This window comes from Myotis daubentonii, chromosome 16 (assembly GCF_963259705.1).
Source record: "Myotis daubentonii chromosome 16, mMyoDau2.1, whole genome shotgun sequence".
Lineage (NCBI taxonomy): Eukaryota > Metazoa > Chordata > Mammalia > Chiroptera > Vespertilionidae > Myotis > Myotis daubentonii.
Genome location: NC_081855.1, coordinates 17,804,826 through 17,942,492, shown reverse-complemented (window position 1 = coordinate 17,942,492; position 137,667 = coordinate 17,804,826). Strand labels below are relative to the sequence as shown.

At 47.8% G+C, this 137,667-nt stretch overlaps 9 protein-coding genes and 1 long non-coding RNA gene across 22 annotated transcripts in view; 7 read left to right on the top strand and 3 right to left on the bottom strand.

The window, feature by feature from the left end:
* The first annotated feature begins 18,591 nt into the window (after window positions 1–18,591).
* Window positions 18,592–32,939, top strand: LOC132218133 (polyunsaturated fatty acid lipoxygenase ALOX12-like). 2 transcript variants are annotated; one of them, XM_059668909.1, is made up of 14 exons: window positions 18,592–18,801; window positions 19,338–19,539; window positions 22,455–22,536; window positions 22,640–22,762; window positions 22,856–22,959; window positions 23,216–23,376; window positions 23,913–24,056; window positions 24,694–24,903; window positions 27,612–27,698; window positions 27,931–28,100; window positions 29,000–29,121; window positions 31,985–32,085; window positions 32,214–32,384; window positions 32,512–32,939. In XM_059668909.1, exons 1-14 carry the CDS (start codon window positions 18,667–18,669, stop codon window positions 32,689–32,691), a joined length of 1,992 nt encoding a protein of 663 aa, XP_059524892.1. In that variant the 5' UTR covers window positions 18,592–18,666; the 3' UTR covers window positions 32,692–32,939. The 2 variants fall into 2 exon arrangements, with proteins under 2 accessions (XP_059524892.1, XP_059524893.1); XM_059668910.1 differs by having other exon boundaries at window positions 27,612–27,706; window positions 27,939–28,100.
* Window positions 32,940–34,082: 1,143 nt separating this feature from the next.
* On the bottom strand, window positions 34,083–59,039 carry LOC132218121 (general transcription factor II-I repeat domain-containing protein 2B-like). Of its 3 annotated transcripts, none has more exons than XM_059668889.1 (7): window positions 58,728–59,039; window positions 55,813–55,892; window positions 55,046–55,095; window positions 54,627–54,725; window positions 54,470–54,537; window positions 54,156–54,237; window positions 34,083–34,165 (listed from the first exon to the last, which is right to left on the bottom strand). In XM_059668889.1, the coding sequence occupies exons 4-7, from the start codon at window positions 54,711–54,713 to the stop codon at window positions 34,112–34,114; spliced, it is 291 nt and encodes a 96-aa protein (XP_059524872.1). In that variant the 5' UTR covers window positions 54,714–54,725; window positions 55,046–55,095; window positions 55,813–55,892; window positions 58,728–59,039; the 3' UTR covers window positions 34,083–34,111. The 3 variants fall into 3 exon arrangements, with proteins under 3 accessions (XP_059524872.1, XP_059524870.1, XP_059524871.1); XM_059668887.1 differs by lacking the exon at window positions 34,083–34,165 and adding an exon at window positions 51,839–53,748 and having other exon boundaries at window positions 58,728–59,034; XM_059668888.1 differs by lacking the exon at window positions 34,083–34,165 and adding an exon at window positions 51,839–52,982 and having other exon boundaries at window positions 58,728–59,034.
* A 17,824-nt stretch (window positions 59,040–76,863) lies between these two features.
* ALOX12 (arachidonate 12-lipoxygenase, 12S type) lies at window positions 76,864–89,120 on the top strand. Of its 3 annotated transcripts, none has more exons than XM_059668890.1 (14): window positions 76,865–77,070; window positions 77,594–77,795; window positions 79,162–79,243; window positions 79,334–79,456; window positions 79,573–79,676; window positions 80,022–80,182; window positions 81,286–81,429; window positions 82,250–82,459; window positions 85,096–85,182; window positions 85,380–85,549; window positions 86,024–86,145; window positions 87,913–88,013; window positions 88,122–88,292; window positions 88,654–89,120. In XM_059668890.1, the coding sequence occupies exons 1-14, from the start codon at window positions 76,936–76,938 to the stop codon at window positions 88,831–88,833; spliced, it is 1,992 nt and encodes a 663-aa protein (XP_059524873.1). In that variant the 5' UTR covers window positions 76,865–76,935; the 3' UTR covers window positions 88,834–89,120. The 3 variants fall into 3 exon arrangements, with proteins under 3 accessions (XP_059524876.1, XP_059524873.1, XP_059524875.1); XM_059668892.1 differs by lacking the exon at window positions 76,865–77,070 and adding an exon at window positions 77,360–77,434; XM_059668893.1 differs by lacking the exon at window positions 79,334–79,456 and having other exon boundaries at window positions 76,864–77,070.
* Window positions 89,121–90,952: 1,832 nt separating this feature from the next.
* On the top strand, window positions 90,953–92,615 carry RNASEK (ribonuclease K). Its single transcript, XM_059668907.1, has 3 exons — window positions 90,953–91,163; window positions 91,810–91,886; window positions 92,295–92,615. The coding sequence occupies exons 1-3, from the start codon at window positions 91,086–91,088 to the stop codon at window positions 92,434–92,436; spliced, it is 297 nt and encodes a 98-aa protein (XP_059524890.1). The 5' UTR covers window positions 90,953–91,085; the 3' UTR covers window positions 92,437–92,615.
* Window positions 92,616–92,824: 209 nt separating this feature from the next.
* C16H17orf49 (chromosome 16 C17orf49 homolog) lies at window positions 92,825–95,497 on the top strand. 4 transcript variants are annotated; one of them, XM_059668902.1, is made up of 6 exons: window positions 92,825–92,958; window positions 93,157–93,251; window positions 93,759–93,860; window positions 94,516–94,706; window positions 94,887–94,991; window positions 95,237–95,497. In XM_059668902.1, exons 1-6 carry the CDS (start codon window positions 92,938–92,940, stop codon window positions 95,239–95,241), a joined length of 519 nt encoding a protein of 172 aa, XP_059524885.1. In that variant the 5' UTR covers window positions 92,825–92,937; the 3' UTR covers window positions 95,242–95,497. The 4 variants fall into 4 exon arrangements, with proteins under 4 accessions (XP_059524885.1, XP_059524884.1, XP_059524886.1 ...); XM_059668901.1 differs by having other exon boundaries at window positions 95,233–95,497; XM_059668903.1 differs by lacking the exon at window positions 93,759–93,860 and having other exon boundaries at window positions 95,233–95,497.
* LOC132218134 (uncharacterized) lies at window positions 93,803–97,606 on the bottom strand. The gene is made up of 2 exons (XR_009449082.1): window positions 97,341–97,606; window positions 93,803–94,006 (listed from the first exon to the last, which is right to left on the bottom strand). It is a non-coding gene; the product is annotated as an uncharacterized LOC132218134 (long non-coding RNA).
* A 3,276-nt stretch (window positions 97,607–100,882) lies between these two features.
* Window positions 100,883–107,127, top strand: BCL6B (BCL6B transcription repressor). 2 transcript variants are annotated; one of them, XM_059668865.1, is made up of 9 exons: window positions 100,883–101,349; window positions 101,862–102,051; window positions 102,274–102,495; window positions 102,606–102,956; window positions 103,253–103,371; window positions 103,970–104,134; window positions 104,228–104,358; window positions 104,480–104,617; window positions 105,081–107,127. In XM_059668865.1, the coding sequence occupies exons 2-9, from the start codon at window positions 101,873–101,875 to the stop codon at window positions 105,195–105,197; spliced, it is 1,422 nt and encodes a 473-aa protein (XP_059524848.1). In that variant the 5' UTR covers window positions 100,883–101,349; window positions 101,862–101,872; the 3' UTR covers window positions 105,198–107,127. The 2 variants fall into 2 exon arrangements, with proteins under 2 accessions (XP_059524848.1, XP_059524849.1); XM_059668866.1 differs by lacking the exon at window positions 100,883–101,349 and adding an exon at window positions 101,613–101,768.
* A 2,077-nt stretch (window positions 107,128–109,204) lies between these two features.
* SLC16A13 (solute carrier family 16 member 13) lies at window positions 109,205–113,520 on the top strand. Of its 3 annotated transcripts, none has more exons than XM_059668867.1 (4): window positions 109,205–109,709; window positions 109,855–109,998; window positions 111,039–111,776; window positions 112,435–113,520. In XM_059668867.1, the coding sequence occupies exons 1-4, from the start codon at window positions 109,511–109,513 to the stop codon at window positions 112,725–112,727; spliced, it is 1,374 nt and encodes a 457-aa protein (XP_059524850.1). In that variant the 5' UTR covers window positions 109,205–109,510; the 3' UTR covers window positions 112,728–113,520. The 3 variants fall into 3 exon arrangements, with proteins under 3 accessions (XP_059524850.1, XP_059524852.1, XP_059524851.1); XM_059668869.1 differs by lacking the exon at window positions 112,435–113,520 and adding an exon at window positions 112,011–112,428; XM_059668868.1 differs by lacking the exon at window positions 109,855–109,998.
* A 102-nt stretch (window positions 113,521–113,622) lies between these two features.
* On the bottom strand, window positions 113,623–116,115 carry SLC16A11 (solute carrier family 16 member 11). Its single transcript, XM_059668872.1, has 5 exons — window positions 115,966–116,115; window positions 115,479–115,698; window positions 115,070–115,213; window positions 113,990–114,757; window positions 113,623–113,902 (listed from the first exon to the last, which is right to left on the bottom strand). Exons 2-5 carry the CDS (start codon window positions 115,690–115,692, stop codon window positions 113,673–113,675), a joined length of 1,356 nt encoding a protein of 451 aa, XP_059524855.1. The 5' UTR covers window positions 115,693–115,698; window positions 115,966–116,115; the 3' UTR covers window positions 113,623–113,672.
* Window positions 116,116–132,739: 16,624 nt separating this feature from the next.
* The window catches only part of LOC132218113 (C-type lectin domain family 10 member A-like), a 7,531-nt gene continuing 2,603 nt past the window's right edge, over window positions 132,740–137,667 (top strand). Inside the window, exons 1-8 of one of the 2 annotated variants that reach the window (XM_059668870.1) lie at window positions 132,740–132,992; window positions 133,732–133,826; window positions 134,420–134,536; window positions 134,843–134,938; window positions 135,029–135,100; window positions 135,202–135,273; window positions 135,379–135,465; window positions 135,553–135,704. In XM_059668870.1, the coding sequence (XP_059524853.1) occupies window positions 132,754–132,992; window positions 133,732–133,826; window positions 134,420–134,536; window positions 134,843–134,938; window positions 135,029–135,100; window positions 135,202–135,273; window positions 135,379–135,465; window positions 135,553–135,704 (930 nt within the window). In that variant the 5' untranslated portion in view covers window positions 132,740–132,753. The remainder of the gene's footprint in view (window positions 132,993–133,731; window positions 133,827–134,419; window positions 134,537–134,842; window positions 134,939–135,028; window positions 135,101–135,201; window positions 135,274–135,378; window positions 135,466–135,552; window positions 135,705–137,667) is intronic. The other variant, XM_059668871.1, reaches the window with a different exon arrangement.

Here is a 137,667-nt window from a genome sequence, read left to right as displayed (position 1 = left end):
ACAAACAATCCCATTTACCATTGCAACAAAAAATAAATTAAGATACTTAGGAATAAACTTAACCAAGGAGGTAAAAGGCATGTACTTGGAAATCTACAGGGCATTGAAAAAAGAGATAGAGGAAGATATAAACAAATGGAAGAATATACCATGTTCATGGATTGATAGAATTAACATCATTAAAATGTCCCAAAACAATACTACCCAAAACAATTTATAGATTCAATGAAATCTCTATTAAAATACCAACAACGCCTCTGGGAGAACCAAGATGGCGGCATAGGCTAACGCCGGAGTTTGCTGCCTTGAACAACTACTTCAAAAGTGAAACTAAAACACGGAAAGGACATCACCCAGAACCACAGGAACGCTGGCTGAGTGGAAGTCCTACAACTAGGAGGAAAGAGAAACGCATACAGATACTCAGAGGAGGCGCAGTGCTGAAGTCAAATTCTGAGGTGCGGAGTGCGCCGAGCGGGCTAGCGGCGGAGGGCGAGGTTGGCGTTTTCAATCAGGAGGGTGTCGCAGACTCTGAGCTCCAGATCCGGGCGAGTCTTTAGGGACCCAGACTCAAACGGGAGAAGCAGGACTGTCTGGCTTCAGTCAGAGCGAGTGCAGCTTTCTCTCCAAGGTGTGCAGCGGGTGCTGGGACTCAGAGAGGCAGAGCCCCTGAGGACAGGACTGAGAGCCGCCATAACTGCTCTCTCCAGCCCACCCTGTTGATCCTGTGCGACCCGCCCTGCCCAAGCCCTGCACAGAGGCATTTGCCGGATAGCCTCAGGCAAAGGCTAGATTAGCACCTCCCTAGAGGACAGAAGTTCTCTCTCTGCAGACACAGCTGATTCTCATAGCCACTTGGCCTGGAGGTCAAACCCTCCCTGGTTTTTTGCTTCAACAATCAAGGCTTAACTACAAGACTGCGCACAAAGACCACTAGGGGGTGCACCAAGAAAGCATAGCAAAATGCGGAGACAAAGAAACAGGACAAAATTGTCAATGGAAGATATAGAGTTCAGAACCACACTTTTAAGGTCTCTCAAGAACTGTTTAGAAGCCGCCGATAAACTTAATGAGATCTACAACAAAACTAATGAGACCCTCAATGTTATGTTGGGGAACCAACTAGAAATTAAGCATACACGGACTGAAACAACGAATATTATACAGACTCCCGACAGCAGACCAGAGGAGCGCAAGAATCAAGTCAATGATTTGAAATGCGAGGAAGCAAAAAACACCCAACCGGAGGGGCGGAATGAAAAAAGAATCCAAAAATGCGAGGATAGTGTAAGGAGCCTCTGGGACAGCTTCAAGCGTACCAACAACAGAATTATAGGGGTGCCAGAAGATGAGAGAGAGCAAGATATTGAAAACCTATTTGAAGAAATAATGACATAAAACTTCCCCCACCTGGTGAAAGAAATGGACTTACAGGTCCAAGAAGCGCGGAGAACCCCAAACAAAAGGAATCCAAAGAGGACCACACCAAGACACATCATCATTAAAATGCCAAGAGCAAAAGATAAAGAGAGAATCTTAAAAACAGCAAGAGAAAGAAACTCAGTTACCTACAAGGGAATACCCATACGACTGTCAGCTGATTTCTCAACAGAAACTTTGCAGGCCAGAAGGGAGTGGCAAGAAATATTCAAAGTGATGAATACCAAGAAATCTACAACCAAGATTACTTTATCCAGCAAAGCTATCATTCAGAATTGAAGGTCAGATAAAGAGCTTCACAGATAAGGAAAAGCTAAAGGAGTTCATCACCACCAAAGCAGTATTCTATGAAATGCTGAAAGGTATCCTTTAAGAAGAGGAAGAAGAAGAAGAAGGTAAAGATACAAATTATGAACAACAAATACACATCTATCAAAAGGTGAATCTAAAAATCAAGTGAATAAATAATCTGATGAACAGAATGAACTGGTGTTATAATAAAATCAGGGACATAGAAAGGGAATAGACTGACTATTCTTGGGGGGAAAAGGGGTATGGGAGATGCGGGAAGAGACTGGACAAAAATCGTGCACCTATGGATGAGGACAGTGGGTGGGGAGTGAGGGCGGAGGGTGGGGCGGGAACTGGGAGGAGGGGAGTTATGGGGGGAAAAAAAAGAGGAACAAATGTAATAATCTGAACAATAAAGATTTAATTAAAAAAAAAATACCAACAACATATTTCACAGATCTAGAACAAATACTCCAAAAATATATATGGAACCAAAAAAAAAAAAAAAGACCCAAATAGCAGTAGCAATCTTGAGAAAGAAGAACAAAGTTGGAGGAATCATAATCCTGGATATTAAGTTATACTACAAAGCTACTGTAATCAAAACAGCCTGGTAATGGCACAAGAACAGGCATATAGATCAATGAAACAGAACAGACTCCAGAAATTGACCCAACCCATTATGCTCAATAAATATATGACAAAGGAAGCAAGAGCATACAATGGAGTCAAGACAATCTCTTCAATAAATGGTGTTGGCAACAAAATGAAACTAGACCAACTTACACCATATACAAGAATAAACTCAAAACGGATAAAAGACTTAAATGTAAGTCATGAAACCATAAAAATCCTAGAAGAAACCACAGGCAGAAAAATCTCAGAAATCTCTTGTGGCAATATGTTTGCAGATACATATCCTAAGGCAAGGAAAACTAAGGAGAACATAAACAAATGGACCACATCAACATAAAAAGCTTCTGCATAGCAAAAGAACCCCAAATAGCCCAACTATAATATAAAAAACAAATTGGAGGCCCCACATTTTGTAATTACAAAAAATACTACAAAATTACAGTAGTCTAAATAGTGTGGTACTGAAATATAAACAGACATATAGCCCAATGGAGCACAATACCTTGCTCAGGAAGAAAATTTTATATATACAGATAGTCAAACAATTTTCAACAAGGACATCAAGACCATTCAATTGGGAAAGGGAGGTCTTTACTTTTCTTTTTTTCAAATTTATTGTGAAAAGTCATTTTTATTATTAGATGTGGGAACACTGACATATATTTGATATAATGTGGGGGAAGATATGACAGGTTTTTTTATTAAATCTTTATTGTTCAGATTATTACATTTGTTCCTCTTTTTTCCCCCCATAACTTCCCTCCACCCAGTTCCCACCCCACCCTCCTTCCTCACTTTCCATTCACTGTCCTTATCCATAGGTGCACGATTTTTGTCCAGTCTCTTCCCGCATCCCCCTCACCCCTCTCCCCCCAAGAATAGCCAGTCCATTCCCTTTCTATGCTCCTGATTCTATTATATTCACCAGTTCATTCTGTTCATCAGATTATTCACTTGATTTTCAGATTCACTTGTTGCTAGATGTGTATTTGTTGTTCATAATTTGTATCTTTACCTTTTTCTTCTTCTTCCTCTTCTTAAAGGATACCTTTTAGCATTTCATAGAATACTGCTTTGGTGGTGATGAACTCCCTTAGCTTTTTCTTATCTGTGAAGCTCTTTATCTGACCTTCAATTCTGAATGATAGCTTTGCTGGATAAAGTAGTCTTGGTTGTAAGTTCTTGGCATTCATCACTTTGAATATTTCTTGCCACTCCCTTCTGGCCTGCAAAGTTTCTGTTGAGAAATCAGCTGACAGTCATATGGGTACTCCCTTGTAGGTAGCTGACTGTCTTTCTCTTGCTGCTTTTAAGATTCTCTCTTTGTCTTTTGCCCTTGGCATTTTAATTATGATGTGTCTTGGTGGGGTCCTCTTTGGATTCCTTTTGTTTGGGGTTCTCTGCGCTTCCTGGACTTGTAAGTCTATTTCTTTCACCAGGTAGGGGAAGTTTTCTGTCATTAATTCTTCAAATATGTTTTCAATATCTTGCTCTCTCTCTTCTTCTGGCACCCCTATAATTCGGATGTTGGTATGCTTGAAGCTGTCCCAGAGGCTCCTTACACTATCTTCGTATTTTTGGATTCTTTTTTCATTTTGCTTTTCCGGTTGGGTGTTTTTTGCTTCTTCATATTTCAAATCTTTGACTTGATTCTTGTGCTCCTCTGGTCTGCTGTTGGGAGTCTGTATAATACTCTTTATTTCAGTCCGTGTATGCTTAATTTCTAGTTGGTCCTTTATCACAACATCGAGGGTCTCATTAGATTTCTTGTAGATCTCATTAAGTTTATTGGCAGTTTCTAGAAAATTCTTGAAAAACTTTAAAAGTGTGGTTTTGAACTCTATATCCAGTAGTTTGCTTTCCTCCATTTCTGTCACTTGTGTCCTTTTTCTTTGTCTCCGCATTTTTTATGCTTCCCTGTGTTGATGAAGTGGTTTTCTGTGCTGAGTGTCCTCTAGGGCCCAGTGGTTCAGCCTCCCCAATTACCTGAGGTGGACACTCTTGGTGCACCCCCTTGTGGTCTTTGTGAACAGTTTTGTTGTAGTTAAGCCTTGATTGTTGTAGTTATCACTGGGAGGAATTGACCACCAGGCCAATTGGCTATGAGAATCAGCTGTGTCTGCAGTGGGAGAACTTCTGTGCTGGAGACACCCCTCTGGGGCAAGACTTGCTTCAATGGGGCTTTGGTGCTCACTGAGTCTGCCCCCTGAGTGTGTCCTTTAAGGTTCCACAGAGCTGCAAATTGGATGGTCCCACTCTGATCTCTGGGTTTCCTGGCTCCTGGATCTCTAGGGAGGTGCTAATCTAGCCTCTGCCTGAGGCTATCCAGCAAAAGCCTCCCTGCAGGGCTTGGGCGAGGTGGGTCCCATGGGATCAACAGGGTGGGGCTAGCAGTTATGGCTGCTCTCAGTCTTGCCCTCAGAGGCTCTGCTTCTCAGTGTCCCGGTATTCGCTGCAAGCCCCTCGGAGAGAAAGCTGCCCTAGGGTTCCAACCGATGCCAGACAGTCCCGCTTCTCCCGTATGAGTCTGGGTCCCTAGAGACTCACCCAGAACTGGTGCTCAGAGCCTGAGACTCCCTCCTGATTGAAAACGACAACCACGCCCTCAGCCACCAGCCTGCTCTGCATGCACCTCTGCACCTTAGTATTTTACTTCCACACCACACCTCCTCTGAGTCTCAGTAAGCTTTTCTCTTTCCTTCTAGTTGTGGAATTTCCACTCAGCCAGCCTTCCTGTGGTTCTGGATGATATCTGTTCCGTCTTTTAGTTGTATTTTTGAAGTGGTTGTGCGAGGCAGCAAACTCCGGTGTTTACCTATGCCGCCATCTTGGTTTTCCGACAGTTTTTAAAGGCTCTGAATGTTCTTTAAATTTTTCTCCAAAGAACTAAAAATATTGTCAGAAACTTCAAAATATTTTTCTGGAAACACCAAATATTTTTCAATTCTCCAACCTTCACATTTCTTAACACATAAAGTTTTTAACATTAATGTGAAATTTGTTTTCTATTTTGTTATAAGCTCACTGCCGCTTGCCTCAGCTGGCCACCCCCTTCCCACCACTGCTGCTCATAGCTCTTGCCTGCAAGTAGTTTGCTGCCCCCGGGAGGTCTTTTCAACAAATGGTGCTATCTAGGAAAACTGATACCCACATGTAAAGGAATGAAGTTGGACCCTCACCAGACACCATATACAAAATTGACTCAAAATGAATCAATGCCAAAATGTAAGAGGTAAAACTATAAAACACTTAGGGGAAAACTTTATGTCATTGGTTTGCAATTATTTCTTGGATACGATACCAAATGTATAGGTAACAAATTTTTTTAAAAACATCAATTTGACTACATAATTTTGACTACATCAAAATTTAAAACTTGTGTACATCAAGTACTAGCAAGTCACTAGCAAGAGAGTTAAGAGGCAATCCATAGAATGGAAGAAAATGTGTACCTGTCATATATCTAATAAGGTGTTAAATGTCAAATTAATAAAGTACTCTTATCATTAGGAAAATAAAAATGAAAACCACAATGAGATGTCATCTCACACCCATTAGGATGGCTACTATCAATAAAACAGAAAATAACAAGTGCTGACAAGGATGTGGAGAAATTAAAATCCCTGTGCACTGCTGCTGGGAACATAAAATGGTGCAGCCACTGTGGAAAACAGTGTGGTGGATCCTCAAAAAAATTTAAAAATCAATTACCATATGATCCAGTAATCCTGCTTCTGATATGTAAGCAAAAGAATTGAAAGCAGAAATGTAAATAGCTTTTGTACACTTATAATCACAGCAGCATTATTTACAATAGCCAAAAGGTGAAAGCAATCCAGTGTCCATCAGTAGTAGCTGAATGGATAAACAAAATGTGACATATACATAGGACAGAATATTATTCAGCCTTAAAAAGGAAGCAAATTCAGACACATGGTATAATATAGCTTAACCTTGAGGACATTTGGCTCAATATAATCAACCAGTTACAGGACAGATACTGCATGTTTCCATTAATATAAGGTACCTAGTGTTGCCAAATTTATTGAGATAGAAAGTATAATAGTGGTTGCTGGGGTCGGGTGGGAGGAGGAAATAGAGATATTTTGTTTAATGGGTACCGAGTTACAGTTATGGAAGATGAAAAAATTCTTGAGAAGTATAGGTCCACTAATGTCAATATACTTAATGCCACTAAACTGTAAAAGAAGGAGAGAAACCAAGATGGCGGCATAGGTTAACGCCGGAGATTGCTGCCTCGAACAACCAATTCAAGGGTACACCTAAAAGACGGAACAGACATCATCCAGAACCACAGGAAGGCTGGCTGAGTGGAAATTCTACAACTAGGAGGAAAGAGAATATCATACCCAGACTCAGAGGAGGCGCAGTGCTGAAGTGAAATACTCAGGTGCGGAGTGCATGCGGAGCGGGCTGGCGGCAGAGGGCGAGGTTGTTGTTTTCAACTGGGAAGGAGTTTCAGACTCTGAGCTCCAGATCCGGGCGAGTCTCTAGGGACCCAGACTCAAACGGGAGAAACGGGACTGTCTGGCTTCGGTCGGAACTCGAAGGCAGCTTTCTCTCCGAGGTTTGCAGCGGTTGCTGGGACTCTGTGAGGCAGAGCCCTTAGGGATGGAACTGAGAGCAGCCATAACTGCTCGCTCCACCCGCCCTGTTTGATCCCCTGCAACCTACCCTGCCCAAGCCCTACACAGAGCCATTTGCCAGATAGCCTCAGGCAAAGGCTAGATTAGCACCTCCCCAGAGGACAGAAGTTTTCCCACTGCAGACACAGCTGACTCTCACAGCCAGTTGGCCTGGAGGTCAAATCCCCCTAGTATTAACTACAACAAACAAGGCTTAACTACAACAAGACTGCGCACAAAGACCACTAGGGGGTGCACCAAGAAAGCATAAAAAAATGCGGAGACAAAGAAACAGGACAAAATTGTCAATGGAAGATATAAAATTCAGAATCACACTTTTAAGGTCTCTCAAGAACTGTCTAGAAGCTGCCAATAAACTTAATGAGATCTACAAGAAATCTAATGAGACCCTCGATGTTATGATAAAGAACCAACTAGAAATTAAGCATACACTGACTGAAATAAAGAATACTATACAGACTCCCAACAGCAGACCAGAGGAGCGCAAGAATCAAGTCAAAGATTTGAAATGCGAAGAAGCTAAAAACACCCAACTGGAAAAGCAAAATGAAAAAAGAATCCGAAAATACGAAGACAGTGTAAGGAGCCTCTGGCACAGCTTCAAGCATACCAACATCCGAATTATAGGGGTGCCAGAAGATGAGAGAGAGCAAGATATTGAAAATCTATTTGAAGAAATAATGACAGAAAACTTCCCCCACCTGGTGAAAGAAACAGACTTACAGGTCCAGGAAGCGCAGAGAACCCCAAACAAAAGGAATCCAAAAAGGACCACACCAAGACACATAATTAAAATGCCAAGAGCAAAAGACAAAGAGAAAATCCTAAAAGCAGCAAGAGAAAGAAACTCAGTTACCTACAAGGGAATACCCATACGACTGTCAGCTGATTTCTCAACAGAAACTATGCAGGCCAGAAGGGAATGGCAAGAAATATTCAAAGTGATGAATACCAAGAACCTACAACCAAGATTACTTTATCCAGCAAAGCTATCATTCAGAACTGAAGGTCAGATAAAGAGCTTCACAGATAAGGAAAAGCTAAAGGAGTTCATCACCACCAAACCAGTATTATATGAAATGCTGAAAGGTATCCTTTAAGAAGAGGAAGAAGAAGAGAAAGGTAAAGATACAAATTATGAACAACAAACATGCATCTATCAACAAGTGAATCTAAGAATCAAGTGAACAAATAATCTGGTGATCATAATAGAATCAGGGACATAGAAAGGGAATGGACTGACTATTCTTGGCAGGAAAGGGGTGTGGGAGATGCGGGCAGAGACTGGACAAAAATCGTGCACCTATGGATGAGGACAGTGGGTGGGGAATGAGGGTGGAGAGTGGGGCGGGAACTGGGAGGAGGGGAGTTATGGGGGGGAAAAAGAGGAACAAATGTAATAATCTGAACAATAAAGATTTAATTTAAAAAAAATAAAAACAACAACGTGTTAAATAAAAGCGGTGGTGTTTCCAGCAAAAAAATTAAAAAAATAAACTGTAAAAGAAAAAAATTGTTAAAATGGTAAGTTTTATGTTATGTTTATTTTACCACAAAAGAAAAAGCAAAACTTTCAGTACTTTATAAAACAAAAATTATAGTCAAATAATAACTTAGACTAATGAACAAGAATTCAACATAAATGAAGAAGTGGTAAAAAAGATCAATAAAAAAAGAAAACAGAACAGAGAACCAAGGTGGCAGCATAGGTTAACGCCGGAGTTTGCTGCTTTGAACAACTACTTCAAAAGTGAAACTAAAACATGGAAGGGACATCACCCAGAACCACAGGAACGCTGGCTGAGTGGAAGTCCTACAACTAGGAGGAAAGAGAAACGCATACGGACACTCAGAGGAGGCGCAGTGCTGAAGTCAAATTCTGAGGTGCGGAGTGCGCGGAGCGGGCTGGCGGCGGAGGGCGCGGTTGGCGTTTTCAATCGGGAGGGAGTCGCAGACTCTGAGCTCCAGATCCGGGCGAGTCTTTAGGGACCCAGACTCAAACAGGAGAAGCGGGACTGTCTGGCTTCAGTCAGAGCGAGTGCAGCTTTCTCTCCCAGCTTTGCAGCGGGTGCTGGGACTCAGAGAGGCAGAGCCCCTGGGGACAGGACTGAGAGCCGCCATAACTGCTCTCTCCGGCCCACCCTGTTGATCCTGTGCGACCCGCCCCGCCCAAGCCCTGCACAGAGCCATTTGCCGGATAGCCTCAGGCAAAGGCTAGATTAGCACCTCCCTAGAGGACAGAAGTTCTCTCACTGCTGACACAGCTGATTCTCATAGCCACTTGGCCTGGAGGTCAAACCCTCCCTGGAATTAGCTACAACAATCAAGATTTATCTATAAGACTGCGAACAAAGACCACTAGGGGGTGCACCAAGGAAGCATAACAAAATGCGGAGACAAAGAAACAGGACAAAATTGTCAATGGAAGAAATAGAGTTCAGAACCACACTTTTAAGGTCTCTCAAGAACTGTTTAGAAGCTGCCGATAAACTTAATGAGAATTACACGAAAACTAATAAGACCCTCGATCTTATATTGGGGAACCAACTAGAAATTAAGCACACACGGACTGAAATAACGAATATTATACAGACGCCCAACAGCAGACCAGAGGCGCGCAAGAATCAAGTCAATGATTTGAAATGCGAGGAAGCAAAAAACATCCAACCGGAAAAGCAAAATGAAAAAAGAATCCAAAAATGCGAGGATAGTGTAAGGAGCCTCTGGGACAGCTTCAAGCGTACCAACATCAGAATTATAGGGGTGCCAGAAGATGAGAGAGAGCAAGATATTGAAAACCTATTTGAAGAAATAATGACAGAAAACTTCCCCAACCTGGTGAAAGAAATGGACTTACAGGTCCAAGAAGCGCGGAGAACCCCAAACAAAAGGAATCCAAAGAGGACCACACCAAGACACATCATCATTAAAATGCCAAGAGCAAAAGATAAAGAGAGACTCTTAAAAACAGCAAGAGAAAGAAACTCAGTTACCTACAAGGGAATACCCATACGACTGTCAGCTGATTTCTCAACAGAAACTTTGCAGGCCAGAAGGGAGTGGCAAGAAATATTCAAAGTGATGAATACCAAGAAATCTACAACCAAGATTACTTTATCCAGCAAAGCTATCATTCAGAATTGAAGGTCAGATAAAGAGCTTCACAGATAAGGAAAAACTAAAGGAGTTCATCACCACCAAACCAGTATTATATGAAATGCTGAAAGGTATCCTTTAAGAAGAGGAAGAGGAAGAAAAAGGTAAAGATACAAATTATGAACAACAAATATGCATCTATCAACAAGTGAATCTAAGAATCAAGTGAATAAATAATCTGATGAACAGAATGAACTGTTGATTATAATAGAATCAGGGACATAGAAAGGGAATGGACTGACTATTCTTGAGGGGGAAAGGGGTGTGGGAGATGTGGGAAGAGACTGGACAAAAATCGTGCACCTATGGATGAGGACAGTGGGTGGGGAGTGAGGGCGGAGGGTGGGGCGGGAACTGGGAGGAGGGGAGTTATGGGGGGGAAAAAAAAGGAACAAATGTAATCTGAACAATAAAGATTTAATTTAAAAAAAAAAGAATAAAAACAATAATATCTCAAAAAAATAAATAAATAAAAAATAAAACAGAAAAAGTATATATTTAATAACTCAGAAATAAAATGCTGTGTGTATGATTTGGCATAATTTTTTTTTTCGTTTGGTGTAATTATAATGAATCGGTATCACAGTGACTCCTATGTACAACACTCAGACTTTAGAATTGTGTATCAGGTTCATATTTGCCAATTTTAAAAGATCATATCATATTTTGGTGTTTATTTTAAAAACATGTAACAGGGTAAAAGCCTAGACCCTGTGAAGTACATCAGCACCAGAGCAATTTATTTCATGATTGTAGGTTGGGTGGTACAGGGATATATATTGTATATTCTCAGATTACTCTGCTAGGATTGGTTAGTCAAGGACGGGAAATAAAACAGCCCAGGATTTGGCAAAGCTGAAGGAGATGTGGTTTGTGGACATGCACTTCCTCTGCTCCCTGAACCCCAGGGCCTCCACATGAAACAGAAGAATGGCCAGAGGTCAATGAACTATAACAGAACCTCTGCCAACAATGCAGCTAAAAGACAAAATGTAAAACCATCACAGGCTTTGACAACCGTGATCACTAAGAAAAACAACCTTGGGATTTAAGAATCAATAGGCCATAAAGAAGCTTTAGGGGAAGGTTCAGTAGAAAACTAAGGCCAGAAGCCAACACCCATAGGCTCAATTAGAGAATAGGTGGTCATGATATGAATCAACGAGTGTTCCTGACTCTTTCTGGGATCATCCATCAGCATTTCAGGTGACTTTGGACATCTCTTCATCTCTTTGAACCTGAATGTCTTTATATATAAGAAGTGGTACAGCAAGAAACCATCAACAAAATGTAAAGGGAGCCCACTGTATGTGTAAACATATCCACCAACGATATATATGATGAGTTAATTTCCAAAATATATAAAGCACTTATACAATTCAACATTAATCCAATGTATAAACAAATAAATAAATATTAAAAAACAAAAATGGGCAAAGGACTTGAATAGATACTTTTCCAAAGAGGATATACAGATGGCCAATAGACCTGATAAAATGCCTAACATCACTAATCATCAGAGAGATCCATATTAAAATCCACAACGAGAAATCATCTCACACCTGCCAGAATGGCTACCATCAATAAATACATTTTAAAAAGCAATCCTGGAGAAGATGTGGAGAAAAGGGAACCCCAGTACATTGCTGGTGAGAATGCAGACTGGTGCAGCCATTGGAGAAAACAGTAGGAGTTTCCTCAAAAAATGAAAAATAGAACTGCCTTTTGACCCAGTGATTCCACTTTTGGGAATATATCTGAAGAATATCAAAACACCAATCAGAAAGAATATATGTACCCCTGTGTCCATAGCAGCATTGTTTACAAAAGCCAAGATCTGCAAATAGTGTAAGTGCCCATTAGTAGTTGAGTGGATAAAAAAGCTGTGGTACATTTATATAATGGAAATACTATGAGGCTGTAAAAAGAAAGGAACTCTTTTGCAACAGCATGTATGGATCTGGAGAGAATTATACTAAAAAAAATAATCCAGTCAGAGAAAGACAAATACCATGTGATCTCACTTACATGTAGAATCTAATGAACAAAATAAACCAATGAACAAAACACAACCAGAGACATTTATACATGGCACAGACTGACAGATGTCAGAGGCAAGGTGGTGGGGCAGACAGGATGAAAGAAGGTGAAGAGAATAGCCAAAGTACACATATGCATGGCCCATGGGCACAGACAACAATGTGGTGAGGGCCAGAGGGAGGGGAGGGCAGGGTCCAGGTGGAAAGTAGCACATGGGGAGATGGAATGGGGAACATCTGTAATAATGTCAACAATAAAAATAAAACATAATTTTGAAAAAGTGGTACAACAATAGCTAGCTCACTGACTTTTTGCAAGGATTACGTGAAAGGCATTTTATATTTTTGTTCCACCAGAAAACTGAACATAGCCACTTTTTCTCTGAGAGTGTTGGTGGCACTTAAATCAAACAATTGGGAGAATCAATATCTACTTCTTTCTACTTACAACTACTGGGAAAGAGGTGATGGCAAAGAATTGACCCTATTAATGGTCTTCCAAACTCTCTGCCTTTACTTTATGCTGCTCAAACAATAAATGGTCAAATTATTTGAATTCTTCTATAAAATAAAATGGGAGAATGTTTGCTTTGCAACGATAATTAAAATAGAAATGGGGGGAGAAACCAAGATGGTGGCCTAGGTAAACACCTGAAACTGCTGCCTTGCACAACCACTTCAAAAATACAACTAAAAGACAAAACAGACATCATCCAGAACCACAGGAAGGCTGGCTGAGTGGAAATTCTACAACTAGAAGGAAAGAGAAAAACACACTGAGACTCAGAGGAGGTGTGGAAGGAAAGTGTGGAGGTACGGAGGCTCGAGCGCGCGCTGAAAGGGGCTGGCAACGGAGGAAACCAGTGTTTTTTGCAATCGGGAGGGAGGCACAAGCTCCCGATGGCCCTGACTCCAGTTCCAGGTGAGTCTCTGGGGACCCAGACTCATACGGGGAGAAACTGCACTGTCTGGCAGCGGGCAGAACTCGAGGGTGGCTTTCTCTCAGAGGTGCTTGCAGCGAATACCAGGACACTGAGACCTGGGAACTCTTAGGGCAGGACTAAGGATCAGCCATAGCTGTTTGCTCCGCCCTGTTGATTCCCTGAGACCCTGCCCCACCCAAGCTGCGTGCAGAGGCTTTTGCATATGAAAGGCCTAGCCCTTTGAGATCTAAAATTACCTAACAAACTGCAGCAGGGTCAGAAAGACCCAGAATATCCAAAAGAAGGCCTAAGGCCCCACAGCAGCTTGCATTGCTTCACAGCTGGGCCTCATCTGGGCACCTCCAAAACCCAAACAAGAAAGAGGAGCCTGCAGATCTTTCCATAGCTCCTGCTGGGTAGCCTCAGGCAGAGGCTAAATCAGCACCTCCTTAGAGATCCAAGAGCCTGTGGACCCAGTGGTCAGATCGGGACTATCCAGATTACAACTCCTCAGATCCATAAGGTACACACTCAGGGGGCAGACTCAGTGAGCACCAAAGCCCCACTCAAGCAAGTCTTGCCCCAGAAGGGTGTCTTCAGCACAGAAGTTTTCCCGCTGTAGACACAGTTGATTCTCACAGACAATTGGCCTGGAGGTCAATTCCTCCCAGTGATACCTACAACAATCAAGGCTTGACTACAACAAGACTGTGCACACAGCCCACAAAGGGATGCACCAAGAGTGTCCACCCCAGGTAATTAGGAAGGCTGAGCCAGTGGGCCCTATAGGACACCTAGCACAGAAAGCCACTCTATCAACACAGGGAAGCATAAAAAATACGGAGACAAAGAAACAGGTCACAAATGACAGAAATGGAGGAAAGCAAATGACTGGATATAGAGTTCAAAACCACGGTTATAAGGTTTTTCAAGAATTTTCTAGAAACCGCCAATAAACTTAATGAGACCCTCAAGGATATGAAAAAGGACCAACTTGAAATTAAGCATACACTGACTGAAATAAAGAATACTATACAGAGATCCAACAGCAACCTAGAGGATTGCAAAAATCAAGTCAAAGATTTGAAATACGAAGAAGCAAAAAACACCCAACTGGAAAAGCAAAATGAAAAAAGAATCCAAAAATATGAAGATAGTGTAAGGAGCCTCTGGGACAGCTTCAAGCGTACCAACATCCAAATTATGGGGGTGCCAGAAGAAGAGAGAGAGCAAGATATTGAAAACTTCTTTGAAGAAATAATGACAGAAAACTTCCCCCACCTGGTGAAAGAAATAGACTTACAAGTCCAGGAAGCGCAGAGAACCCAAAACAAAAGGAATCCAAAGAGGACCACACCAAGACACATCATAATTAAAATGCCAAGAGCAAAAGACAAAGAGAGAATCTTAAAAGCAGCAAGAGAAAGAAAGGCAGTTACCTACAAGGGAGTACCCATATGACTGTCAGCTGATTTCTCAACAGAAACTATGCAGGCCAGAAGGGTGTGGCAAGAAATATTCAAAGTGATGAATACCAAGATCCTACAACCAAGATTACTTTATCCAGCAAAGCTATAATTTAGAATTGAAGGTCAGATAAAGAGCTTCACTGATAAGAAAAAGCTAAAGGAGTTCATCACCACCAAACCAGTATTCAATGAAATGCTGAAAGGTATTCTTTAAGAAGAGGAAGAAGAAAAAGGTAAAGATAAAAATTATGAACAACAAATACATATCTATCAACAAGTGAATAAAAAATCTAATGAACAGAATGAACTGGTGAATATAACAGAATCAGGGGCATAGAAAGGGAGTAGACTGACAATTCTCGGGGGGATAGGGGTGTGGGGGTGTGGGAAGAGACTGGACAAAAATCATGCACCTATGGATGAGGACAGTGGGGGGGGGGGGTAAGGAGAGAGGGTGGGGTGGGAACTGGGTGGAACTGAGCTATGGGGGGAAAAAAGACGAACAACTGTAATAATCTAAACAATAAAGATTTTTTTAAAAAAAAGAAAAAAGAAAAAAAATAGAAATGGGGGAAAGGGAAGCATTGTGCGAGTGACTGGAAATAAAGAAAGAGGAGACGCCGAAACCGGTTTGGCTCAGTGGATAGAGCGTCGGCCTGCGGACTGAAAGGTCCCATGAGCAATGACGTCATGTTCCTGTAGACAGAGAATGAGCATGACCTGCTCACCACAAGAGTGGTGAGTCCCCAACTCGGCGGTCCTCTCCTATAATGCAGCCCTGTGTGTGCTGTCACTCACCTAGGTCCTCCTGCATCATATTCATGGGACTTGGTTGGGCATGAGGAACTGACGTGAATGTGAACTGTGGCTATCGCTTTTGTTCCATGTAATAATGCCCCCTTTTTCACTAAACTAGAAGTTTTGTGTCTTCTGCCATCATCCTTCAAACAGCAAATCTAACTAGATTTTAAGTTGGATAAAAACACAGACCCTTCACTGTTCTTGAAAATTACACCCATCCTATTGGCAAAAACTCAAAAGTGATAACTTTCTCTGCTGGTGGAGATGCAGAGAAAAGGGCCCTCTGGTACCATGCTACAGCTTTTTGGGGAAACCAAGGTGACAATAATATACATTGGTATATACCAGTGGTCGGCAAACCACGGATCATGAGCCACATGCGGCTCTTTGGCCCCTTGAGTGTGGCTCTTACACAAAATACCACCTGCGGGCATGTACATACAGTGCGATTGAAACTGTGGACCATGCACAGAAGTTGGTTTTTGGCCTGGGAGAGTCTATTTTGAAGAAGTGGCGTTAGTTGCCGAAACTGGTTTGGCTCAGTGGATAGAGCGTCGGCCTGCAGACTGAAAGGTCCCAGGTTCGATTCCGGTCAAGGGCATGTACCTGGGTTGCGGGCACATCCCCAGTAGATGTGCAGGAGGCAGCTGATCGATGTTTCTCTCTCATCGATGTTTCTAACTCTCTATCTCTCTCTCTTCCTCTCTGTAAAAAAATCAATAAAATATATTTTAAAAAAAAGAAGTGGCGTTAGAAGAAGTGGGGGATGTTGGTTGGTTATGCGACAGGAGATGCTGCGCAGGCGGGCCAGGGGATATGCAGCACGGGGGAGGCGCGCACAATTCATGGATTCATGCACGAGTTGAGTGAGCCAGTCAGTCAGCAGTCTCATTGTGCAGTGGTTAGTGCTAGTCGCGTCCGCAAATCGTGCGTGGGTGACAAAAGTACCTACTCAAAGCATAAAGTTACCTGTATTTTTCCAATGAGCTGCAAATCCTACAGGTATTTTTGTCATCAATTTAAGAATTTTAATTCTTTTGTGTTGGTGGCTTTATTATTATAAAATGAAACATTTTTTAGGTGCCCTGTTTGAGATGGCTACAAAGAAGAAGCAAAGAAAAACAGAAGACGAAAACCATGAATTCAAAGTTGAATTTAAAGTTGAATGTACCTACCTATACAGTTTAAAATAGTTGGCTCTCAAAAGAAATTTCAATCGTTGTACTGCTGATATTTGGCTCTGTTGACTAATGAGTTTGCCGACCACTGGTATATACTTATTGGCAAACTCATTGAATTGTAGACTTCAAATACGTACAGATTTTACATGTCAAGAGTACTTCAAAGGTGGTTTTCTCACCCTGGCTGGTGTAGTTCAGTTGATTACGGTCCCATGTACTGAAAGTTCGCTGGTTCGATTCCCAATCAGGGCACATAGCCAGGTTGCAAGTTCGATCCCCGGTCATGGTGCATATGGGAGGTAGTAGAACAATGTTTCTCTCTCTTTTCTAAAAAAAAACAATAAAGACCTATTTTTTAAGAGGTTAGCTTTCAAAAAAACAAAACATCTCATATAAAAAATATACATTTTAGTCTGAAATCTCATTTATGTGAATCTATACTATAAATATATGGGTATACAAATGAAGGTATTCATTAAAACACTCATCATAGTTAATACTGAATGCCCATCAAGGCAGTAATCCTTTAAGCTAGCAAAGAGAACAGTTAAATCTCCATCTATTGATCTGGAGATATTCTCATGTATTTTTTTTTTTTTTTGAGAGAGAGAGAGAGAGAGGAAGGGGGGGGAGAGAGAGAGAGAGACAGGAAGTGGGGAGGAGAGAGAGAGAGAGAGAGACATCAATCGGTTACCTTCTGTACACACCTCAACCAGGGATCAAACTTGTAACCTGGGTATGTGCCCTGACTGGGAATCAAACCCAAAACCTTTCCATGTACTGGACGATTCTCCAACCAACTGAGCCACACTAGCCAGGTCAATGTATTGTTAACTGTGGAAAATAAAATGTGGAGTGTGACCTCATTTTTGTGGAAGAAATGACCCAAACTATGTGAAGCAATCATATCAACAGAAAGGAGTGGGCAAGCAGAAACAGTAGACACTGACATTGGTTATCTGTCTTGGAATGGGGATGTGGATAGAAAACGAAAGCGAGAAGAGGGATACATTGCCTACTCTAGGTGCATGGACACCAAAAGTCTAATTACAGAAAATACTCTAACTTATCCCTGATTTCTGGAGTGTCCCTCAAGAAGTTCCTTCAGCCCGGCCGGTGTGGCTCAGCGGTTGAGCATGGGCCTGTGAACCAGGAGGTCACCTTTCAATTCCCATCAGGGCACATGACTGGGTTACAGGCTCAATTCCCAGTAGGGGCTGTACAGGAGACAGCTGATGGATGATTCTCTCTCATCATTGATGATCCTATCTCTTCCTCTCTCTAAAATAAATTTTAAAAAAACCATATTTAGCCATAGCCAGTTTGGTTCAGTGGATAGAGCATCAGCCCTCCGACTGAACGGTCCGGTTTCAATTCCCGTCAAGGGCACGTCCCTCGGTTGCAGGCTCCATGCAGGCCCCAGTTGGGGGACCAGTGGGAGGCAACCAACCCATGTGCTTCGCTCACATAGATGTTTCTCTCTGTGTGTCTCCCCCTCCCTTCTTCTCTCCCTAAAAATCAATGGAAAAATATCCTCAGGTGAGGATTAATAAAAATAAGTAAATAAATAAATAAATAATAAAAACATATTTTTAAAATATTTTTTAAAAGAAGCAGCAGGGCCTTCTATGGCCCCCAATGACAATCCCAGGGCTCCTTTAGCAAGTAGGTGAAGAGAAAGTGGGTGCAATCGCCCAAGGACATCAGGCACTGCCAGCAAGAAAAGGATTGGAACCCAGGCACCTTCAGAAAACACTATTCAATAGTAAAACTGCCGCCGAGTGTACATAGGGGAGAATGCACCCAGACTCAGCCGCTCATCTTCCTCCAAGCCCACTTCTTAGCACTTTGCTGAGAGGTGCAGCCGCCTTACCCCCACCCTCTGGGCTAATCCCAGGTTCTGGCTTGTCTGGGGTGGGGCCCAATCCTGGAGTGGGCTGGCACACGCAGTGCTGCTTTATTAAGCCCCGGACTTGTCCTGAGGCAGCAGGACCAAGCCTGGCCGCGGAAGCTTTGGTACCAGTAACAGAACCTCTGCCACCCAGGCGAGCCCACCTGCTGCCATGGGCCGCTACCGCATCCACGTGGCCACCGGGGCCTGGCTCTTCTCCGGGTCTTTCAACCGCGTGCAGCTGGGGCTGGTCGGGGAGCGCGGGGAGGCGGAGCTGGAGCTGCCGCTGCGGCCAGCGCGGGGCCAGGTGGGCGGGGGAAGCGGGACTCGGACCTCAACTGGGTTGGGCTCCGGGCGGGAGGGTGGGACCTGAGGAGCTGAGAGCCAGTGACAGCACAACCGCGCCAGCTGGGACTTCCAATGAGAAGGGACGCCTGCATCAGAGCGGGTGAAAAATCCAGAGTCAGGGCCGGCGCTGAGCTGCCTCCCCCAGTGGTCCGCGCAGCCGCCACTACTTCCCAGTTTACCGGAGGCCAGTGTCTCGGTGGGGTCAGTGGTCAAAGAGAAGGTCCCAGGAGGGCGCGAAGGCTGCGAGAGCTCAGTTAATGGACAGGTGTAGGTGATGATGCTCAGTCCTCAATTCAAAACACTCAGGGCCTCGTCCCGCGTGCCAGGTCTTCCTGGTGAGATGGGCGTCTGAGACCCACCGCGCGGGTGTTGGGAGGAGGCAATGCTGTCCCTGGAGGCCTTGTCACCGGACTCCGCAGAGGACCCCGCACCCTCAGTTAAACGTCCTCTCCCGGGTCCCCGCTCCTAAAGTCTCACCGGGTTCTGTCCCCACAGGTGGAGGAGTTCGAACAGGACGTCCCCCAGGACTTGGGGCCACTGCAGTTCGTGAAGTTGCGCAAACACCACTCCCTGGTGGACGACGCCTGGTTCTGCGACCGCATCACCGTGCGGGGCCCAGGAGCCTTAGAGGAGGCCGCCTTCCCCTGCTACCGCTGGGTGCAGGGCCAGGGCGTGCTGACCCTGCCCGAGGGCACAGGTGAGGGGACGCCTGGGGGAAGTGGGTGCAGGGCTTAGGGAGTAGTGGGGAGGGGGGACATAGGGAATATCACTGAGGAAGGTCCTGCGGGTTTAAAAAGCGCATGCTCAGCAGGTTAAAGGTGGACAAGACAAGGGGAATGTTATACAGAGAATGAAAGAGCTGGAATTGGGACTGGACAAGGAAATAATGGATGTGTAGATCCCACCTCCCCAACAAGGTGAGCACAGGGAATGGGAGGTGCAGCCATGCTGGAAACATCAGAGACAAAGTAAAGGGGAAAGGAGATCTCCGTGTGACTGGGGACATGGTAGGGCAGGGACAGGTAAGGCTAGCACATGTGACCCCTGAGAGGAGGCATGTAAGAGAAGCAACAAATAATATGACATGAAGAGCGGGTTTGGGGTGAAAATATGAACAACAACTCTGAGGGCAGGGAGCACACTGACAGGGTGAGGATGAATGAGGACAGCAAAGAGAGAATCTGTTACCTGAGGAAATAAGAACAAGAGACAATTGAGGGAAATGACAGGTAAGAATGGACACCTGAACTAAAATGTCTTTGAGGCACAAGTAAGTATAAGTACCGATGACCGATGACGGAAGGTTTAAGCCAGGTTACCAACTATGAACTATGTGAAGTTGAGGATAGGTGAGATGAAGCCAGGTAAATGTAGCAACATGGATTCATTACTTGGTTTGGCGCACATAGAATACCTTATCCCAGGGGAACAGGTGACAGTGGAAGGAGGTTGAGGTCAGAGGATGTAAGTGTACCTCACTTGAAATATGTCATTTTGGAGAACAGCTTAAGGTGTGGACAGGGAAGGACCAGGACAGGGGAAATTAACAAAGAAATATGGGATCATGTAGGATAGGTGTGGACAGTGTGGACATTTCAGCTGATTAAGAATGAAGTTTATAGCTACTGTAATGAAGAACAGTGATAGAAAATTTTGAGTTAAGGGTTACAATAAGGCATCAAAAAATTGGATTTTCCTTTCAGGATAAACATGAGATTGGAGATTGGTGAAATCAAGAAAACAGAGAGGGTAAAGATGAATGACTAGGGAATTAAGCAGGGAGAGAGAGCCAGAGAAAAAGGCAGAGTATGATGCCATACGGTTAAGAAACAGGAGATTATGATCCCACTTCTAGGAATATATCCTAAGAAGTCCTTAACACCAATCATAAAGAATATATGCACTCCTACGTTCATTGCAGCATTATTTACAACTAGAGGCCTGGTACACGAAATTCATGCATGGGGCAGGGGGAAGGTGGGTGTCCCTCAGCCCAACCTGTACCCTCTCCAATCTGGGACCCCTCAAGGGATGTCCGACTGCCTGTTTAAACGGGCATCCCTCTCACAATCCAGGACTGCTGGCTCCCAACCACTTGCCTGCCTGCCTGCCTGATTGCCCCTAATCACTTCCACCTGCCAGCCGGATCACCCCCTAACCCAGCCGTGGGCAAACTATGACCCGCGGGCCGGATCCGGCCCGTTTGAAATGAATAAAACTAAAAAAAAAAAAGACCGTACCCTTTTATGTAATGATGTTTACTTTGAATTTATATTAGTTCACACAAACACTCCATCCCTGCTTTTGTTCCGGCCCTCCGGTCCAGTTTAAGAACCCATTGTGACCCTCGAGTCAAAAAGTTTGCCCACCCCTGCCCTAACCACTCCCCTGCCAGCCTGATTGATGCCTGACTACTCCCCTGCAGGTCTGATTGCCCCTAACTGCTCTCCCCTGCTGGCCTGGTCGCCCCTAACTGCCCTCCCCTGCCAGCCTGGTCGCCCCCAAGTGCCCTCTGCTACAGGCCTGGTTGCCCCCAACTGCCCTCTGCTACAGGCCTGGTCGCCCACAACTGCCCTCCCATGCTGGCCTGGTCACCCCTAACTTCCCTCCCTAACCAGCCTGGTTGGCCCTAACTGCCCTCCCCTGACGGCTCGATTGCCCCTAACTGTTCTTCCCTGCAGACCTGGTTGCCCCAACTGCCCTCCCCTGCAGGCCTGGTCCCCCCCAACTGCCCTTCCCTGCAGGCCTGGTTCTCCCCAACTGCCCTCCCCTGCAGGCCTGATTGCCCCTAACTGCCCTCCCTTTCTGGCCTGGTCCCTCCCAACTTCCCTTCCCTGCTGGCCTGGTCACCCCTAACTGCTCTCCCCTGCAGGCCTGGTCCCCCCCAACTGCCCTCCCCTGCAGGCCTGGTAGCCCCCAACTGCCCTCCCCTGCTGGCCATCTTGTGGCAGCCATCTTTGACCACATGGGGGTGGCTATCTTGTGTGTTGGAGTGATGGTCAATTTGCATATTACCTCTTTATTAGATAGGATGCCTAAGATCTGGAAAAAGCTCAAATGCCCATCATTAGATGACTGGATAAAAAAATCTGTGGTATATTTACACAATGGAATAATGTGCAACTGTAAACAAGAAGGCTTTCTTACCCTTTGCAACAGCATGGATAGACCTGCTGTTGCAAAGGCTAATAATGGGAGAATATTATGCTGCGTAAAATAAGCCAATCAGAGAAAGACAAATATCACATGATCTCACTTATAAGTAGAATCTAATGAACACAATAAACTGATGAACAAAAAAGATCCAGAGGCATGGAGGCATGGAACAGAGTGACATACTCAGAGGTGGGGGTGGAGGTTGAGATAGGAAGAGCTTAACCAAAGAACTTATATATACATACATGCATAACCAATGGATACAGCCAATAGTGTGGTGAAGACCTCAAGTGGGGCAGGGGCTGGAAGGAGTAGAGAAAGGAGGTAATAATTGAAAGACATCTATAATACTGTAAACAATTTAAAAATAAAAAGAAACAGGATAATGGACGAAGCCAAGGCATAGCATGAGATTGCAAAAAGCATTTGAGGAGAATTGCTGTGATGTCTCCCCAGCCCGCCTGGCAGGAAACAATACCTTGGATGTGTTCCAGAAGCATCGAGAACAGGAACTGGAGGAAAGACAGCAAATCTACTGGTGATCACCCTATTAGAAGCCTCCCAACTATACCCCCATTCCCTGACAACTTCCTCCTTCAATGACTTCTACCCCCTCCATTAACCTTTGTCCCATATCCTAGCTGGGCCACCTGGAAGGAAGGGTTACCCAAGACAATTGCTGCAGGCAGTATAGATGATCTGCCTCCAAATATGAGATTCCATGAGCAGAAGAGGCTTCACTATGCATGGACAGTGATTGCAGGGTGAGGAAATGGTCAGAGTGGAGTGGGGCTGGTGGATCCAGGAGCATGTAGGATTTGGTAAATTGGTGGTTTCATCTTTGATATCTGCTCTAGGCTTATGGAGATGGTCCTCAAATATGTTTACACCCTCCTAAGCCCCTGGAAACGCCTGGAAGATTTTGATCAGATCTTCTGGGGACAAAAGGCTGCTCTGGCTGGTCAGTTGTTTTCCCAGGTCCCCATAACCCCTTAATGACCCTATTAATGAGGTATGTGTCACATTGCATAGTCTCCGGAACTTCCTGCCAAAAAAGGAATTTGAGGGCTGGGGATCTCACAAAGGCCTCATGAATGAAAATATATGGGCTGGGTATGGAGGAGTCATGTGACTTAATCCCTGTAGTAGAGTCTGAAGGAGAGGAACATCAGGTTGTGGTGAATATCCTCCTCCTAACCTCCACTCTGACCCCACAGAGAAGGTTCACCGGCGCTGGCAGGATGATGAGCTTTTTGGCTACCAGTTCCTCAATGGCACCAACCCCATGCTGTTGAGACACTCCACCTCTCTGCCCTCCAGGCTAGTGCTGCCCTCGGGGATGGAGGAGCTTCAGGCCCAATTGGAGAAAGAACTCCAGGTACTCCCCCAGCCCTTGATTGTCTCCTTGTCTATGAGAGGAGTAGAGGTGGTGAAGGGGAGGGACCAAAGTTGAGTCTGGAAAGGGAGGCTGTGGTAACCCACTGTCCGTGGGTGTAGAGTCCTCTGCTGGAAAAAATTAGAGCTGATGATGTAGGGAAAAGCATCGAAGCTGGATTCTGCCAATAAAGCTCACCATTAGGAGATGGTGGGGAAAGGAGCTTGGGCAGCCTGACAAGGGGAGAGCCTGGCATACCTGTGCTACAGAATCAACTGGCATACTTAGTCCTAAAAATACCTCTGACACAGACAAGCTGCACGTCTCTAGGGAAGACTCCTTTCATGGGGTCTTAGTCCTCCCTGTAAAATAAGAGAACTTGAACTTGATGTTCTGGTGCTTCAGCCACTGGGACTCAGGTACTGACATGGGCTAATGGCAAGAAAAGAGAGTGACTGTCTTTACATTCTTCCCCTTTGCCTTGGCCATGGGGAAGAATGCTTTCAACTCTGACCATGGGTACATTACACTTTCCTTAGAAAGGTTCCCTGTTTGAGGCTGACTTCATCCTACTGGATGGAATTCCAGCCAATGTGATCCAAGGAGAGCAGCAGTACCTGGCTGCCCCCCTTGTCATGCTGAAGATGGAACCCAGTGGGAAGCTGCTACCCATGGTCATCCAGGTGAGGTGTTCTGAGAAACCTCCTCCCAACACTGCTCTGTGTTCATCCCCAACCTCTGCCAAAGGACACAGACAGCTGGCTCTGGTCACCCACCCCTGCCTCATTCAGTGACACCTGTCCTTGTATCCAATATCTCCTTTCTACCTGACAGCCTACTCACTACTCACCTGGAATTGCCTTTCTGAGAGTCATAATGCTGTTAGCTCTCACCATAAGGTTACTTAATCTCTTTTTGACCTATGTTTCTGTGGAATATTCCTTCTTTCTTAGACGTATTTTCTCCCTTGGTTTTCATGTGTTTTCACTCTTACTGTTCTCATCAGTCAGTTCAAAAGAACTGTCATTTATCTCACATGTCCAGCTTTTCCTTCCTATTCTACCATCCTAACTCACACCCTCATCAAGTTTCTCTCAGTCATACTGGACACCTCTTTCCAATTCCTCCTGCTTTGAACCTGACCATCATGGCACTGACACGTCCCCACAGCACTTAAGAGGGTGAGTGGACGGGCCTTCATTCCTCCTACTATATTATAATCCCTGGGAGACAATCATCTTAGTCACCAGTGTTTCCCCCAGAATAATAAGCATAGTTTCTAACAGGATGAAGCCAGTGAATGCTTAACTCCTGTTTCAGATCCAGCCTCCCAGCCTCAGCTGCCCCACCCCACCACTGTTCCTGCCCTCAGATCCTCCACTTGCCTGGCTCCTGGCTAAGTCCTGGGTCCGAAGCTCAGATTTCCATGTTCATGAGCTCCAGTATCACCTGCTGCACACTCATCTGCTGGCTGAGGTTATTGCTGTGGCCTCCATGAGGTGCCTCCCAGGACTGCACCCTGTCTTCAAGGTACATACTCCACCTTCCATGTCCCATCTCCCTCACATTTTAGAGAAAGGAAACAACACAACAATTCTCTAGGAATTAAAAAGCATAAGCCACCTGTTTGGAATGAAGTTAACAAAGCTTATTCTAATTGAATGAGTGCCCATGTTATTCTAATTTAAAACTATTTGTAATTTGTAAATTGACAAGAGGAAATTATTGTGTCAGGACCCTTGTGGCTTTATTTCTAAAGTTTTAATTATTTTGAGATAATCACAGATTCTTATACAGTTTGAAGAAATAATACAGAGAGATGCCATCTATTTTATTAAGTCAAGTTACTTAGCAAATATTCAGCACTGATTGTAAGGCACCTGGTGTTCTCCAGCAGAGCCTGCTGTAGAGCAGGAATATAATTTCATAAACAAAAGTATTGCTCTGCTTTTCAAAGAGCGAGCATTTAACTGGCAAGACAAATGGTACACATGAAAAATAACCAAGCAGCTGGGGAGAGGTCAATGTGGGGGAGGGGAGAGGAGACTTATGTAATACTTTAAACAATAAAGTATTTAAATTTAAAAAGGAATCATAATAACCAGAGAACAAAATCTGGATATAAAGTTGAAATCAAGACAGAGAACAATAAACACTATATTTTTTATGGAGAATGTTCCACCATAGCTTAGGATTCATTAAGTAAAAGGTCAAAGAAATAAAAGAGCTGCCTAAGAGGTATTTAACCTGCCCAGTGAAAGGCACATGACATGGTAGTTAGATCAATGGAAAGGAAAATGCAAAGACTTTGTGATGAGAGGAAATAGTAGTTGCACCATGCCTGGGTGAAGATTGGAGAGAAAGCTTAGAGGACTGAGCTACTGCAACAACATGGAGCCCACCCATTCGATACAGTTATACTGATCCAGAAATATTCTAATTTTGTACAGTAGTGAGCCTAGAATCTATTGCTAACCAGAAGGCAACAAAAATAGCCTTTGCTAGCCTAAAAAACATTTTTGAAATCGTGATGACACTAGCAGCAGGAGCAAAAATGGTACAAGCTTATGAACCAGAACAATTGTCAGAAAAAATACATTCAGCAGAAGCCCATTTTGAAGTCAAAGTTGATGTGTTCAGTTGTAGGTACATAGAGTTTGAAGTGGTAGCAAGATATGTGAGTGCATGCTGGGTAGAATGTCTGAATGGTGTTTCTTCCAGGAGTCCCAACCTTCATCTCCAAACCTGTCCATTGGTAGCAGTGACCCCTTTGGGTCCTGGGGTGGCATAGACAAAATAGACTTAACAGAATTCCGTGATGTTGGAGTTAATTGACTTTACGATGCTTTTGCACCACCATTTTCTGTATATCTCAGTGATTGAACCAACTTCTACATTTCAAAATCCCACTCCATAGCCCCCTCTACACCTGTCTCTCCTCACCATAACATCTTCATCCCACAGCAAACAACCGTGTTGTTATCAGGCCACCCAGAGGGCTAGGCCTGCCCCTCTCATAAAGGTTACCTGTGCAGGCTCTGCATTCAGAAGGCTGGTGTTTGGATCCTGAATCCTGGACTCAGTTCCTACCAGATGTGCGCTCAGGGTCCTCATCTCTCAATGGGGATCAAAAAGCTCCATGATAATAGGAGCTTTATCATGGAGTTGATTAACAGCGTTACATAAACTAAATGCGACAACAAATAGTAGTTCTTGCTATTATGATTAGTTCTTTGTCTTCTGGTTGCTTCCCTCCTCATGTAGACTTTGGGTTTCCTATGACGCTCAGCATCTTTAATGGTCTTTCTGGGGTTTCAGACCAATGTGAGTTGCTTTGTTATGTTGGTACCAATTATTTCAGTTGGGCCTTTCCCTCTCTGCAGTACCACCAACTCACATAAATACCAATATTGCACGAATCCCCCATCTCAGGATGAAGACAAAATTGTTTAAAACAAAAGGAAATGCACATGAGGATCACATGGCTTTTTGAAGGGCAAAGGGAAAGCAGGAGAGAGCGGCCCTAACTAACAGTGCCTAATTGGAGGTGGGAGGAGATTTGACAATAGCCCCTCTGCTGTTAAAGAGGGTAGATCAATAAGGTTCCTTTCATTCTGACTGAAAATACCCTACCCACCCCAATCCCTGATATTTTAAAAATGCAAGAGTAAAATAACTAAAGGTTGGAGGAGCAGCTTTGAAAATTAGTAGGAAGGCAAGTTTAAACTGTAAGGATGTGTATGCTAGAAAAATTATTTTAAAAAATCAAAAGTTAAAGGACTGATTCTCAAAGGACACCTATACTCAAGGTGGGAATAATAATAATGATAACATCTGCCATTCAAGAACATCTGTGTGTTAGACAATGTACTGAACATTCTCATATGTCATACACATAAGCATCACCACAGCACCTGTGATGAGACCCAATTGTCATCGCCTGTAAAGAGATAAAGAGATGGACACTTAGAGAGTGTATTATCTTGGCCAAGTACCAAAGTAAGTGGTGACGTGTAGATTAAAATCCCGGTCAGTCAGACTCCAAAGCTCAACTCACAGAGCAATGGGAGAACATGAGACTAAGAGATCAGAGAGGCAGGAGACTATCCAGCAAAGGCACCAGCAGGTAGGAAAGCATCAAGAGGGAGAGAAAGCCACCATGCCGAGTGCCACTCACTAATAAAGAAGGATCCAAGCATGTTGTACATAAACCACCCCCTCCAACCTTCTCCATCCAGCTCCTGATCCCACACACCCGCTACACCATGGACATCAACACGAGGGCACGGAACCAACTCATCTCAGACGGAGGTTTATTTGATAAGGTAAGGAGGTGGATTGTGGGACCACCTACTCACCCAAGTCTGCATGAACTCCTATCACTTTCAACATTCCAGGCCCCCCTGTGTGAATGTCCTGACCCTTAAACCCAGGAGCCTTGTCCCTTTATACCAATGTCATTGAATCTGAAAAGGCCACATCTGACCACGTTATATACTATGCCATGTCCTCCAGCTCTGTTTGTCCCCTCAAGTCCTCTCATTTCTATTGACACAGGGATGGAGCACAGGTGGAGGCGGCCATGTGCAGGTGATGCGTCGGGCCATGACTCAGCTGACCTACCGCTCCCTCTGTCCTCCTGATGATCTGGCTGACCGGGGCCTGCTGGGAATCCCAAGTGCTCTCTATGCCCATGATGCTTTACGGCTCTGGGAGATCATTGCTCGGTGGGTGAGAGTGGGAGAAATAAAAGGTATTGGGAACAGTTAGAATGGGGCTTTATCCTGAGGTCAACATGAGGCCAAAGGAATATGAAATAAGAAAGTCCAGACAGGAGAGGCAAAGGACTCAATCGAGAATAGATGAGGAACAGAGAGTAGGATCTGAGGATGGGAAGGCTGAAATAGTGTAAATAAGCAGAGTTGTGTGGGCGAGTGAAACTAAGGGATCTGGTGGGATCAGGGATTTTGTTATGAAGAGTGACTATGCTATTTTTAATATATTTATTTATATTGATTTCAGAGAGGGAGAGGGAGAAAGATATAGAATCATCAATGATGAGAGAGAATCATTGATTGGTTGCCTCCTGCTAGCCCCTCCTGGGGATCTAGCCAGCAACCCAGGCACATGCCCCAACTGGGAATTGAACTGTGACCTCTTGGTTCATAGGTCCACACTCAACCACTGAGGCACTTTTGCCAGGCAGAATTCTTAAAACTAACGTCCCACATTTCCTTTCTAAACTAGTGTGTAGAAAGAGCTCCAGATGTCCCAAAAGGAAAGTCTTATCAGATCTATCCCCAGATACAATGAGAATCAGCTGGATAAAGACCACAGAAAAGGAGTAGCAGCCAGAGACTAGGCAGGGGTGGGCAAACTTTTTGACTCGAGGGCCACAATGGGTTCTTAAACTGGACCGGAGGGCCAGAACAAAAACAGGGATGGAGTGTTTGTGTGAACTAATATAAATTCAAAGTAAACATCATTACATAAAAGGGTACAGTCTTTTTTTTTTTTTAGTTTTATTCATTTCAAACGGGCCGGATCCGGCCCGCGGGCCGTAGTTTGCCCACGGCTGGGCTAGAGCCTTCTACTCTCAAGGAGCTCAGCTCCCCTGTCTGGGCAGGTACGTGGAGGGGATTGTTCACCCCTTCTACCACGGGGATGACATCGTGAGAGGGGACCCTGAGCTGCAGGCCTGGTGTCGGGAGATCACTGAGGTGGGGCTGTGCCAGGCCCAGGACCGAGGTAAGATCCCTCCCTAGAGAAGGGACCTCCTTAGACCCTCTGACCGGAGGCCCTTTTCAGCCTTGCCCTTCTGGGAACATGACCCCAACCCCTCATCAGCCTCTGTCCCTCCACACATGGAGCATCTTATTCCCATTCCCACTTCCTAAGTCTCAGGACAATTCTAGAAACCCAAGGATTGTCCTCCTCCTGGACTAATAAGGCCAGAACCATAGTCAGTAAGGGATCTGCCCAGGCCCTGCCAGGCTCTCTTCTAATTGTTGTCTGTTTTCTTTATTTAGGATAGAAATTGGAGCCCAGGAAAGCCCACCCTAGGTTTCCCTCCCTTTTCCTCCTTCTTGCTACTGTTCATTACTCACACAGGATCCAGACCCCCTACATGCCTGCCAAGTGCAGGGCCATTTCTAGATGTAGTCTCAGTACTGTATACATTAGACTTAAACCCAAACTCAGTGTCATGATCCTTGGGACTGAAGTTTCTTAGGAAAAAGTATTCTCCTCACCGGTGCACTAACCACCTGTAGGTCCCCTCCCCCCATTTTATATCCATAATGAAGAAATACCCTTTCTTGAGCTCTTCCTAGACGCATATTCCTCTCTCTAGTACACGTAGGCCAGAAGGGACTGTTTTGAATCATCTTTTAGCTCCTTCCCCCTTCAGTCTTCACACCAATATCTTGAATCCCTTCCACTCCCTCCGTGCAATAACTGTAGCCAACAGCTAAGAGCTATTACCTATAACCAGGCCCTGGGGATGCACACATCATAAACCACACAACTACCAGGGAGCGGAGTCCTACCTCAACGTATCTGGGGCTGTACCTTCCCCATTCGTCCAGGAACACCTCCAAAGCCCTTCGTGACCAAAATCTCTGTAGTCTGTCTCAGTTCTGTTCATCGGGCTCCACCTGATCCAAAACACCCTTCTCATTCTCTCTTTCGTGCTTCTCCCCATGAAATATCCACATCAGAGCACTTGTAATACTTATTTGAATATGAGCTTTAACATCTTGCACCCACATTGTATCTCCGGCAACTTCATGGTTCTTTTTGTACCATCATTCTCTCATCACCCTCATTAAAGGCAGTGTGTTAAGATTTTCTCTTCCCAGACCTATGCTTGAGAGAACAATTTAATCTCATGACTTTCAATATCCTTGCACTGAAATGAATGTATTTCTTGTCCCAAATGAAATAATGAATGTGACAAAGTTGAAACATGTGTAAATCAATATAAAATTATTGTGATCCTATGCCCCACTCCAAAAAATTACCTCCCCAATCTGGTCAGCAAGTGTAATATGTGAGCAGGTCCTTAAACACCCTGAGCAGCATCTCAACTGTAAATTGAGTGGAATTGGACAGTGGATTTGATGGAGTTCCAGCTCCAACATGAGTCTATGACTTCTCTTTTTTTCTGCATTATAGCCCAGATACCTGAAACTACTTTCCAGAAATAGGAGAGCAACCTCAGTATTCTTAACCACTTTGGGAGATGTTGGAAAGTTTATGAAAATAAAATAAACCTAGAGAAAAGTTAATGTTATAAATCATAGGCCTACAACTTGAACTTTTAGTAAGGTGACATACCTGTATAATTAGCACAAAGTACAAAAAACATTACTTGCTCCCCCGAAAGTCTCTTGTATGCTCTTCCAGTCCTTTCCCATCCAAAGGTAACCACTTCATACTGCACAGGTTAGTTTTACCTGTTTGAACTTTACACAAAAACATGCACTCACTAATATCTCCAGATTGTTTGAAATTTACCCATGCTGCGATGAAATTTAGCATGTAGTTCATTGTTCTCATTGTATATTATTCTATTTTGTGAATATGACGGGCTTTATTTTTTCCTTTCTCCCATTGATGAGCATTTGGGTTGTTTCCATTTTGAGATGATTAATGTCATTGCTGCTGTGAACAATGTTGTGTGTACAATTCTGTTGGGTGTGTATCTAGAAGTGAAATTGATGATCATAGGATATGTGTATGTTCAGTTTTAGTGGTTTCTGACAGTTTTCCAAAGTGCTTGTATACATTTACTCGCCCTCCACAGAGTATGAGATATAGTCAGTATCTTCTCAAATGTTTGAAAAATACTTTGGTCACATTGTGAATATGTTGTATTTTCACATTATGAGTTTAAGTTGTATTCTCCCTTTGACTGGTAGAACCGAGGAACTTGTCCTGGGCTTAGTAGCCACAGGGATATCCTCCTTTGTGTAGAACCTGTTATTCTTTTTGCCATTTTATTTTGGGTTGTCTACCTCTCTCCTGTTACTTTTAACCACTTTTCGAACACTGGATATTAAACCAACCAGCCTCTCAGCCCTGCCCACTCTCCACCTTGTAAACATACCTACAATGCACTGAGGGGGTTTATATGGACCACCTCCATGGACTATCTCTTTGTAAGGTAACTATTATCTTTATTTTCATTAAAAAAAAAAAAAAAAAAGTAGCAGCTCAGAGAAGCTAAGAAGTCAGTCCAAGGTAATGCAGTTAGTGGGCAGCAAAGCAAGGACTGGTCTCTTGACTAAATTATTAACGACACCTCTTTACATCTCATATCTCCTTTTCCTGCCTTACTTATATACTTGTCACTATCTAACAAACTGTGTGTAATTTTACTTAGTTATTCTGTTTATTATCATTCTTCACTACTACAGTCTGATTTGTCCACCAACATATTCCCAGTGCCTGTATAGTGTCTGGTACATAGTAGTTCATGACTTTTTTGAATAAATGAAAAAGTGAATGAACACTCACTAATTCTAATATATGGACATGCCAAGATATCAGCATTTACTTCCTTGTCTCCTTTGGAACTGCACTTTCTAAGCTTTGGTCTTTTCTCTAGGTTTCCCTGTCTCCTTCCAGTCTCGGGCTCAGCTCTGTCATTTCCTTACCATGTGCATCTTCACATGCTCTGCCCAGCATGCAGCAGTCAACAACGGCCAGGTCTGGACAGCTGAAAGCCTGGGTCTCTGAGAGAAAGCTTCTGGGCTAGGGGACACTTCAGGGAGAGAGCTGGGATCTAGGGTCCTGAATCAGAGTTTCTGAGTGACTCCAGATTCTTCCTCTTCCAGTTCGACTGGTTTGCCTGGGTCCCTAATGCCCCAGGCTCAATGCGGATGCCCCCTCCCACCACCAAGGAAGATGTCACAATGGACACAGTGATGGGCTCACTGCCTAATGTCTGGCAGACCAGTCTTCAAATGTTTGCCACGTCGCTCATTAGCCGGCCCCCGCCAGACATGGTGAGAGGGGACCTCTGGAGCTCTGAGGGGACTGATGGCTGACAAGGAGACATTAGGGTGAGGGACTGGAGTTTGGGTCTCTGTTTCTTAGGAGTAGAAGATGATTGATCCTTTCTTTCTGCTCCAGGTACCACTGGGGCATCACCAAGAAGAGTATTTCTCAGGTCCTGAGCCCAAGGCTGTTTTAAGGCAGTTTCAGGCTGATCTGGACAACCTGGAAAAGGAAATCGTGGCCCGGAATGAGCAGCTAGACCTTCCCTATGAATACCTGAAGCCCAGCCTCATAGAGAGCAGTGTTGCTATCTGAACCCAAACTGTTCACCCTCCAAATACTTGAGGCCACCACCATGCTTAAAATTTCCCCCACTCTTTTCATGGGTCTGAGTTGCTATGTTTCTGTTTTCTCCTGTTGGGTTCCCTACCTAAATATCTCACCTGCATGAAGCATTGTCCTTCCTTCCAGTTCCCTAATAGAATGATCTTTAACTTGAAACCAACCTTAGAGAAATCAACTATCTACTCATGTAATGTTTTCTTTCCTCTGGAAATTTTGCCTTCTCCATTTGTCAATAAATCATTATATAATGACATTATATTATCATTGATATAAGTGATTTAAAGATGTTTTTAATGGTGTACATGATTTTTAATGCAGTGGGAGATAGAAGTTAATTCCATTCCTTTTTTTCTGATCTGAATAATCAGTTATCACAGCACGGTTCATTGAAAAGCCCATCCTCTCTAAAAATCTATAATGCTGACATAAAATTGCCATCTATGAATGAATTAGTTCTTAGCTGTCCAGTATTAGTTCTTAGCTGTCCTTCCTCCATGAGGGCTTCTCCACCTCCCCGTTCCTGAGGGGTGATTGGGGCAGCAGCTGCCACTTGCACCTGCGGCTGGCGCTGGCCCCAATCGCTCTGCGCCATCAGGGGGTATAAGTGGGGCCAGCACTGTCAGTGCGTGGGAGCGGTGGCGATGGGAGTGGGGCAGCCGGGACATGGGACCGGGGGTTGCAGTGGGTGGGGGTGCGGAGGAGGGGCCAAGACCCGCTGCTGTGCCTACCACAACCTTGTGGCCCACAGTTCCTTTCAAGGTGCACGAATTCATGCATGGGGCCCCTAGTCTATAATAATAAAAGCATAATATGCTAATTAGACCAGACAGCTGAACGACCTTCTGGAAATCCTTCTGGAAGACCTTTGGGACAAAGCTGCAGTGGCGTGAGCTGAGGCAGAGGTGGTTAGGGGCAACCAGGCAGGCAGGCAGAGTGGTTGGGGCAATCAGGAAGGCAGGCAAGCAGTTAGGGGCCATCAGGCATGACCTCTGGGTCCCACGGCATGCCCCAAACTCTGACAGGAGGGAGATTTTCATATACATTTTCTTTCATCTCTGACACTTCTATTATAGAGAAAGGGAAAATAGCAACATTAAACTATTTCCCCTAATTAATTCCCTTTTAATGTGCATGAATTTCGTGCACTGGGCCACTAGTTTGAGAATAAGTAGATAATTACCACAAAAAAGAAATAGTAGTTGGTAGAAATTGATGAAGAGATCAGAACTGGTTATGTTTAAGAAGGAGAGGAAATGACCTACAAGTGTCAGTGAGGAACAAGAACATTTGTCTTAGTCCATTTGGGTTACTAGAACAAAATATCACAGACTGTATGGCTTATAAACCACCAAATTTATTTCTCACAGTTCTGGAGGCTGGAAGTCCAAGATCAGGATGCTGGCATAGTCAGGTCAGGGCAATCTTCCAGGTTGCAGACTTGTATCTTCACATGGCAAAGGGACAGGGAACCTCTCTAAGGCCTTTTATAAAGGCACTAATCCCTCATGAACTAAGCATCTCCCAAAGGCCCCAGCTCCTAATTCCATCACATTGGACATTAGGATTTCAATATATGAATTGAGAGGGTAAAGGTGGACATTAACATTTAGCCTATAGCAACATTTAACCTGCCAGGGGATACAACGTTAAAATTTCAATACTGCAGAAAAAGAATTAATGGAATCATGAAAATGGACAGACAGAAATTCTTGGAGATTAGAGTCCAGAAAACTGGACTTCTTGTAATAAGTGATATAAACAGGGAATACACAGTGTGAAAAATATTAGTCTCAATGATCCAAAGGCAGATAAGGAGGATGAAGTTTTGAGGATGTGGAGAAGAAAGATGAAGTCTCATTTCTGGGGCTCTCACTTGAAGCCTGCTGACCCAGGCAAAGGGACAGTCTTACTCCAGAGCCTTGTACTTCCTAAAATCAACTGCTGCCCAAAGAACCTGGACAGAAGGGCAAACTTACTCTAAGCTCTTTGGAGCCATGGAGGCTTGCAGACAGGCAATATCAAGCACTCTGCTGTAATGATTTATTGCCTTAATCAGAAAATAATAATAATAATAAAATTCTATAACTAGATGATAAAAGTTCATTTGTTGAAGTTATGCATTCATCCCATATAAAGCATCTAAGTGAAACAGAAATACAAGAAAACTTTCTTCATATTACAAAATATACAAGAAATGAACTGAAAACGTTATATTAAACAAAATCATTTCATCTAAAATCAGGACCAGGACAGAGATCACCATCACCTCTATTATTCCACATTCTTTGTGAGAGTCCAGTTAATACAATAAGGAAGGAAAAGAAGTGCAGTTGACCCAAGAAAAACAAGGGGGTAGGGACACCAACCCCCACCACCATTGAAAATCTGCATATAACGTTTGACTTCCCAAAAAGTTAACTACCAATAGCCTATTGTTGACCAGAAGTCTTACTAATAACATAAACAGTCAATTAACAAATATTTTGTATGTTGTATTATATACTGTATTGCTACAATAAAGTAATAAGAAATGTTAAGAAAATTATAATGAAGAGAAAATACATTCACAGCACTGCATGTATTTATATTTTTAAAATTCACATTTACGTGAACTCCCTGCAGTCTGTATGTGACTTTCTATCTGAAGTGAGTCTCCTTTGGGCAAAATATATATATATCTTGTTTTCTTATTCATCCACCTTATATTTTTTTAATTTAATTCATTTATATTTACAGTGATTATTGGTAGGTATATAGTTATTGCTACTTTATTATTCATATTTTTTATTTTTTTATTCTTCTTAAAGAAGCCCCTTTAGCCCTAACCAGTTTGGCTCAGTGGATAGAGCATTGGCCTGTGGACTCAAGGGTCCCAGGTTCGGTTCTGGACCTTGGTTGCAGGCACATCCCCCATAGGGGGTGTGCAGGAGGCAGCTGATTGATGTTTCTCTCTCATCGATGTTTCTAACTTTCTATCCTTCTTCCTTACTCTCTGTAAAAAATCAATAAAATATATTTTTTTTAAAAAAAGAAGCCCCTTTAATTCTTGATAGCCTTGGTGGGTAGAGTAATCTTGGTTGTAGAGCCACCTATTAGGATCTACAAAGTGATCTGCAGATGGCTGCCACTTGTGCTGGGCTTGGAGGTACCCATGAGAGACACTGCAAACGGAGTTCGACTGCCACCAGTGCCAAGCCTGGGGCCACTTAGCCAGAAGAATGGGAACACAAAGTCCAGATGCTGCTTCTTTGGGGTTTGTGAACCTCTGAGGGATTTTAGCAAAGTCCACAGCATGAACCAAAACAGGCCATTTGTATGGAAAAGCCACTAGAAACAGCTTCAGTGTGTTTGAACGTTGGGTGGGGTGGCATCTCAGGGAATCACCAGGGCAGGTGGAACTGAGAATGCCAGGTTATGGAGACTCAGATATGGTGCCCTCCTGCTGGCTCTGTGGGGGAAGGGCTCAGAAAAGGAACCATGGCTCTGCCAGCACTTCTGTCTGGGAGAAAGCTGCCCCTCCAACACTTGCCCTGATGCCAGACAATCTGGTTCATCCCCGTATACGCCTGGCACCTTTCAAGCTGCTGCCCCTGTGCTGGAGCTCAGAGTGAGTCCAAGGAAGTCCACGTGTAGGCCTTTAACAGGAGTGCCTGGGACTCAAGCAGCCCTCTGTCTCACTCAGCCACCCGCTCCAATGGTTTTTACAGCCAGAAGCTATGAGGACTTCTCTTCCGCTCACTGGAACCCGGGCTTGGGAGCCTCATGTGGGGCTGGGACCCCTTGCTCCTCGGGAACACGTGGCTGGGACATCCTCTCAATCTTTAACTACCACACATGGTTTTGAGACCAGTGGGTTCTTCCTTTCTGTCCCTCCTACCAGTCTCCATATGGCTTCTTCTGTGTGTCTCTAGTTATAGGACTGCTGTTCGGCTAGACTTGAGGCTGTTCTGAATGATGGTTGTTCTATAGTTTGGTTGTAATTTTCATGCATAATTTTACTGCATTTATCTACCCCACCATCTTGACTGGAAATCCAGCTATTCCACCAATAAATGTGTATCCAAAGAAAACCAAAACACTATGGACAAGATATGGAAGCACCCTACATGTCCATCAATGGACAAATTGACAAAGAGAAGGCGGTACATATATACAATAGAATGTTACTCAGCTATAAAAAAAAGAAAAGAAAAAGAAATGTTGCCATCTGTCACAGTATAGATGGACCTGGAAGGTATTATGGAATACTATGCACCTGTAAAAAAAAAAAAAAAAAAAAGAAAAAGGATCTCTTACCATTTGGGACAGCATGGATAGGCCTGGAAAATATTATACTAAGTGAAATAAGCCAAACTGAGAAAGAAAAATATCACATGATCTCACTTATTTGTGGAATCTAATGAACAAAATAAATTGACAAACAAAATAAGGCCCAAAGCATGGAGACAAGGAAAGACTGACATACCTGGATATGGGGTTGGGAAGACAAGAAGAGATAAAACAAAGAACTTTTATACTTATATGCATAGCCCATGGACATGGGCAACAGGGTAGTGAAGATCTGGGAGGGTGGGTAGGGGCATAGAGAAGGGGAGAAAATGGGGAGTGGGAGATATCTGCAATACTATCAACAATAAAAATATATTAAATAAATAAAACAGAAAGAAGCTCATAGATACAGAGGACATTTTGATGGTTGCCAGATGGGAGGAGGTTGGGACGATGCATGATAATGGGGAAAGGATTAAGATGTGCAAACTGCCAGTTATAAAAACAGTCACAGGGATGTAAGGTACAGTTTGGCTAATATAGTCAATAATATGGGTGATAACTATATATGGTGTCAGATGGGTACTAGGCTTAGCAGGGTGATTACCCTATAAGTTATATTAATATCTGATCAATATGTTGCACATTTGAAACTGATATATTACATGTCAACTGTAATTGAAAAATTATTTTTAAAAAGGACTGAATTCATTTAAAAAGTGGATGAATTTCCTTCTTCCCTGAAATCAATTTTTTAAAGTGTTATTGAGCACCTCTTACACTGCAGGTACTGAGGTAATCAGTGATATAAACAGAGATTTTGCCCTTAAGGTGTTTCTAGTCTAGGTTGGAGACAAATATGTAAAAAATAAATGCACTGGTATGTTACTATAAAGAAAGAATTCTGTACAAGGCGTTGTGGCGCCAAAGCAAGGAGGGGTGGGTTTACCTTGGGGAAACAGAAAAGGCTTCTCAGTAACTTGCAGTAACTTGAACTGAGTCTTGAAATTTGAGTAGGCAAAGGGAGTAGAGGAGGATTGGGAGAGGGGAGGCATCCTGGGCAAATAGGCAGCAAGAGTTTCAGAGAGCTGGTAAATTTTAAGGAAATTCATGAGGCTGGGACCAGGAAGAGGTAAGTGATGTGGTGGGAAAGAAACAGGAGGCCCATGAGGAGACATGTGGGGTGCGCTGGGGAGAGATTACAAGGGCCTGCAACAAGGCAGTGTCAGCAGGAATGGAGTTGGAGGAGAATAAAATAGGTGCTAAGGAAGTGGAAGACTCCATTTTCAACTCGTGCTGATAGAAGAATGTGAGAGAGGGCAGAAGAGAGAGAGGGGGAGAAAGCTTGATCCAGTGTGATGCCCTGGTTCCTGGCTCAGGCAAGCAGCCATAGGATGGTGTCATTTACTGAGAGGTGGGACTCATAAGGAGTGGAAAGACTGGGGAATAGGATAAACCTGCTCTTTGACAAACCAAGTTTGGGGTGCCTCTTGGAGTTATTACAGAGGGTAGTTTATGGCCCAGTTAATGGTCCACTGCTTTGTATATGTGAAAACATTAATGTCTGAGAAAGATCAAAGGCCTGTCTGACTTGTTCACATTTGCATCCCAGTGGCGGGTACACAGTGGACCTTTAATTAATATTTGCTGAGTGACTGACTGAATGCATGAATGAATGTGTTTGATAGTGGGAAGGCAGCAATGAGTATCTTCTGAATCCATCCCCTGGGAGCTTGCTGTCTGTCTGAGGAGACAAATGCATAGACAAGCAGTGTCAAACCGCATATGAAATGTTTGAATCGAGGTTGCTGGGCAGTGAGGACTGGGAAGGGAGGGAGCAACTTAATCTTTGTGCTGGGTTTTAAAGAACATATACAAGCTTTCTAGGCAGAGAAGAGGAAAAGACATTCCAGGAAAAAGGAATAGACCATCTAAAGGCTTAGAGGGGTGAAAGTGTATGGCATGGTCGTCCAGCTAAGGTTTAGTGCAGCTGTGTGTGTCCAAATGGCAATCATTATGCCTTTTGTCCCCTTATATGGAAATCTGCCCCATCCACAGCCCTTGCTGAGGGGAAGCTCTGAGTATACTTGCTTTACACAAAATGAAAGTGCTACTCAGCCACAGGTGGCCACTTGCCCAAGGATTTGGGATTATATTCTGGGTCTTTTGAATATAGTGGTATGAGACTCAATTTTGTTAGAGAATGCTGATGTTTTTGTTTTATCAGGCTGTTGGGCTGGTTGGATTTAGGTAGCAAATTCCTACCCGTCTTCTGTGGCAATAGTTTTAATGCCAGTTTTGTTTTTCAGACTTTTGTAATGCTATTTGCATCTGTCCCATGTGTGTGCCACCCAATGGCAAGTCTGGAACCTGGGTGATGGCTTATGTCAATTCCATTTTCAAAGTTGTTGGTAGTCTGTTTGTGATAAGATCTTTACATGTGCAATTCAGGAGTGAGCTAGAGAGAAGAGAGAGAGAGAGAGAGAGAGAGAGAGAGAGAGAGAGAGAGAGAGAGAGAGAGAGAGAGAGAGGGAGATATCAATTGGTTGCTTCCTGTATACACCCCAACCAGGGATCAAACTTGTAACCTGGGTATGTGCCCTAACCCAGAACCTTTCCATGTACTGGATGATTCTCCAACCAACTGAGCCACACCAGCCAGGACCATGTATTGTTAACTGTAAAAAATAAAATGTGGAGTGTGACCTCATTTTTGTGGAAGAAATGACCCAAACTATGTGAAGCAATCTCATTAACAGAAAGGAGTGGGCAAGCAGAAACAGTAGACATTGACATTGGTTGTCTGTCTTGGAATGGGGATGTGGATAGAAAACGAAAGCGAGAAGAGGGATACATTGCCTACTCTAGGTGCATGGACACCAAAAGTCTAATTACAGAAAATACTCTAACTTATCCCTGATTTCTGGAGTGTCCCTCAAGAAGTTCCTTCAGCCCGGCCAGTGTGGCTCAGCGGTTGAGCATGGACCTGTGAACCAGGAGGTCACCTTTCAATTCCCATGAGGGCATATGCCCGAGCTGCAGGCTCAATCCACAGTAGGGAGCATGCAGGAGACAGCTGATGGATGATTCTCTCTCATTGATGTTTCTCTCTCTCTCTCTCTCTCTCTCTCCCCTCCCTCCCTCCCTCCCTCCCTCTCTCAGAAATCAGATAGGCATCAGAGACCCACGGCACAGGTGTTGGGGGAGGAGGCTATGCTGTCTCTGGAGGCCTCATTACCGGCTCCACAAAGGACCCCAAACCCTCAGTTAAACGTCCTCTCCCGGGTCCCCGCTACTAAGTCTCACCGGGTTCTGTCCCCACAGGTGGAGGAGTTTGAACACGACGTTCCCGAGGACTTGGGGCCACTGCAATTCGTGAAGTTGCACAAACACCACTCCCTGGTGGACAACGCCTGGTTCTGCGACCGCATCACCGTGCGGGGTCCAGGAGCCTTAGAGGAGGCCGCCTTCCCCTGCTACCGCTGGGTGCAGGGCCAGGGCGAGCTGACCCTGCCCGAGGGCACCGGTGAGGGGCCGCCTCAGGGGAGTGGGTGGGGGACCCAGGGATTACTGGAGGTTGGGGAGGCAGAGGATAGCACTGAGGAAGAACCTAGTGGTTGAAAAGGTACATGCTCAGCAGGTTAAAGGTGGACAAGACAGGAAAGTTATACATAGAATTAAAAGTGCTAGAAGTGGGGCTGGACAGAGAAGTGAGTGATGTGTACATCCCACCTCCCAAAAAGGTAAGCAGAGGGAATGGAAGGTGCAGACACACTGGGAAACAGAAGAGCCCAAGTAAAGGGGAAAGGAGATCTCCATGTGACTGGGAACCAGTTAGGGCAGGGACAGGAAAGGCTAGCACATGTGACCCCTGAGAGGAGGCAGGGAAAGGAAGCAATAAGTGATATGATGTGAAGAATCAGTTTGGCTGTGAAAACATGGAAGACAACTGTGAGGCCAGGGAGCACACTGCCTGGGGGGGGTGGGTGTGGGGGGCGGAGGTGGGGGCAGGGGGAGGGGGAAGATGAATGAGGACAGCAAACAGAATCTGTTACCTGAGGAAATAATTACAAGAGACAATTGAGAGAAATGACAGGTAAGAATGGATGCCTGAACTAAATGTCTTTGAGGCACAAATAAGTATAAGTACCGATGAGGGCAGGGTTAAGCCAGGTTACCAACTATAAACTATGTTGGTTTGGATTGGTGAGATGAAGCCAGGTAAATGTAGCAACATGGATTCATTACTTGGTTTGGCGCACATAGAATACCTTATCCCAGGGGAACAGGTGACAGTGGAAGGAGGCTGAGGTCAGAGGATGTAAGTGTACCTCACTTGAAATATGTCATTTTGGAGAACAGCTTATGGTGTAGATAGGGAAGGACCAGGACAGGGGAAAATAACAAAGGAATATAAGATCATATAGAACAGACGGTGTGGACATTTCAGCTGATTAAGAATGAAATTTATAGTTACTGTAATGAAGAACAGTGATAGGAAATTTTGAGTTAAGAGTTACAATAAGGAGAGAACCAAGATGGCGGCATAGGTTAACGCTGGAGTTTGCTGCTTTGAACAACTACTTCAAAAGTGAAACTAAAACACGGAACGGACATCACCCAGAACCACAGGAACGCTGGCTGAGTGGAAGTCCTACAACTAGGAGGAAAGAGAAACGCATACCGACACTCAGAGGAGGCGCAGTGCTGAAGTCAAATTCTGAGGTGCGGAGTGCGCGGAGCGGGCTGGCGGCGGAGGGCGCGGTTGTTGTTTTCAATCGGGAGGGAGTCGCAGACTCTGAGCTCCAGATACAGGCGAGTCTTTAGGGACCCAGGCTCAAACGGGAGAAGCGGACTGTCTGGCTTCGGTCAGAGCGAGTGCAGCTTTCTCCCCGAGCCTTCCAGCGGGTGCTGGGACTCAGAGAGGCAGAGCCCCTGGGGACAGGACTGAGAGCCGCCATAACTGCTCTCTCCGGCCCACCCTGTTGATCCTGTGCGACCCGCCCCGCCCAAGCCCTGCACAGAGGCATTTGCCGGATAGCCTCAGGCAAAGGCTAGATTAGCACCTCCCTAGAGGACAGAAGTTCTCTCACTGCTGACACAGCTGATTCTCATAGCCACTTGGCCTGGAGGTCAAACCCTCCCTGGAATTAGCTACAACAATCAAGATTTATCTATAAGACTGCGAACAAAGACCACTAGGGGGTGCACCAAAGAAACATAACAAAATGCGGAGACAAAGAAACAGGACAAAATTGTCAATGGAAGAAATAGAGTTCAGAACCACACTTTTAAGGTCTCTCAAGAACTGTTTAGAAGCTGCCGATAGACTTAATGAGATCTACACGAAAACTAATAAGACCCTCGATCTTATATTGGGGAACCAACTAGAAATTAAGCACACACGGTCTGAAATAACAAATATTAAACAGACGCCCGACAGCAGACCAGAGGAGCGCAAGAATCAAGTCAATGATTTGAATTGCGAGGAAGCAAAAAACATCCAACGGGAAAAGCAAAATGAAAAAAGAATCCAAAAATGCGAGGATAGTGTAAGGAGCCTCTGGGACAGCTTCAAGCGTACCAACATCAGAATTATAGGGGTGCCAGAAGATGAGAGAGAGCAAGATATTGAAAACCTATTTGAAGAAATAATGACAGAAAACTTCCCCCACCTGGTGAAAGAAATGGACTTACAGGTCCAAGAAGCGCGGAGAACCCCAAACAAAAGGAATCCAAAGAGGACCACACCAAGACACATCATAATTAAAATGCCAAGAGCAAAAGATAAAGAGAGAATCTTAAAAACAGCAAGAGAAAGTAACTCAGTTACCTACAAGGGAATACCCATACGACTGTCAGCTGATTTCTCAACAGAAACTTTGCAGGCCAGAAGGGAGTGGCAAGAAATATTCAAAGTGATGAATACCAAGAACCTACAACCTACATTACTTTATCCAGCAAAGCTATCATTCAGAATTGAAGGTCAGATAAAGAGCTTCACAGATAAGGAAAAGCTAAAGGAGTTCATCACCACCAAACCAGGATTATATGAAATGCTGAAAGGTATCCTTTAAGAAGAGGAAGAGGAAGAAAAAGGTAAAGATACAAATTATGAACAACAAATATGCATCTATCAACAAGTGAATCTAAGAATCAAGTGAATAAATAATCTGATGAACAGAATGAACTGTTGATTATAATAGAATCAGGGACATAGAAAGGGAATGGACTGACTATTCTTGGGGGGGAAAGGGGTGTGGGAGATGTGGGAAGAGACTGGACAAAAATCGTGCACCTATGGATGAGGACAGTGGGTGGGGAGTGAGGGCGGAGGGTGGGGCGGGAACTGGGAGGAGGGGAGTTATGGGGGGGAAAAAAAAGGAACAAATGTAATAATCTGAACAATAAAGATTTAATTAAAAAAAAAAAAGAAAAAAAAAAAAAGAGTTACAATGAGGTGTCAAAAAGTCGGATTTTCCTCTCAGTACAAATATGAGATTGGAGATTGGTGAAATTAAGAAGACGGAGTGGATGAAAATAAATGACTGGGGAATTAAGCAGGAGAAACAGAGACCAAGAATAGATAAAAGAGTACGATGCCATACAGTTAAGAAACAGGAGATTGGGATCCCACTTCTAGGAATATATCCTAAGAAGTCCTTAACACCAATCAGAAAGAATATATGCACCCCTACGTTCATTGCAGCATTATTTACAATGCCTAAGATCTGGAAATAGCTCAAGTGCCCATCATTAGATGAGTGGATAAAAAAGCTGTGGTACAGTTACACAATGGAATAGTGTGCAGCTGTAAACAAGAAGGCTTTCTTACCCTTTGCAACAGCATGGATAGACCTGCTGTTGCAAAAGGTAATAATGGGAGAGTATTATGCTGAGTGAAATAAGCCAGTCAGAGAAAGACAAGTATCCCATCGTCTCACTTATAAGTAGAATCCAATGAACACAATAAACTGATGAACAAAAAAGGTCCAGAGGCATGGAGGCATGGAACAGAGTGACATACTCAGAGGTGAGGGGTGAGATGGGAAGAGCTTAAGCAAAGAATTTATGTACATTCATGCATAACCAATGGATATAGCCAATAGTGTGGTGAAGGCCTTATGTGGGGCAGGGGCTGGGAGGAGGACAAAAAGGAGGGAATAATTAGAGAACATCTATAATACTGTCAACAATCCTATATAATTAAAGGGTAATATGCAAATCAACCAAATGGCAGAACAACCAGTCACTCTAACAAGCACTGGTCAAGCAGGCAGGCAGGCAGGCAGGTGAGCAGTTAGGGGCAATCAGGCAGGCAGAGCGGTTAGGGTGATCAGGCAGGCAGGCAGAGCGGTTAGGGGCAATCAGGCAGGCAGAGCGGTTAGGGTGATCAGGCAGGCAGGCAGGCAGGCAGGCAGAGCGGTTAGGGACAATCAGGCAGGCAGGCAAGCAGTTAGGGGCAATCAGGCAGGCAGGCAGGCAAGCATTTAGGGGCGATCAGTCAGGCAGGCAGAATGTTTAGGCACCAGTGGTTAGGAGCCAGTGATCCCAGATTGCAAAAGGGATGTCTGACTGCCAGTTTAGGCCCTAAACCGGCAGTCGGACATCCCCCAAGGGCTCCCGGATTGCGAGAGTATGCAGGCTGGGCTGAGGGAACCCCTCCCCTCCCTGTGCACAAATTTTGTCCACCAGGCCTCTAGTCCTATATAATAAAAGGCTAATATGCAAATCGATCGAATGGCAAAACGACCAATCACTATGATGCGCACTGACCACCAGGGGGCAGATGCTCAATGCAGGAGCTGCCCCCTGGTGGTCAGTGTGCTCCCAAACGGGGAGTGCCACTCAGCCAGAAGCCCTGAGCTAGGCTGAACCTCTCCTGCCTCTGCAGCAGTGCTAAGGATATCCAACCAATGGCTTCCAGACTGCAAGAGTGTGCAGGCCGGGCTGAGGGAACCCCCTGAGTGCACAAATTTCCTGCACCAGGCCTCTAGTTTAAAAATAAAAAGAAACAGGATATTGGACAAAGCCAGGGCATAGCATGAGATTGCAGAAAGCATTGGAGAGAATTGCTTTAATGTCTCTGCAGCCCGCTTGGCAGGAAACAATACCTTGGATGTGTTCCAGAAGCATCAAGAAAAGGAACTGGAGGAAAGACAGCAAATCTACTGGTGACTATCCTATTAGAAGCCTCCCAGTTGTACCCCCTTCCCTGACAACTTTCTCCATCAATGACTTCTACCCCCTCCATTAACCTTTTTCCTCATCTTCTAGCTGGGCCACCTGGGTTACCCAAGACAATTGCTGCAGGCAGTATAGATGGTCTACCTCCAAATATGAGATTCCATGAGCAGAAGAGGCTTCACTATGGATGGACAGTGATTGCAGGGTGAGGAAATGGTCAGAGGGGAGTGGGGCTGGTGGATCCAGGAGCATGTAGGATTTGGTAAATTGGTGGTTTCATCTTTGATATCTGCTCTAGGCTTATGGAGATGGTCCTCAAATATATTTACACCCTCCCAAGCCCCTGGAAACACCTGGAAGATTTTGATCAGATCTTCTGGGGACAAAAGACTGCCCTGGCTGGTTAGTTGTTTGCCCAGGTCCCAATAACACCTTGATGACCCTACTAATGAGGTATGTGTCACACTGCATAGTCTCCAAAACTTCTTGCCAAAATAGAATTTAAGAAACAACAAGAAAACCCACTGCATGGGAGAACATATTTGCCAACATTATCAGCGATAAGGGTTTAATCTCTAACATTTACCGAGTACTCATACAACTTAACAAAAGAAAGATAAACAACCCAATCAAAAAATGGACAACAGACATAGATACTTTTCGAAAGAGAACATAAGGAAGGCCAAGAGACATATAAAAACATGCTCAATGTCATTAATCATCTGAGAGATGCAAATCAAAACGACAATGAGGTACCATCTCACACCTGTCAGAATGGCTATCATCAACAAATCAACAAATGACAAGGAACAAAGACCACTAGGGGGTGCACCAAGGAAGCATAACAAAATGCGGAGACAAAGAAACAGGACAAAATTGTCAATGGAAGAAATAGAGTTCAGAACCACACTTTTAAGGTCTCTCAAGAACTGTTTAGAAGCTGCCGATAAACTTAATGAGATCTACACGAAAACTAATAAGACCCTCGATCTTATATTGGGGAACCAACTAGAAATTAAGCACACACAGACTGAAATAACGAATATTATACAGACGCCCGACAGCAGACCAGAGGAGCGCAAGAATCAAGTCAATGATTTGAAATGCGAGGAAGCAAAAAACATCCAACGGGAAAAGCAAAATGAAAAAAGAATCCAAAAATGCGAGGATAGTGTAAGGAGCCTCTGGGACAGCTTCAAGCGTACCAACATCAGAATTATAGGGGTGCCAGAAGATGAGAGAGACCAAGATATTGAAAACCTATTTGAAGAAATAATGACAGAAAACTTCCCCCACCTGGTGAAAGAAATGGACTTACAGGTCCAAGAAGCGCGGAGAACCCCAAACAAAAGGAATCCAAAGAGGACCACACCAAGACACATCATAATTAAAATGCCAAGAGCAAAAGATAAAGAGAGAATCTTAAAAACAGCAAGAGAAAGAAACTCAGTTACCTACAAGGGAATACCCATACGACTGTCAGCTGATTTCTCAACAGAAACTTTGCAGGCCAGAAGGGAGTGGCAAGAAATATTCAAAGTGATGAATAGCAAGAACCTACAACCAAGATTACTTTATCCAGCAAAGCTATCATTCAGAATTGAAGGCCAGATAAAGAGCTTCACAGATAAGGAAAAGCTAAAGGAGTTCATCACCACCAAACCAGGATTATATGAAATGCTGAAAGGTATCCTTTAAGAAGAGGAAGAGGAAGAAAAAGGTAAAGATACAAATTATGAACAACAAATATGCATCTATCAACAAGTGAATCTAAGAATCAAGTGAATAAATAATCTGATGAACAGAATGAACTGTTGATTATAATAGAATCAGGGACATAGAAAGGGAATGGACTGACTATTCTTGGGGGGGAAAGGGGTGTGGGAGATGTGGGAAGAGACTGGACAAAAATCGTGCACCTATGGATGAGGACAGTGGGTGGGGAGTGAGGGCGGAGGGTGGGGCGGGAACTGGGAGGAGGGGAGTTATGGGGGGGAAAAAAAAGGAACAAATGTAATAATCTGAACAATAAAGATTTAATTTAAAAAAAAAACAAAAAAAAACCACAAATGACAAGTGCTAGCAAGGATGCGGAGAAAAAGGAACCCTCGTGCACTGCTGGTGGGAATGCAGACTGGTGCAGCCACTATGGAGAACAGTATGGAGTTTCCTCAAAAAACTGAAAATGGAACTCCCATTTGACCCTGTGATCCCACTCCTAGGAATATATCCCAAGAAACCAGAAACACCAATCAGAAAGGATATATGCACCCCTATGTTCATAGCAGCACAATTCACCATAGCTAAGATCTGGAAACAGCCTAAGTGCCCATCAGTAGATGAATGGATTAGAAAACTGTGGTACATCTACACGATGGAATACTATGCTGCTCTAAAAAGGAAGGAACTCTTACCATTTGCAACGGCATGGATGGAACTGGAAAGCATTATGCTAAGTGAAATAAGCCAGTCAATGAAGGAAAAATACGACATGATCTCACTCATTCATGGATAATAGAGACCATTATAAACTTTTGAACAATAATAGATACAGAGGCAGAGCTGCCTCAAACAGATTGTCAAACTGCAGCGGGAAGGCTGGGGAGGGTTGGGGGGCAGGAGGTAGGGGGGTAAGAGATCAACTAAAGGACTTGTATGCATGCATATAAGCATAACCAATGGACATAAGACACTGGGGGATAGGGGAGGCTAGGGGACTGTCTAGGGCGGGGGGGGGGGGGGGTAAAATGGACACATATGTAATACCCTTTGTAATACTTTAAGCAATAAATTTAAAAAAAAACAAAAAACTAAAAATGGAACTCCCATTTGACCCAGTGATCCCACTTCTAGGAATATATCCCAAGAAACTAGAAACACCAATCAGAAAGGATATATGCACCCCTATGTTCATAGCAGCAAAATTTACCATAGCTAACACAAGTGCCCATCAGCAAATGAGTGGATTAAAAAACTGTGGTATATCTACACAATGGAATATTATGCTGCAGGGAAAAAGATGGAATTCTTACCATTTGCAACAGCATGATGGAACTGGAGAGCATTATGCTAAGTGAAATAAGCCAGTCAGAGAAAGATAAATATCACATGATGTCACTCATTTGTGGAATATAATGAATATCATAAACAGATGAGCAAAAATAGATCCAGAGATAGAGAAGCATCGATCAGACCATCAAACTTCAAAGGGAAGGTAGGGGAGGGCGGGGGTAAGGGGGAGGGATCAACCAAAGGACTTGTATGCATGCATATAAGCCTAACCAATGGACACAGACACCAGGGGGGTGAGGGCATGAGTGGGGGGGGGGGGTGGTAACAACAGGGGGGATAAGGACACATTTGTAATACCTTAATCAATAAAGAAAAAATTTTTTAAAAATAAAATAATAAAAAATTTTAAGAACTGGGGATCTCACAAAGGCCTCATGAATGAAAATATATGGGCTGGGTATGGAGGAGTCATGTGACTTAATCCCTGTAGTAGAGTCTGAAGGAGGGGAACATCAGGTTGTGGTGAATATCCTCCTCCTAACCTCCACTCTGACCCCACAGAGAAGGTTCACCAGCGCTGGCAAAATGACCAGCTTTTGGCTACCAGTTCCTCAATGGCACCAACCCCATGCTGTTAAGACGCTCCACCTCTCTGCCCTCCAGGCTGGTGCTGCCCTCGGGGATGGAGGAGCTTCAGCCCAATTGGAGAAAGAACTCCAGGTATACCCTCCAGCCCTTAATTGTATTCTCCTTGTCTATGAGAGGAGTAGAGGTGGTGAAGGGGAGGGACCAAAGTTGAGTCTGGAAAGGGAGGCTGTGGTAACCCACTGTCCGTGGGTGTAGAGTCCTCTGCTGGAAAAAATTAGAGCTGATGATGTGGGGAAAAGCTTCGAAGCTGGATTCTGCCAATGAAGCTGACCATTAGGAGATGGTGGGGAAAGGAGCTTGGGCAGCCTGACAAGGGGAGAGCCTGGCATACCTGTGCTACAGAATCAACTGGCATACTTAGTCCTAAAAATACCTCTGACACAGACAAGCTGCATGTCTCTAGGGAAGACTCCTTTCATGGGGCTTAGTCCTCCCTGTAAAATAAGAGAACTTGAACTTGATGTTCTGGTACTTCCGTCAGTTCTGCCACTGGGACTCAGGTACTGATATAGGATAATGGCAAGAAAGGAGAGTGACTGTCTTTACATTTCTTCCTCTTTGCCTTGGCCATGGGGAGGAACGTTTTCAACTCTAACCATAGATACATTACACTTTCCTTAGAAAGGTTCCATTTTTCAGGCTGATTCTACTGGATGGAATTCCAGCCAATGTGATCCAAGGAGAGAAGCAGTACCTGGCTGCCCCCCTTGTCATGCTGAAGATGGAACCCAGTGGGAAGCTGCTACCCATGGTCATCCAGGTGAGGTACCCTGGGTAACCCATTCCCAACACTGCCCTGTGTTCATCCCCAACGTCTGCCAAGGGACAAAGACAGCTGGCTCTTGTCACCCAACCCTGCCTCATTCAGTGACACCTGTCCTTGTATCCAATATCTCCTTTATACCTGACAGCCTACTCACTACTCACCTAAAACTGCCTTTCTGGGAGTCAGAATGCTCTCTGTTGGCTCTCACCATAAGGCTCCTTAATCTCTTTTTGACCTATGATTCTGTGGAATATTCCTTTTTCTTAGACGTATTTTCTCCCTTGGTTTTAATGTTTCCACTCTTACTGTTCTCATCAATCAGTTGGTAAGAACTGTCATTTATCTCACATGCCCAGCTTTTCCTTCCTATTCTACCATCCTAACTCACACGCTCATCAAGTTTCTCTGTCATACTAGACCAGTGATGGCGAACCTATGACACGTGTCAGAGGTGACACGCGAACTCATTTTTTTGGTTGATTTTTCTTTGTTAAATGGCATTTAAATATATAAAATAAATATCAAAAATATGTCTTTGTTTTACTATGGTTGCAAATATCAAAAAATTTCTATGTGACACAGCACCAGAGTTAAGTTAGGGTTTTTCAAAATGCTGACACGCCGAGCTCAAAAGGTTCACCATCACTATACTAGACACTTCTAATTCCTCCTGCTTTGAACCTGACCATCATGGCACTGACACTTCCCCCACAGCACTTGAGGATGAGTGGAAGGGCCTTCACTCCTCCTACTATATTATAATCCCTGGGAGACAATAATCTTAGTCACCAGTGTTTCCCCCAGAACAATAAGCATAGTTTCTAACAGGATGAAGCCAGTGAATGCTTAACTCCTGTTTCAGATCCAGCCTCCCAGCCCCAGCTGTCCCACCCCACCACTGTTCCTGCCCGCAGATCCTCCACTTGCCTGGATCCTGGCAAAGTCCTGGGTCCGAAGTTCAGATTTCCAACTGCATGAGCTCTAATATCACTTGCTGAACACTCATCTGCAGGGTCAGGTCATTGCTGTGGCCACCACGAGGTGCCTCTCAGGACTGCACCAGTCTTCAAGGTACATCCTCTACCCTCCATGTCCCACCTCCGACATCCCAGAGGAAAGAAACCAACAATTCTCTAGGATTTAAAAAGCGTAAGCCACCTGTTTGGGAAGAAGTTAACAAAGCTTCTTCTAATTGAATGAGTGTCCATGTTATTGTAATAAAAAAAATCTTTATAGCAATTTATAAACAGACAAGGGGAAATTATTGTGTCAGGACCTTGCAACTTGTGGCTGGCTGTATTTCTAATTTTTAAATTATTTTATTTTGAGATAATCATAGGCTCTCATGCAGTTTGAAGAAATAATAGAGAGGAGCTATCTATTTTACTAAGTCAAGTTACTTAGCAAATATTCAGCACTGATTGTAAGGCAGCTGATATTCTCCAGCAGAGTCTGCTGTAGAGCAGGAATATAATTTGATAAAAGTATTGCTCTGCTTTCAAAGAGCGAGCATTTAACTTGCAAGACAAATGGTAGAAATGAAAAATAATCAGAGAACAGAATCTGGATAGAGTTAGAAATCAAAAGAGAAAGCAATAAACACTATATTTTTGATGGAGAATGTTCCACCACAACTTAGAATTCTTTAAGTAGAAGGTCAAAGGGACAAAAGACCAGCCCAAAGGTTATTTAACCTGCTTAATGAGAGGTGCATGACATGGTAGTTAGATCAATGGAAAGGAAAATGCAAAGACTTTGTGATGAGAGGAAATAGTTGCAGCATGCCTGGGTGCAAGACTGGAGAGAAAGCTCAGAGGTCTGAGCTGCTGCAACAACTAGGCCACCCAGTAGTACAGTTGTAGTGATCCAGAAATATTGTAATTTTATACAGCAGTGAGCCTAGAATCTATTGCTAACCAGAAGGCAGCAAAAATAGCCTTTGCTAGCCTAAAAAACATTTCTGAAATCGTGATGACACTAGCAGCAGGAGCAAAAATGGTACAAGCTTATGAACCAGAACAATTGTCAGAAACAATACATTCAGCAGAAGCCCATTTTGAAGTCAAAGATGTTATGTTCAGTTTTGGGTACATGGAGTTTGTAGTGGTAGCAAGATATGTGAGTACATGCTATGTAGACCAAGCATGTCAAATTCAAAGGCTAACACGGGCCAAATAAACAAGGTTTAAGTTTATGTGGGCTGCAAAAAAAACAAAAAACAAGAAAAACAAAAGCTTCAATTTTCATAGAAATGTAGATTTATTTCAAATAGTATAGTATAAAAAAAAAAAGCAATGATATAATTAATGTTTTCTTCCTGACACTTGGCATCTCTTCTCTGCTACTATCTTTCCTACTTCGGGGGAAATCTTGTTCGCAGTGATTATTTTCAAAACTGACCCAAGGTGAACATCACTAATTCTGGATCTGACAGGAGACTTATTTCCTTTCATAACTGTAAATAACTGCTCACACAGATAAGTACTTCCAAACATGGAAATAATTTCATATGCAAATTTTCGAGTATTTTCAAACCTGGCAGGTAAATATTTGTAAAATTCAGGCACGCCAACTTCACTGAATTTTGCCTTCAAATCTGAATTGCACTGGATCTCAATTACCTCCATTTGCATTTGATTAGGCACTAAGTCTATATTTATTGAAAAAATCGAAGAAAACAAAGAAAACTTGTCCTCCAAAAACTTAAAATCTGCAAACCTTGTTTCAAATTCAGTTCTAAGGCTTAAAATTTTTTCTGCGTATTTTTGATACGACGCAGTTTCACCTAAACTTGATTTGTTCATGTTGCATGTTGGAAAGTGCGTTAAATCTTCATTTTTCAACTGCTTTTCCCAAAGAACTAGCTTACATTTAAATGCTTTGACTTGGTCACACATGTTTGTAATAATCTGATCTCTTCCTTGCAATTTTAAGTTTAAATCATATAAATGTTTTGTTATATCAACCATGAAGGATAAATCCTGCAACCATATTGTGTCAAAAAATAGGCTTGTGTCTTGATTTTTAGACATTAAGAACTGACATATTTCTTCTTTCAAGTCCCAGAATTGTTTAAGAACCTTGGAGCAGGAGAGCCAACGTACCTCAGTATAGGACAAACTAGAATATTCGCTGTCTAATTCACTTAAGAAAGCAGAGAACTGTGGCTGATTTAAACTTCGAGATCTTATGAAATTGATAATTTTTTTGATAGATGTCAACACATTTTCCATGTTTATTACCTTTGCGCATAATACTTCTTGATGTATAATGCAATGTGTATGATGAATCATGGATCCGTCATAAATTTCACTTTGTTTTTTTTGCAGTAATTCCACAAAACCATTGTTTCCGGTCATCAAAGGAGCTCCATCTGTAGCTACAGAAGTTAATTTTGAGAGAGGTAGATTGTATTTTTGCAGAAGTTTAAAAACACAATTAAATATATCTTGTCCTGTACTAGTGTTATGCATCGGTACTAGTTCCAACAATTCCTCAAAAATATTGAAATCCGTGTCGCAAGCACGAAGAAACACAGCTAACTGAGCTACGCCTCCAATGTCCGTACTCTCGTCACAGGCAATGGAGAAAGCTTCGAAACTAGATGATTTTGCTTTGATCTGAATACTTAAATTGTCAGCCAAATCAGTAACTCTTTCCGCAACTGTATTTCGAGACAAAGAGATTCTCTGAAAAGACTTCACATTTCCAGGACAAATAATTTCTGCAGCTTTAATGAGACATTCCTTGATGAAACCACCTTCAGTAAAAGGTTTCGAGTGTTTAGCTATCAACTCCGACAAGACGTAGCTTGCGTGCACCGCCGCTTCACTTTCTTGAGATACTTTAGTCACCACGAACTGCTGTTTATTCAGCCCCAATTTGAGCTCTTTCAACTTTTCTTGTCTCATTAACCCCTCGTAATTATCATACTTTGACTTATGTTGTTCATAGTGACGATTAATGTTGTATAACTTTGGTACGCTAATAGCATTATTACATATCAAGCAGATTATTTTATTTTTTACTTCACAGCAAAAATACTCCAATTCCCACTTTTCTTGGAAATTTCGATGTTCATCAGCAATTTTTCGTTTATTTTTACTACCACTTGATTTCGATAGAGACATGCTGAATACAAAGGGCTGAAATAAATGAGTAATCATTAACATAAAATAATAGAACATTTTAATAAAAATTAATATTTTCTCTTGAACATTAACTTACCAGACACTGAATAAACTGCACAAATTAATAAGCGTAACGCAAATAAACCTATTTTTCTTGTTCTCCGAAAGCAAAATATTTCCTGTTGCGCACACCAAACAAGTCAGTACAAGACTAACGACGTGGCAATCGGCTGCTAAAATATTCGCTGCTAGTATTAGTGGAGAGAAATGGTGCGCCTGTGCATAAGGTGTGTAAGGGAAATAAATGCAACACGATTCTAGTAATCAGTCATTAGCGAACATTTTAGTTCATTATTCATAATTATAACAGGATATTGTAAAAATTAAGTTACGAACTTGTTATTAAAATGTTTCTTACGTACCGTTGTATTGGCTGGGCCGCAAAAATATTCCTTGTGGGTCGCATGCGGCCCATGGGCCGCGAGTTTGACATGCTTGCGGTACCTAGTCAAACACATCAGGGGAATAGTTCTGAAAATTCTCAACGCACTGAAGCACTTTAAAGGTTCATAGTTCCAACAGTATCCTTTAACTTGGCTCATTTAGCCCAAAATGACAACCACTGACCATTTACCCTTTATTTAAACCTATTACTCAATTCCACAGGACGATTTTAGAAAAAAATTTTCTTAAAACCCCCCATACAACCTCATTAAGCTTCTGAATCCATACTTACTCTTCATCATCATCATCCTCATCATCATCGTCCTCAACATCTTCATTAGCAGCAAGTTTTAATTTTTTCTTTAAAGAGAAAAACAACAAAAAATCTCATGAGCTAGTGCCCAAACTAAAAACCAGAATAAGTTACCTGTAGTAAATTACATCTATACCTGCAGAACCTTGCTACCACCTCCAGGGGCAGAACGCTTTCCAGACATGAGTTTCACATCCTCCTCCTCATCATCTTCTGACTGCATCTTCCTCCACAGCTAAAATAAATTTCTTTATTAGCTACTACTAAAACTCAACCCAGAAGCAAGAACTCAGAAAAAAGGGCATTAATATACAGTAATGAGTATTTAAAAACAGACTCTACTGCTTAAAAAAGGCAAAAAGCAAACAAAATTTTTTACAAAAAGGAACTGTGGGGCCTAACACTCATTACTAGGTTTTATATGCAAAATAACAGGTGTTTACAGTTATAAATTAGTAATATATGTAACTACTAGATTCCCATTTGAACCTACTATAAAGACAGTAGTCCAGCTGGGACAAAGTAGCTGCATAAAAGATAATAAAAATAACATACCTACTAAGTGCTGTCCACTTTGCATCCTTTGCACCGGCCCCTAACCTGACCTGTGAACAGGAAAACAGCACTTCAACTTAAGTTTCTGTATTATACAATCCCCCCAAAAGTTCTTATATTAAAAAAAAAAAAGTTACTTATAAACTTTTCACTATTACCACTGATGGAAAACTAATTTGTGCACAATGTTGTCTTCAAGTTTTATGGGACTTTGACAATCAATTTCTCATATGCAATAAATTTGAGCAAATGCATAAGATGACGTATAGGGTGCCCCCAAAAATTGCATACACACTTTAACAGCTGATAGCTCAATTTTGAAAATGAAATGCATTTTAATAAACACCACCTTTATAATTATCCAAAGCGTGTGCCTACATTTTGGGGAGACACCCTGTAGTTGTACATGTCATCACCTATCCACAGTATGATTACCTAACATTTATTGACCACCTACAAGTTAAGCAGCAAGCTATGGGCTAGTCTCTGCAGGGGACAAAGATTTACCACTACCCTAAAGGACTTTATAAGGCAAATTAAGTATATAATATATGAAAAGTTGAACAGTAGTGTAACTGGACTTTTATATGATTACCAAAGGAGTGACAAAAATGCCAAGTTTTGTATCACAGGTATAGAGAAAATCAGTATATACAATACTCAGTTATAAAAATACTATCATAAAAATTAAATATTAAGCCACATGAATAGGAACTACGGCTGAAATCGAGAAAGGTTTCGTAGTTTATTTTGAAAAGTTTAAATACCGTTTGTAAAGATAATTGGTGCTCATTTTCATCATTATCCACCTTAAAGTGATAATCTTTGTCGGCCTTTAGTTCACAACCTGTAAGTGAAGAAAAAAAGCAACTATAACATGGAGAGAAAAATAATACTGAAACTTCATATGGGTAACCAAAAAGGAAACAATTAACTTGTGATTTTTCACTATCTTACCAGAAGGACTCTCTTCCTAGGTTTCTTGAATACAAATGCCTACAATCAAATAACATCCATACAGGCTTTAACTATCCCTAGGATATGTCTATACTTGCCTTAAACATAATTTCTGACATAATTTAATGTACACCATTTCTGTTACCTCAACAATATGTTGACATATCCTAGGGAATATTTCCAATGAAAAGGGTCAACAAAAAATATCTTGATATAAATTGATCAGAAACCCAGCTATTCAAAATGGCTAGAAATAAAAGCACTATTTGTACAGTGCATATTAGCTATTCCACTAATAAGCAAATTGTTTTAAGTACCATCAGAGTAAAATTTTAATTAATGTAAATGATTCCATTTAATTGCAGCACTCTAATACCGTAGTTACTAGTACATAGATGTTTAAATATTATTGCTCAATTAACAAAACTCAGCATGGCATATGAAACAAAATAAACTTGGGGCAGAATTTGCAGTTACTTGAAGCCTGACACACACAAAAGGGCTTCAACAAGTTTACTGAAAACCAATTCTGCTCTTTCCTTAGTATGATATGTACTGTGTCCTGGGAAGAGGAGGAATCCCAAAACCTTGATATATAGTATAGTAACAGTACCGAGTCTTATTGACCCAAATTGAACCTGAGCACATTTCTCATCTTTAAAAAAAAAAAAAAAAAAAAAAGCTCTTTGCTCGATTCTGCACATAAAAAAATAAAAAGTCATTTATATGCGCCAGCTCTGGAGTCAGGACTCGTGGTTTAGATCTTATCTATTCACCTGCAAGTGCAACCTTCCTTAAGTCACTTTAGCTCTGAGCATCACTATGGCCACCTGCCTAGCGGGCAATTCCCACCTCTCGCGGTGAACCCTGGTGAGGACCTGCCTGAACAAAGACCTCCACCATCCCGGTGCTACCAACCACTTCACCCGACATTTCCCACCTGACAGCCCCAATGAAGCCCCAGGATCCCGGGCTCAGGGGTGACAAGACACCAGTGAGCCCCGGGGATAGCGCCCACACCCCTTCCTTCCCCCGACCACCTGCAAACCACAGGCTCCCAGCGCCTGCGCCTCCCCTGAACCCCGCCGAGGCACCGGGGCTCGGGGCTCGGGGCTCGGGCTCTAGAATGCCTGCAGCCTGGAGAGCAAGGCCGGGCTCTGTGCACCCTCTCCTCCTGGAAGGCCTACACCTCACACCACGAGCCGCACAGCCTCCTGCACCACTGGGGCCCCGCACCCAAGACACTGGCTTCGAATCGAAAGCCGCTGCACTCACACAGCCCTTGGGAAAGGTAATGCCTGGAGCTCGATGGTTTACCCCAGGCAACGCTGAACCCTCAGCCAGGCGGTTCCCAGGAACCCCAGACTCTGGGTCTCCAACCACAGGCCAACAAGCTTCAGGCCACCCCTCCTTCCCATCCCTTAGTGCTCACCCCTCCTGGTGCTCCATCCCTTAGTGCTCACCCCTCCTTCCCATCCCTTAGTGCTCACCCCTCCCGGTGCTCCATCCCTTAGTGCTCACCCCTCCCGGTGCTCCATCCCTTAGTGCTCACCCCTCCTTCCCATCCCTTAGTGCTCACCCCTCCCGGTGCTCCATCCCTTAGTGCTCACCCCTCCTTCCCATCCCTTAGTGCTCACCCCTCCCGGTGCTCCATCCCTTAGTGCTCACCCCTCCCGGTGCTCCATCCCTTAGTGCTCACCCCTCCCAGTGCTCCATCCCTTAGTGCTCACCCCTCCCGGTGCTCCATCCCTTAGTGCTCACCCCTCCTGGTGCTCCATCCCTTAGTGCTCACCCCTCCTTCCGATCCCTTAGTGCTCACCCCTCCCGGCGCTTCATCCCTTAGTGCTCACCCCTCCCGGTGCTCCACCCCTTAGTGCTCACCCTCCTGGTGCTCCACCCCTTAGTGCTCACCCTCCTGGTGCTCCACCCCTTAGTGCTCACCCTCCCGGTGCTCCACCCCTTAGTGCTCACCCTCCTGGTGCTCCACCCCTTAGTGCTCACCCTCCCGGTGCTCCACCCCTTAGTGCTCACCCTCCCGGTGCTCCATCCCTTAGTGCTCACCCCTCCTGGTCCTCCACCCCTTAGTGCTCACCCCTCCCGGTGCTCCATCCCTTAGTGCTCACCCCTCCTTCCCATCCCTTAGTGCTCACCCTCCCGGTGCTCCATCCCTTAGTGCTCACCCCTCCTGGTGCTACACCCCTTAGTGCTCACCCTCCTGATGCTCCATCCCTTAGTGCTCACCCCTCCTTCCCATCCCTTAGTGCTCACCCCTCCCGGTGCTCCATCCCTTAGTGCTCACCCCTCCCGGTGCTCCACCCCTTAGTGCTCACCCTCCCGGTGCTCCACCCCTTAGTGCTCACCCTCCTGGTGCTCCACCCCTTAGTGCTCACCCTCCCGGTGCTCCATCCCTTAGTGCTCACCCTCCCGGTGCTCCACCCCTTAGTGCTCACCCTCCCGGTGCTCCACCCCTTAGTGCTCACCCTCCTGGTGCTCCACACCTTAGTGCTCACCCTCCCGGTGCTCCACCCCTTAGTGCTCACCCTCCTGCTGCTCCATCCCTTAGGCTGCAGGGCCCTGCCATCTCGCCTCCCACCCACTCAGGCCTCCAGCCGGCCTGGCTTCCTTCCACTGCCCGGCCTCTGCCGCATCCCCGCCCCGCCCCCGCCCCCCACCTCAAAGCCACTACTAGGCCCTGCTCGGCCTCCCTCCAACCCCCAGTAGTTACCGAAAAGGCAGTTCTAGGGCCTCAGAGGGCTCATGTCCATGTCCACACAATCTTCCAGGGGGCGGTAGCGCGCACTCAGGTGAGAGAGAAGGCGGGCGGAGGGAAACGGCCTCTGTGATGCACGATGGAACCGCACCCGGGAAAGGACGCGGGCCCTCGGCGTCCACATAAAGCTCCAGGAGATCTCGCGAGAGTTCCCACAGCCTCGTCGCCGCGCGTGCTCAGGAGCCCCTCTCCCCGCGCAGTAGCCCTCCCGCACGAGCGCTCTTCGACCCGACTCCTTCCTTCCGCCCCCGCCTCCTCCAGGTACTCGCCGGGCTCCCACGAGCACGCGCACTCACTGCGAAGCGGCCCCCCCCCCTCCGCCGCCGCGGCCGGTGCGCACGCGTGCTTCCCCCGGGGGCGCGCGCCCCCTCCCCTTCCAAGGTCTCCGCGCGGGCCTGGCGCCCCAAGTCTGCGCGGCCCACCCTGCAGTATGGCGACGGCAGCCCTCAGCGTGTATGTGGGGGTGGGAGGATGAGGAGAGAGAAACCAAAGAACTTTTACACTGATGGGCATAGGACGTGGGCAGTGGGGTGGTGAAGATCTGGAGGGGGCGGGGGGGGGGAGCGCGGGCGGGGGGGTGGATAGAGGCTTAGGGGGAGGGGGAATGGGAGAGCTCTGTAATGCTATCAACAATTAAAATATATTAAATAAATAAATAAAACAGGAAGAAGCTCATAGATGCAGAGAACATTTTGATGGTTGCCAGATGGGAGGATGGGAGGATGCGTGATAATGGGGAAAGGATTAAGATGTGCAAACTGCCAGTTGTAAAAACAGTCACAGGGATGTAAGGTACAGTATGGCTAATATAGTCAATAATATGGGTGATAACTATATATGGTGTCAGGTGGGTACTAGGCTTAGCAGGGTGATTACCCTATAAGTTATATTAACCCCTAGAGTGCCGGGGAGCCAGATCCCGCTCTCCTGTCTTTCGCCAAAAGTGCTGGGAGCGTTATCGTGCTCCTCCTGGAGTGTCACTATTAGATGCTAGTAGTTCACTCTTTATTGACAGATGGCACCTAAGTGCAGATTTCCTAACCTGCTGTAAAATCAGCAAAAATGCCTTGGCAATTTTAGCATAGTTCCTAGGATATTGGTTGGCACTCAAAGGGTTAATATCTGATCAATATGTTGTACACCTGAAACTAATATGATATTACATGTCAACTGTAATTGAAAAATAAGTTATTTTTTTAAAAGGACTGAATTCATTCAAAAAGTGAATGAATTCCCTTCCTCTCTAAAATCAATTTTTTAAAGTGTTTCTTGAGCACCTATTATACTCCAGGTACTGAGGTAATAAGTGATATAAACAGAGATTTTGCCCTTAAGGTGTTTCTAGTCTAGAGTGGAGATAAATATGTAAAAAACAAATGCAACGGTATCTATAATAATAAAAGTGTAATATGCTAATTAGACTGGACGTCCTTCCAGATGATGATCTTCCAGACAAAGCCCAGGTCCCGGGTGCCAGAGGTAGGCCAGTGCCGGCAGCCGGGGGAAGGAAGGCCTACTCTTGCACAAATTTTGTGCGTCAGGCCTCTAGTGTTACTCAAAGGAAAGAATTCTGTACAGGGGGTTGTGGCGCCAAAGCAAGGAGCGGTGGGTTTACCTTGGGGAAACAGAAAAGGCTTCTCAGTAACTTGCAGTAACTTGAACTGAGTCTTGAAATTTGAGTAGGCAAAGGGAGTAGAGGAGGATTGGGAGAGGGGAGGCATCCTGGGCAAATAGGCAGCAAGAGTTTCAGAGAGCTGGTAAATTTTAAGGAAATTCATGAGGCTGGGACCAGGAAGAGGTAAGTGCCGGCGTCCAGCCCCAGCGGGTCCAGGGGTCCCCAAAGGTGTGGACGGAGTCGGCGAAGAAGGAATGACATGGAGACAGCGTTCAGTTGATCAGCAGCCTAGCCAGGATCTCTAGCCCGGATCTCTAGCCCGGATCTCCAGCCAAGTTCTGGTCTGGATCTCCAGAGAGGTTCTGCTCTGGATCTCCAGTCAGGTTCAGTCACCAGGTTCTAGTCAGGCTCTCCTGCCAATCTCCGCAGTCAGGTTCAGTCCAGGATCCCCTGCCATGCTCTCTCGCCAGGCTCTGCCTCCAGGCTCCGAGGCCAGTCCCAGTCCAGGATCCTCCGGCATGCCCTCGCCAGCGAAGTTCTTCTGTCTCTAGAGAACGTTCTGTGTAGGTTCTGTGCCTAGGCTCTGTCTCTCTTGGTCCTGTCTTCCAAGCCCTGTCTCTGAAGTTCTGTCTTATAAGTTCTGTGTGTTGCTGTCTTGTTACATCTGTATTTATACCAGTTGATTTTAATCCTGTCAATTTCTATTCCAAAGGTTAGGGCGTTTCTTATCTCCATTCCAGGGAGTAAAGATTATATAGCTTAAGCATGATTGTTTATAGTTAAAGTGATTAATTACCCGCCTGGCACTTAGTTGAGGGGTTTTATTCCCTCCCTAACTTCAGGGGAAAATCCCTACCTGGGGATTCAACCTTTCTCGGAGAGGTGACCTTGGTTAAAACACAGCGCCAAGAAGGTGAGCAAACATATTAAGAACCGTATGCCATTTATGCCAGGTCCCTTGAAACAGCAAGGATGGACCGGCTCCCGGCAGGTAAGTGATGTGGTGGGAAAGAAACAGGAGGCGCATGAGGAGACATGTGGGGTGCGCTGGGGAGAGATTACAAGGGCCTGCAACAAGGCAGTGTCAGCAGGAATGGAGTTGGAGGAGAGTAAGATAGATGCTAAGGAAGTGGAAGACTCCATTTTCAACTCGTGCTGATAGAAGAATGTGAGAGAGGGCAGGAGAGGGGGGGGGGGGGGGGAGAAAGCTTGATCCAGTGTGATGCCCTGGTTCCTGGCTCAGGCAAGCAGCCATAGGATGGTGTCATTTACTGAGAGGTGGGACTCATAAGGAGTGGAAAGACTGGGGAATAGGATAAACCTGCTCTTTGACAAACCAAGTTTGGGGTGCCTCTTGGAGTTATTACAGAGGGTAGTTTATGGCCCAGTTAACTGTCCACTGCTTTGTATATGTGAAAACATTAATGTCTGAGAAAGATCAAAGGCCTGTCTGACTTGTTCACATTTGCATCCCAGTGGCAGGTACACAGTGGACCTTTAATTAATATTTGCTGAGTGACTGACTGAATGCATGAATGAATGTGTTTGATAGTGGGAAGGCAGCAATGAGTATCTTCTGAATCCATCCCCTGGGAGCTTGCTGTCTGTCTGAGGAGACAAATGCATAGACAAGCAGTGTCAAACCGCATATTAAATGTTTGAATCGAGGTTGCTGGGCAGTGAGGACTGGGAAGGGAGGGAGCAACTTAGTCTTTGTGCTGGGTTTTAAAGAACATATACAAGTTTTCTAGGCAGAGAAGCGGAAAAGACCTTCCAGGAAAAAGGAATAGACCATCTAAAACAGCAGTTCTCAACCTGTGGGTCACCACCCCTTTGGCGGTCGAACGACCCTTTCACAGGGGTCGCCTAAGACCATCCTGCATATCAGATATTTACATTACGATTCATAACAGTAGCAACATTACAGTTATGAAGTAGCAACGAAAATAATTTTATGGTTGGGTCACAACATGAGGAACTTTATTTAAAGGGCCAGAAGGTTGAGAACCACTGATCTAAACACTTAGAGGGGTGAAAGTGTATGGCATGGTCGTCCAGCTAAGGTTTAGTGCAGCTGTGTGTGTCCAAATGGCAATCATTATGCCTTTTGTCCCCTTATATGGAAATCTGCCCCATCCACAGCCCCTGCTGAGGGGAAGCTCTGAGTATACTTGCTTTACACAAAATGAAAGTGCTTCTCAGCCACAGGTGGCCACTTGCCCAAGGATTTTGGATTATATTCTGGGTATTTTGAATATAGTGGTATGAGACTCAATCTTGTTAGAGAATGCAGATGTTTTTGTTTTATCAGGCTGTTGGGCTGGTTGGATTTAGGTATCAAATTCCTACCAGTCTTCTATGGTGGTGGTTTTAATGCCAGTTTTGTTTTCCAGACTTTTGTAATGCTATCTGTCCCATGTGTGTGCCACCGGGTGGCAAGTCTGGAACCTGGGTGGCTGTCAATTCCATTTTCAAAGTCTTTGGTGGTCTGTTTGTGATAAGCTCTTTACATGGGCAATTCAGGATTGAGCGCAGGAGTTCATAAACAACATTTTGGGGTTCCTTTCCTAAGCTCCATCTCTTTGGTATCTCCAGTGCTTCCCTGTTTCCTGGCTTCTCCCTTTTTGATCCTCCAGCAAAAGTTGGGGTGTAACTTACCTACGCTGCCATACACTTCCGGCAACAGTGCCCTCATCTGAATTGAAGTGGTAAGAGGACAGAGAGAGAAAAAAAGCAATCGGGGTTTTCCCCATTCTCTTGGGACTACACCTCTTCTGATTAGATAGGGCGGTTCCCCTTCTTCAGAGTTGTAGGTTCCTGTAGGTTCCCACTCTGTGGTCATTCCCACTCCTTAAGCCAGACCTGAGAGTTTTCCCTGAGCCCCCCTCGGTCCATGCTGATATACACTTCTGGGCTTTAGGCTGCCTTGAAGTCAGCTTAGGAATTACTGGAGGGGGAAATGGTAAACTCCCCCAGTTTGCATTCTGGTCTTTTCCCTCAACCCAACTGCTGCTACTACTATCACAGCCCTTAAAAAGCTGCTGCATGCATTCTACTCAGGTCTTTCACCGCTGCACTCGGTGGGAGAGAGGAGCCATGGTTTCCTCCTCAGGGACTTCCCCTGTGTGTATGTTGGCAAGCCGTTACCTGTATTCTGTCTGTACCTCTTAGTGCTCTTAATCTCGTAATCACTTTCTTATTTCATTATGTTTACTTATCTCATGTTTATCTTCTAGATGACTGTGCTTTCTGTTCCTCATTGTACTTTGTCTTCATTCCTGTTGTGATTTTTCTTTTACTTCTATTTCTTTCCTGAGTTTTACTAATTCTCATTTTCATCCCTGCTATTGTCTGGTCAAACCATTACTGAATTATTATATTTTCTATTTTACAGTGTTTTTAGGGGCAATTGCTTCATATTTTTAAGTTCATGGTGATATCTTTGGGCATATGTTTTTATTCAGTTCATGAAAATATATTTCTTATTAGTGCAGCAGTTCTCAAACTGTGGGTTGCGACCCCTTTGGCGGTCGAACGACCCTTTCACAGGGGTCGCCTAAGACCATCCTGCATATCAGATATTTACATTACGATTCATAACAGTAGCAACATTACAGTTATGAAGTAGCAACAAAAATAATTTTATGGTTGGGTCACAACATGAGGAAATGTATTTAAAGGGCCAGAAGGTTGAGAACCACTGGATTAGTGTTTTCTATAGAAATTATTCATCCTATTTTCATGTTTAAAAGTATATACTATCTCTATTTAAATATTGTATTAATTGCTTTTTTTAACTTATATTTGAATGAGTTAAGTTTTTCTGTATCAGTTATTTGCAGAAATTTCCTGTTGACACTGGGTAATGGAGGGACAAGAATAGCCGCCTATGGTGTGCAGTTCAAGGGTTCCCTTTCCTGTTTCTAGAAAGATGGGCTGTGTCCTTCAAATATGTTGTTTTTAACTATGGGTGCCTCCCCAAACCCATGCAAGTTCCAGAGGGCTTGGTCCCTTCACTGAGCACTGCCAAGGGACCCAGCCAGTGTCTTTCAGTGTCATCTCCTCACCTCCCAAATGGGTTATTTCTGAGTTCTGCGCTCATACGCCCCTGTAACTGCTCCTTCTTGCACGGAGCTCTTACTGAAGAGCCTTCTGTGCTGCTGCTGCCTTTGGACACATGTGCACATAGTTTTGAGTTTGAAAGCATTTCTCTGTCTCCTGTGTTGCTAAATATTAGATTTTAATTCCCTTTGTTGTTTGATGTTCTTTATAGTTTGCTGTTCTTTATAGTTTCAAAAATGAGAAATGGGAAAATATATATATATCACTTGAGGTCCTCAACTAAAGAACTACTGAAAGATGTGTACTTCCTTGAGAAGAGATAGTATCTCAGAAGGAAGGCATGGGATGCCAAGAGTACAAAAATATATATTAGTAAATAACGTTGTTCACTTTTATTAATTTTTGTTTAAGGGATTTGATTAGCCACTATAAGGAAACAATCATAACTATTTTTAAGATTTTATAGAAAATGTATAGCCCTAGCTGGTTTGGCTCAGTGGATAGAGTGTCGGCCTGCGAATCAAAGGTCCCGGGTTCGATTCCCGTCAAGGGCACGTACATTGGTTGCAGGCTCCTCCGCGGCCCTGGTTGGGGCTCCTGCAGGAGGCAATCAATTGATTTTTCTTTCACATCAATGTTTCTCTCTGTCTTTCCATCTCTCTTCCACTCTCCCTAAAAATCAATGGAAAAATATCCTCAGGCGAGAATTCACAAAAAAAAAATTAACAAAAAAAGAAAATGTATAGTTTTCTGATTAAAAATATAAAGTTAAACACACACACAAGAAATACAATGGGTAGCTTCTAATTCAGAAAAGGGGAGGAGTACAGTCAAACCTTGGTTCTCAAATGTCTCCCATCTCAAGCAATTCGGTTCTTGACCAAGTTGTTAATGGAAAAAATGTCTTGGTTATCGAACAAAACTTCAGGTCTTGACCCAACAACCCTTTTATGCTGATACCAGTATGATCAGGCGACAAACAAAAGAGAGAAGCACAAGTATGAGTCAGTTGTTTTGTTAACATCTCAGGAAATTGTACTGTGAATATTTTCATGGTTTTTTCTTTGCTTTTGTTGCTGCTTATTATTACTAAATACTGCTTATTATCACCACGGGTCCTATGAAGGTTAGTGATAGCAGCAAAGTGAAAAGAACTATAGCAAAAAAGAGGCACAGACTGGGAGAAACTGTTAAGATAAAGATCTTGGTAAAACCAATTCATACTGGTTAGAAATACAAACAAGGAGCAGGTTGTATCAAGTTATAGGAGATTAAGGAAATAGACAGGACTGATCGCTCTTAGCCTTTGGATGCATCCTTTCCTGAAGAACCTGATAAAAGTTGAAAATTCTCCAGAGAAATCTCATCTACAGGAAATTTACATCCAATTTCAAGGGATTCACAGATGCAATAAAACTTAAGAATAAGAGGAAAAATTCACAAAAACAGGGGCCTAGGATATATTTTTGTCAGGCCTTCTGGGCCACAAAGTAGGTAATTTGGATCACCCCACCTCCTTGAGCAACACAATTGATCTGAGACAAGTCTTCTGAAACCACAGATAGCATAGAAAAGACTGGGACATTCCCACTGAATGGAGACCACCTCAGAAACCTTCTTGAAAGTGATGAACGTAGAGATACTCAAACCATTTTAGGCAAACTTAGGAGTAAAAGAAATTCTGCTTGTGAATTTAGAAAGGATAAAACCCTCTAGTCCAGTGGTTCTCAACCTTCCTAATGCCACGACCCTTAAATACAGTTCCTCATGTCGTGGTGACCCCCATTTCATTGTTACAAATTGAACATAATTAAAGCATAGTGATTAATCACAAAAACAATATGTAATTATATATGTGTTTTCAGATGGTCTTAGGCGACCCCTGTGAAAGGGTCGTTCGACCACCAAAGGGGTCACGACCCACAGGTTGAGAATCGCTGCTCTAGTCAGACCTTGGGGATGGTTTCCAAACCATTCGGTAGTTCACACATGAAATCCAAGAGGTATCAACCCTGCTCTGTAACTTTGGTTTACACAACTCATTGTCCTTTTTAAAAATATATTTTTATTGATTTCAGATAGGAAGGGAGAGGGAGAGAGAGCAACCTCAGTGATGAGAGAGAATCATTGATCAGCTGCCCCTGCACCCCCTATCCCGGGCATTGAGCCTGCAATCCAGGCATGTGCCCTGACTGGGTTGAACCATGACCTCTTGGCTCATAGGTCAATGCTGAACCACTGAGCCATGCTGGCCAGGTCAACTCACTGTACTTAAACAGAAGAAATGGTGGCGAGTTCAGTGTGGGGCAGTTCAGTTTCTAGATCATACTTTAACGATGCCAAAAGTAATATGGACATTTTTAAAAATACTATATTGAGGATAACAGCAACTATGGTATAGAAATAGCACAGTAAGGATATAGGTATATAAAACCTGTAATTTACAGCTTTGTGATTCAAAGCAAAATATGTCACTCATGGACTTTTAATGGGTAGTAACTTGCACTTGGTTATAGGCTATAGGTTATAGGTATTGAGCTTATTAGCACAAGTTCATTGGAATAAGAGCCCAACAATTATGATAGGCCTTGGAACTTTGTGAGCTTTTAAGAATTTCTGTTCAAACAATAGATTCCTACTTTCCACCCAGTTTTTCTGTAAACCTAAAATTGCTCTAAAAAGAAAATATTAATTTTAAAAATCTATAGTCTAGATATAAATAATATTCTTTTAAAAAAAAACTTGGAGTCAGTTTGTTTTTATTAAACAGTTATAAAACTAAACTAGATTTGTTTTGTCTTTAGAAAGAATTTAAGGAAACCTAACTTACGAAGTATGTACTTCTTAACATGAAGATGAATTACTGTTCCTGGTTAGACAAATCAGGAGAGGGTGTTAAACTGAGTGAGCATGAAAAAAGAAATAGATACTTTAGGAGACGTGCTTTGGAGGACAATTGGAAGTGACTGAAATGCACAACCACGAGGGGAACCAGTGATGTTTCACTGCGGGGGAGCAGTGTTGCTCTATTTTTGCTTTTGCGTAATTAACATAATTAAAATGCCCTAAATGGAAAAGTAGTTTGGAGAATTGACTATGTATATGATTACTCTCAAGCAGGTCATGGGTAAAAACAGCTGTGTATTTTTGACACAACTACAAATCAACAACCTTCAAAAGAATCCCAGTCATCCACTGACTCAGGTCAGATATATTTTCCATGCAGGTGTGTGTTTGATACCGTAAGGCCTTAGGTAGTTCCAGAAGTGACCGTAGTCCTGGATACTCTCAGGAACACCAGTTACCATGCTTAGAATGTTGCAATAACTCTCCTATATATTACCTACAACTAAAAATACAATGATGGTTATTTTATAGTGTCTCTGGAACTATGAATGATAACCATGACCTAGAATTCCTGAATCACAGAGTTAATTAAGTTGGGTTGTTAACAAGCAATCTACCTTCTCTTTATCATTCAGGTAGTGTTGGGCACACTGAGAAGGCATCACAGGCCGGAGTTTTCTCCTCCTGGAGCCGCTTGTCACATTTTTCTGATATGTCAGGAAAATGTTATAGTTGAGCACCGTCCAGAGGGCTCTTTAAATCAGCAGCTATAGCTTAATGAAACAGTCACCCAGAATGAAAGCTGGGAGGACACAGTTTTCCACCTGCTTTGGTGGGTGGTTGGGATTCTTTGGAAAGCTGTTGATTTGCAGTTGTGATTTGCAGCAATAAAGGAATAATTAATGGAGAGATCTCTGCCAAGATCCATATCAGTACCTTTCAAAACTACACAGCCTCATCCTGGGTACAGCACTAGCCCTAAAGGGTTGTGGGTTTGATTCCCAGTCAAGGGCACGTACCTCGGTTGCAGGTTTGATCCCTCCAAGAGCAACCATGTTGAAATTTCTCCCCCCTCTCCCTCCCAATGAAAAAAATATCCTCAGATGAGGATATAAAACACACACACACACACACACACACACACACACACACACACACAGAAAAGGCACAGCCTCTGTAGAGCCAAGTATTGCATAGTCCAGATCATGTCCTCCACTATTGTCCATAGAAAATCCTACAGGGGCACATTCTCAGAGGCAGATGTTGAGAAAATCTCCCAGGGGCCAAGAGCTTTAATGAAGAAGGAAGCCGACAACTCCAGTATTACAGCAAGAGTTCACTAAGGGAACTTACATACAAGGCACATCTTGAGTGGTGGCAAGACGATGTGGGTCGCCTCTGTGCCTGGGCCTTTGCTAAAGAATTTGGCAGGTGCTAAAGAATTACATAGAACAGGGCAAGATGGACGGAGTCCTGGAGTGTGACTCATCTGGGATGAGTGAAAATGCCGCGTCATGCTTGCCCAGGGCAGCGGGCAGGGCAGTGGCCTGTTCCAGGAAGCAGCACACCTGAGGGGCACAGGGAGGAGTAGACCAGTCTCTGGGATGTACTGCAGGAAGCAATCCCTGTTCTGGCTGGAATTAGCTCAAGGGTCCTGCAGCGGCACCTCATGGAACCGTCTCTCCTCCACAGCAGAGCTGCTGCTGCTGCTTTTACACTTTTTATGTTGAGATTACACTATTAAAGCTGGGAAACAAGGAAGGGCTTAGAATAGAAGCAGCAGGAGAGCCTAGGCTGCTTTGTCCTCTAGAAAGATTATGGGGAAGAAATGGGAGTAGGCAGGGCTGCTTTAAGTCACAGGGAAGTCAGAGAAAAGGGCCCTTAGGCAGGGTGAGGGGGTTAACCCGAGATGAGCTGCTGCTGCTGCCCAGGGCTCCCCTGGTTGCAAGTCTTGTGGGGACCCTTAGAACTTAGGAGAAAAGCACACCTGAGAGAGAAGGGGAAGCAAGGCGTGGGTGTGGACATGCTCCCCAGAGGGAGCGCGCCCAGAAATGCTTAACATAAATTACTTTCTCAGTGTGGGAGGTAAAGACAAACAGGTCTAACTGTGACTTGGTACTTTTTTTTATTATTATTATTTAAGGTATTACAAATAGTAGTACATATGTCTCCTTCCCCCCCCCCCCCCCCATTGACCTCCTTCTGGCCTCCCCTACACCTGGCACTTGCTCTCACCCCCACGCGCCCCCCCCCCCAGTGTCTTGTGTCTATTGGTTGTGTTTATACTAGTATGCATGCATACAAGTCCTTCAGTTGATCTCTTACTCCCCCCAACCCTCCCTTACCTTCCTGCTGTAGTTTAACAGTCTGTTTGATGCTTCTTTGCCTCTATTTTTGTTCAACAGTTTATAATGTTCTTTATATTCCACAAATGAGTGAGATGACTTGGTACTTTCTTCTGTGTTCATGAAAGATAACATTAGATATGCAATACAGAGCCCAGGCTGCTGAGGCTCAGTGGGTTGGGGCGTCATCCCAGGCACCAGAAGATTATGGGTTCTATTCTTTGTCAGGGCACATGCCTAGGTTGCAGATTTGATCCCAGGTCCGGGTGCATGCAGGAGGCAACTGATCAATGTTTCTCTCTCATCTCTCTCTCTCTCTCTCTCTCTCTCTCTCTCTCTCTCTCTCTCTCTCTCTCCCCCCCCTTCCCTCCCTCTCTTAAATCAGTAAAAATTTTAATGCAATACTGAGTGATTATATGAAGACCTCAACAACTGAGCCACTCCCCTTTTTATGGTTACTGCACCAGCTTTTTACTAGTAAAGTCATTAAATGATAAATATGAACTATATCAAACATACAAAAGGGCAAAATTATTGTGCAGCCTGAGTTTCACCAACAATACACACATGTGAGTAAAAGCAATAAAATAAGAAGTGCTAGCCCACTAAGTGTAAGAAGCTTCCCTGAGAAGTCTGGAGATATTATAAGTTAATATATGTAAAAAGCACTTCGAAGAATGTCTGGCCCAAAGTAAATACTATAAAACTGTTAATTATCATCACAGAAGAAAGATCCTGGAGGAAAAATAAACATATCCTAATAGGCAAGGTGGAGGTACAGAATAGTTTAATCTAAATATTGAAAGGAGTGTAACTGGATTTTGTAACAAACTGGTGAAGCAGGTTCGATTACTTCTTGCTGCTCTGATTCACAGTTTGAGAATGACAAGGCATTTAAAATATCTTTTCTGGCCCTAGCTGGTTTGGCTCAGTGGATAGAGCGTCGGCCTTCAGGCTGAAGGGTCCCTTCAATTCCAGTCAGGGGCACATGCCGGGTTGCAGGCTTGATCCCCAGTAGGGGGCGTGCAAGAGGCAGCCATGCAATGATTCTCATCATTGATGTTTCTATCTCCCTCTCTCTTTCTCTCTGAATTCAATAAAAATAGATTTTAAAAATTAAGTATCTTTTCCATCATCAATACAAGGAAATATGGTACAGAATAAATATCCAATACTGATTACAGATGGGGGACTGATAGGCACTGGAGTATACCCTCCTACACCAAATTCCAGCTGTAGAAACAACAGGGACTATATTGCCGAAACCGGTTTGGCTCAGTGGATAGAGCGTCGGCCTGCGGACTGAGGGGTCCCAGGTTCGATTCCGGTCAAGGGCATGTACGTTGGTTGCGGGCACATCCCCAGTGGGGGATGTGCAGGAGGCAGCTGATCGGTGTTTCTCTCTCATCGATGTTTCTAACTCTCTCTCTCCCTTCCTCTCTGTAAAAAATCAATAAAATATATATAAAAAAAAAATAGGGACTATAAACAAACTAGGGGCCCGGTGCACGAAATTCATGCACTTGGTGTGTGGGGGGGGGGGGAGTGTCCCTCAGCCCAGCCTGCCCCCTCTCACATACTGGGAGCCCTCAGGCGTTGACCCCCATCACCCTCCAATCGCAGGATCGGCCCCTTGCCCAGGCCGGACACCTCTGGCTGAGGTGTCCGGCCCGGGCAGCAGGGACCCACAGCTGCAGCGGCCCCGCGATCGTGGGCTTCGCTTTAGGCCCAGGCAAGGGGCCCCTAGCTCCTGGGACTGCCAGCTTCGACCGTGCCCAGCTCCCATCGCTGGCTCCACCCCTACTTCCTGCTATCAATGGCCAGGGCGGAAAAGGCACCTGATTCTCCGATCATGGCTGGGGGGCAGGGCAAAGGCGGCCCCAGGGCCGCCTTTGCCCTGCCCCCCAGCTCTTAGCTCCCCCCTGGGTTTCCGATCACTGTCAGTGGCAGGGGGCTTCTTCCTGCTTTCCCTTTCGCCTCCCTGCATTGTGCCTACATATGCAAATTAACCGCCATCTTGTTGGCAGTTAACTGCCAATCTTAGTTGGCAGTTAATTTGCATATAGCCCTGATTAGCCAATGAAAAGGATAGCTCGTACACCAATTACCATTTTTCTCTTTTATTAGTGTTGATGACTGTTCTCCAAAACTGAAAAGGGAATGCTTGGAGGAATAGAAGAGAGAATATAGGAACTACTGATCAATGTGTAGGTCACTATATTGTGGAACTTCTTTGTTATAAAGCTTAGCCTATACTTTCACTGACAGGAATACCTTCAAAATTCTGAGGGAAGTTAATTTCCCATCCAGGAGTCTATTTCTAGGCAGATTACCAATCAAATGTGAGTTGAATAATGACTTTTTCAAACATGCAAGATAGCAAAAAATGCACCTCTTAAGCACTCTTCCTCAGGAATCTTCTGGAATAGATACACCCGCAGGCTCCATGTGCACTGGCTGCACAATAAACAAATATGTAAGTACTATCTCACTAACCATTATCCTAAAAATTCACTGATAAACCACCATTCCTCACATGGGCCCGTGAATTGTGTGATACATTTTTAATCGAGTTGTTTATATAGATAAAGGGCCTGCAAAAATTACTTGCTTTAGACCCTATACATCCTAGGAAGAGTCCTAACTAATCAAAGCAACAGACTTTTACAATAATGAGCACACAAGGATTTAATAATGAAGAGGTCATAAGAGATCAACCAAAGGACTTGTATGCATGCATATTAGCATAACCAATGGACACAGACACTGGGGCGGTGGGGGCTTGCCCTCGGGGGTGAGAGTGGCGGTGGGAGGGGGTCAATGGGGAAAAAGGAGACATATCTAATACTTTAAAGAACGAAGAAGTCATAAGACTTGGGAGTGGATTCATCAGAGTGATGAGGACAAAAGGTTACACTAAGGGTCAGAGAATGAGTGGTAGCAATATGAATCAAGCTCATGACACTTCCCGGGCTAGTTCACCCATTCCCCTCCTTGAACTTTAGCCCCACACTTATAAAGCAGGGATAAGATCCACTCTGTGTTTTGTAAGATTAAAGTAGACACATTCATTCTCTCTCCTCTCTCTCTCTCTCTCTCTCTCTCTCTCTCTCTCTCTCTCTCTCTCTCTCTCTCTCTCTCTCTCTCTCATACACACACACACACACACACACACACACACCTGGATTGTCAGCCAATTGCCGATTGTTTTTTGAAGATGAGGGTGGCAGTGTATGAATCTTAAGAAAGTCAATCTCTGTGTGTGTTTTTTCATTTTACAGACATTAATAAAAAAAACAGTGGTGCCTGAGAATTAATTTTGAAGATCATTTATTTATGTTGGTAAAGTACAATAGGCCTATGACAATTTACAAAACATCCCAAGAGCCACTTTGGTTTTGGAAAGCCAGGAAGCAAAGCAGAGGAAAGATGAGACTGAGAGATAAGTTGTTTTACATAATAAACTAAGAATAATACTGACTTTCCTCAAGTATGCCATTAGTGGGGAGGGGGGAGAGGGAGGGAGAGGTGAGACAGCCTGGGAATAAGCAAAAAGAAGGTAAGGTAAGATATTTCCACAACAAGGAACCTGTGGGTTGGACATGGGGGTACTGGGGAGTCAAGTAGGCCACAGAGAAATTTCTGGTGGCAGGAATGATTTCAAAAAATGTTAAGAATATAGATGGCTAATATGAATCCTTACGGATGATCCTGTCTTTGTTTAAAATTTTGATATTTTGTTCATCATGGTTATTTATCTTGATTACTGGGTTTTTGTGGGGCCCCTTAAGTGTTTCACCTGAGGTTAAGTACCACTCACCTCACCCCAGTCCCTGCCCTGGTTATTACCTCTTCAGACCTTCAGTATAAGTCTGCTGGGTGGAAGACCTTTGGGTTAGTGATAGCTTTTAAAAATGGTTCAACACAGGATGGAGCAAGAAAGCCATCAACAGTAGACATACATATAAATTGTCTAAAGTCAGTGTGAACAAGGAATTTGAATAATGTACGTTTACACGGTAAACATTAGAAAGAGAAAGATAAACAGTTTGGGATGGTTAGAGGGTGATGGCAAGGATCCCAGAGAAGAAATGGAATTTCTCTATCCTCTGTACCTTCTGCTGGGTCTCACAACACACTTATCCTTCAATCTTTACTTCTCAAAAATGGAGTGAGAAGCCCAAGATGCTGTGGGCCTGGCCCGGCAGTTCAGTCCTGAAAAGAGAGGCCAAGAACTGGATGTTGGATCCCTGAGGAAAATAGATTCCGGTGGGGCTGGAGGGAGGGACCAGGATTAACCTCTCAACCCCTTTACACAAATGTTGAGAAGAGCCAGCTTCAGAACAAGTAAACCCAAGTCATCTAGAGATGCCAATTTCCTGGCGAGGGGATTTAAGAGGCTTATCTTGACACCATGTTTGCTAATGCAAATTGGCTACAAACAAGAATGCGTTGAGTCCATACCTCCTCCACCAGTGAAGTTGGGGAGGCAAGAACAAGACACAGAGCCTCTGGTCCCTGTTCCACTACTTGTTCTGGAGGAATTCAACCTTTCATTTTTCTTGTGTCAGCAACTAAGAGTGAGTACTGCTAGGGAAATCACCCCTGAGCCATGTTTCTCTACCTCTTCCCCCATTATTGCCCCTACAAAGCCTGGAAGACATGTTTTTCCTAATCGCTCTCTGTCCTGACTCCATGAAACTTTAATCTGTTTATGTGCATGGCCCTTTGGAAGACCACCAACCACTGTAATAACTGAGACGTTGTTGCCCCCACTGTGAGGGTGCACAACCTGAGGCCAGTTCCTTCACATTTTCCAGGTTTTATCTCCTCCCTCGGGGTCTTCTCCTCATCACTTACCCTCATTCTCCTGCATCCCAGCCTCTCCCTCTCACTGGCTCTGCTGCTCACCCACCTCCAGCTACGGCCCTCTCTCTGTTCCCTTCTGGCCTTATTTCTTCAAAGGCAGGTTGCACTCTGGTCTGCATTCTGCCTCCATCTCTCTACTGAACCTGTTCTCCATAATTTCACAAATGAATTGTGTCTCCCGCACACGCATACTCTTTCAGCCAGCAATTCCATGTAACAGAACTTTTAGCAGCACTTGCCTAGGAGTAGGCAAAACTGAATGCTGGTGTTCACAACTGTTTCCAGCAAGCCAGAGATGTTAAATAACCATGAATATCGAATAACAGTGGTATGCCTAAATTCTTAATGGACCTAGGACTTGGTTCAACCGACTGTATACAATCCAGCCTGTGTAGTCAACGCAGCCTGCCTGTCCATGGAATAAGCTTTCAACTTTAATTAGTGTAAACATTATAAACACCCCCTTTAAAAATCCTTGACTTACTCCTCTCCATGACAACTCAGCCAACGGCTTTTCTGGTGTATTCCTCTGAGTGAAAAGTAAAGACAGCTGTGTTGTCTTTCTTTTATTTGTTTGTTTTACTTTGTTTCTGGGTGTTTTTTTATTCTGGTAGCCTTTTATCCTTTGCACCCTTTCCTTGGGCTCTAACCCAGAGAAGTGAAACCGTGAAGTTCCTAAGGATGTAGGTACAAACACGCCCTTTGTAGCATTAGCACAGGTCATACAAGGGGAAACCACTGAATGCTCATCAACAGAGGAATGGCTGGGTGCACTGGGGAGCACCATGCAGCCATTTAAAAGAATGAGTCAGATGCATAACTATTGAACTGCAGAGGTTTCCAAGAGATCTAGCTCTTGAGTGAGAAAAGCAAGCTTCCGGAAAATGTATACAGTGCAGCACAACTCTTTTTTTAAACAACCAAAGTCAACCGCTCCTAGAAGTGTATTCATGATTGAAGATGCACCTGTGAATCCACAGACTCTTGAGCAGACTCGTTGGGCTTGACCTTGGTTTGGCTCAAGAAAGCAGATTTACCTTGCCCTGGCTTACCCCAGCCAGCAGTCATATTCACTGTGAGCCAAAAGCTTACAATGACTAAAACCAAGAAGATCTACATTAGGGACCTACCAAGGGTTTCATCTGGTTCCTGGGTAGGTGACAAAGCCTGAGCCCTGAATCATCTTTCTAATGTGTACAAAGTCCCTAACCAGCACTGGCCCACTCCTGTCCCCTGGTTTCCTCCCCTGAGTGCCATGAAGGACCAGGAAATAGCTGGGGTTGAGTGGGATTAAGACAAGAGGGAAGAAGAAAGAAGTGGAACTTTGTGCCTACTGTTCACATATAATTTTTTAGACTTCTTTTTTTGTTTTTTAAATATTTATTGTTGAAAGTATTACATAGGTCCTCCTTTTCCCCCATTAACCTCTTCCAGCCAGGCCCTCACCACCCCATTGTCTGTGTCCATGGGTTATGCATATATGCATACAAGTTCATTGGTTGATCCCTTAGAATTCTGGTAGAGGAAGCAGGCACCATGGTCAGTAAAATGAGGCCATTATAAATATTTACCTGGAATATAAGGAAGACGAAAAGGCTGCATTCACCTGGAAAGGGCAAAGTTCATGAGAACTGTCCATGTATCCTGGGCAGTGACTCCATACTGCACCCTAATACCCGGACCCCTAACCCTTCCTGCACCCATTCTGAAGGTTCGACAAAGGAGGCTCTCACTGCCTGCCTCTGTTAGGCCTCCTCCAATATCTGGTGTAACTAGGACCCTAATGCCAGGATGCTTGCAACCAGGTTCAGGGAGAGGCAGGCAGCAAGTCTCTGAGCTGTTACTTTTCCAGGTTCTAGGCAGCCTGGCAACCTCTGGTCATTTATGGAAGGACGGGGCTGATGCGGTAGAAATCAGGAACTGAAGACTTTCGGGTCCATAAGGGGTCTAGCAGCCCAGCGAAGCCTCCCAGGCTGGCCTTCCATACGTTGGCCACCGCCTTCCCATGGTCCCGGTCCAGAAAAAGGGAAACTTTCCCCTCCGGAAGGGGAAGGCCACTCACCCCCTCTATCAACCAGCTCTCCAAAAGGCCTGGAGGCCTGGCGAGTGTCCTCATCCTTGCTCCCTCCAACCTGGAGGCTCTTGGCCCCAGGCCTCGCCAGGAGGGTCGGAGACGCTCTGCCACATCCATCCTCGCGGCCTCACCCGGGCCAGGGGCCCTTATCTTCCCACAGCAGCTCCAACCAGTAGGCGCTGCCCTTCCCCAGGCTGCTGGGCAGCTGGCAGGTTGGGGCTCGTCTGGGGCGGAGACTGGGGAGCGCCTGACAGTAGCGAAGGGGGCGGCACCCAGACCCATCTTTAAAGACACAAACTGCCTTAGGGCATCTAGACTCACGCCGGCGGCCCTGAGCGGCTCCCCCTCGCCATGGGCCGCTACCGCGTCTGCGTGGCCACCGGCGCCTGGCTCTTCTCCGGGTCGCACAACCGGGTGCAGCTGTGGCTGGTCGGGGAGCGCGGGGAGGCGGAGCTGGAGCTGCAGCTGCTGCCGGCGCGGGGCCAGGTCAGCGGGGGCAGCTGGGACCCCAATCCCCGCCGGGCTCACGGCAGGAGGTGGGAGGGGGGTCGGCGAGTAACCGCGCGAACGCGCCCAATGGAACTCCCAGGAGTTGGGACGCCTGCCCCTAAGCGGGGAGGGGGTCGGGCTGGGCTCAACCCCTTTCTCCCTCCCCCACCGACCGTGGTCCCCGCAGCCTCCACTACTTTCCCAGTTGACCCCAGGCCAGGGTCGTGGGATCAGTGGTCAAAGGGAAGGTCCTCCGAGAGCGCGGGCGCGGTGAGAGCTCGGTTAGTGGACGGGGTAGGTGATGGTGCTCAGTGTTCAATTCAAGACACTCAGGGCCTCGCCCCGCCTTCCTGTCCTCCCGGTGCAATGGGGCGTCTGAGACCCACCGCGCGGGTGTTGGGAGGAGGCAATGCTGTCCCTGGAGGCCTTGTCACCGGACTCCGCAGAGGACCCCGCACCCCAGTAAAACGTCCTCTCCCGGGTCCCCGCTCCTAAGTCTCACCGGGTTCTGTCCCCACAGGTGGAGGAGTTCGAACAGGACGTCCCCCAGGACTTGGGGCCACTGCAGTTCGTGAAGTTGCGCAAACACCACTCCCTGGTGGACAACGCCTGGTTCTGCGACCGCATCACCGTGCGGGGCCCAGGAGCCTTAGAGGAGGCCGCCTTCCCCTGCTACCGCTGGGTGCAGGGCCAGGGCGTGCTGACCCTGCCCGAGGGCACCGGTGAGGGGCCGCCTCGGGGAAGAGGGTGCAGGGCGTAGGGAGTAGTGGGAGGAGGATGGGGTTGGGGAGGAGGGAGGATTGCACTGAGGATGGTCCTAGAGGCTTGAAACAGTGCGTGCTCAGTAGGTTCAGGGTGGCCAAGGCAGGCAATGAGGGGAAATTTACACATAGAATTAAAAAGGCTGCAAGTGGGACTGGACAGGGAAGTGAGTGAGGTGTACATCCCACCTCCCAAGAATGTGAGCAGAGGGAGTGGGAGGTGCAGCCACGCTGGGAAACAAGAGCCACAGTAAAGCGGAAAGGAATCTCCGTGTGACTGGGAACCAGTCAGGGCAGGGACAGGTAAGACTAGCACATGTGACCCCTGAGAGGAGGCAGGGAAGGGAAGCAATAAATGATGTCACAACATGGAGAGACACCTGTGAGGGCAGGGAGCACGCTGACGTGCTGGAATGAACGAGGACAGCAAATATTGAATTACTGTGGTAAATAAGAGACAGGAACACAGAGACAAATGGGGGTGAGAACAGGTAAGGCTGGAAACATTACGTACCTGACTTTGACACAGGTGAGTATAAGTACTGATAAGAGGAAGAAGTCAGTAAACAGGGACTTCAATAGTAAGTCCTGGGAAGATGAAGTCAGGTAAAGAAAGCAAACAGCTTTTGAGAACAGCTGAAGGTGTGGCAGGTGAGATGCAAGAAGTGAATATTCACTAAAGCAATATGTAGTAGGAAAACAGGTGTGGGGATAGGGGTGACTAAGATTTAATCACCTTGCCCTAGCCAGTTTGGGTCAGTGGATAGACCCTTGACCGGAATCAGCCTGCGGACCTAAGGATCTGGGGTTCGATTCCAGTCAGGAGCACAGACCTTCATTGCAGGCTCCTCCTCGGCCCAGGTCCTGGTCGGGACTCGTGCAGGAGACAGCCAATTAATTTGTTTCTCTCATATGGGTGTTTCTCTCTGTCTTTCCCTCTCTCTTCCACTCTCCCTGAAAATCAATGGAAAAATATCCTCAGGTGAAGATTTAAAAAAAAAAAAAAAGATTTTGTCACCTTAATTCAGGTGATTTATCCAACCATAGATATTGATGAAATAGGATCAGGTAGGGAAAGATGGATTAAGGGATAAGAAAATGGTGGCAAACATGACACTTTGGTCTCAAAGCAAGAGATGAGGGCTGAGATAGGGGTGCAAAGTTGGGATAAATGTGTCTGGGGAATCAATGAACTGAGGAACAGCCAGAGATAAAAGCAACAGAGCACAACTGAACACATGGACTACGATACGAAAAGGACGGTGAGGACATACAGAGCACAGGACCACGCAAAACTGTGTGGCCAATTGTCTTCATGTCTCCCCAGCCCGCCTGGCAGGAGACAGTGCATCAGATGTGTTCCAGAAACATCGAGAGAAGGAACTGAAGGAAAGACAGCAAGTATACTGGTGACCGCCCACTCATATTAGACGCCAAGTTTCACTCCCCCACCCGACCCTGCCCACATCACTGACCTGAACCTTGTCCCCATGTCCTAGCTGGGCCACCTGGAAGGAAGGCTTACCCCTGACTATAGCTGCAGGCAGTGAGGATGAACTACCTCCAGATGTGAGATTCCACGAGAAGAAGAGGCTGGACTTTGAATGGACACTGAAGGCTGGGTGAGGAAATGCCTGGAGCTCAGAGCGGACTCAGGGCTGGGAGGCCCAAGAATGGTGGGAAATAGTGAGGGGCTGAGGAGTCAGCACATGGGCTCATGCCTCAATGCCTGTCCTAGGGCACTGGAGATGGTCCTCAAGCGTGTGTACACCCTCCTGAGCTCCTGGAACCATCTGGAGGATTTTGATCAGATCTTCTGGGGCCAGAAGAGCTCCCTGGCTGGTCAGTGATTTCCCCCAGGTGCCTATTAACCTGTGATGGCCCCTTTTGATGACCCAACCTTCATACTCCATAGTCCCCAATAAGGCCTTGCCAGATGAGACGTCATCTCAGAGAGGAGCTGGATACAGGGCAGTCATATGCCTGAATCACTGGGGTAGAGCCTAGAGGAGGGTTGTGGTGAATATCTCCTCCTCTTGGGCTGGTAAACCCACAAGACAGTATACAGATGATGTATTATAAAATTATACACCTGAAACTTACATAATTTTGTTAACCAATGTCACCCCAATAAATTCAATTTTTTTAAAAAAGAATATCCTCCTACCCTCCACCCTTACCCCACAGAGAAGGTTCACCAGCGCTGGCAGGATGATGAGCTTTTTGGCTACCAGTTCCTCAATGGCGCCAACCCCATGCTGTTGAGACGCTCCACCTCTCTGCCCTCCCGGCTGCTGCTGCCCTCGGGGATGGAGGAGCTTCAGGCCCAGCTGGAGAAAGAACTCCAGGTATCTCCTCCCACCCTACACTGTTCTCTCCTTGTCTGTGTGGGGAGAAGTGCTGAAGAGGAGGAACCAAAAGTGAGTCTGGGAAGGGAGGCTGTGGTAACCCTTGTCCTTGGGTGAGGAGTCTGTGCTGGAACAAAACCCAGAGATGACAAAACACGTAGGAGAAACTATGAGGAACTCCCAGCATGGACGTCCAAGGTGCATGCAGGTGGGGCCAGACATGTTAACTGGGACAAACACATTCCCAGTGTTCATGGGCCGCAAGAAAGGTGAAGAATGCACTGTCAGCCCAGCAGTGTGGCTCAGTGGTTGAGCATTGACCTATGAACCAGGAGCATAGGGTTCAAATCCTGGTCAGGGCACATGCCCACTTAGCAGGCTTGCTCCCCAGTAGGCGGCATGCAGGAAGCAACCAATCAATGATTCTCATCATTGATGTTTCTCTTTCTCTCTCTCCCTCTCCCTTCCTCTCCGAAATCAATAAAAATATTTTTTTTTTAAAAATGCACTGTCAGGTGGGGAGAATTGAGGAGGTTTCCTGGAGGTGGAAGCTGGATACAGGAAAGATGAGCTGGATGTAAGGCAGACGAACAAAGCAGGATGTGAGCATGTCCATGTGCATGTGTCTGGGTTCCGTGGCAATGGCAGTCAGGGAACCTCTGTGCATTACTTGGCAGAGGAGGTGAGATTTGGACAGCGAGTGAAAGAGCGTTTGCTGAGCTGATGGGCGCCCAACACAGGGAGCAGAGCGCTAGGGGACGTTGGGGAAGGGGCAGAGCCTTCTTGACATGGGAGAGTTTGCAATGCCTACAATGCAAACTGGACTGAGAGGCCAGGTACTAGACCCAGACCTGCACAAGCCATCAACCCACACTAGGTTGTTTCTTCGTTTATTTAAAATGAGATGCTCTGGTTCTGCCAATAGGACTCTGGTACTAATATAGGATGATGGCAAGACACTAGATAAATGTCTTTATTTTTTAATTAAATTTATTGGAGTGATGTTGGTTAATAAAATTAAGTATCTTTAAATGTCTTCCCCCCTTTGCCCTGTCCCTGCAGATTTTGAATTCTAACGATGGGTATGTTCCTCTGTTCCCCAGAAGGGTTCCCTGTTTGAGGCTGACTTCATCCTTCTGGATGGAATTCCAGCCAATGTGATCCGAGAAGAGCAGCAGTACCTGGCAGCCCCCCTTGTCATGCTGAAGATGGAACCCAGTGGGAAGCTGCTGCCCATGGTCATCCAGGTGAGGCACCGGGGCATCCGCCTCCCAACACTGCTCTCTGTTCACCCCAACCTCTGCTCCCAGGGACCCAGCCCCCTGGCTCTTGGTTCCCAAATTCCATCCTCACACAGTGAGACGTGTCCTCAAGTCAGTCTTTGCTTGCAGCCTGGTTTTCCCTGACTCACCCAACTGGAAGTACCTGTTCAAGAGTCATAATGGCCTCTTGGAGTTCTCACCCTGTACTCGGTGGTTCTCAAACTTTAGTGTGCGTTAGAACCACCTGAAGGGCTAGTTAAAATACAGGTTCTGGGTCCACCACCAGATTTTCTGATTCAGTAGATCTCGGATGGGGACTGAGAATTTGCCTTGCTAACACATTCCAAAGTCATGCTGATGCTGCTAGTTTGGGAACACACTTTGAGAATCACTATTTACTCTCTCCGTAGCCTTGACTCTAAATACACATTGTTTCCTCAATATCTTTTCTCCCAAAATTCTCAACTTTCAGCAAACACTGTCAATTATCTAACACATCCCGCTTCTCCTTTTCAATCCTCCCACCCTAACTCAGAACCTCACCACAGTTCTCCCAAACCACTGTTAGAATCTCCTTACTGGACTCTTGCTTCTGACTCTCCTGCATTCATCCTGACCATCATGGCACTCATATGGCCGCACAGCCAGTAAGAGGCAGGGTGGAAGGGTCCTCGTTCCTCCTACTAGATTATAACTTCCTGGAAAAGAATAACCTTACTTAGTCCTCTCTGTTTCCCCAGGAATGGTGACCATAATGTCCTTCATAAAGTGGAAGTTCAATAAACATTCAATTTCTTTTTCCCAGATCCAGCCTCCCAACCCCAGCTGCCCCACCCCATCACTGTTCCTGCCTTCGGATCCTCCACTTGCCTGGCTCCTGGCAAAGATCTGGGTCCGAAATTCAGATTTCCAACTGCACCAGCTCCAATACCATCTGCTGAACACTCATCTGGTGGGTGAAGTCATCGCTGTCGCCACCATGAGGTGCCTCCCAGGACTGCACCCTGTCTTCAAGGTACATCCTCTACCCTCCATGTCCCATCTTGCTCAGACCCAAGAGAGGAAATGGCCAGTATCACATGATACTGCAGCAGCAAAAAATGTTTATACCAATTTGTGAAAGAAGGAGGGAAGAGTAGAAGGAAGACTGTATTTTAAGACTTATATTTTAATTGCATCAAGTCACCTAATGTTTCTTCAGGACATGTTATAAGGGAACCCTCTGAAATTCCAGAGACCTGACCATCTAGCAATGACCTGGAGTATTGCTGGACAATTGTTAGTAAAACAAAACCCTTGCTCCTGTCCTAGGAGATTTATGGTTTATCCAGGAAGACAAGTGATGCCCATAAGAACCAACCAGTGAATAATATCTGGAACTAGAATTTGAAATCACAGGAGATAGCCTATAAACACTATAGTATTGACGGAGAATGTCCCACCCCAACTGAGGAGTCTACTGTAGAAATGGATCAAAAGGCAAGGAGAACGCCCCAGTAGGTTACTTATACCTGCCCAGGTGGAGAAAGATATGCAAGGTGGTTACAGGAATGACAAGAAAACAAAGACTTGGAGGAAACAGCAGGTGCACATGACTTCAAATAAGACCGAAGAGAGAAAGGTCACAGGTCTAAGCTGTAACACCTAAGAATCTACAGGATGGGTGGGTTGTAATTTTATAAAAGAGTAACTCAGTATCTACTGCCAGGCAAAGGGAAGCAAAATAGGACTTGTGCTTGTTTGAAAGTATTCTCAAAATCTTTTTTATTGTTGTTGTTGCTAATCCTCACCTGAGGATATTTTTCCATTGATTTCTAGAAACAGTGGAAGGGAAGGGGAAAAGACAGAGAGAAACATAGATGTGAGAGAGACAAATGGATTGGTTGTACACACCTGGGGCCGGGGATGGGGCCTAAACCGAGGTACATGCTCTTGACCAGAATCAAACCCAGGACCCCTCAGTCCACAGGCCGACGCTCTATCCACTGAGCCAAACTGGCTAGGGCTATTCTCAAAATCTTGATGACACTTTAGGTATAAAGAACATGGCAGAGAAGGGACAATACTGATACAAGCTTATGAACCAGAGCAACTGCCAAAAACAGCAAAGTCATGAGAAAAAGACAGTTTGGAAGCAAACACAAGTTGTTTAGTGTCAGGTCCACAAAGTTTGAAATGTTGGCAAGATATGCAAATGAGTATCTGGGTAAGGAGAACTGAACTGTGTTTCAAGCTGGAAGTTTCCACCCTGACCACCAAACCTGCCCAGTAGTAACTATGGCCTCAGTGAGTCTGGGGTAACATAGACAAGATGGAATCTGTGCGATTAATAGAATCTTGGATTTTACTGACCTCATGGAGCTCCTGCATCACAATCTGCTGCTCACCCCCCTTTACTAGTTCACCCCTCTCCACACCTCCATCCACTCACCACTGAGCTGTTATCAGGACACACAGGAGACGGAACCTGTAATGTAGGCAGGCTCTGGATTCAGTCTGCCAGCATCTAATCCTGAATCCTGGCCTCAGAACTGACCAGAGGCTTGCTTCAGGGTCCTCATCTCTAAATGAGGACAACAGGAGCTCCACCGTGGGTTGTTGAAGGATAAAACGACAAAACAATGTAACACGGGCTGAAAGCTAGAAAAACCCTTAGTTCTTGCAATTGCGATTATTATTACTTTTATTAGAAATCGATTGTCCTCAGGTATCTTCTCTCCTCATGTGGACTTTGGACTTTCTATGACAACTCAACCTCTTTCATCAACTTTCTGAAAAGTTTCAGACTGTGAGCTGCTTTGACATCTTGACACCAGAGGTATCACATTCCCTGTGTCCAGCATCAACTCAGATACCAACACTACAGAAGACCTGTATAGAAACTGGGTGGAAATGAACACAAAATAGTCTGAGATAAAAAGAAATGTACATCCTCATGTAGCCTTTTTTAACACCTCAGGAAAGCTATTCTTTAGAAAAGCTATTAAAAATAACTGCCTAAGGGGATGGTGCAGCCCCCATGTTGCTTCAGTAGGTGCCTTAGAATGCCTCCTTTTATTCTAAGTAAAGGTATTCACCCCCTAAAAGCCAACTGTGAAGCGACCAGAAGAGTGTGGCTTTGATGATGAGTAAAGAGGTAATTATGAGCTATGAGGATGCAAATGATAGAAATATAAAAGAAAATCGAAAGGGGATGATTCTTTCAAGTCAAACACTCAAGATGGAAATAATGAAGATAAATGACAACAGCTGAGACCTGAGGACTTCTGTGTGTACTAAACCCTCTTCATACGTCACTCACCTAAGCATCACCACTGCCTCTTAAGATAAGAAACCCTATTATCACCCCCTGTTGGCAGATGAGGTGATAGATAGGGGATAAGACAGATTATTATTAGAGGGTCCAGTGCCTTGGGCAAGGATCAGAGTGTAGATTGAAACCCAGGTAGGTCTAGCTCCAGAGCCTGACTCACAGGGGAGTAAAGAGCATGAGAATGAGTGACCAGAGAAGTAGGAGACCAGCCTGCAAAGGCGCTAGCAAGCAGGAAAGCATCAAGAGGACAGGAGGCCACCATGCTGAGCGCCACTCCCTGATAAAGAAGGGCCCAAGCACGACCTCCATAAACCACTCCTCCAACCTTCTCCATCCAGCTCCTGATCCCACACACCCGCTACACCATAGAGATCAACACACGGGCAAGGACCCAACTCATCTCAGAGGGAGGTGTGTTTGATAAGGTAAGGGGGTAATGGAATGTGGGGCCGCCTAACTGCTGTCATGTTCAAGATCCCAGACCAACCAGTGTGAATGCCCTGACCCTTAAACCCAGGAGCCTGTCCCTTTATAGCCATGTCTTTAAATGTGAGAACCCCACATCTGAACCTCCTGTACACTATGCTGTCTTCCTCAAGGCCTCTTATCTCTCTTGTCCCAGGCTGTGAGCACCGGTGGAGGGGGCCATGTGCAGTTGATCCGTCGGGCCATGGCTCAGCTGACCTACCGTTCCCTCTGTCCTCCTGACGATCTGGCTGACCGGGGCCTGCTGGGCATCCCAAGTGCCCTCTATGCCCATGATGCTTTACGGCTCTGGGAGATCACTGCTCGGTGGGTCAGAGTGGGAGCTGAGAAATGACAATGAAAATGGGGCTTTGGCCTGAGATCATCATGGGACAAAAGGAACATGAAACAAGAAGGTCCCGATGGGAGGAGCAGAGGACTCGATCCTGGGAGAGATGAGGGACAGTGAGGAGACAGCGAGTAGGGTCTGATAAGGAAGAGACTAGGATGGGGGTAGACAGCCTCGGCTGGGATAGCTGTGGATGGGGAGACTGGGGGATCTGGAGAAATCAGGGTTTTTGTTCCAACTGTGTCCATTTTATCTATCAACCATGTATGGAGAATTTCTACAAGTGACCAAATTTCATTCCTTTCCACACTAATGTCTCAAAAGACAAGTCTTGAAAGTTCTACACTCAGACATAGTAAGAGTGTGTTGGCCAGAGGCCACAGAAAGGAGTAGAGGTCAGAGGCTACAGCCTTGTACTCTCAAGGAGCTCAGCTCCCTTCTCCTCTGGACAGGTACGTGGAAGGGATCGTCCACCTCTTCTACCACGGGGATGACGTCGTGAGAGGGGACCCTGAGCTGCAGGCCTGGTGTCGGGAGATCACTGAGGTGGGGCTGTGCCAGGCCCAGGACCGAGGTAAGATCCCTCCCCAGAGAAGGAAGCTCCTCAGACACTCTGCCCAGAGCCCCTTGTCAGCCTTGCCCTTCTGGGGACATGATCCCAACCCTTCATCCCCCTCTCACCCTCCACACATGAAGCATCTGGATCTCATTCCCACCTCCTAAGTCTCAGGACAATCCTAGGAACTCAAAGATTATCCTCCTCAAAAATCCTGACCATCAACTTTTATGTCCTTCCCCCTTGTCTAGTCACAGATGGCCCCAACCTGCCACAGCAGGTGGGGCCCAGTGGGTCCAGAACCACAGCCAGTGGGGGATCTGACCAGGCCCTACTGGGGCTCACATCTCTCTTCATAATGTCTATTTTCCTGCCTGAGGATATGAATGAGAAGATTTTCCCACCAAATCCCACAATGACCCACTCTGGTTTTCCTTTCTTATCCTGTCTGCTACTGTCCAGCACACACAGAGGGTCCAGCCATACTGCACACTTCACCACAGTGCATGGTCATTCTAGGTGCAAACTCAGTACTGTACATGCTTTGGCTCAAACCTAAACTCAGTTCCCTGTCCCTTAGAGCTCACATTCCTTTGCCAATCTGTCCTGCCCCGACCCCTGCTGGGCTCTGGCCACTGGCTTAAGATAGTCATTAGCTTTAGCATACCCGAATCACATTTAACTGCTGGGGAAGAAATTGCCTTTCTTGAGCTCTCCTAGGTTCATCCTCCTCTCTCTAGCACACGTGGACCAACCTGGACTGCTTCAAGTCGTCCTTCAGTCCCTGCTCCTCACACTTCACACCAGCATCTCTGCCTCTGCAGGACACCTACAGACAGTTACTGGGGAGCCACTGTGGTCAGACCCGGGAGATGCAGTGAGCAATAAGCCGACACCTGAGCTCTGGAGGGCCTCTCCCCGCGGAATTGAGGCTGCACCATCCCCACCCTCCCAGGACCAAGCTCTCTAGGACATCTCAGTACCGTCCCTTGGGCTCCACATGCCCCCAAGTCTCTACTTCCGCTGCCTGGCCATCTTTTCCCCGACTAGTACCAACTGCATTTGGAAAATACAACCTCCACATGTTAACTTTAACCTCCAACTAACGGCCTCTCAGTCTCTCCCTCAGTTCTCATAGCTGACTTTTCCCTAATTTTCCCAACAGACTTGTAGAGGAAACATGTTAAGATTAAAAACTGTCAGAAATTAGCAGTCAGGATCCCAAGTTCAAGGTCAGCCTCTCTGCCTTTTCCCAACTGTGTCTGTCTTATCTATGAAAGGAGAGTGATTATACTTGTTCCACTTAACTGATAGGATTATTGGGTGGCCTGGGATAACCTTTGTAGAAAGCCTCTCTTGGCTGTGACACTAGAAATCATGATTTCTCTTATTCCTCACATTATAATTGGGAAGAGGGGGGAGCAACCCTAAATTCTTAACCATTTTTTAAGGCAGGGATATTTGATCACTTAACGCTTTCAGCCCCCAACCCTTCCATAATGACAATAATTATTATTTATTAAGCAGTTATATCAATATTTGATACAGTATCTCATTTAGAAGGTAAGTATCAGCCATACTTTATAGGTGAAAAAATTGAGGTCAGAGAGTTAATTGGCTTAAGATATGCAAACTGGATTGCTTGAGCCTGAACTGAAACTAATGTCTGATGCAAATATATTTGAATAAATGAACCAACACCCATCAATTCTAAAATGCAGACATCAACCTTTATTTCTCTCCTCTCATGCTGTGGCCTCTAAATCCTGTTCCTTTCCTCCCCAGGTTTCCCTGTCTCCTTCCAGTCTCTGAATCAACTCTGCCATTTCCTTACCATGTGTGTGTTCACGTGCACAGCCCAGCATGGGGCCATCAACAAGGGCCAGGTATGGACAGATGAAAGCCCAGGTCCCGAAAGCAAGTGGATACCCAAGGGAGAGATAGGGGTTCAAACCCTAAGTGCCAGGATCCTAAGTTGTACTTTCTTTCCCCAGCTGGACTGGTATGCCTGGGTGCCTAATGCCCCGTGCACAATGCGAATGCCCCCACCCACCACCAAGGAAGATGTGACAATGGACACAGTGATGGGCTCACTCCCTGATGTCCAACAGGCCTGTCTTCAAATGACCATCACATGGCATCTGGGTCGACACCAGCCAGACATGGTAAGTGAGGACTCTGGGGAAGAGAAATGATTATGGAAGGGGAACATCAGAGTGAGGGGCTAGGCTCTAGGTCAGTGATGGCGAACCTATGACACGCGTGTCAGAGGTGACACGGGAACTCATTTTTTGGGTTGATTTTTCTTTGTTAAATGGTCTTTAAATATATAAAATAAATATCAAAAATATAGGTCTTTGTTTTACTATGGTTGCAAATATCAAAAAATTTCTATATGTGACATGGCACCAGTTAAGTTAGGGTTTTTCAAAATGCTGACACGCCAAGCTCAAAAGGTTCGCCATCACTGCTCTAGGTGCTTCTGCCTTCAAACTAGAAGCTGACTGATCCTTTGTTCGTTCTTAGGTTCCTCTGGGGCATCACAAAGAACAGTATTTCTCGGGCTCCAAGACCAAAGCTGTACTAAACCAATTCCATACAGACCTGGAAAACTGGGAGAGGGAAATGACAGCCCGCAATGAGCAACTTGACCTTGCCTACGAATACTTAAAGCCCAGCAACATAGAGAACAGTATCACTATCTGAGCTCTATGGTGCCCCCACCTGGAAAACTTCAGCTCTCCAAAATAAATTCTCTACATCAGTAGCCCACTGGCCCAGGCAGGGTGGTGGTGGTGGGGAGAGTGGGGTGCTAGGAGGGAGAGGGAGGCAGCAAACCTTTTCTGTAAAAGGCCACATAAAAATTGTATGGTTTGTAGGCCACAGAGACTCTGTCACTACTCAACTCCCAGTGTAGCAAATGGGACAATATGAAACTGAATGAGTGTGAATGTGTTCCAATAAAACTTTATTCATGCTCAGTGAAAGGTGAACTTCACGTGTCACAAAATATTCTTTTGCTTTACAACATTTAAAAATACGAAAACAAGCCGAAACCGGTTTGGCTCAGTGGATAGAGCGTCGGCCTGCGGACTGGAAGGTCCCAGGTTCGATTCCGGTCGGGGGCATGTACCTGGGTTGCGGGCATATCTCCAGTGGGGGATGTGGAGGAGGCAGCTGAACGGTGTTTCTCTCTCGTCGATGTTTCTGGCTCTCTATCTCTCTCCCTTCCTCTCTGTAAAAAAATCAATAAAATATATTTTTTTAAAAAAATACGAAAACAAAACAAAACTAACACCCCTGTGCGCGCGAGAGAGGTGCACAGGCTGCAGGCTGAATGTGGCCCTCAGGGGCAGTACCTGGACAAGGCTGCCTGGTCTGGCCTGAGGCACTGACTCTACTTGCAAACATCCAGAGAATGCTCTCAGGGGTGGGTGGGGAGATTTCTTGGAGAAATGAACTACCTCAACTAATTCTCCTTTCCCAGGAGCTAGACTTCATGCTTGGTGGGCAACTTAAAAATTCCTGATTCCGCTCTTTCCCAACTTCCCCTCCACCGCTATTCACACACCTACCCCCAAAAGTCCTGGAATACGACAGGTGCTCCTAGAGCAGACTAAAATCTGTTGGTTTGCTTCCCCAAATAGTCTCAAACAAAAGAGACATGAAATTCATGTCCCAAGACCATTTCCCAGTCCCTTTAGTACACTGCAGTCACCACCTGTGATCCAGGTTCTATGTGCTCTCTCATTACCCTTTTCAGAACAATATGCACAAAGTAAGTGAAAAAGTACCACAAAATTAGGCTAACCACGGTTTGTTTGTCGTGGGTTCAGAATGGCCCCTCTCACTCATGCTTTGATCACTGTCTTCACTAGACTGGGTACAGCTCAGAACAGAACTGTGTTCTTCAAACATGCATTTCCCTGAGTGATTATTACAAACCTGCCTCTTACCAGTGAAGCATACAAGCTTTTTCTTTGGAGTGAATGACTTCTCATATTTTTAAAGTCGTGTCCCCTACCGTATTCAAAGGGCCTATCATCCGTTTCCTTAGTTTGCAGTAGGGACGCAAAGTGATGTTTTGTGTATTATTTCTTTCTCCAGTACATTCAGCAGGACCACTCACCTTCACAACCTACCCACAGTCTACTTTCCCTCGGCTTTTCCTGGCGCCCATATTTTTCCTGGATTTGGCATCCAAAACCTCTTAGTATTCCATGTTTGGTAGCAAACGGCACTCAGTATTCCCAATGCCCAGAACGCTCCGCAATTTGGAAGCGCTCTGGCCGCAACCGTCCGCTTGACCGCCGGAAGGGTCTCATGTCCTCGTACTGCGCCGGAATATCGCTTTTTAAGGGTAGGAGTGCGCGGGGAAACGGGCGTCCTCTCTCGGCGTGAACTCCTATGTCCCCCACAGGAGAGATACCACCCGAAAGTACAGCATCTGAGGGGGCAAGTCCGTTCCAATCCCCCGCTACCGGGAGCCCACCTCCAAGGTGACCAGGCGCTCCGCGACCTAGACGCCTTCCCCAAAAACCAGCCGCTGGGGGCTCCTCGTCATGTGATCTGCCAAACCGGCTCACGTGACGTTCCGGCTCCTTCCATTGCAACCTGGAGGGGGGGAGGAACCAAGAAACGTTAGGCACTTGCCCTTCCCATACTCGCGCCCCGGATACATGGGTCGGTGAGGGACTCCGGGGAGCGGCGTGGTGTCCGAGCCGCCTTTGGCCACCAACGCCCGGAGGACAGCCCCAGCCGCCCGGTGTCCTCCGCCCGGCGCCCCCCACCGCGCGCCAAGGTTGGGCCCGAGCCACGCCCCTCGGCCGGCCTCCAGGCTGCAGTCCGCGGCGCGAGCCCCCGAGTCCAGCCGCCTCTCACCGCTCCGGCGCCTCGGGCATTCCCTTCACCGCCTCTCCGCTCGGCCCGGATCTCGGCCACCCCCGACTTCCGTCTTCATGGTGTCGCTTCTGTGCTGTGGGCCCAAGCTGGCCGCCTGCGGCATCGTCCTCAGCGCCTGGGGAGTGATCATGTTGGTGAGGGGCCGGCCTGCGAGGACTGGAGAGGACCTGGGGGCCGGGTGTGGGGGGGCTGGGAGGCTCCAGGCCTTAGAAAGCAGCAGCAGGTGGGGTGTGTGTGTGTGTCGGGGGGGGGTGTCGTCTTTGGGGAACAAGACAGAACTGAGATTGAGAAATAGGGAACTAGAGTGGGGCGGGCCGCGGAGGAGGGAGCTGGGAGGGGAGCCCGGGCTGGTAAATCTGGTAAGAGGAGGACGCGCTGGGCTCCGGAGAGATGCCTAAACCGAATTTCGCTCCCGACGTGTGTAGCTGGGGCCTTGTTTGCCCAGGACTCTGCCCGCCCCACTCCAGGAGGAAATAACACCTGCCGATCCCCCCGGATCCCTTCTGCCCTGTCCCGTGATAATGACGCCTCTGAAGAGGGGAATGGCCCGGGTTGCTGGGTTGCTCACCGTTTCTGCCCTGTCCCCAGCCCAGGCGTCTCTGTCACCGCCTCATGCCCTGTTCCAGGCGACTGAGTGCGACTCTGGCAACAGCTACCTCCATTCCCAGCGCATTCTGTTCATTCCCAACCCCAGGTGTTGTGGCAACATGAGACGTGGAAGGGGTTTAGGGAGCGACCCGCGCAGATGCCTGAGGTCAAAACCTACCCGTTCCGTTTCAGATAATGCTCGGGATCTTTTTTAACGTCCATTCGGCCGTGCTCATTGAGGACGTTCCCTTCACGGAGAAAGATTTTGAGTAAGTGTCGCGTGGGAGAGGCTGGGGGAGGGGGAGAGGGCGGAGCCTGTGGCGGGGGGTTTCAGGAGGCTGGATGCCAGGGGCCCAGTGCCTAGGACAGCGGGTGCGGAGAACTGCCCTCTTTAGCGTACACTTTGCATTGGTCTCGGGAGTCAGGCCTCGGCCGCCATCCTAAACCCGCCACTTTAGTTGTGGCTTCTTGACGTATTTTACCTGACTTTCCTGTGCCTCCGCCCCCCTCTGCAAACGGATGCTGTACTAGAACTCACCCCATAGGGTGAAGAAGACTGAGTTAAGGTAATGCACGTGAAGGCACGTAGAACCCGTGCTAGCACATGGTCAGTGCTCCGTGAGTGTTGGGCCGCTGTTCCTGTTCCTGACACTTCTCTGCCTAATGCCCTCCCCTAGGAATGGCCCCCAGAACATATACGATCTTTACGAGCAAGTCAGCTACAACTGCTTCATCGCTGCGGGCCTTTACCTCCTCCTCGGAGGCTTCTCCTTCTGCCAAGTTCGGCTCAATAAGCGCAAGGAGTACATGGTGCGCTAGAGCGCGGCCGCATTCACCCCCTTCGGCCCCCTCCCTCTTCTATTTAAAGACTCTCCCCGCCCCCGACTGACCCTCATTCCGGGGCCCAGCCCCGGGGGAGGGAGGCTGGGGCTGGCTGTCCCTGTCCCTCCGGCCCCCTCGCCTTTTCCCAAACGACAATAAAGAGAAGCTGCTCTCTTAAGCCTGGAGTCTGTGCTTGGGTCGGGAGAGGCGGGCACTGGGGGCTGGATCCCGGCCTCGGAGTAGGCAGTCCCTACCCCTCGACGGAAGTGTAGTGGAGCCGGACCGGAAGGGGGGCGGTCCCTTCCACTCCCCTCCGCGCGCCGAGGCGGCCGAAGTAACCTGCTGGTGAGGCGCCGAGCGGCCGAGTTCGAGCCAATCAGCTGCGGGGAGGGGCGGGACTTCCTGCGCGGGTCGGAGCGCCGGATCGGCTGGCTCTCGGTGGTCCCGGCTCGCTGGCGGCGGCGGCGGCGGCGTCTCCGTGCCGGAGGCGCACGGACCATGACGTCAGCGTCCACAAAGGTTCGACCTCCCTGGCGGACAGCGCTCCCTGGCGGCCACGGGAGGGCGTCCCCGCCAGTCCGCTCGCGACTCTTCCGCCTGGGGTGGGGTTTGGGGGGCGGGAGGCCGGCGGGAAGCGAGCCTGGGGTGGGGCTAGGGGTCTGGGCGGGACGGCGCGGGGCTGTGCCGCGGCCCCCAGTCATGCTGCCCCACCCGCAGGTCGGAGAGATCTTCTCCGCGGCGGGTGCCGCCTTCACGAAGCTCGGGGAGCTGACGATGCAGCTGCATCCCGTGGCCGACTCTTCCCCCGCGGGGTACGTGAGCCCCGGCCTGGGACGCGGAGGCTGAGTGCGGACGCCAGGACTCGGACACTCTAGGGCAGGGACAGGTGTTCGCTCTAGTGGGCCTTTGTGCGGGGGGACATGCGTGAATGAACGACAGGGGAACCGCAGACCATAGGCCACCACCGCTACCCACCCACCCGGTCTGGGGGATTCCCAGACGGCTGCAGACTGTCCAGGTGTCTGTCAGGCCCCCCTACGCTTTGAGTTGGTTTCAGTGGGCGGTTTACAGCAGCTATTTCACGATAACGGGGAACAGGCTTGCTTGTAATGTGGCGGCTGTTGCAATATGTTTGGGGGTCCTCGGGGTTCCCAAGGCATCTTAAGAGCTTTTTTTTCTTTTTTGAGGAGGATCTCTTTATGGATCTATGGGAGGGGCTCCAGGGATGGGGAGGGGGGGCTGGTTGCTGTGGAATGCATAGCCTGGGGGCTGGCTCCACACCCCTCCTCCTCCCACTATTCCCCTCTCCCCTCTGACAGTGCCAAGTGGACGGAGACGGAGATAGAGATGCTGAGGGCTGCTGTGAAGCGGTTTGGGGACGATCTTAATCACATCAGCTGTGTCATCAAGGAACGGACAGTGTGAGGGAGGGGTGGCTGGTAGAGAAAGAGGGGGGTGGGCAGCTTTTTTCCTCCATACCCACTGTTCCATCTTTCTCAGAACTCCTAGCTCAACATCGTTCCCACTTTGTTGCTAGTTTTCAGTTTTGTTAGCGTCCCCATGAGGACTGGAAGATAAAAGAATTGTCACCATTGGTCAGAAGTTATTCAAACGCTACTGTAATCAGGACCTTCCAAGTTTGCCCGAGACGCCCAGTAATTGAATTTGGTCATGGGAGTTGCCTGATTATTTACACAGGTCTTTTGAGACTCGATTGCTGTGTTTCCAGGGGTACTGTGATTCTGAACTAGTTTATCAGATTCTACCTGTAGATCACTGAGACTTACCTGTTTGCTTTTCACATCCATACTTCTCTCCCAAAAGAGAATTAGGAGATGGGCCCTTCCCACTACTCAGTTGAGGAAATTCACTCATTACACTCGTCTACCCTGAGTGAGTGAAAAGCTTTAGGAAGATGAGACCCTACCAAAGGATTGGGGCCCTAACTTGGATTCTTATCAGATTCTGAAGGGGCTCCCCAGTATCCTTCAGAGTGGCCCATTATCCCTGCCCCACCCCTCCCTTCTCCCCTGAGCCTCTCTGATGATGACTCCCTAACCTCTCTCTTCTCTTCAGGGCTCAGATAAAGGCCACTGTGAAGCGCAAAGTATATGAAGACTCCGGGATCCCCCTTCCATCTGAGTCACCCAAGAAAGGGCTGAAGAAGGTGGCATCAGGTGTCTTGTCGCCTCCTCCAGCTGCCCCTCCACCAAGCAGCTCCAGCGTCCCTGAGGCTGGGGGTCCCCCCATAAAGAAACAGAAGGCTGGTGAGGGCCGTGGAGTTGCTGCCTAGGAGTTAAAATCCCATCTGAGGTTCAGTGAGAGCATTGGGCTTGGGTCAAAGGAGGACAGAGCTCTTCCTCTCCCAGTGAAGGTTCCCAGAGTGGCGGGGGTGGGGGTAGGAGGGAGAGTCAGGGAGCCTAGAACCTAGCTTATGCCCCTCCCAGATGTGACCCTCAGTGCTCTGAACGACTCCGACGCCAACAGTGACCTGGTGGATGTTGAAGGGCTAGGAGAAACTCCTCCATCCAAGAAACTCAACTTCGACCAGGGTAGGAGTCCTTCTCCTCCCACACCAGCTGAGGGGGGTCAGGGAGGAAGTGTCATGTGAATAGGAGGGGCGGGTCTTGGCAGGAGTCCCCTCCCTTATCCAGGGGCTTTGGAAGAGAAGGTTCTCGTACACAGCGCAGGTGCCTGGATCAGTAAAGAGCTGGGAGCGTTGGGGGGGCAGGAATTGCCTCGGAAGCATACTTGGGGCTCGCTCCATCTCCGCCATTTCGCTTCCTGTCCCAGACAGCCTGACCCTGGATTCTGGCCTTCTCGTGACCTCCGCTCAGCCGCCTCTGCTGTCTCGCTGAGCCTTCCACCCCTGACCCCTCTCACTGTTTACCCCGGACCTGTGGATCGCCTGGGACTCTGGGCAAGGCCTGCCCGAGAGAGGGTCAAAGGACTGCTGGGGCTGCCCCCTTGCTGTTGCTGTATAAGCATCTGCCCCAAACCCTTTGATGTGCATCTGATGGACATTTTTATACAGAAAAAAATAAAGACTTCCCTCTCAGCGTGGTTCCTTCATTTGACATTATTGAAGGACAGGACCATTTCCTCTGTCCCTAGCCCCCAGGGACTGGGTCCCTCCTCGGCAGCTCTCACTGCCCTGCCTGGAGCAGCTCAGCCAATATTGGCAGACTCTTCCCAGTGCCAATATTTCTGTGCTGCTAGAGCCAGGGGAGCAGGGTGTGGGGAACAAAGACTCCACTTTGCTCTCTGAAGGCAGAACTGACTCCCAGGGTCCCTAGCAGGCAGTACTCCTGAGACTGCCCTGGGGCGTTTAGAGGGGTTGTTGCCCGTGCTTTCATCACCCCCTTCCCCGGACCCCCACCCCCAACCTCGCAGGAAGGCCCCAGATGTCTGTGTCGCTTCTCCAGGGTGGCCTCCTGGGCTCAGCGGTGCCTCCCCCACCCTCGCTCTAACACCACAGTGTGGTTTGGACGTGGCCACAGTGCCGTACAAACCACAGTGTGCTGCTGGGGCGGGAGCAGGACGGGTGGGTTGAGAGGAGGGGAGAATGAGACAGTGCTGGGAAGACCCCCACTACCAAGAGCAGGGAGAGAAGGTATCAAAGGCAGCAAACATGGCCCCCAAGAATGGTTGGGGGAAACGAAACCAGGGCGAGGAGCTGGGCAGGCAACTGGAGGGAGAGGGGCCTATGGGAGTCTCAGTATAAGAAGACTGGAACCCTCTTCCCTCTGTAGAAACTGCTCGGGGATCCCTAGGGTGGGGTCAGAGGCGGAGGAATGGGAATGACACGGGGGCCAACAAACTCCCGAGTCACAGGGCAGGGACCCAAGGCTTCCTGTGTCCGATCCTCCCTCTCTGGGTCAGAACCCAAGAGAAAGCCAGGAGAGACAGGAGGCCCAGGCCAGCAGGGTTGGAGTTGGCAATCCAGAGGTGGTGGGGCCAGAGCGTGGCTGGGAGAGGGGGGCAGGCAGAGGGGGGCCGGAAGTGGCCCTGGGCCTGGGCTGCCTCAAGATGGAGGCCACAGGCAGGAAATGGAGGCCGGGGGTGGGGGTAGGGGGGGAAGGAGAGCAGCAGGGCCAGGAAGGGGCCATCTGGACCTGGGGGCCAGGTATCCAGCCCCCAGCTCTGCTCCCACACCCCATGGCCCCCCAGGACCCAAGTCCACCCAGCGCAACAGCCCCCACCCCCCGCCCGCCAGGCTCAGGAGTGGGCCCACCCCAGAAAGCCACGTTTCAGCCGAGACGGCCTCCCCACCCCCACCCGAGGCCTTCCCGCAGCCCTTCTCTCCTGTCCAGTATTTGATTTCTTAAAAGCACACCCCAGAAATCAACATCCAAGGGGCAAAATCCCTCCTGCAAATCAAAACAATGTCCTCTAAAACCCCAAAGTTACCCTTCCACCTCCCAGCCCACCCTTCACCACCCTACCTTTCGACACACCCCCCAAAACTCTTAGCAATAAAATGATCTAAGATGGTAGGTGTACGCAGGCTTTTTAGGCCCTGGGGGTGCCAGACCCCTCTGACACCCCTATCTCTCCTGCATCAAATCTTGCCACGGCCTCCTGCTCCTCATCCTACCCCCCAGAGTCCCTCAGCTGAACAGCTGCCCCCAGCTCCCATCCTTGGCAGAGCTTTTGTGGGGGTGAAACAGAAATCAAACACTTTACTAACGGCTGGGGATGTTGGGGCGCCCTCTGGTCTCAGCCTTTGGTTTCCACCTGGGGGACTACACTTTAGGGCCATAAGAGAAAACCTCTCCAATTACCCCCCCAGTTCCAAGACTGACAAAGCCCAACCCCACCCCAGCACGCACCTCCAAACCTCCCCCCCCCCAACCGCCACGTCTCTCCTGAAAACAGGGGACACTTTCCTCCCCACTTACCTCAGCTACTCTCCCCTGAGATCCTGGTCCCCTATTTTGAAGGGAGCAAAATTTGGGGTGCATCCCTCACATTTGGGGTGCAGGAGAAAGGAGCCGCCCCAGTCGCATCGCTGGCCTCCTTCCTCTCGGCTGGCTCAGGGAGTGGGGAGTGCCCTAGGGAGGGGGGGACCCCCACAAGCGAGCTGAGGAGGGGGTTCCTCCACTCCCAGTCAGAACTGGGGACACCCCCCCAAACCCGTCCCAGCCCATCCGTGTCCAACTCGGCGGGAGAGGCAGCTGCAATGCCCCAGTCAGATTCCCCCAACACTACATTCCTCACCCCATCTAGAGGGGTCCCGGGGCCCCCAAAAAATCCCCAAAAAATCCAGGATGTTGGCAGAACGGTCCTGGACTACCTCTCCAAATTTGGGGTCCTCAGATAGCCCCGTTTTTTCAGGAAAATTCTGTCTTTCGCCTGCCTCCCGCCAGCCCTGCTCTGTCCCGATGCCAATTTTGGAAGTCACTCCCTCCTTCCTCCTCCCGGTCTCTCCAGGCCCCCCCGCTCGGGGGCTGGGGTCCAGGACACCTGGCTTCCATACGGGGGGGGGGGGGGGCACTCCTTGAAGGGCTAGGGGCCAGGAGGTCAAGCTCCTAGCCCCAGGCTTAGGGAAGCAGGAAAGCCCGGTCCTCCCTTCCCCTCCCCCCTGGCTGGTCTCCGTGGTGGTTCAGGAAAGCCTGGAGGATTGGAATCTGCCATTGCTGTTGCACAGGCAGTTTTTTTCCCTTGGGTTGTGGGGGTGGGCGGTGGGAGGGAGAGGGGGGAGGAGAGCCGCACAGAGCAGGGACCCAGGCGTGCAGAGCTGGCCTGGCTTGCCCCCGAGCCCCTGCTGCCGTGGGGAACCCCTCCCCCCATCTCACCCACACTCCCAGTTCTCCTTCGGCTTTCTGTTTGGGGCTCTTATCTAGAAAATCAGGGTACAAGAATCACCTCCTTGTACCCAACCACCACCTCTCCTTGCCACAGTTCCAACAGCACTGACCTATTCAGGGGTGTCCACTTTACCACAAGACACCCCATTTTCTCCACCTTCTCCCAAACTGAGGTGTGCGCCCTTAAGAAATTGGGGTTCGGAGTCTAAAATCACCTTTTCTCCCTCAGACCTATTTGGACCACATAGAAATAAGAGGAAATGCATTCCTTCCCAAATTTCTCCCAACAAATCCTGGGCATATTTGGGGTTCACTAAAGAAAGATTTCTAGAATCTGGGGTGCAAAGGAGCTATATATAAGCAAAGGACAACTAAATGTGCTCCACATTAAGTAACACCCCTAATTCAATCTCACCTTATGATCCATCCCTCAGTTTCACCCAAATAGTTGCCAACACCCCCAAATAAGAACACCCCAAAACTTTAATTTCCCACCCTGAGCCCCCAACTTGTTTCTGCCCCTGGATAACGCTCCTTGGCCATCTGTGCACACACAGGAATATCCCCTCTTCAAAGTAAGTTTCCACAACATTCAGATGTATAGCTTTTCTCCCCCTCATGGACCCACAACCATAGAAGGCCTTCAAACATGCTCCCAGGTTCCATTATGTTCCACCGCATAAAAATAAAAGGCTCCAAATTGAATTTCATGTCCCCCCCAAATCTACTCTGAGCCTTGCAACTTTTGTGGCACCCCAAAACATAATGCACCCCCAAATCATCATGAAATCAGATCATCCGTATACACCAATGACTATACATCCCTGAAACAAAACCCTCATTCACTTCTCCAAGAACGCCTAGCACAGTGGTTCTCAACCTTCCGAATGCCGCGACCCATTAATACAGTTCCTCATGTTGTGGTGACCCCCAATTTCATTGTTACAAATTGAACATAATTAAAGCATAGTGATTAATCACAAAAACAATATGTAATTATATGTGTGTTTTCCGATGGTCTTAGGCGACCCCTGTGAAAGGGTCCTTCAACCCCCAAAGGGGTGGCGACCCATAGGTTGAGAACCGCTGGCCTAGCAGGTTCTGATATTCCAAGACGACAATCTCCAAATTGTGGGTGTCAGAACTTCCAGAACTAAAGCAGCTTCAAAATCAGCTTCATGCCTCCAATGTACCATTTGCCCGCAAGCCTGAATGCAGCTCAAAGTGCCCAGAATAATCAAACTAACTCAACACCCCATAATAAGCATGCATCCCACAACTGGCCAGATAAAACCAACTCAACTCCACCCTGATACCAAAGGGAGCCCCTAACCAACTCCCACCTCCGCACCGGTCAGAGATCAAAGTAACCATCACACCAAAAGCCACCAGATGGTCCCCAGTCCTAGTGATCCCCATTCCCAGTGTTTCCACAGTTCCGTGCATGCCCCCCCAAAAAAATACCCTCACATCTGAAGGGAAGGGCCCCAGGCCTGGATATGCAATTTCCTGGGCGATGGGAGACTCCTGAGCCCAAATCCAAGTCCTGCTTTGCAGCTGGCTTCCCTTCTCCAAGTGAACCTTGTCGCCTGCAAACCAGCATCTCCTCAAACAAAATAGGAGGGTTTCATCTGTGCTGTCTCTCAGGTCAGGGACTTAAAATTAGTTATCAGGCCCCTCCTGCCTTCTCTTCTTTCACCTGGGACGGCCCTGTGTTCCCTTCTCTTTGTTTACCCTATCCACCTCTCATATTCATGTGCACTAAAAACTCACCTCGAAGGCAGATTATAGCATCTAATTAGAAAGGAAACCCCTGTGCTCCCGGGGCTCAGACCCGCCCCCTCCCCCCAACACACACACTCCTTGTCCCACCCATTTCCCTTGCTCCCAAAGCCGTCGGATTTCTCACCCCGGGTAGGAACCCCAGCCTCGGAGGAAAGTCACTTCTGTCGCCTAACTCTCCCTCCCTCTGTCCAACCCTTCCTCGTTCCCTCCTAGGAGACAGAAGGACAAAATAAACCAGCGCAAAGGGGACGAGGTCGAAGGTTCCCGCCGTTCAGACGGAATTGATCCTGAACCCCTGTCAGAGTGGCCCCCCCCCACACCGCCCCCGCACCCCCGCACCCCCCCCCCCCGCACCCCAAGCCGGGTGCAGACGGACCAGCGAGGCGAAGCCAGTGCGCGCCCGCCCCCTCGTGGAAGGAGCCGAGCATTGCGCGCCCGAGAGCTCTGCCGCCTGCCGCGCTGCACCCGGCGCCAGCCTCCAGCGGAGCCGACCGGCCGGTGCCCGCGGCCCTAGCGGGCTGGGGCTGGGGCGGGCGCGCGGGCTTGGGGCGGGAGCCTCTCTCTCCCCGGGTCCCTAAAAGGGTTCCGAAGGGAGTCGGGAGCGAGAGTCCGGACGCCTGGGTCTCCTGAGCGCCTCTCGGCGCCCACCCGGGACTTTCCCCACCTCCTCGAGGGGAAGCAGCTGGAGGAGCCGTCCGGTCGCAGGACAATGGAAGGAAACGCACTAGAAATCATATCCGCCCTTTCCCTGCCCCGCCCGGCCCGCGTGCCCCCGTGGGTAGGCCCGCTGGAGGAACGCGTCATCCACACCCCCCCATCCGCCGTCTGGGACCCCGCTCTCGCCTCCCCAAACCTGGCGCCTCGTGGGACGGTCCTTTACGCCCCGGAACCGTACCCTGGACAGGGGGCCTCGCTGTGTCCACGCTCCTGTGACAGGCTCCTGGCACCCCTTCTTCCAAAAGCCCACCCACCCACCTTCGCGGTGCCAGCTCCCCTACCCCCACAACCCAGTCACCCCTACGTCCACTCCCGAGATCGCCAGCCCTCTCCCCAGTTTGAACGCCCCGTCCTCGGTGACCCAAGACCCCTTAGGTGACGACCACCCCGTGCCTCCGAGGCCCGCCCTGGAGCCGGAGACCCCGCCCCGGCCTCGCCATCTGGAGGGCGACGGAGGAAGGAAGGATACGGACCCAGGCGTTCACCCCACCTCCACCCCCCGCCCCCGACATCCCGGCCAGATAAAGGAGCCGAGGCCAAAAGGGGAGCGCGGCCCCACCCCCCGGAGAAGAGGAGCGGCAGCCCCTGCAGGACGGGGGTAAGGACTCAGGGTCCACGAAAAGGGCTGGTTTATGTTGATGGTCGGGAGGCTGGGGCCCCAAACGTGGACTAAGCCAGGGACCGGGACTAGACGGTAGTAGACTTCGTGGTTCGAGGGAGGGGACTTCGATGGGGATTTGGTGTGTGGACCGCAAAGCGCCTGGGGGGTGTCAGGCAGGGTGAGCACCTGAGACCGAGGGCGCGGAGAAGCCGAAGGGAGGGGAGTGGGGAATTGGGGGGGGGGGGAGCGCTGGAAGGGCACGAGGCGTCCAACCAGGGGCGTGGCGCGCCGGGGTCCCCACGCTCGCCATCGACCCCGTGGGCACCTTCAAGTGTAGAGGAGCGACGCGAGCCAATGGTGTGGCCGCGGGCAGAAGGCACGGGATGAATTAAGCCGGGCCGGGGGCTTGGCGCGAGGTGAGCCTCCGGAGGAGGCCAACCGCGGGAGGGAGGGAGGGAAGGAGGGAGGGAGGGCGCCTTAGGACCGCCTGGATGCCCCGGCTCCCGCAGGCCTGGCCGCGATGGGATCCGCCGCGGCCCCGGAGCGGGCGCTGGGCTACGTCCGCGAGTTCACGCGCCACTCCTCCGACGTGCTCGGCAACCTCAACGAGCTGCGCCTGCGCGGGATCCTCACCGACGTCACGCTGCTGGTTGGCGGGCAACCCCTTCGAGCACACAAGGCGGTGCTCATCGCCTGCAGGTTCGAGGGGAGCCTCTGGGGATGCAATGGGACCCAATGGGGAAGGGGCGGAGGCATCAGGTCTTGGGGAGGAAATCGGGAGCCAAGCCCGCCAGAGGCAGGGGGCGGGGCGTCCTGGAATTGGGGGCGGGGCGACAGGGAAGGGGCGGGACTCTCTACGGGGCGTGGCTTTCTGTAGCGGTTCCCTGGCCCCCGAACATGACTGATCTGCCCTTTCCCCAGCGGCTTCTTCTACTCAATCTTCCGAGGCCGTGCAGGAGTCGGGGTGGATGTGCTCTCCCTGCCCGGGGGCCCCGAAGCCGGAGGCTTCGCTCCTCTTCTGGACTTTATGTACACGTCGCGCCTGCGCCTCTCTCCGGCCACTGCACCAGCGGTTCTCGCGGCTGCCACCTATTTGCAGATGGATCATGTGGTCCAGGCGTGCCACCGCTTCATTCAGGCCAGGTGAGCAGCCCACTCGGTGTTCTCCGTGGAGGTGGTGGTTGGGACCCCAGGTGTCAGGGGCAGAAGCCACGATTAGAAGATAGCACTAATGTCCACCGCACTTTTCCCAGCTACGAACCTCTGGGCATCTCCCTGCGGCCCCTGGAGGCAGAGCCCCCCACGCCCCCAACGGCCCGTCCACCAGGCAGTCCCAGGTGCTCCGAAGGGCACCCAGACCCACCTACTGAGTCTCGCAGCTGCAGTCAAGGCCTCCCCAGTCCAGGCAGCCCCGACCCCAAGGCCTGCAACTGGAAAAAATACAAGTTCATCGTGCTAAACTCTCAGGCCTCCCAAGCAGGGAGCCTGGTTGGGGAGAGGAGTTCTGGTCAACTTTGCCCCCAAGCTGGGCTCCCCAGTGGAGATGAGGCTTCCAGCAGCAGCAGTGGCAGCGAAGAAGGACCCATTCCCGGTCCCCAGAGCAGGTACAGAAACTGGAACCCCAAGAATTCATCGCGGCTAGCCTCAGCTAGGAGGCTGAGAGCCATGGGCCTGGGCGGTGAGGAGCAGGGAGTGAGTGGGTGGGTTCCAGGGACACCAGCCCGCCTTAGGAAGTTGGCCAGAGGCCAGGCTTCCTCAGTGTGGCGGGTCTCTAGCAGCACAATTGATGTGGCTCATTGGTCAGCACTGGCTCATTTCCACAGGGTAGGCCTTTGGCTCCAAGTTCTCTAGCAGAGAAGCTCCCCGCCACGTAATCTCTCCTAACCTTTACTCTACCTAGGCTCTCTCCAACTGCTGTACAGTTCAAATGTGGGGCTCCAGTTCATACCCCCCATCTCACACCCCGGGCCCAAGAAGCCACTGCGTCATCTCCCTCTGGGCGGGCTCGTCCACCACCAGGTGAGAGCTCCTCCTTTTACTTCCTTCTGGGCTTTTGTCCTTGTGGCCGCTCAAAGCCAGTTTGGGCCAAAAGTCCTCGGGAAAAGACCTATTCCAAGTACATACTGCACATTAGAATCACCTACAGAGCTTTTTAAAATCTCATTGCCCCGGTCACACCCCATACATCAAAATGTGTAGATGTGGGAACCAGACATCTGTATTTTCAAAGCTTCCAATGAGGAGTAGTGTTTGGGCACTTCTGGCCCATTCCCATCCAGGGCTGAGTGGCCAGCCCAGAGCTCGGCAGGGCCGTTCTGGCAAGGTGGCATCCAGCAGTGCCAGTACAGAGAGAGAAAGAGACACCTCTACCCGCTAGTATGGGCCTCCACCGACCATCACTGCTATTGAGGGGAGATTAGCAGAGTACCCTGGAGACAGGCAGACATGGAGCCAGATCTTGGCTTCCCTTCTTGCTAACCCTGTGACCTCGAGCAAGTCAAATGAGCCCCAGAAGTCTTACAGTAAATTGGGAAAAAGAAAACCTATTACTGTGTGGTTTGAGAATTCCCTGATGTTGTTGTCATTACCCATCCCCACCTCCACCCCCCCTTCCCAGGAAGTGAATTTTTCAGCTGCCAGAACTGTGAAGCTGTGGCTGGGTGCTCATCGGGGCTGGACCCCTTGGCTCCTGGGGATGAGGACAAGCCCTACAAGTGTCAGCTCTGCCGGTCTGCCTTCCGCTACAAGGGCAACCTGGCCAGTCACCGCACGGTGCACACAGGTAGGGGAGGAACAGAGAGGAGACGCCCCTGGCCTTCCTGCCCACAGGTGTCCTAGGGCGGAGTCCCCGACCTCTCCTTCTCCCTGCCTCCAGGGGAAAAGCCCTACCACTGCTCCATCTGCGGGGCCCGCTTTAACCGGCCGGCCAACCTGAAAACGCACAGCCGCATCCATTCGGGAGAGAAGCCCTACAAGTGTGAGACGTGTGGCTCCCGCTTTGTACAGGTACAGAGCGGGCCTCAGAACTGGCTTAAAGACAACTTTGCAAGAGGACAGCCGGGGCCCTCTGGGGAGGGTTCTTTCTGTCTTTCCCAGAGGCCTAGTCTGAGGTCACCTCCCCTCCCAGGTAGCACATCTGCGCGCGCACGTGCTGATCCACACCGGGGAGAAGCCCTATCCTTGCCCCACGTGCGGGACTCGCTTCCGGCACCTACAGACCCTCAAAAGCCATGTTCGCATCCACACGGGGGAGAAGCCTTACCACGTGAGTACCTGGCCCAAAGCCTTACACCACTTACCTCCCGTTTCCCTAGGGACTGGGCTCCGAGAGGAACGAGAGGAGCAGGGCCCAGAGAGGAGCAGGGCCCAGCGGGGCCCTAGAACTCTTCCAACTGGGCGGAGTCCTGGGAGAGACCCTTTGTGCAAGGGGTGGGGCCTAGGGTAGGCATGTGAGTAAGGGGGGAAGATGGGGGTAGGGATGGGCAGGTACAGAAGGTAGGCTCCTTGGCTGGACACTGGCTCCTGAAGAGGAACTAAGGGACGGAAAATCCTTTGCTGAAGAGGGGGGAGCCATCTCCTTGGCCTCTCCCTGAGGATTTGGGAGGGCGAGGACAGAAGAGTTTCTCTTGGCCTGAGAGCTAACAGTTCTCTCTCGCTCAGCACCTAAAAGGTGCTTGCGGATGATGGGGAGGGGGACCTGACCGGCTGTCTTCCTCCCCACCCCACAGTGCGACCCCTGTGGCCTGCATTTCCGGCACAAGAGTCAACTGCGGCTGCATCTGCGCCAGAAACACGGAGCTGCTACCAACACCAAAGTGCACTACCACATTCTGGGGGGGCCCTAGCCGAGCGACAGCCCGGCCCCAGTCACTTTCTGGAAGCCAGGGAAGCTGCTGGCCCACCCCTGGCTTCTCTGTCAGATTTGGGCATGGAGGGTGCAAGGCCCCTCCGTTCTCAGAAACTGCCTCCACCTTCATTTCTCACTGGGGAGAGCAGGGGTGGCAGATCAGGATTCGATCTGCCTCTGTTTTGCTGGTCAAAACCTCTTCCCCACAATCGATTGTTTCTGAGGAGAGAGCAAGCTAGGAACTGGGGAGGGAAAAGGCTGGAGGCCTGGTTTTCGTAAGGGAACAGTCCTCCACCTGCAATCCCCATCTCATTCGGTTTATCTGTAAATATAATTTATTGAGGCCTTTGGTGGCACCCGGGCCTTCATTCTATCGCATTTCCTAGCTCCCTCCTCCTAGTGTGATCGGTGACCTGAGACACAGACTGTGAGGTCACAGCTCTGCTGGCAGAGATGAGCACTTGGCTTGAGTGTTTTATGTTATTGTTGCCATAACTTCTAACTTTAGAATTGTTCTTTCTCCTATTTTTTTGCTTGTTGGCTTGTTTAAAATGGAGAAAGGGGTTCTCTGTGTCCTGCCCCTCCGATTCTAGGTCTGGAACCTCTATTTGTCCGAGGGCAGCTCTGGGAACATGTGGGTTTGTGGAACTGGGTCAGGAACCCTCTCTGGATTCTGGATATTCTAGGTTCTCTAGCAGGCTAGAACTGGATAGACGTTTCTCTGTTCTTCAAGGGCTATGGGACCTTTAAGGTGAGCCTGAAATGCAGGTAATAAATGCCTCCGGAGGGCTGTGGGTGTGGGGCTTTGTCAGTCTTGGAACTGGGGGGATGGTTGGAGAGGCTTTTTCTTAGATACCTAACTGTCCCATTCACCGGCTCCCCTGGGTGTGCCTCGGCTGTGTCTGTCATGATAGAGCTCACAACCCTCCCACAAGGGCCTGTTGTCAGCACTGAGTTCTGAAATTCCTTATTAGAGATGATGCCGCCTTTTCTGACTCTGCCCCACCCCTAAGAATGTTATGACCTACGGGAGAGTTATGAAACTCTTCATCTTAAACTCTTTATCTTGACCAGTCCTTTGATGCTAAGGCATCTGGGCTTGAATGTCTCTTGGGGTTCTCTCTACCTGAGACAAACTCCTTCTTCCCTCAGTGGGTTTTTGGACATGTTCTGGCAAATGTCCAAATTCCAGAAATTTCTTTGCCTCTAGAAGCCACAGGTGCTTGGTAACTTTCTTATCTTAGAAAAGCTGGGTCTGTGACCTGGTCTTCCCATCACTGTATTCCTGTCCGGAACAGTGAATGCACTAGGACCTTCCACGGGGAGAGTAAAGGGGCTGAGTTCCGTTTGGGGTTTGATATAGTTTGGGATTATGATTGGGATTATTGTTGGGGTTAGAGGTTTAGAAGATTTAAAAGATTGACTGACTGACTGATGGGCCTTCTAGTGGACCAAATATCCAGGTAGAATTTAGAGGCTGGTTGAGGGCTACAGTTTCTGGTGTAGGCCAAGGAGGTAGAAAGTTAGGAATGGGGGTGCCTCTTAACTGGGCAGAAGGTCTGGAATGTTAGACGATGCTGTGAAGCCTTGACTTACAGTCCCACCCCTTTTGCCATGGAGCCTATTTGGCTATGGGGCGTGGGGATGAGAGGAAGAAGAGCTTTGAATTTGTGGGGTAGAGCTTCCTCAGGATAGGTCAGTACTAGTGGTTGTCATTTGGAAACTGGTGAGAAAGCTACTCTTTACCCTCTTACTCCTCACTGCAGACTTGCAGGAAGAGAGCGGAAGAGAGATGCGAGGAGGAACCATGGTTTTTATTTTATTTTGTTTTTCAGCAGACTGGATGGGCAGGTGGAGAGTGCCTAGGGTGGAGATGTTAGATCTTGCAAGATCAGAACCATGGAATAAAGAAGCCTGTCTGTGCTGCCTGCTGTGTGCTGGGGTTCTTGCCTGGGGAGCCTGGGGACTGCGGAAAGCTGGGGAAAGCGGGTTCTTCCCGCTGGGGACCATCTGGCCATTGTGTGCCCATCCCACCAGACATTTCAAATGGCCCGTGTTCTCCCCTCCCCTGCCCTTTCCTTCTGGCTCATGGTGCAGGAACCAGTGACTTCATGAAGTGCTCCGGAGCCACCTGCATCCTGCTGCTCTGAAGTCACTTCCTGCCTGAAGTGTGGAGGCGGCAGGGAGAAACCAGGAAGCCACTAATAATACCAGGACACTGGGGGAATGCATCTGTGCTGGGACACCCCTAGCACCACTATCACCAAAAAAAAAAAAGGGTAGGGGTTGGGTCCCCCGAGGACAACAGGGGCTGTGTGGTTAGAAACATGCCAACTCCACCCCTCCCCCAGCAATGGTGTCTTGGAATTTATCCATCTCCCACCTGTCCCCTGTCCTGTGTGTGTTCTGGGTGCCCAGCTCTGTTCTGCCCTGTGGGTAGAAGGTAGGAGGTCACTAATTCTGAGAAGTTACCTTCCTTTTGGACTTAAATTACTCATCTGTGAAATAAGTCTATTAACATGGTCTCTGCAGCTGCTTCCAACCTTTACAGTTTGTGGTTGTGTTTTTTGGTCTTTTATAAAACCCATGACCTGGATTATTTTATTAAAAAGCAAAAAGTGAAACTTAGAAACTAAAACCTCTCTTCTCCCGCTAGTGTATCCCCTGTTGAAAAGGAGACCAGCTAATATTCTTGCTACGTGTCAGGCCCTCAACTAAGCATTTTAGTCCATAGGTTTTCTAATTCACCTCCCTAAAAAGTAGGTGCTATTATTACCCCCAATTTACATGTGGGGAAAACAAGTAAGAGACTCAGTATCTTGGTTGGCCAAGTTAATACGTGATGGAGCTGAGGTTGGAACGATGATTCTACAGGCTGCACTCTTTAACTAGGTTATATCCTCACGCCAGTTTCTATGTCATTGGCATATTCTCCCACCACCCAAAATTCTGACTCTGCTTACAAAAAAAAAAAAAAAAAGTTTTGGGGGGTAGGACTGTTTTTATTTCCCACATATAAAACTATAAGGCTCAATATGCTTTTTTAAATTACACAGCCTCTCTCCCTCCTTTCCCATCCCCCACTTGTCAGGTATAAATCTTTGAGTCCAAGTTTCAAGGTGAGGGTCCTGGGGGCCTTGAATTACAGTGAAGAAATGGGAAGCCGGGCAATTCGTGCTCTAGGAGGTGGAGGGGCAGATTGCTCCGGTGGTCCTGGCTTGTCTGTTCAGTAGATGATCGTGAGATGCAAAACCGTGGTTAGGAAGTGGTTTTACTAGAAGGGCAGAGGCAAGTGTTCTAGCCCCGCTGGAGAAAGGGTAGTTGATGCTGGCAGGCTCGCCCTTCCTCTCCCCGGTTATTTTTGGTCTCTGTGACCTGTAGGCTTCCTGTTGGTGGGAACAGAAGCGACATTACAGAAATGAACGCCAGGAGTCCAACAACCCATTCCCCTTGTCTCCTCCTTGGGTCCCGCAACCCCTCAGGGACCCGGGGGGATCTAGATTCTGGTGACCCGAGTAGCTCGGAGCATTTTATTTTAATCTCATCGCCTAATCCCTACGCTCGCCACCAGGCCTTGCAACTCCTGGGCTCCTCATGAGGCAGGGGATTGCTTTCCGCTCCTGAACCAGTTTACCCACCACCAACCCCTCTGCACTCCTCACATGCGGGCCTGGGTGCTGAGATCTGGACGAACCGGCCTGCTGGGGGGACAGGAGACGGCAGCAGCCTCCGGGCAGGTCCCTGCGTCACCGGGAGCCCACCTCACCGACCTCCTCAAGCTCCCCCTTTACGCATGCTCCCACTCACCGCCGCGACCCCAACAAAGCTGAAAGCCCGCCCTGCCCGCCTGGCTCCGCCCAGGAGTCCCGCGAGCGAGGATGTCGGCCTTGGCCAGGCCGGCCTGATGCTGCCACTTGCGATGACACAATAGAGAAGCCGCTCGGAGAATGGTGCGCCTCCAGGGAAGAGCGCGAACCCCGCGCCGCTTCCTGGCTGCTCCACGGACCGCTGCCCCCCAGCCCTCCCCCCATCCCCCGCCCCGGCCTCGATTCTCCGCCCCCGGCCCGCGCAGCCACGCCCCTGGGCGCTAATCACCCGGCGGGCGAGCTCCGGCGGGTTCTCCCGACACCAGCGCTCCCGCCGCGGGGAGGCGCACACGCAGCCTCTCTGCAGCCAGCTCGCCAGCCCTCGTCAGTACCTTCCTCTCGGCCCCGCTCTCCTGCCCCCGCGTGGCCAGGGGCGGGCGGAGGTGGAGGTCCCGAGCCTGATTCCCACCAGGGCTTTCGGACCCGCAGCTCGGTGACCTCCCGCATGGCGCGTAGGACCGAGCCCCCAGACGGGGGCTGGGGGTGGATGGTGGTGCTCTCGGCCTTCTTCCAATCTGCGCTGGTGTTCGGGGTGCTCCGCTCCTTCAGCATCTTCTTCGTGGAGTTCGTGGCGGCGTTTGACGAGCCGGCCGCGCGCGTCTCCTGGATCGCCTCCATAGGCATCGCCGTGCAGCAGTTCGGGAGTGAGTGGTGCGCCTGGGGCCGGTGTCCCCAGACGCTCGGGAGGGAGAGGGAATGCGGGGACAGGGAGGGAGGAGCGGGGAGATGGGGGAGTTGCCGGAGAAGGATGCCTGGAGTCTTCTCACAGAACGCCTTCCTCCTCCCCAGGCCCCGTGGGCAGTGCCCTGAGCACCAAGTTCGGGCCAAGGCCAGTGGTGATGGCTGGCGGCATCTTGGCAGCGCTGGGGATGCTGCTGGCCTCCTTCGCTACCTCCTTGACCCACCTGTACCTGAGTATTGGGCTGCTCTCAGGTGAGACCCTGGGGAGGGCAGGAAAGTCAAATGCCTGCGTCTTTGGACTCTCACCTTCCTCCTAGTCTTTCCAAAAGACTTCAGGAGACACTGAGAGAAAGTTTTGAGTAACACCTGTGCCCCGAAGGGAATTAAGAGGGATGACTCATTTAATAAACTTGGTGGAGCGGTTTAGACTTTCAGAGATAATGAGTCCACAGTATGCAAGCCCGGAGCTAGTGGGGCTGGAATGCAAAAGGAAGAATTACATAGTATATAGTTGTGGCAGGCACCGTGACTGTAAAACAGGTATCTATCCTGCTTACAGTTTTTTATATATTTAGGTGCTCCTATATTGGGTGCGTGTATGTTTTCCAGGGTTATAGCCTCTTGTTGGATCGATCCCTTTAGTATCACGTAGTGACCTTTGTTGTCTCTCGTCACGGCCTTCTCTACCCTATTTACAGATGAAGCAAGGCTTCAGACGCTTATGAAACTTGGCAAATGAAGACCACGCAGCCAGAAATAGTAGGGCCTAGGTGCAACTCCAAAACTCTGTGCGGGTTACTTTAAAAACATTATCTCTAGGTCTCTACAGTCCCATAAAGTGTATTACCCCCATTTGGGCAGATGAGGGGTTTGGGGCCGGGAGATTCAGTAAAGTCACACAGCCAGATAGTATCAAAGCCAGGATTGTAACCAGACCTGTGCTACCTTCTGCTGCTGGGCAATATTGGGATTACTGGGCGCCCTGAACTCCCAAAGAGTCCCAAAACCACCATTTTTTAAAATATATTTTTTTATTGCTTTCAGAGAGGAAGGGAGAGGGAGAGAGAGATAGAAACATCAATGATTGAGAATTATTGATGGGCTGCCTCCTGCAGGCCCCCTACTGGGGATCGAGCCCTCAACCCGGGGCATGTGCCCTTGGCTAGAATCGAACCTGGGACCCTTTAGTCTGCAGGCCGACACTCTATCCACTGAGCCAAACCAGCTAGGGCCATCATTTCTTTATCTTTTCTTTTTTCTGTCTCTTTATTATTATTATTTTTTTTTAACAGGTTCTGGGTGGGCCTTGACCTTCACACCAACACTTGCCTGCCTGTCTCGTTACTTCTCTCGCCTGCGATCCCTGGCCATGGGATTGGCACTGACTGGCGTGGGCCTCTCCTCCTTTGCTTTTGCCCCACTCTTCCAATGGCTGCTCAGCTACTATGCCTGGCGGGGCACCCTACTGTTGGTGTCTGCCATCTCCCTCCATCTGGTGGCCTGTGGTGCTCTCCTCCGCCCACTCTCCCTGAGTGAGGACCCTGCTGTGGCTGGCCCCGGGGCCCAACTCGCCTCCCTCCTCCATCATGGCCCCTTCCTCCGTTACACTGTTGCCCTCACCCTGGTCAACACCGGCTACTTCATTCCCTATGTGCATCTGGTGGCCCATCTCCAGGACCTGGATTGGGAACCACTGCCTGCTGCCTTCCTCCTCTCGGTGATTGCTATTTCTGACCTCGTGGGGCGTGTGGTTTCTGGGTGGCTAGGGGATATAGTCCCAGGGCCTGTGGCACGACTCCTGATGCTCTGGACCACCCTGACCGGGGTGTCACTGGCCCTGATCCCCGTGGCTCAGGCTCCCACAGCCCTGGTGGCTCTGGCCGTGGCCTATGGCTTTACATCAGGGGCCCTGACCCCATTGGCCTTCTCCATGCTGCCTGAACTGGTGGGGACTGGAAGGATATACTGTGGCCTGGGACTGGTGCAGATGGTGGAGAGCATCGGGGGACTGCTGGGGGCTCCTCTGTCAGGTAAGGGGGATGGGGTTTCCAGATGGCCATGTCATACCATTCAGGGAGGGGACTATTCACATTGGAGTGGATGTAAATATTGCCCTTTACATGGTATGGTATACCACATGGCCTGAATAACCAATCATTAGCGGCCCTGAAGTGGGCCCATGAGACAAAGAGATTGGGGCTGTGGAAAAACTCAAATAAGCTATGCGGAGCCCTTGGTAGGATGCCTGTCGCTTGGATTTTCAGACTTGTCTGGACCTGCTCTTACCCTTGGCCCATTTGGCCCCAGCTCAGATGTCTGAGTCATGTGGTCAAAGTTCTCCAGCCTTCAGATACCAGAACCTTCAGACCCTAGCGACTGACTATTAGATGACAGGGCCACAGTTGCTGGAAAGAAAGACACAGGTGTGCCTGCCTCGATCTGGATCCCAAAATCCCCACGGGCTGATATGGAGGGCCTTCCTGAAGGCAGGGAGGTGATGGGCATGACCTCTGAAGCCCCCTGGGACACCAGAGTTGTCAAGTGCATCTGGTCCTACCTTGGCAGTTCTAACTTTTCCAAGATGGCAGATTAAAGATCATTTTCCTCCTTCCGCCCAAAAATATGTCTGCGTCGTCGGTCCCAGGAAACAGATCACCCATGTGTGTTCTTTTTCTCTCTTGGATGTAGGCTACCTCCGGGATGTGACAGGCAACTACACAGCTTCTTTTGTGGTGGCCGGGGCCTTCCTTCTTGCAGGGAGTGGAGTTCTCGTCACGCTGCCTCACTTCTTCTGCGTCTCAGCTCCTACCTCCAAGCCCCAGGACCTTGGCACAGAGGCACCGGATACCAAAGCCCCCCTGCGAAGGAAGGGCTGGGAGAGGACTGAACTCCAAAAAGACCCGGAAAGCCAGAGATTGGCAGCTCCGGGTCTTCTGCCCCATATTGGTGCCCAGAGAACCACAGTGCCTTCAGCATCTTGATCTGTCTTCCACCACAGCTTGCCCAGGGCTCCTGCGATGTGTGTGTGCCAACTCCTAGTATTTTGTTGAGGACTCTTATCTCTTCTTGGCTTCCACAACCATTTCTGCAGGATCCAAGAGTTCAGCCTGCTCCAGTGAGCCATGAATCAACTGTGAAAATCAAAGGCCAAGAGACTTATTATGTTTTACAAGTGATCGATCTCTATCTAGTGTTGCCTACTACGCTTCTTCTCTGAAGACAGATGTTTGGGGATGAGGGATGCCCCTTTGAGATAAAACTGGATAATAATCAGAAACTCAGAAAGAATTGGAGTCCAAATGCTTGGGTTGGTTGAGTCGGGTCATGGCTGAGGGATAGAGGGGAGGTGTCCAGGAGCTCTGGGGACTCCAAGCATTTTAACCCTGGACTCTGCTCTCTGGACCACAGTTCCTCCCTTTTGCCCAACTGACCTCCCTCTTTCCCACTAGCCCCTGTGACTTAGAAGAGAAATGAAGGAAATGGTGGGGACATGGTGGGGGCAGGCATAGTTTGGTAGGGAGAGCTAAAGCTCAGAGAGCCTAGTCTGGGTCGAGGATTCTTGTATCCACCGAAGGCCAGCCAATAGAATGAGGTTGAGATACAGGAAGAGTTTTGAGTCAAGGAAATGAGGATGGGGCAGATGGCACCCATGAGCCTCCCTCTCCCTTAAACAAATTGAAGCTGGCAGGCAGACAACTTCTCAAAGACGCCCCGTTATAATGGCAACAACGTGGGCAAAGAGAAATGGACTGACTAGACAGATACCCGCCTCTCTCCCAGGCTTAGTGGGATCCTGTTCCTTCCCAGCAGCCTTTTGAATGTCTTAAGTAGAAAGTTTTCAGCGTCTTCGATGGGCTAACAATTGGAGCTTGCAGACACATTGGAAATTTTTTATTGAGGGAGAGGCTCAAACCAAAAGAAAATGGTCAACAGGAGGTGTCGGCGGTGGCATGCGGGCCTCCTGGGGACAGCAGGGCCCCCGGAGGAGCTGGGAGCAGCTCCCCCCTCTCAGGGGGAGGGGTGGCTGGAGGTGAGGCCGGACTGCAGGAGGGCAGCGCCCCAGGCAGCCCCAGGTAGATGGAGCTGCCTGAGAGGACGAAGGAGCCACACACGAGGAAGGAGGCCGTGAAGTCCCCCGTCTCATCCCTGAGGAAGCCTGAGAGGAAGGGGGAAGGAATTTAGAGGCCTCGGGCCCCAGGATGGGGGTGGGGGTGGGGATCTGCTGGCTCAGTCAGGCCCTTACCTGACAGCGGAGGGCCCAGAAGCCCCCCGAGGCTCATCAGCAGCATCACCAGCCCCGTGGCCTGTACCACACCTCCGATGCCCACCAGCCCCGGGAGCACACCGAACACCAGCGGGGCGTAGCTGCCTGCGCTCAGCCCGTAGGCCCCGGCCGCGGCCAGCAGGGAGCCCCCCCAGGCCTCCTCGCTCCCGACCACCGGCACCAGCCCCACGGCCAGCAGCCCCAGCCCCGTCAGAGCCCCGAACACCGCCAGCAGCCGCGGGAGGGGCACCCAGCCCTGGTCCGCCACCCACCCGCAGACCAGCCGGGCGCCCGCATCCCCCACCGCGGCCACGGCCACCACCAGCGCGGCCCTGTACCCCGCCAGGCCCCGGTCTAAAGCGTGAGGGGCCAGATGCACGTAGGGGACGAAGTACCCGCCCCCCACCAGGGCTGTGCCCAGAGCAAAAACCAAGAAGGCTGGGCGCGCGAAGAGACCCAGGCCGAGGGCAGCGAGGAGCCCGCGGGGTGGGGCGGGAGGGTCCCCGGGCAGCTGCAGGGGTCGCAGCAGGGCGCCGCAGGGGGCGAGGTGGAGGGTGATGGCGCCCAGGAGGAGCAGGGCCCCCCGCCAGCCGAAAGTATCCAGGAGGAGCTGCAAGGCCGGCGCCAGGAGCAGCGAGGAGGCTCCGTTGCCCGTCAGTGCCAGCCCCACGGCCAGGACTCGCCGGCGGGAGAAGTAGCGGGAGAGGGTGCCCAGGGCAGGGGCGAACGCCAGGGCCCAGCCGGCGCCTGCGGACGCAGAGGACTCGGGTCACTTGGTTAGGGATGCAAACGCTGAAGCCCTGTGCTGTGCATCTGAAACTGACATGTTGTCTGTTAGCCACGTTTTACTAAAAATAAAGTCACTTCAGTTTTAAAAGGGAAAAGACGGGGTGAGGACAGGGGCCTGGGATGCCTGGCCCCGCAATCCCAGCCCTGCTCTTGGGAGGACGCCCACCATCACCACCGCCACCACCGCACAGCTGGCCTCCGGCCCCCAACCAGCTCCTGCCTCCGCCATCACCCCTGAAGGACCGAGGACCGAGGACCATCCCCCCTCACCGGCGAGGACGCCCAGGCCAAGGTAGAGGTGCAGCAGACTCCCCGCGAAAGCTGAGAAGAGGAAGCCGAGGGAGGTGAGGACGCCCCCAACCATCACTACGGGGCGCGCCCCCCAGCGGGTGCTCAGGGCGCTGCCCACTGGACCTAGAAGGAGGCGGAGTCAAGGGAAGGCACGCCCTAACCCTCCACCTCCACCTCCAACGCTTCCCATTGGCTGTTTGCCTGGCCTAACGCTCCTCCCCCAGCCTACCAGCTCCCCCTCTCAACCTCAACCCACTCTGTTCTGGAACTGGGTGCCACCTGCCGTCCTTTCTCGGGTCACCTGGCAAGCAGGTGGGCACCCCACCACTGCACTCACGGCCCCTCCATCCCGGCTCCTGCCCCCCACCTCGGGGTGTGGGGGGCTCACTGGCTGCCTGCTGCACGGCCAGGGCCAGGGCGCTGACCCACGCCGTGTCCTGAGAGGTCCGGCCGAAGTGCTCAGCGATGTCAGGGAGGGCCAGGCCCAGGGAGCGCAGCAGCCCGTAGGAGAGCCCGTTCACCAGGAAGGCCGCGGCCGCCACCACCCAGCCCCAGCCTCCGTCCGGGCTTCCGTCCAGGGTCCCGGCAGGCTTGGGGGTCATCACCGTCTGGGGGAGAGAGGAGCACGTGGAGTGAAGTCTCCATGCCTGCGCTTCCTCTAGGGACCTGAGATCCAGCTCCTGGCTGCTTTCCCGGGGTGGGGGGTGGGTGTGGGAGGGGGGTGTCACCCGGAGCACGACAGGGAGGGGCAGAGGGGGCGGGGGTTGAGCCTAGGGATGCAACTCCTGAGTCAGCGAGTTACCCGCGAGACACCCGATTGGGGGGACAGGGATATCCCTGGAACTCCCCCTTCCCCCACACCCCCTACTCCTTACCCGACCCCTCCGGGTGGTGGGGGAAAGGACGAAGAACGGCTCGGTCTGGCTTCTTCCCGCTTCTGAGGCGGGCGGGGGAGGGGGTGGGGACCGAGGTGCCGAGGGGAGCGAGTGCGGAGATGGAGCCCCACTTGGACAGGCTCTCGGTAAACAGAGATCACCCCGGGGCCTGAGCCACCTGGGATGCTGTGTTGGGGAGGCGGGGGTGCAGTAGAGACAGCCAATCAGCGAGCCCAGGGTGAGGCCAGACATTGAGTCCCACGGGGATTAAGTTTTCTCTCTCTCTCTCTCTCTCTCTCTCTCTCTCTCTCTCTCTCTCTCTCTCTCCAAGCTCAGGAAAAGGGAGCAGCCAGGAATGAATGCCACGCACCGGCCCAGAGTCAAGCACCTGCTGCCTGCTGGGCACCCAGGGGACACGTGACTGCAACCCCAGCAAGCACAAGGCAGGTAGCGATGCGCTGGGACAGGGGCAGTGCCTCCACGGCCTGAGGGATGAGTAGAAAACGTTGCTGCAAGACCAGTACATCTTGGATGTCAGATCGCAGACCTCCACTGAGTGCTGGCTGTGTGCCCAACAGTAATATGTCCTCAGGACTTAGGGGAGGAAGAGGGACTCCCTAATTCCGAGGAGCTGTGATGTGCCAGGCACTCTTCACACATGTCATCTTCTCATCCTCACAAGAACCCTGTGAAGATGGTGTCATCTTCATTCTACAGACGAAGTAATTGGACCTTCCAGAGATTCGGTGACTTGCCCAAACCACGCAACTGAAAGATGGTGGAAATGTGTATTTACATGTTTTGGACTGCCCAACGGTGGGACCATACAAGGAGAAGAGCCCTAGCTGGTTTGGTTCAGGGGTTGGAGTGTCGGCCCCGGACGGAAGGGTCCCGGGTTAATTCAAAGGCATGTACCTCGTTTGCAGGCTCAATCCCCAGCCCAGGTCGCTCAGGCAACCAATCAATGCGTCTCTCACATCGATGTTTCTCTTTCTGCGTCTCTCCCCTCTTCCAATCTGTCTAAAACTCAATGGGAAAAATATCCTCAGGTGAGGATTAACCAGAAGAATAGACCCGGGACTGAAACAGGATCTGCCAGAGTGGAGGGAAATGGCCTGGAGACAGTCTGATACCAAACCGGCCTGGAGAGGCAGCCTTTTCAGGGCCAGAGAAGTAATGGTTCTAAGATAGGGGCCACTGGAAGGAGAGAAAGGATCTTTGCCATCAGAATCACTAAAGATTTAGAGATTAGACTTTTAAAAACAAAGTAAGAAATCTGAGAATTGAACCCTGCTATTGATTTTTTTAATTAAAAATATTTTATTTACTGAGCTGAGAGAGAGACTTGTCGTTCCACTTATTTAAACATTCATTGGTTGCTTCTTGTATGTGCCCTAATTAAGGATCGAACCCGCAACCTTGGCATATTGGGACGACACTCTAACCAGCTGAGCTAGCCGGCCAGGGCAAAAATTGTATACTTTATGATGTGTTCTCCTGATATTTCCTGTACCCACTTGGCACCATGTGTAGTACAGTATTATTGACTATATTCCCTATGCTGCACTTTACATCCCCACGAGTATTCTGTAACTACACCTTCACCTTTTTCACCCCATCCCCCAACACTCCCTCCTCTCTGGCACCCATCAGTTTGTTCTCTGTACCTATGAGTAAGTTTCTGTTTTGTTTGTTTCAGTGTTTCTCAACCTTCTGGCCCTTTAAATACAGTTCCTCATGTTGGGACCCAACCATAAAATTATTTTCATTGCTACTTCATAACTGTAATGTTGCTACTGTTATGAATCGTAATGTAAATATCTGATATGCAGGATGGTCTTAGGCGACCCCTGTGAAAGGGTCGTTCGACCGCCAAAGGGGTCGCGACCCACAGGTTGAGAACCGCTGGTTTATATTCTTTATATTGGCCTAGTAATATATGTACCACAGCTTTAAAAAAAAAATTATTGGGGTGACATTGGTTCACAAAACCATACAGGTTTCAAGTGTACAACTCAGCATTGTAAGTCCATTACCTAAAGCGAAGTCTCTTTCCATCGCCATTTATACCCCCATTGCCCACCTCCACCTAACCCACCCTATCCCTCTGGCTATCACAACACTCTCTTTGTGTCTATGTGTGAGATGTGTGAGATGTGTGTGTGTGTGTGTGTTTTGCTTAATCCCTTCACCTTTCATCAGCTGTCCGTCTGTTCCCTGTATCCATGCCTCTGTTTTTATTTTGTTCATTAGGTTCCACATATAAGTGAGATTATGTGTTACTTGTCTTTCTCTGACTGGCTTATTTCGCTCAGCATAGTAATCTTTAGGTCCATCCATGCTGTCGCTCGAAAAGTAAGATTTCCTTCTGTTTTACGGCTAAGTAGTATCCCGTTGTGTAAATGTACCACAGCTTTTTTAATCCACTCATCTACTAATGGGCATTTGGGCTGTTTCCAGGTCTTGGCTGTTGTAAATAATTCTGCAAGGACCATACAGGGTGCATATTTTCCTTCAAATTAGTGTCTCAGGTTTCTTAGGATATATTCCTAGAAGTGGGATCATCAGGTCAAAAGGCAGTTCCGTTTTTATTTATTTTTTTTAAAAAAAATATATTTTATTGATTTTTTACAGAGAGGAAGGGAGAGGGATAGAGAGTTAGAAACATCGATGAGAGAGAAACATCAATCAGCTGCCTCCTGCACACCCCCTACTGGGTATGTGCCCGCAACCAAGGTACATGCCCTTGACTGGAATCCCAACCTGGGACCCTTGAGTCCGCAGGCCGATGCTCTATCCACGGAGCCAAACCTGTCAGGACCAGTCCCGTTTTTAATTCTTTGAGAAACCTTCATACTGTTTCCCACAGTGGCTGCACCAGTCTGCATTCCTACCAACAGTGCATGAGGGTTCCCTTTTCCCCATATCCTCGCCAACACTTGTTATTTGTTGATTTATTGACGGTAGCCATTCTGACAGGTGTGAGGTGATATCGCATTGTGGTTTTAATTTGCATTTCTCTGATGATTATTGACATTGAGCATCTTTTCATATGTCTATTGACCATCTGTATGTGCTCTTTGGAGAAGCATCTATTCAGGTCCTTTGCTCATTTTTAATTGGATCGTTCGTTTTCTTGGTGCTGAGCTGTATGAGTTCTTTATAACTTTTGGACATTAACCCCTTATCAGATGTATCACTGGGGCTATGTTCTCCATTCAGCATGTGTCTTTCCATTTGGTTGATGATTTCCTTTGCTGTGCAAAAACTTTTTAGTAAAAGCATCCTTTGTACATTAGAATTAAGGTCACCATTGCTATACTTCAGCTATTTAAATCAGCAGATGTGTTCTTTGGTTTCATTCTTAAACAATATCAGAAAATTAGGTAAATTACAGTTTGGAGCATGTATCTCCCAAAAGCCACATGATGGCAGTGTTTCCTAATTGCTGAAAAGCATCTGCAGCTAAAGAAAAAAACAAATACCTTCTTAAGTAGTGAAACTGTAAACCTAACAAATACAGCATGACCTTTGATGGCTCTCCACTGCCTACAGGAGGAAAAGAATCAAATTTCTCTTCTTTGGGTATAAGGCCTTTCATAACCAAAAGTAGATCCAGAATACTTTCCCATTCCATTACCCTCCCCTTTCTCCCACACCCTTCCCTCGGCCACAGTGCTCACCCTCTCCATGGACATGCCTTTCAATGTATTCTCCCTCCTGAATTTTTGCATATGTCATGCCCTCTGTTTGTCCTGGGTGGGGCACAGGAGTCCTTGAAAGTTTAAGGTCCTGCCAAATACACCCTAGAAAAGTGGCCTCACTGGTTTTCCTGGCCTGGGTTGCTGTTGTGAAAGGCACCTGGGAGGTGGAGCCAGCAGATCCTCAGCCACCCGGAGGGCAGGGAGCCCACTTCCTGAGATGAGCGGTGAGGATCCTGTTCCAAGCTGAATGCAGTCCCCGGAAACAAACCTCTCCCTCTCCACGGTGAAGTGAAAATGCAAGGCAGTCAAAGAAAAGACTGGGCCCTCTGGGTCTGGGAGTTCTACAGAGTTATGCGGAGCACCTTCAAAAGGTACTTACCAACCCAGAGGACATTCCAGAGCCTGGCACTGGGGTGACTGGTTGTGAACAGGCACATTCCTCTTCTACCTCATGTCCCCTACATTCTTTTTTTTTTTAATATATATTTTATTGATTTTTTACAGAGAGGAAAGGAGAGAGATAGTCAGAAACATCGATGAGAGAGAAACATCGATCAGCTGCCTCCTGCACACCCCTTACTGGGGATGTGCCCACAACCAAGGTACATGCCCTTGACTGGAATCGAACCTGGGACCTTTCAGTCCGAAGGCCGACACTCTACCCACTGAGCCAAACCAGTCAGGGCATGTCCCCTACATTCTTAGCCAAAATTACCCTCACAGTACATCTTTTGCTCATTGAGCTAACGTAGCGTTGAGGTTAGGAGAATGGATTCCCAAGCTACACTTCCTTAGTTTGAATCCCATCTCAGCCACTTATTAGCTGTATGATTGTGAGCAAGTTACTCAATCTCTCTGTGCCTCAGTTTTCTCATCTCTAAAATGGGAATAATAAGAGTAGCTACATGGTAGGGTTTTTATGAGGATTAAATGAGTCACTGTGTATACATGTATTTAAAAAAGAACCTAAAATGGTGCCTGGAACGTGACATGTGTCTGCCCATATTGCTGCTGTTGTGACTTGGAAGAACCTGACTAGACCCTTCAAGCACCACCGTGATTTTGCCACCTGGCTATATCTTCATGCTTCAATGTCAAAGAAACTCATTGGTCTGGTGAGCTCTCAGTAGAACTATGCTAGTTATGAGATGTTAATGGCTACAAAAAGAGGTTAAATTGATTTTTTTTTTCTATGTGGCGAGTGGTTTTCTTAGCATTTCCAAAAGTTTATAAGAAAATGCTGGTCTCCCTTGCTTGACTCTAAAAATAAAAGAGGCCCTGACCGGTTTGGCTCAATGGATAGAGCGTCGGCCTGCGGACTGAAAGGTCCCAGGTTCGATTCCAGTCAAGGGCATGTACCTTGGTTGCAGGCACATCCCCAATAGGGGGTGTGCAGGAGGCAGCTGATCGATGTTGCTCTCTCATCGATGTTTCTAACTCTCTATCCCTCTCCCTTCCTCTCTGTAAAAAAATCAATAAAAAAAAATAAAATAAAATAAAAATAAAAGAGAAGAAAGGAGCCTAAGTAAGTTTTGTTCATTTGTTCATATAAAATATTAATAGATACCTACCAGGCCAGATGCTATGCTAGGGATACAAATACGAATGATACAGTGTCTCCCCTCCAAGCTCTTACAATCAAATTAGAGAAAAAAAGTGAAATAAAGAAATCTCAACACCAGGAGAGAGACACAGACATCATAGAGTGCTGCATGGTAGGAGCTGACTCATCCTGCTGGAGCCTGCTGGGGTGGCTTCACAGAAGAGGAGCCACTGGAGCCGGGTCTTGAAGGATGAGGAGGAGTTTGCCAGATGGATGTGTGGGCAGGGGCCATTCCAGGCAAAGGGAGCCGCCTGTGGAAAAATCACAAAGGCATGAGCCAGCTTGGCACATTGTTTATTGTCTGGTGCTCTGTAAATAGCTGCCGTGCGGAGGACAGAGAGCGTGTAGGAGGAAAAGGTAGAAGGAAGCCGCTGGGGCAGAGGGTCCCATCACGAAAGGTCTTGCAGCCCAGGCTAAGAAATGTAGATGTTTTCCCAGAGACTGAGACTTCTCAAAAATGTCCACTGACATGGCATTGACTAATATTCACTGATATTCGAAGCTGAACACAGAGGAAAGAGAACTCATTTCAAAGTCAGGAGAGTGTGGGCTTCTAGACCTTTTATGTGTAGGAAATTTCTCTGAAACGTCTTGTTTGACATTGAAAATGTGTGTGGAATTTTGCATCCTACTTTCTTCTACAGGAAGGGATTGCTAATGGACCGAACTGCTAATGCTTTCCCACTCGGAGAAAGCCGCAGACGCAGATACTGAGCCAGGTCCGGTCTTTAGGGGGATCAAAAGAGAGGGTCAAGGTCTGTACATAATTTGCTTTGGGGACCACAGGATCAGGGATGTGTCTATGTTTGTGAACCCAAACTGCCCTGGGGTTTTCTCATGGGAGCACCTGTGGGAGGTTTGGGGGCCTCCGGGATCTGCAACCTTGGGGAAGGCCTGAATTAAGCCTAGCCATTCCCTGGGTTCACCCACTGGGGGCTCCTCTGCAGATGGGAGGGAAGGGGACAGGCAAAGATGGATGGCATTACCCACAGGAAACACAGCTCTATTTGAGGGACACAAAAATAGGAGACTTTCTGGTGTTTGGCCCAGCTGGTCTTGGGCTTCTACGTGCCTAATAGAGCTGCCTCTCACCCCTCACCCACAAAAACCTGTCCCTCCCCAGCTCACCCAGAGACCATGCCGTGGGAAGTTAGCATAGACCTCCAAGTCCAGACCCAGGGTCTGGAAACGTGGAAGAAAAACATGACCTGGGAAGAGAATGAGATCATAAGCTCAGGGTTTGTGTTTTGGGATCAGGGGAGCACATCTGCTGAGATGCTCTGAAATGGGGGCGGGCATAAAGCGAGAAGGTAAAGCCAGCCAGCCACTCAGGACAGTGGGGCTCACTGTGTAGAGGGGACAGTCTGCTTGGATGACCACACATAGATGGAGAACCAAGCTGGGTCTCCTGAACCTGGTGTTGGAACTGAGACTGGGTAAGTAGTCTGCTGGGTTTGGGGCTGGAAGAGGCCATGGTCAGGTTGAAGTTGGCACAGATGAGACAGGCGAGGCCGGAGCTAGATTGGAGCCAAGACCTGGGATGGGGTGGGAGTTCTACCCCACATTACTTCTCTCTTACCCCCACTATTCATTCTCCATCCCTTCCCTCTGTCACACACCCCCTCCCCACCTCCCTGGTCCCCTTAAGTGCTGAAGATCTGGAGCCTTGAGCTCTTGGATCTTTCCAGACAGTTGTCTCCAGGACAGAGAATCAGGACAGTGGGCGGGGGGGGGGGGGTGAGCACCCCACTAAAGTATTTGAAGCTGGTCTGTGTGTCTAAATATCCAAATGTGTCTTATCTGGCATTTTCTGGTTCTGGAATTTTGGCCAATATCTGTGTCGAAGTTCTTAGCTGTCCGCCATAGGCACTCATTCCAAAGAATTGTTTAGGAAGAGAACTGATTGATTACAGGATGTATTGGGTACCTCTCAGAATTATCAAGAAGGCTGCAGAACTAGGTTTGGCAGGAACGCAGACTGCCCCAGGGCTAAGCGGGTGGCCAACACCACGGCTGTCACCATTAGGTGTCGCTGCTGGCCCTCTGCGTTCACAGGGCCTAAAAACTGTGGCTGCTCAGAACCCCTTCTCTGCTTCATTCACCATTAGCTCTAAATCCAAGTCCAGGGCCCGTATTCCTGACCAACTGAACCTTGGTCATGTGCTCTCATCCTAGCTGGTAGGGACACCAGGAAAGTGAGCCCCTGGTGTTTTCAGTGTCTGCAGGTAGGATGAGTTCTGCCTCCCATCAGAAATAATAAGGTAGGACATGTCAATCATAACTCAATAAGGTGAAATGAATATAATAATACTTTGGGGAATTTCTCAAACAAAGGAAGAATGTGAGGCGCACAGCAGCCCGAAATGTCCATGAAAAACAGGTTGTCGGGATGGGAATGGGATTTGAATGGAGGCAGCAGTGTGCGTGCATCCTGCAAACGCAAGTTGGACGTGTTAAAAACATAGTTCTTGATTTGTTTTAAATCCTCATCTGGGGATATGCTTTTTATTAATTCTTAGAGATAGAGGAAGGGAGAGGGAGAGCGAGAAAGAGAAAGAGAAACATCAATTGGCTGCCTCCACACCAGTCTAGATCGCACCAGCCCAGGCCGGGGATTGAACCCACAACCTAAGCCTGTGCTGTGATTGGAATCAAACCCGCGACGCTTTGGTGCACAGGATGATGCTCTAACCAACTGAGCCACACAGGCCAGGGCCATAGTTCTTGGTCCTTAATGCCAACATTTTCTAGGCATTTAGATTGTTGATGAGACTTCAGTGAAATAAGTGGGCCAACTCCAGCCACATGGTAGGCACTTTACAAATGGAGTTTCTCTTCCATTTAATTTCCTCCCATTTTCTGGCCATAGCTGGCCTTCATCTCTACTTCAGTCCAGTTCCCTGTGCTCCTCATGTCTTGATTTGAGAAGGGGAGTCACACCAGCAGGGGCAAGGGGTGAGGTCTGTCATTTCTCTCGGCAGTACCCAACCTTTTAGCTACCTCTGAATTTTCTGGGTACATTGTCTTTCCAGCCCCAGACTGGGACCTCACATCTGATTTAAAGGGACTCAGCCTCTCAGGGGACTCACTTGACAACCCCCAGATCTGCTACAGTGGTCCAGACTCTGCTTCCCAGCTGAAGAATGTCAACCAGGACCAAAAGCCAAGGTGGGAGGAGACAGGGAGTCAGACAACAGGTCTTCCTGCAGCTGGAGGCACGTAAACTAGACATTCTGGAGGTCTCACATGCACAAGGCAGAGGTGTTAAGGTCTGTTCTCTTTCCTCAAGAGGAATTCCCTGTGTGGACACTGGAAGGAGTGGGGTGAGGATGACTGAGCCCTGGGAAAGTCCTGAAGCCGCTGGGAGGGTCTGGGAACTGGAAAGGCTATGGCTGCTGCTGCTAATACCACACAAACCTCCTCTTGTCTGCGCACAAGGTCTTTTCCTTTCAGTGTCCTTTCTCCTGAACAGCGTTCCTCTTCTCTGCCTCGAATCTCCTCTGCCCCTGTCCTTTGCAAAGCCTTCTCCCTAACATTCAAAGCATTTTAATTCGTGGGCAGCCTCTCTTCTTAAAGGTTCCTTCTCTCTGTCCCCTTCAGACAAATAACGTTTCCAGGCTTTATTCATTTCTGCTCAAGTTCTGGTCACATCTCTCTTTCTTGATTCACAACCAAGAGTCTTGAAGTGTGACTGATCCTAGTGGACAGCACGTTTGTGAGTCTGATACCTATTGCTTAGTTTGAAGAATGTGGTGGCCCGGCCTGGAGGGAAGGCACAACTGCATAGGCCTGCAGACAGGTGAGGGCAAGGCCTTGGGCATCTGGTCAACCAGCTGCCTCGGAGAAGCATCCTGATTTACGGATCATGAGCTTACTCAAAGGCTCAGGTGCAGATGTTCCAGGACATGGCCAGTGAGCAGCAAGGTGGGGTAATATCAGAGCCTGCGTTCAGGGAACATAAAGCATGGCTGCTCTTAGATGGCTTGTGGCTTCTGGGTTTATTTCCCTGTTGTCCTTGAAGAGAGCTGATTTCTCCCCCGAGTACCCAGCACTTAGGGCTAAAGCTTTCTGAGTGCTTATAGAAATGGGACAGACCTGAAGAAGGTTATTGACTCCCGAAAGAAATCAGTGTTGCCTAGGAAGCCAAAAGTGTTGGCCACACCATTTATGAACTCCCCGTTGGTGCCTGAAGGGCTCGGAGCGGTTGGAAAACCAGAGATTACTCTGGAGAGATCCACTCCAAGGACTCTGGTAGGGACATGTTGTTTACTATTGTTAACGTGACTTGTTCCCTCTGATTTTGACCACAAGCTTCTTCCGCTTCCACCACACAGGCACACAAGGAACAAGAAGAAACACCCACACTCTTTTTAAAAATATATATATTTTATTGATTTTTTACAGAGAGGAAGGGAGAGTGAATAGAGAGTTAGAGACATCGATGAGAGAGAAACATCGATCAGCTGCCTCCTGCACACACCCCACCGGGAATGTGCCTGCAACCAAGGCACATGCCCTTGACTGGAATTGAACCCGGGACTCCTCAGTCTGCAGGCCGATGCTCTATTCACTGAGCCAAACCTGTCAGGGCCACCCACACTCTTTGTAAAGGACCTGACATAATGTCTGGGACGAAGTGAGCATCAATATAGTAGCAATACATACATACATGCATACTTCAGTCATTTCCCTTCTCAATGGCTGGAGCTAAGCATACAGAGAGAGAGAGTTCTGAAGACATGGTTTTCAGGCTGGATTCAAATGATAAGGAGCCTTGTGCTCCTGGCTAAGGAGTCTGGAGTTTGTCCCGGGGGCTATGGGGAGCCTTTGTGAACAGATTAGATTTGAATTTTTTAAACCATTTTTCATTGAGAGGAGAGAGAGAAACATCGAGGTCAGAGAGAAACATCAATCGGTTGCCTCCTGCATGCACCCTGACAGAGGATTGAACCCACAACCTGGGTATGTGCTCCAATGCGATGGGGAATTGAAACCTATGGTGCATGGGACGACGCACCTGCCAGGACAAATTTGAAAAAAATTAACCACTCTGCTGCAATAAAGAGAATTGACTGCTGGGGCCAGCTGGAGACAGGGAGACCAGTTGGAGGATCAGGGTACAAATACACACATTGCATGTGAGGTCCAAGAAACATCCAGCTGAGTGGTTTATTTAAAGTAATCTCCGCCTGGAAGGACCTCAGGCACTTAGCAAAGCAAACATAAATCCTTTCTATAGGAATATACCAGACCAGACCTGAAAGCATTTCAGAAGACAAAGTTCCAATAACTAAGAGCTGTGGTGAAAATGTGAAGGAAAACCCCTATTCTGTAAAACTACTGTTTGAAATTCTCTGCTATTCTTTGGATGGCCTCTATCTAATTCTGAAAAAGTAACTTTGCTTTCTAGCCTGCTTGAATAATGGGGGAGATAAACTTAGCTGTCTGACCTTGTAGGCCAGAGATACACCCAGTGCCATGCCAGGTGCATTTTTTAATTGGATAGAACGGTGTAGTTTTCAAGGCCGCCGCCAGCAAGCGCACAAAGGGCTGGCTCTTCCATAAAAAGGGAAGTTCTGCTTGTAGCTTGGCTTAGAATTTGGATTCATTTCCCTGAGCCCGCCGCGATGAATAAAGTGTAACTCCAAACTCTCAGAGCGCTGTTTGGTTCTTGTCCGGTTTTTCTGTAACAAACACACACACACACACACACACACACCACAAAACAAAACAGGAATAAAAATCAGCAAAAATATCAAACAGAATAAACCTGTGTAGAAATTGATGTTGGATTTATTGAGAAAATACAAAATAAGTGTATCTAATAAATAGAAGAGAGTTTAACAATGTTACAGAAAAACCGGACAAGAACCAAACAGCGCTCTGAGAGTTTGGAGTTACACTTTATTCACCGTGGCGGGCTCAGGGAAATTAATCCAAATTCTAAGCCAAGCTACAAGCAGAACTTCCCTTTTTATGGAAGAGCCAGCCCTTTGTGCGCTTGCTGGCGGCGGCCTTGAAAACTACACAGTTCTATCAATTAAAAAATGCACCTGGCATGGCATTGGGTGTATCTAGTCTCTGGCCTACAAGGTCAGACAGCTAAGTTTATCTCCCCCATTATTCAAGCAGGCTAGAAAGCAAAGTTACTGTTTCAGAATTAGATAGAGGCCATCCAAAGAATAGCAGAGAATTCCAAACAGCAGTTTTACAGAATAGGGGTTTTCCTTCACAACAAGATGAATAAGAAAAAAGAAACTAAAGGACTAGAGAGCTCTCTTCAGTGAGGAGTGCTTACAGCGGCACCACCATTTCAAACACAATAGCAAGGCTAAACCTGAGCTGGTCCACTGTGCGGTGGGTCCTGGGACTGGTGATAAGATGGTCAAGATGGGTGGCTTCTCTCCGAGGAGTGGAGTAGCTGGGTTGAGTCCCCTTAGATTTCGAACAGAAGATCAGGTGTGTGATTAATTGCCTACTTATTGGAATTCTACAAAATGCACTATTTGGACACTACAATGTTGATAGAAACAGTTTCCAGAACCAGGCAGGGAAGTGGGGTAATTCTCAAGCAGGAAGAGCCAGAGGAGGTACGACCCAACCCCTCTTTGACTTCAATGAGTGTGATGCAGATTTGCCTTTCAGAAAGGAGGCACCCTGAGAATCCAGGCAACACCTGAAGAGCAGTGGAGGAATGAGAACAGCAAAGGCAAGAAGGGCTTAGTCCCAGTCCCTTATGTTGAAAAGTACAGACCTTCATCCACCTCAGCATTGGCTCTGACTGGTGATCAGTGAACTGGTAAAGGTCTCAGGATTAACGTGAGTGGTCAGATGGCAGAGAAGTATAATGCAAATTAGGTTATTTCTGTGGACGAAAGGGACCACATGCCGACCTGACAAGCTCAGGGGAGTCCTGCATGGCAGTCTTGCAGACTTGGAGACCTAAAGTAACCACAAAGGATGGTCTGAAATTAAACTTTAACTAAAAGCAGTTATGGTGGGCAGTTACGTCCTGGGCCAGTATCTTCACTGACAAGGTCAACCTTTACCTTCACTGAGCCTATCTGTCTTTTTGCATCTATGATAACATACCCTTGAAATGTCTGGGTAACTTGTGACTTCCCTTTATCTGGAGGCCCTGGGGCACAACCAAATGTGCTGGGTCCCAGGACAGATACCACAAATTCCTTCATCATCATGTTAATTGTTCCTGCACCCACCTAAGTATGTGTCCATCATTTTACTTTTTATCCAATCCCAGGGGTTTCTCTGCTTTGCTTATCCCTCCTCCTTAATCTATCACCAATGAATTTCATGTAACCCACCTATGTTCCTCCTTTGATTGAAATGTAACCCCTCCATTCTCCGGAGCACTATCTCAATTCGCTGAGGTTCTGCTTTCCGGCATATGTCGACAGTTTGGCTCATATAAACTCACAACAATTCTTTACAGGTTTCAATGGTTTTTTTATGTTAACATTTCCTATTCACTGATGTCCATCTACTGGATCAACAGAATTCGATGAGGACTCCAGCAGAACATAGGTCAACACACAGTTGGCTTACAGAAGAGAACAATTATTTTTAGTCTTTTTTACAGTTGCCATCTATAACATTTCTTACAGATGTTTAAGGCAGCCTAGTTTATAATAAGCATTCCGTTCCTTACAATCTCCTAGGACAAAACCACTCCATTCCTAGCCGCAGTTCAACATGGCCAAGGTATAACACTGGAGAGTAGTTTAGGTGTTGATTTCTGAATGGGCTACTTGCAGGCAGCAGTGCCTATGCCTCTGTGTACAGAAGGGATAGTGTCTTGCCCCTTATTCTCAGTCAACCCATGGAAAACTGATGGAGTCAGGAGGCTTGTGCACTGCTTATGGTGATTTACTTAATGGCTTTCTTTTCTCATTCTGAAACCATTCTCTTAAATGGCCATAGACTGTTCCCATCTTCCCCCATGAAGTAATCATGCGCCACTTGAATAATAATACACAATGGAGTTGTTTTTCTACTTATAAAACATGACCAGCTGTGACTCATTCTGACATTTCAAATCCTAATAATTCTGGGGGCACAACTGGAGGCATCTGTCTTCCTTTGTAGCCAATGATTCATACGTTTTCTTCAGATTCTGTTCAGATTCTTGTCCTCCCCCTCACCCCCAAATTACAAGTAGATGAACTCTAAGAGAAGTGAATATTTTCATTCCAGATGAGAAGCAGGATGTGCAGCGCACTGTACTCAGAGTACAGCCTTAAGCCAGTATTGGGTCCTCTAAACACCCAGCTCTCTGCCTTCCCCCAAAGGGTCACAGTGCGTTCACACTGCCACAGTAGTTAATGGACTCCATGCTCTTGACTTTCCCTTCATAGACATGGGACCGCTTCCACCGCTCCAAACATCGTGTCATTGACAAGGACACATCCACAGCAAGAAGGCAACAAGCAGGGTTCCTCCTTTAGATAGCGTTTTTGTTTTTTGTTTTTTCATCCGGGAGGAAAACCTTTTCCAGAAGCCTCAGCAGGTTTCCAGATCCTCAAGTGTCCTGGGCCAAAACCAAGTCACATGTCTTCTCTTAAACCAATACCCATAAAAGAGAGAGGTGTTCTCCTTGAGGTTAAAACCAATCATAATTTAGCTCGTGGTAGTAAGGGGAGAAGGGACCACTCTGGGCTGGTTGGTGGCCCAGACCTGCATAGGAAGGAAGTGGAAATCGAAGCAGGAATTTCAGGGGAACATAGGCAGGCTTAGGGATTTTTTAGAATTGGGGTCCATGGAAAAGTTTGGGGCTGCAGACTGGGAGAAGGTACATTTCCATAACACCAGGAAGCCAGGTGCAGTTACAGCTCCATAAGACAAGGGAGCAACAACAGTTGCATTTACATAAGACAAGGGAACTGGAGGTCGCCAGGAAAGGTCTATATTTACAAAACAAAGAGAAGGAAGCCCTTCATTCAATTGGAAAAGAAGAAAGCCCAGAGGGAAGGAGGGGGGAGAACCTCACATGTCCCATGTGAGGTTCAACCTTTGAACCCAGCTCAAAGTGGAATAGTGACCAATCAGAGGGGATTTCAGGCACCAGAATCTGCAGCCTTTATAAGCCATAGGGAAAGGAACCCAGTGGGGCTCTTCTCCTTCCCTATGTGGGAGTCTGTACTTGTTCTTCAATAAATCTCCATCTTTGTTATATCACTTTCTGCCTGTGGATTCATTCGGACAAAGAGTCCAAAAACTACCATGGAGAGTGTTGGCCAGAGGAGAAAATGATGATCTGCAGTGAGAAAGAGGAATAAAGCAGATGGTGACCCTCAGGGGTCCAGCTCCCCCTTTTCAGTCTGTCTCAGGCCTTTTCCCTGCCCTTGAGTCACGTATTGGTTTAACAGGGCTGCCTTAACAGAAGACTGATAGATCCTCCCTTCCCCCAACTGGTGGGCGGAGTATGACGTAACCTGCAGCCCAGAAATACCTGAGTGACTAACCAGGTACCTTATATGGACTATACATTGGACCACCAATCCACACCTGCCAAATACCCTAAGCCCTTGTCCTATATGGACAATGCAGTAAGCCACCAATCAGTGTGTGCCGAGTACACTAAGCCCCCACCCCTTCCCATTCCGCCCCTCACAAGGCGTGCCCACCCCTGCACGTGCTGCTGTCCTCCCCTTGCGAGACAGCCCGGCAGGTCCTTCTCCCCTAATAAAGCCTGTAGTCCTGGTTTTCGGCCTCTGTCTGATCTTTCAAAGACCACAAAAGCAACTGAAAAGCATGATCTCACACTTCTGGAAGCTGGAAGTCTGAAATCAAGAGGCTATGCTCCCTCTGACACCTGCAGAGCAGAGCCCCTCTTTGCGCCTTCCTAGCTTCCAATGGTGCTCGGGCAACCCTTGACATTCTTGGTTTGCAGCCGCAGTGCTGCAGTCTGCCTCCATGGTCACATGGCTTGTTCCCTTGTGTGTCTGTGTCTCCTTTCATGTGGACCCCAGTCATATTGGTGTAAAGACCCACCCTACTCAACTAATTGCATCTGCAACTACCCTGTTTCCAGAAGTGACATTCACAGGTACTGGGGTTAAGGACTTCATGTTTTTTAGAGGACACAGTTCAACCCAAAATGGGCCATGTGAGACACCCTTGTCTACGGAATGGCCTTGTTGCATCACTTAAATCCAGAGATCTCCTGTGGTTTATAATCAAAAAGTCCTTCCAATATAGGACTCTAAGAACAGTTCAAACTAGTATAGTGTCACCCCACTCTTTTCTCCATCTCATCCCCTCCTCACTTAAGAGTCTTGGTTTCCAGAGGTAACTTGGAAAACTTTACATGATCGCCCAAGAGCAGTTTGATCCTCTTTGAACCAAAGTCCTTTTTCAGAAGAGAGTCTGGTATAACTTTGGATAACAAATGCATACAAGAGCCAGCGTGGAACCATGCTGTTGACTCCCTCATTAAAGAGTTAAATCCATTTCAACTGACTTTCAAAATATAATGTATAAGTAAGAAAATATAATACATGCAGGAAAATAAAAATAAAATGTTTTGACATAATTTTCTCTAATCATTGACACCTTCAGATGCAGGAAGCTGGTATTTTTAAAAACTTCTAGAATTAACAAAAATAACTTGTCAATATGGCTGTATAAAAGGTCATTATAAAATATTACTTACTTTATACCAAGGCTCTCAATGTGTGGACCATGAACTCCTTAAGGTCCCTGAGACCTTGTCAGGGGTCCACAAGGTCAAATCTACTTTTTCTATTTTTTCTTTTTTCTTTTTTTAAATATATATTTTATTGATTTTTTACAGAGAGGAAGGGAGGGAGATAGAAAGTTAGAAACATCGATGAGAGAGAAACATTGATCAGCTGCCTCCTGCACATCTCCCACTGGGGATGTGCCCGCAACCCAGGTACATGCCCTTGACCGGAATCGAACCTGGGACCTTTCAGTCCGCAGGCCGTCGCTCTATCCACTGAGCCAAACCGGTTTCGGCTACTTTTTCAATAATACTAATCATCCAGCGTGCCTCCCATGATTCTGGTCGGAACTAAATGGTGAACTTTCAGCAAGTGTCTGGCACAATCCCTGTCAGAAATTTGATGATCAGTAAAGTTTGTTCCTTTCCTCAGCTCCTCCGCTCCCACTCTGGCCAGGAGTCCTGCTCTTCTTCACTTTCTTCCCTCCAATTGAGTGGAGTTCAGAGAGCTAGGCAAGAGCTGGGGGCGCTTGGTAGCTGAGGTCCCAGAGAAAGCTCAGATACCAGCAACTTAGGCCACGACTGAACAAGGGCAGGCCTGGGTATGCCATGATGGAGACACCAACCACTCCAGGAAATCAGATGCAGGAAGTGAAGGGACTGTGTCAGCGGACTCATCTCCCAAATACCAGAAATGAAGAAGTCAGAAAAACTGAAAAGAAGCGGAAAGGGAGGAGACACACCCCGAGGAGGAGAGCAAAGCTGGCTTCATATCTCACATGCCAAACACGCAGACTCAGCTTGTGATTCGATTATTATTTGCTGCCCAAAGCGGAAGAAACGGGAGTTCCAAGATTTTGACCCCTGGGCTTTCAGACACTGAGACCAGCAGGACTCCAGTCACTGACCTGACTCCTCCTCAGACACCTCTGCCCCGCTCTCCAGGACTTCAATTTATTCAACTCTACTCACTGCTGCACAGCAAACCCAAGAATCACAGCCTCGAGACTTTGCATAGGTAACCTGGGGGTGCAGGTGAGACCAAGGGGACAGGGAGGGAGTTAGAGAAAGCAGGGAGAGGGGCTGTGGGTGTCAACTGGGACTGAATAGGAAGAGATATAAAAAGGCAGCTTGGAGATTCAATGACCTGATGGAGACTTTAGACTCTGTTCACTAACTGGATTCAGGTTGAACTTAGGCAGCCAAACCTCAGTCACAAACTGAGACTCACACTGAGCCCCATCTTCAGCCCCAGCCTAGCCCCAGCCCTAACCCCATTACAAACACCAATTCCTACCTTAACCACAGTCCGAACGCCAAAGTCAACATGAATCTTAGCATCAGCCCCAACCCAAAGTTGAGCTTCACTCTCTTCTGTTTCCAACTTCAGGGCCAAGCTTAGGCCCCACGCCATCCATGGCATCAACATGAGTATTGACCCCGGTCCTAGGAGGAGATGCAACCTTAATTGCAGCCCTAATGTAAGACTCAGTCCTAGTAATTCCTTTAGCTCCGACTTTACCTTTTCCTTCAGTCCCACATTCAACCCAATCCCAGCCCAAAAGACCAATCCTGACCTTACCTCCCACCTCTGCTGCAAACCCAGGCCCATTCGTATTCCTAACCCCTGACTCATCCTCAACCTGAACGTCTTCTCTTACCTCAACTCCAGCCTGCCTTCAGCTCCAACCTAGTCCCAGCCTCCCCTGTCTCCTCTCTCCAGCCTAGCTGGTCACTTGGCCCTGCCTCCATTTCAGCTCTGACAGCCTCAGAGTGGGTCCAAGGATGTCGATGAACTATGAAGACCTCCAGTCCTTGGAGAGTGAGAAGAAAAGCCAGGGGATAAGAAAGGGTAAGAGGAAAGGAGAACGGTGTCTCCTAAAATACCCTCTTAATGTGCTTATAAGGATTTCTGCAGTCACAGCGTCTCTGCACCTCTACCATGTGCACTGCTGGGGTCCCCCATTCTGAGGGGGTCAGACCCCAGACCCTGGGGGCTCCAGGATGAAGAGGAGTCAAGGTCCCCAGAAAGACAGGGTCAGAGAGGAAGACAGCAGCCTGGTGGCCGATACTCTCGGGAAGGGCATGAGCGTTTGCACTGGGGGAGAAGGAACAGTCGTATTTGGAAAGGAAAGCGTGTGCTAACCCGGCAATACAGACAAGCATGAGCCTGCTGAGGGCCTGGTTGCCCCAACTCACGCTGTGCCCTCCTGCCCCCTCGCCCACATATGGCCATCATGTGTTGCCGTAGGGGTGGGGCCCATGTGACTAGGACTTATACTGGTTCCTGAGGGGTCAGAGGCCTGGGAATCCCCTGAACCACATGCCTCCCCTCAGCTTTATTTGCATCAGCCTCCGTCCCTGACATACCCCTGTGGCCCTCTCCTCCTCCCCGTGTCTCTCCGGTCCTGGACCTCCGGCTCCTGTTGTCCTCTCCTCTTGCAGGGCCATGTCCTCCCCAAGCCTTTCTCAGGCGTCTCTGCTCTGTTCCCTGCCTCCTCCTGCTCTTCCTGGGCCTCAGCCTCTTCCTGCTGGTCGATATCTGCATAATTGGATCCAAACGTGAGTGTCCCAGGAGGGGCAGGGAAGGGGGCGACAGTGGGGTACAGGAACCCAGGCACTGATGATGACCATGGTGGGTAAAGACGCTGCTGGCTCTGGTGCTTCCTCATGGGTAATGTAGTCCAAGTGCCTAACCTCTGGAAGCCTGAGTTTCCTCTCTGCAAGCTTGGATAACAACATGCCTGTCCCCTGAAGTGGGGTGGCTGTGAGGACCCAATGAGCCAATGTATGTCAAGTGCCCTGCCCAGTGCCAGCACAGAGAGGACTGAGCAATCTTAGCTCTCATTGTCCCACCTGCCTGATCAGATGCCAAGATTCAGAGTGATGTGGAGACCCTGAGAGCATCTTTCAGCAACTTCACTTCCAACACGATGGCTGAGGTCCAGGCACTGCACTCCCAGGGTGAGCCTGGCTGGAAGGGGCTCTGGATGGGAGGGGTTGTGGTGGGGGAGGGGGGCTGAATCCTGAGCACTGAGTCCCCCTGTCCTCCAGGTGGCAGTTTGCAAGCAACAATAACATCTCTGAAAGCTGTGGTGGAAAACCAGGAGCAGGAGCTGCAAGCAGGTGAGAGGCCCTCAGGAGTGAGTGTGCGAGGGTGGGGGCCGGGCTCTCATGACAGAGGGGGGGGGGGCGCAGCCTGGGGTGCTGAGTGCCCTCCCCTCCAGCCCGCAGCCTGAATGACAAGGTGTTTTCTCTGGAGAGCAAGCTGGAGAAAGAGCAGCAGGAACTCAAAGCAGGTCAGGCCCCTCCTTCCCCGCCCCTGGGCCTGATGTGGTGGGAGGGGATGGAGGACCCTCAGCTGGCCCCCTGCATTGTCCCCACTGACCTTCTCTGTGTCCCAGGTCATTCTGAAATGCTCCTGGGAGTCCAGCAACTGGTCAAAGGCCTGAACTCCCTGAATTGTCAGCTGGCTGCGCTCAAGAGCAATGGTGAGTGGTGTGGAGGGCAGTGACTAGACCCATATCCTGCCCATGTCCCACTGGCAGCATCTCAGAACCTCCCCACTCCCACCTCAGGCTCTCAAAATACCTGCTGCCCCATTGGCTGGCTGGAGTATGAAGGCAGCTGCTACTGGTTTTCTCGCTCTGGATTGACCTGGCCCCAGGCCGAGAAGTACTGCCAGCTGGAGAACGCCCACCTGGTGGTCATCAACTCCAGAGAGGAGCAGGTGAGGCCGCACCTCCCCAGCAGGAGGCGCCTCTGGCATGCAAACCCTGGGCGGCTGGATCGGGAGCTTTATCATTTTTTAACCTGGGGAAGAGTCCAGAAGCAGCAGGCAGGCAGGACGCTGGGCGGTTCATAGTGGAGCAGCCACTGATCTAAGAGGTGGAAGGTTACAGCCAGGAGCTCGGGCAAAGGGGCAGGAGCCAGGTGAGCAGGGGGTGAGGGCCAGTCAGGAGACAGAACGCAAAGACGAACTAATTAAAGGCAGGACTGGGGTGCAGAGCGCCGAGGGGCACTGAGAGTCCTTCTCGCTGTGTGCCGGCCTGGCATGTGGCGGGCAGTTGGGTGAAAGGGGCAGAGAGGGCAGGATTCCCAGGGACACGGGGTTACTGGGTCCCTCCAAGGCCCTTCAGGTCTCACCTGCCCACTGCCACCTCCACACCACAACCCCAAACACCAACGTTCACAGGGAAGAGCTAACCTGTTAGAATAGGCGGGGCTTTAACACACACACACACACACACACACACACACAGGATGGTCATGGCAACATTTACCGAGTCCTTACTATGTGACAGGCACTTTCATATATATTCACTCCCTTAATCCTCACAACCCTACCAGGTAGGTACTCTTACCATCCCCACTCGGAGGAAGGGAGAAAGGAGGGAACTGAGGAACAGGGGAGCAAAGGGACTTGCCAGGCAGCTAGCAAGTCAGGATGGAGCCAGAATTCAGAGCCAGTCTGCCTCCTCCGCCAGTGTTTTCACTACCACATGTTGCCTGAATGATTACAAGCATATTTGACTTTACCAACCAGGTTGAAACAGCCTGTTTCAATCCATTTGGACCTACACAAATGTCAGTTTCACGTGGGCCAACCCAAGATGTCAGTGCTCTGTGATCTGGCGCCCAAGTTCTTGATGATACAACTTCACAGTGGACCTGTCCCTTCATCATTCTGAAGTGAATGTCAGTGTCTGGTTTATTGCTTTTGCCTTGAATTCATCTTTATGTGACACAAATAGAACGGACCTTGATTTCTGTTCACTCCCATTTGCTGAATGTATCTCTGCCCATCTTTTCATTTCCAACCTGTGAGTCTCTGTTTTGGATTAAGGCTTCTCAGCCTTGGCTCTGTATTATAAGCCTTTATACTTGACGAGTTTAAAGATTCTGATTTCATTAACCTTGGGTTCCTCTGGAGCATTCAAATTTTTTAAAGTTACCCCAACTGATGCCTCTGTGCAGCCAACTTTAAAGTATTTTTCCTATAGGTTGTGCTTAAGTTTTGTTTTATTTTTTTAAAAAAATTGAATGAGTCTTTTAACGGTGTGTATCTCATTAATTTCTAATAGCTATGCTTAATCTTAATCTGTCTTTTTTCTGTTTACATTTGTTGTGTGAGATATGTTCTTTTTGTCTTCTCTCCCCGTGGTATTTTGAACTAGATGTAGCTTATTCTTAGTTATACGAGTGATTCCTTTTATAACTTTCAATGATGGGCTGAAAATTATTGGCTTCAAAAAAAACAAGGAGTTTATGTAACATTCCATATGAAAGATGAGAAAACCAGCACACTTATTCACACACCTCATTCTTCCCTTTTAAAACTGAGATTTAGCCGACATATAACATTGTATAAATTTGAGGTTACACATGTTGGTCTGGTACGTTTACATATTGCGATATGATGACTATACTAGAGTTAGCTGTCACCTCTCGTCATATAATTATCGTTTCTTTTCTGGGTTAAGAACAGTGAAGACCTAGTCTCTTAGCCACTTGGACCTTTATAATCCTCATTCTTTTCTCTCCTCGATTCCTTAAGTGTTCTGCCTGAAGAGTTCGACTGTTTTCTATCTTTAAATTTTGTAAATATCCAGATATATAAGTTGGTTGCTCATTCTATACTTTTGCTCTGAGGCCAGGAGAGTCCTTTTAATGTGTAAACTTAGGTTTCCTCA

What these genes read in the sequence shown, in the direction of transcription:
- LOC132218133 (XM_059668909.1), top strand. Translation starts at nt 18,667, where the DNA reads ATGGGCCGCTACCGCATCCACGTGGCCACCGGGGCCTGGCTCTTCTCC. An exon ending in GAAAGACAGCAAATCTACTG is followed by an intron (nt 22,537 to 22,639) that starts GTGATCACCCTA and finishes CCCATATCCTAG; the next exon opens with CTGGGCCACCTGGAAGGAAG. An exon ending in AATTGGAGAAAGAACTCCAG is followed by an intron (nt 23,377 to 23,912) that starts GTACTCCCCCAG and finishes CACTTTCCTTAG; the next exon opens with AAAGGTTCCCTGTTTGAGGC.
- LOC132218121 (XM_059668887.1), bottom strand. Translation starts at nt 54,713, where the DNA reads ATGCAGTCAGAAGATGATGAGGAGGAGGATGTGAAACTCATGTCTGGA. An exon ending in GTGGTAGCAAGGTTCTGCAG is followed by an intron (nt 54,538 to 54,626) that starts GTATAGATGTAA and finishes TTCTCTTTAAAG; the next exon opens with AAAAAATTAAAACTTGCTGC. An exon ending in GAGGATGATGATGATGAAGA is followed by an intron (nt 54,238 to 54,469) that starts GTAAGTATGGAT and finishes GTGTTTGACTAG; the next exon opens with GTACCGCAAGCATGTCAAAC.
- ALOX12 (XM_059668890.1), top strand. Translation starts at nt 76,936, where the DNA reads ATGGGCCGCTACCGCGTCTGCGTGGCCACCGGCGCCTGGCTCTTCTCC. An exon ending in GACCCTGCCCGAGGGCACCG is followed by an intron (nt 77,796 to 79,161) that starts GTGAGGGGCCGC and finishes ATGTCTCCCCAG; the next exon opens with CCCGCCTGGCAGGAGACAGT. An exon ending in GGGCCATCAACAAGGGCCAG is followed by an intron (nt 88,014 to 88,121) that starts GTATGGACAGAT and finishes TTCTTTCCCCAG; the next exon opens with CTGGACTGGTATGCCTGGGT.
- RNASEK (XM_059668907.1), top strand. Translation starts at nt 91,086, where the DNA reads ATGGTGTCGCTTCTGTGCTGTGGGCCCAAGCTGGCCGCCTGCGGCATC. An exon ending in CCTGGGGAGTGATCATGTTG is followed by an intron (nt 91,164 to 91,809) that starts GTGAGGGGCCGG and finishes GTTCCGTTTCAG; the next exon opens with ATAATGCTCGGGATCTTTTT. An exon ending in TTCACGGAGAAAGATTTTGA is followed by an intron (nt 91,887 to 92,294) that starts GTAAGTGTCGCG and finishes GCCCTCCCCTAG; the next exon opens with GAATGGCCCCCAGAACATAT.
- C16H17orf49 (XM_059668901.1), top strand. Translation starts at nt 92,938, where the DNA reads ATGACGTCAGCGTCCACAAAG. An exon ending in TGACGTCAGCGTCCACAAAG is followed by an intron (nt 92,959 to 93,156) that starts GTTCGACCTCCC and finishes CCCCACCCGCAG; the next exon opens with GTCGGAGAGATCTTCTCCGC. An exon ending in CATAAAGAAACAGAAGGCTG is followed by an intron (nt 94,707 to 94,886) that starts GTGAGGGCCGTG and finishes TGCCCCTCCCAG; the next exon opens with ATGTGACCCTCAGTGCTCTG.
- BCL6B (XM_059668865.1), top strand. Translation starts at nt 101,873, where the DNA reads ATGGGATCCGCCGCGGCCCCGGAGCGGGCGCTGGGCTACGTCCGCGAG. An exon ending in CACCGCTTCATTCAGGCCAG is followed by an intron (nt 102,496 to 102,605) that starts GTGAGCAGCCCA and finishes CACTTTTCCCAG; the next exon opens with CTACGAACCTCTGGGCATCT. An exon ending in GCGGGCTCGTCCACCACCAG is followed by an intron (nt 103,372 to 103,969) that starts GTGAGAGCTCCT and finishes CCCCCTTCCCAG; the next exon opens with GAAGTGAATTTTTCAGCTGC.
- SLC16A13 (XM_059668867.1), top strand. Translation starts at nt 109,511, where the DNA reads ATGGCGCGTAGGACCGAGCCCCCAGACGGGGGCTGGGGGTGGATGGTG. An exon ending in GAGTATTGGGCTGCTCTCAG is followed by an intron (nt 109,999 to 111,038) that starts GTGAGACCCTGG and finishes TTTTTTTAACAG; the next exon opens with GTTCTGGGTGGGCCTTGACC. An exon ending in GCTGGGGGCTCCTCTGTCAG is followed by an intron (nt 111,777 to 112,434) that starts GTAAGGGGGATG and finishes TCTTGGATGTAG; the next exon opens with GCTACCTCCGGGATGTGACA.
- SLC16A11 (XM_059668872.1), bottom strand. Translation starts at nt 115,692, where the DNA reads ATGACCCCCAAGCCTGCCGGGACCCTGGACGGAAGCCCGGACGGAGGC. An exon ending in GGCCGTGCAGCAGGCAGCCA is followed by an intron (nt 115,214 to 115,478) that starts GTGAGCCCCCCA and finishes GCCTCCTTCTAG; the next exon opens with GTCCAGTGGGCAGCGCCCTG. An exon ending in TCTGGGCCCTCCGCTGTCAG is followed by an intron (nt 113,903 to 113,989) that starts GTAAGGGCCTGA and finishes CCTTCCTCTCAG; the next exon opens with GCTTCCTCAGGGATGAGACG.